At 44.6% G+C, this 144,179-nt stretch overlaps 1 long non-coding RNA gene and 1 other non-coding gene across 2 annotated transcripts; both read left to right on the forward strand.

Moving 5' to 3' along the window:
- The first annotated feature begins 16,336 nt into the window (after nucleotides 1–16,336).
- Nucleotides 16,337–96,083, forward strand: LOC129469528 (uncharacterized). The gene is made up of 3 exons (XR_008653065.2): nucleotides 16,337–16,554; nucleotides 31,256–31,308; nucleotides 95,704–96,083. It is a non-coding gene; the product is annotated as an uncharacterized lncRNA (long non-coding RNA).
- A 37,847-nt stretch (nucleotides 96,084–133,930) lies between these two features.
- LOC129470801 (U6 spliceosomal RNA) lies at nucleotides 133,931–134,033 on the forward strand. The gene has a single exon (XR_008653329.1). It is a non-coding gene; the product is annotated as a U6 spliceosomal RNA (small nuclear RNA).
- The last annotated feature ends 10,146 nt before the right edge of the window (nucleotides 134,034–144,179 follow it).

A 144,179-nucleotide genomic window follows, 5' to 3' on the forward strand; every position in this document is an offset into this window, starting at 1 on the left:
GTCTCGAACACCTGAACTCATGATCCACCTGCCTTGGCCTCCCAAAGTGCTGGGATTACAGGCATGAGCCACTGCGCTCGGCTGAATCCGAATTTTTCTGAGACCTATGTTTTTATTTTTTATTTTTTTGAGACATAGTCTCACTCTGTCACCCAGCCTGGAGTGCAGTAGCTTCATCACAGCCCACTATAGCCTTGACCTCCAGGACTCAAGGGATCCTCCCACCTCGGCCTCCCAAGTAGCTGGGATTTACAGGCACCCACCACCATGCCCAGCTACTTTTTGTATTTTTAGTAGAGATGAGGTTTCACCATGTTGGCCAGGCCGGTCTCAAACTCCTGACCTCGGGTGATCCACCTGCCTCGGCCTCCCAAAGTGCTGGGATTACAGGCATGAGCCACTGCGCCTGGCCAGAAATACTTTGTTAAATCAATTTGTGATATGCTTGCCTTCCCCAACAATGCCAATCCATGAGAATGTCACCAAACCTGAAGCAACAGAATCCTGCTCTCCAGGGGAGGCTGAGCTGGTGGCTTGCAGTGAAGGACAGGTGGGGAGATGGACAAAGTGACAAGCAGGACTCTGCATGCCCCAGTGGGTCCACTCGATGTCTTACTGCCCTCATGGGTCAGCAGGGGAAGTTTCCCCTTGAGGTATTTCCAGGGTCTCTAGGTCCAGCTCAAAAGCTCTCGTCACTGGAGGAGATGACCACGTGTGCTCAGCATTTGCAGAACTCCAACTGCCACAATCTTCCCTGCAGCCCAGCCCTGGCTCCAGTGGGCACTGGCCGGTGCTATTGTGACTGTACCTCCACACGAGCTCTCCCAGAGACAGTTTTGAAGGAGCTGGGTTTGCTCAGGAGCCTTGGCTTTTTTCTGCACAGGGCAAGGACAGCTCCAAGGTAAAGTTTAAACATGATGGCATTTATCCTTTCTTGGTAAGGGATGGGTGGGGCTCCCATGAAATGCTATTCTCACAACCTCCAATGGACGGGGGTGTTACAAAGGTTCCTTCATCCCTGATCAGCTTCCCTGCCATTTGCTACCCTCAACCATCCCCTCCCATGGGGCCCCTTTCTCCTGCCCTTCGTTCCCCTGAACCTCCTTGTTCTTGCATGTGTTCCTCATTCTTTTTTTTTATTCTTGACACAGAATCTTACTCTGCCACCCAGGCTGGAGTGCCGTGGCCTGAACCAGGCTCACTGCAACCTCTATCTCCTCGGCTTAAGCGATCCTCCCTACCTCAGCCTCCCAAGTAGCTGGGACTACAGGCGCACACCACCACGTCTGGCTAATTTTTGCATTTATTGTAGGGACAGGGTTTTGCCGTGTTGCCCAGGCTGGTCTCAAACTCCTGGGCCCAAGCAATCCTCCTTCCTTAGCCTCCCAAAGTGTTGGGATTATAGGCGTGAGCCACTGCACCTGGCCAGTTCTTCATTCTTTACCACAAAACATTTGCAAAAGATAATACATCAACTTTTTTGTTTTTTTCTTTTTTTTTGAGATGGAGTCTCACTCTGTCACCCAGGTTGGAGTACAGTGGCACAGTGGCACGATCTCGGCTCACTGCAACCTCCGCCTCCCAGGTTCAAGTAATTCCCCTGCCTCAGCCTCCTGAGTAGCTGGGATTACAGGCACCCGCCACCACGTCTGGCTAATTTTTTGTATTTTTAGTAGAGACAGGGTTTCACCGTATTAGCCAGGATGGTCTCTATCTCCTGACCTCATGATCCATCCCCCTCAGCCTCCCAAAGTGCTGGGATTACAGGTGTGAGCCACTGCGCCCGGCCTACAACTTTTTAAAAGAGGCAATATATCAAATATAAAAGTGATTACTGTTTTTTCCCAATCATAAAAGAATTGCCTTCTACTGTGGGCATTTGAAAAATACAAAGGGGCCAGGCTTGGTGGCTCACACCTATAATCACAGCACTTCGGGAGGCCTAGGTGGGCAAATCACTTGAGTTCAGGAGTTTGAGTCCAGCCTGGGAAACATGGCGAAAACTCCGTCGCTACAAAAAAATACAAAAATTAGCTGGGCGTGGTGATGCATGCCTGTAGTCCCGGCTTCTCAGGAGGCTGAGGTGAGAGGATTGTTTGAGCCTGCGAGGTGGTGGTTGCAGCAAGCTGAAATCGCTCCACGGCACTCCGGCCTTGGCGACAGAGCCAGACCCTGCCTCCAAAAAGCAAAACAAAACAAAAAAGAAGGGAGGGAAAGGGCTTATAAATACCCATACCTAGAGAGAATGTCTGCGAATTAAATCTATCTTTCCAGCCTTTTTAACTCATGCCTGTACTTCCCCACCCAGTTAGCAGGATTGGGACTTTTAAAAGGGTCAGGCTCATAACCCATTTGAGCAATGGCCCTGTGCCCTCAGGCCAGAAAGCCTTTATTTTCTTTTTACCAAGCAGGATATGCTGTGGGCTGCTGCTGGCCTCTGGCCAGGAAGCTCAGTGATCTTGTTGGAGGGTGTTTGAGCAGCACCAGGTCTCTCTAAACCAGGATTGATGAAATTGTCAGTGAGGATGCCGGACAAGAGGGCTTTATCCTGTCTGATTTCTAAGTGGGCGGCTGCATTGCTTCTTGAACTGGCTGCACAGAAGAATCACTTGGGAGCATTAAAAACATGCCAATGCCTGGCCCCATGCAGGACCCATTGGATCTGAATTGCTGGGGAATGAAAGGGCCCAAGGACTGGTATCTTTGTTTTTGTTTGTTTTTTTTATTTGTTGTTTGTTTTTTTTAACATAGAGTCTCTCTGTGTCTCCCAGGTTGGAGTGCAGTGGCTCGATCTCGGGTCACTGCAGCCTCAATCTCCGGGGTGCGAGTGATTCTCCCACAGCCTCCCAAATAGCATGTGGTGTGTGCCACCGCACCTGGCTGGTGGTTTTTGTTTTTGAGATAGTCTTGCTCTGTGGCACAGGCTGGAGTGCAGTGGTGCGATCTCGTCTCATGGCAACCTCTGCTTCCTGGGTTCAAGCAATTCTCCTTCCTCAGCCTCCCGAGTAGCTGGGATTACAGGTGCCCACCACCTCGCGTGGCTAACTTTTGTATTTTTAGTAGAGACAGGGTTTCACCATGTTGGCCAGGCTGGTCTCAAACTCCTGGCCTCAAGTGATCTGCCCGCCTCAGCCTCCCAAAGTGCTGGGATGACAGGCATGAGCCACCGCGCCCGGCACCTGGCCATTTAAAAAATTTTTTTTTGTAGAGACGAGGTCTCACTATGTTGCCCAGGCTGGTCTTGAAGTCCTGGGCTCAAGCTTCCCAAAATGCTGGGATTATAGGCATGAGCCACCACACCTGACCAGTTATTTTATTTTTTTCTTATATTCCTCAGGTGAGTCTCTTAAGCAATCAGAGGAGAACTGTTGGTTAAATGCCCACAAGCTAGAGATGGAAGAGGTTTCCTCCAGCTTTGCCTTCAGAGCCCGATCAAGGGACGTGACTATTTGCAGTTGGCCAACTTCCATTTCCATTATTGTCTCTGCTGCCCAGTCATCTTTTGACCCTCATTTTGCAAGCAGAAAACTGAGGCTAAGGGGATCGGGGGACTTATCTGAAGACACAGGATATGGCAGAGATGAGATGTAAAATACACAGCTTCTGACCCTCCAGATTAGTGCTGTTTCAGTAGTACTAGTCATTAGTATTCATGATGAGCATATAGATCATAAGAAGCATATTCTTGTGCTTAATAATAATTGGACACTTGGTCATCACAGTATGCTGAGGCGTGGGTAGGGGCTGCCCCAGCAGGGTGTGTCATCGTCCCCTTGTTTCCCGATGCTCTGTGTCCCCTGCCAGCCAGCCTGGACCCACAGCTGCCCCCAGCCTGCCCTTTTGCATTAATCCCAGCTGTGGGCACAGTGAGATTTAGCCCCATTTTACAGATGAGGAACAGGCTCAGAACACTCAAGAGGCTTGGCCCATGTCACCCAGCTCTCCTTGCCTGGACAGAGGCATCTAGGAAAGAACACAGCCCTGCATGGGGCTTGCTTGTCTGAGTCCTCTGGGACAGAGCTCTACTGGGGTTGCCCAGGTCTATAGCATACTGTCCCTGCCCCTCTCTCCTTCCTGCCCAGCTCAGCTCCAGAGGCCTGGCCTGCAGGCTGGCTGGGCAGGCAGCCAGCGCAGGGAGCTAACGATGGGTGCATTGTCGGCTCCAGGAAGTGGTCAGCTGTTCCCTGGCAGGTCTGTAGAGCCGGAGGGCCAGCCTGCCTCGCTCGTGGAGGGTAGAGATAGAATCTGGGAGCTCAGAACACCATTTTCCCAGAGCCCAGTGGCTCTGGGCCAGCCCTCGGGCTTCCTTTGGAAGGGAGGGCCCTATGTACTCAGCCTCTCCTTCCTTGCTTGGCATTGCGCTTTCCCTCCTCAGTCTGGCTCTCACCATCCCCCTGCCCAGCGCTTTGCAGCAGAGTGTACACTCTTGGCAGTGATGTCCATTAAACCTGCTTCCCAGAAAGCATCATGGCTGTACAGGCAGATTCAGCCAGCGCCTTAGTGGGAGATGCGGCAGTGGGCATCAGCTCAGGCTTTTCTTTCCCAGGTTCCCTGGGGAGCTGGGTTGGGAGATAGCCCTAAGCTGCTTTGGCTTCCTGGATCAGAAGTACCCTCAGCTCAGTCAGCAGCCTAGCCGCTAGACAAGGCTGAGATAAGCGCTTTGACCTCCTGGAGTTGGGCTGGGACAAGCCTTTGCCTGGGAGTCTGATCAAGGTGGTCACTGAGCTGAGAACCTGGGGTAAAGCTCCCTGCTGAGTCTGTTGCCTCATTTGTTTGATGGGCACCATAGTTCCCTGTAGGAATGTGTGTACTTTCTAGGCTTCTTCCAAATAGATACAAGAAATCGTGGCTGCCTTTCCCTTCCCGGCCAGGAGTACACTTCAACTCAGTGATGCCTGGCATGGGGAAGATGCCCAGTGAATGGTGGTTGCCCCACATGGCTCAGGAAATGAAGTTTAGGTCAAGCCTGAGGATGGTGCCTTCCATCCTTGACCCTGCAAGGACAACCTTTCCTGACAGTCTCCTCCCTGGCTGAAGTGTTGGGACAGTGGCTGTGGACTGGAAAACTGAAGCTTTACCTCTTTGCTCTGGATTCCCATCAGGTCTAGACTGCTGAGGCCCAGCACCCACAGAGGCATGTTCCCCTCTGAGGGGTTTGTCCTGTAAGCCCAAACTCCGTCAGCTCTGAGGCATTCCCACTGGGCCTGGGCCAGAGTGGCTGGTGTGGAACTGCTCCCTCCCCTGCCAGCTTCCTTGGGGTGCAGATGGCCCAGCACAGGGAGGAAGGGCTTTCTGTTTGGCTCGACTGGTGGGGAAGCAATTAGTGCTTACTTTCTGTTTTGATTCCTGTATCTAACAGGCAGAGTTTGTGATGTCATGGAAAAGCAGTCTTGGGCCCGTGTGGGTTTGAGTCTGTCCCTGATAGTCTGGTCAATGTGGAATTGTCTGGAGGTAGGGGTGTGTGCTGACACTACTCCCTGGGTATGAGGTGGCCATCTGTTGGCTTTCCATGCCCCCTCCTCATAATAACTCTTTTAATACCTCTTTTTTCTGATAATACCTTCAGGAGATCACCTCTCCCCTACCCTGTATCTCTGGGGTTCTGGTGTGGCCAACCCCAAACCCTGGCTTTAGACACAGGCATGTGATCCAGGCCTGGAGGCCAAGTCCTGAGACTCTGCCATGGGACATCTGCAGCAGTTATGGGGAAAGAAGCATTCTTTTTCTGAGGGAGTTGCTGTGTTGATAGGATGTAGGCTGGGAACTGCTGGTGGCCATCCTGTCCTCAACTTGACAAAGCCCACAAAGAGGAAAGAAAATGAAGAGATAAGGCCAGGCACGGTGGCTTGTAATCCCAGCACTTTGGGAGGCCCAGGTAGGCAGATCACAAGATCAGGAGATCGAGACCATCCTGGCTAACTCGGTGAAACCCCATCTCTACTAAAAATACATAACAATTAGCCAGGCGTGGTGGCGGGTGCATGTAATCCCACCTACTTGGGAGGCTGAAGCAGGAAAACGGCATGAACCCGGGAGGTGGAGCTTGCAGTGAGCCGAGATTGCGCCACTGCACTCCAGCCTGGGCGACAGAGCGAGACAACATCTCAAAAAAAAAAAAAAGTTCTCACTGCATAGGACCTCTGCAGGGCTCAACTTAGTTTGTGCCTGGTGCATGAGTGTAGCGGGCATTGTTGGGGCTGCCTGTGCCTCACCATGTCTTCCAATAAGTCCTAGTTTTGGGGCCCAGTCTCAGTCCCTACTGAGTAAATGGTGCTGTCTTCTTTGCCGCCTTCCTAGGCCTGCCACCATATCCAAGTTCAATCACCACATCTCATGCTCTGACTCCAAGAATTGGCTCAGGCCTGGGCATGGGACTTAATTCTGGCCAGTCACTGTAACAGTGCCCCAAAGGTTTGCTGGAATGATCAGGAAAGAGGTACTTGCTCTTTGCTGAGATTATTAGCTTGCAGCTGCCAGAGGCCATTTTCACTATTCGGCTGTTTGAGAATGAAGTCAGTAGAATGAAGTCAGAAGGAAGTGGAGCCAAGAGCCAGCACAGGACGCAGAGTCCTGATGATGTCTTTGTAGCTCCTGGATCCAGCCAGGCCAGAAGCTAGTTAATCTCTGGTACTTTTAGGAATTAAGACAACATTTTCCTTGTTATTTGCTCAAGTCAGTTTGAGTTGTTTCTGTGACTTAAAACCAAAATGATCCTGACTAATACAGTAGGTTCCCTATGAATGATCGCTGCGGTTATTGCAACTAATATTAGAAACACATCGGTGGGAAGATGCAACCATGGGGATGCATAGGCCAGTTTCCTTCAAGGGCCACCTCGGCTCTTCACACATCATGCCCGGGATATCCGGTGCCAGAGGGTGAGTTTTTTTCTCTTTGCTGCTGATGTATCCCAGGTGCCTGGCAGATGGCAGGTGATTGGTAAACATCTGTTGAATGAACAAATGCAGTGGGCCCATTGTCCATTGTCAGGTCCAGTGCGCCCTGCCTCCCAGTCCCCATGCTGGGGTACACACTTGCTCTCCGCTTATCCTTAGCTGACCTCCAAAGCCAGGAGGAGGGGCTGCCCGGAGTCTATCTTGGCAAACTGATCTCTTGTTTTTACAATTTCACAATATTCCTAGAAAGTATCCTTTCTAGGTCCTCATTCATCCCTTTATTCATATATTTTATTTTAAAAAATCTTTATGAATGAGTGTCCATTTTGTTAAGTACTAGAGAAAGATGCAAACATGAATACTATTTTGCCTGCCTTCAGGGAGCACCTGTTCTAATGGGGATTACACTGACAATTTTGGTGCAATTAGGTTATCTTAGGCATTTGGATAATTTTCTAGTATCCTACAGACCAGATAATGAAACAACTCTAAGGTGGACATTTTGGCTATAAGCTAAATTGAAATTAATGCACCTTAGCTAGTGTTGAAGAAAAAGCTGGCAATGTGGATGGGTGGCCCTGGGACCCTGAGAGGTAGATGTCTACCTCGTGCCAAGCTCTCAGCTTCCCAAGCCAATCTATAACAACTGCTGACTTGGAATCACTGTTACATCCTACTGATGGAGAAATAGGCTCACAGAGGTGAAGTAATTTCCCTGAGCAGAAATGGAATCTGAACCCATCATTGTGCTGTAGCAGGGACTGTCTGGTCCTTGGAATTCATAAGATGTCTCAGTGGGCAGTGGCTCATTGTCCATTAGCTCTCATAGAACCTCCCGTGGACGTTGTGGCTCTTTCCACATTCACCCTTGGATAACAGTGATTCGTGTCCTTGTCTACATCTCCCATCCCAAATCCCTATAAGAGCTCCCGGTTGCAGTCATTTCCACAGCTATCATACTTGTACCTTGTACCAGGGACAGGCCCATGGTAGAGTCCCAGTGTCATGAGCTTCTATTGATTTTTGTCCCCAGCGTCTGTTCTCCCTTTCTTCTAATAGTAGCACTCTCTTTCCTCAGAGAACTGCTCCCCTATCACTCTATCTGGTCCTGGAGCATTTTAGCTGTCCTGGTAACCCAGTGGTCACATGATCTTGGTAAGCCAATCATGCCCAGGTTTGGTTCAGGGGCTGGACATGAGATCCAATCAGAGTCATTTTCTCAAATATTTGGAATTTTCCCCGTGGATCATGAGCTGTTAAGAATCTGGCTCCAGCCAGGCACGGTTACTCTCGCCTATAATCCCAGTACTTTGGGAGGCCGAGGCAGATCACCCGAGGTCAAGAGTTTGAGACCAGCCTGGCCAACATGGTGAAACCCTGTCACCACTAAAAATACAAAAATTAGCTGGGTGTGGTGGCAGGCCCTGTAATTCCAACTACTCAGGAGGCTGAGGCAAGAGAATTGCTTGAACCCAGGAGGCGGAGGTTGCAGTGAGCTGAGATTGCGCCATTGCACTCCAGCCTGGGTGATGAGAGCGAAACTCCATCTCAAAAAAAGAAAAAAGTTAAAAATCTGATTCTAGAGCTGCCAGTGGCTGTATGGTGGAGCCTGAGAGAATAAGCCCCTGAAGCAGTCAGCTGAGGTTATTAGCCCCTCTGCCTTTCTGTGTCTGGCTTATACGAGGCAATAAACTCCATCCCTTTTTTACCTTATTATTATCAAATATACAAGAGCATAGTAACAAATCAAATACAGGTTGAACATCTCTTACCCAAAATGTGTGGGAGTAGAAGTGTTTCAGATACTGGATTTTTTTTTAAATTTTGGAATATTTGTATTATACTTACTGATTGAACATCACAAACCCAGAATCCAAAAATTTAAAACTCTCCAGTGAGTATTTCCTTTGAGCATCATGTTGGCACTCAAGATGTTTCAGGTTTTGGAGCCTTTTGGTTCGGATTTGTGGATTTGGAATGCTGCCCCTATAGCACAAAAGAGCTTATAAAGAAAATCCCCAGCCTTCTGCCCTATTCTCCCCTCTTTACCCCAGCTGTACTCCAAACACAAGCTATTTCACACATTTCCTTTTGTATTTTTTTCTGTAGTTACCCCAGTTACTAGATCATATGCTTACACACCTATTTCTTGATTTATAACTCTAGACCAATAGCCATTAACTTTTCTGTAAGGTACATGAGGATTTAGCTTATTTACACTCCTAATTCCCTTAACTTTGAAATGTATAGTACATGTAGGTCATCTACTGATGACCTATATCTAATAGTTTATTTCTGGCCGGGCACAGTGGCTCATGCCTGTAATCCTAGCACTTTGGGAGGCCAAGGCGGGTGGATCACTTGAGGTCAGGAGTTCAAGACCAGCCTGGCCAACAAGGCGAAGTCCTGTCTCTACTAAAAAATACAAAAATTAGCTGGGTGTGGTGGCACGCACCTGTAGTCCCAGCTACTCAGGAGGCTGAGGCAGGAGAATCGCTTGAACCTGGGAGGCAGAGCTTTCAGTGAGCCAAGATGGCGCCACTTCACTCCAGCCTGGGTGACAGAGTGAGACTGTCTTAAAAAAAAAAGTCTATTTCTTTTGTTCATCTTTAAGCAGTATCTTTTGTCTTCCCCACCCTTTTTAGAATAAGAATAATATGGATGCCCTTACCATTTTCTCTGCTTATTCACACTCTATCTTTGCCAGCTATAATTTTTGTTGTTGTTGTTTTTTTTTTTGAGATGGAGTCTCGCTCTGTCACCCAGGCTTGGAGTGCAGTGGTGTGATCTCGGCTCACTGCAATTTTCACCTCTTGGGTTCACACCATTCTCCCGCCTTAGCCTCCTGAGTAGCTGGGACTACAGGTGCCCATCACCATGCCTGGTTAATTTTGTTTTTGTATTTTTAGTAGAGACGGGGTTTCACTGTTAGCCAGGATGGTGTTGATCTCCTGACCTCGTCATCTGCCCCTGCTTCAGCCTCCTAAAGTGCTGGGATTATAGGCGTGAGCCACTGCGCCCAGCTGTCAGGTATGATTTTTATATTGTCCATGTTATTGACATTCATATTCTTTTATCCACAATGATTGATTGATTGATTGATTGATACAGGGTCTTGTTCTGTCACCAAGGCTTGAGTGCAGTGGTATGATCTTGGCTCACTGCAAGCCTGGGCTCAAGCGTTCCTCTCATCTCAGCCTCCTGAGTAGCTGAGACGACAGTCATGCACCACCACCTGTGGCTGATTTTTGTATTTCTTGTAGAGATTGGGTCTCCCTATGTTGCCCAGGCTAGTCTCGAATTCCTGGGCTCAAGTGATCCACCCACATCATCCTCCCAAAGTGCTGGGATTACATGTGTGAGCCACTGCACCCGGACTAGTTATTTTATTTATTATTATTTTATTTATTTATTTTTTTGAGACAGGGTCTTGCTCTGTCTCCCAGGCTGGAGTGCAGTGATGCAATCATAGCTCACTGCAGCCTTGACCTCCCAGGCTCAAACAATCCTCCCACCTTAGCTCCCCTAGTAACTGAGACTGTAGGTGTTCACCACCACGCCTGCTAGATTTTTGATTTTCTGTAGAGACTGGGGTTTTACTATGCAAGCTATCCTCTTGCCTCAGCCTTCCAAAGCACTGGGATTACAGGGATGAGCCACCATGCCCAGCCTTCCACAATAAATGTTTATAGCTTTGTCAACAGGTTGACTCAAAAGATTCCCAAGAAACAACATTTACAGGACTATGATTATGAAACGCTGTTTACTGTAAACTCTCTTTTAGCCAAAGCTAGTTTGATTTGGGTTTGTGTTGGTTATGGCCAATGTGTCCTGACTTATACACTCCAGTTTTGTTGAGTCGAAAGAGGTGTTTCCACATGCCTTCAAACGCAAGCGGGGATGGAGCTCACCCCAGGCCACCTCCGTGGGCCTGCCACTCACTCAGTCACAACAGAGCCCTCCACTAAAAGGGTTCTGTGCTTTGTGCTTTCACCACCTTGAAATTCTTAGTAATTTTGAACAAAAGGCCCCATAAAATATGTAGCTGGTTCTGAGTTCACCATTTTGCTGGGAGAGGCCTGTGCTTTCTGAGAAATAGTCTCTCTCCTTGGCCACGGGCTATGCTCCTGGGAGGGCCCTTAGGCAGGTCTGGAAGCAGCCATAGAAAGTAAGAGGGAAAGGCTGTGAACCTGAGGGTTGACTTGGCGAATGGACCTCACATTGGGAGGTCAGACTGGGCTTCTCCAAGTCCCTCTTACAAAGAGGAAACTAACCTTGGTGAACCTGGGGCTGTGTCAAGGAGATGGGATTATCCCTACTTTTACAGAGAAGCATCAGGGCTGAAAGATTTGCCCAAAGCCCACTGGTTATAAATGGCAGGTCCTAGATTCAAGTCCGGGCCTGATTCCTGCTCCACTATGCAGCCCCCAGATCAGTGCTGCGCATGAAGCAGCAGACCTGGGTTTGAGTTCTATCTCTGCTCCCAATTTGCTGTGTGTCCTTTAGTTAGGGACTTGCCCTCTCTGGCCCACTTACCCTAGCAGTCCTTTGAGAGAGCTGATCAACTACAAAAGTCCCTTTCAAACAGAATCACTATGTAACCAAATCATAGAGGAGAGGAAGTCTCTTTTATAGATGGAGTCCAGCTAATAAGTGCTGAATGATTGAAATGTAATGTTATTCTGAAGTCCTTAATGAATTAATTGCTTGAAGCTTCAATGGCTGCTAACATCAGGAACAAATAATTGGACATTATGTGCCTCCTAATAGAAGAATTCGATGCCATCTAAGGACATAGTCTTGTATATATATATAACTTGAATCTGACCAAGCCTCTACTTCCAACTACCAACTTTTAGGAAAAACAGAGGATAGAGGAACATGTTGAACTGCACCACAGGGGAGCAATCCACAAAACCCAGATGGAGGAAAATACTACAAGACAAACAACTCGTTTCCTCCAGTAAATAAATTGCAAGCAAAAACAAAAATCTTGCTGGGTGTGGCGGCTCACGCCTGTAATCCCAGCACTTTGGGAGGCCAAGGTGGGTAGATCACCTGAGGTCAGGAGTTCGAGACCAGCCTGGCCAATATGGTGAAACCCTGTCTCTACTACAAATACAAAAATTAGCTGGCTGTGGTGGTGGGCGCCTGTAATCCCAGCTACTCAGGAGACTGAGGCAGGAGAATCGCTTGAACCTAGAAGGCAGAGGTTGCAGTGAGCCAAGATCACACCATTGCACTCCAGCCTGGACAACAAGAACAAAACTCTGTCTCAAAAACAAAACAAAACAAAACCTCTAGACCCCAAAACACTCAGAAGATCTACTGACCAACTGTAACGTGTAGACCTCATTTGGATCAAAATCTAAACAAACTGTCAAAAAGCAACTGTGTGACAATTACAAATTGGAACATTGACCTGCTCTTTGATAATAATAGCAACTATTGTTAATTTTTTTGTTGTGATTATGGCGCTTTGTTTTTTGGAAGGAAGAGTTCTTTTGAAGATACACACTGAAATATTTATGGATGAAATGATGTCATGCCTGAGATTTGCTTCAAAATTGGCTGAGTGCAGTAGCTCACACCTGGAATCCAAGCACTTTGGGAGGCCAAGGTGGGTGGATCACTTGAGGTCAGGAGTTTGAGACCAGCCTGGCCAACATGGGAAAACCGCATCTCTGCTAAACATACAAAAATTAGTGGGGTGTGCAGTGGTGTGCACCTGTAGTCCCAGCTACTCAGGAGGCTGAGGCAGGAGAATCACTTGAACCCAGGAGGCAGAGGTTGCAGTTAGCTGAGATGACACCACTGCACTCCAGCCTGGGCGACAGAGTGAGACTTCATCTCAAAACACACACATGCACACACACACACAGCGAGGAGGGATGTGAATGGGAAGGTGGGGGGGTCTGGATGAGGCAGGATGGGTCATAGGTTGATGATTGTCACAGCTGAGTGGTGCGGATATCAGGGTTTTTTATACCATTGTCTCTTTGTGTGTGTGTATAATTTTCAGTTTCTAGCCCATTGTAAGGGCCTGAGGGTGGGAGTTCTGCAGACGGCTAGCCATGCCATCTCAGAGCAGGGGTGAGGGCATGACTTTGGGCACACCAGGCCTCGCCTCTCTTTCCCCACCTGCCTTGGCCAGGCTGGGCCCTGGAGTGTTGTGCTCACTAGCGCCCAGGCTCAGATCTTTGTGTTTGGATAAGCTCATAGAGCCAGACACTGTAATTGTAGAACTCTGGCCCTCACTCTGGTGAATGTGTGTGAGCCACAAGCCGGGCTCTCCCCTCCCCAGGCAGGCTGGCTCCACATTCCAGGCACATCCTCGCCTACGCCAGGCCATCTGGCCTCCAGCATGGGTGGGGAAGGTGCAGCAGCTGGTGAGAGCTGTAGGGGCATTCCCAGACACATTTCTCATGACATCCTTGGCGCTGGTAGCATGGCCAGCGCCAGGCCAGGATCTAAGGACCTGGAGGGTCAGAGGGCCACTGTCAGGCCCACCGCCCAGGAGTGCTCCATGAAGGGAGTGAGTACCAGCCACCTTGGTGCTGTGTGACCTTGGCAAGATGCCTCCCCTTCCTGGCCATGGGTTCCACATTCAAGAGGAGGCAGTTCAGTATTTCTCAATAGGGTGCTATTGACCCTTTGGGAGGCACAGTTCTTCCTAGTGAGCATTTGTGGTCCCCAGTCCATTAAATGCCAGCAGCCCCTGTCACCGTGGCAACCAAAAAATACCCTACACGTTTCCAACCAGCCTGGGCTTGCAGACCACTGTGGGTCTTTAAGGGCCTTGCCAAGCCCACAGTTCTGTATATCTGTGCTTCTTGAGCATTTAGGACAAACTGGGTAAGGGAGGAGTAGAAACCATTACTGTTGCTCATAGTCTTGCAAGGGGATGAAATCTGGATGGGTCTTGAAGTATAACTAGGAGTTTGCAAGGTGAGCAAGCAATGGGGACCAGGGGAGGGGAGCAAAGCACATTTTAGGTGGAAGGATCAGCTTGCATGCGGGCATGGAGATGGGAAAGAACATGGGGTGTTTGGAGAAGTGCAGAAATTCCCTGTGGCCCCAAGGTTTGGCCTGGGCTGAGAAGCCGTGCAGTGGAGGTGGGGCTTCAACTTGTAGATAACAGGGAACCAGCGAGGCTTTTTGATGTTTGTTTGTTTTGTTGTTTGTTTTTATTTTGTTTGTTTTTGAGATGGAGTCTTGCTCTGTCACTTAGGCTGGAGTGCAGTGGCATGATCTCAGCTCACTGCAACCTCTGCTTCCCGGGTTGAAACGATTCTCCTGCCTCATCCTCCAGAGTACCTGGGATTACAGGTGCATGCCACCACACCCCGCTAATTTTTGTATTTGTAGTAGAGATGGGGTTTCACCATGTTGGCCAGGATGGTCTTGAACTCCTGACCTCAGGTGATCCACCCACCTCGGCCTTCCAAAGTGCTGGCCCCACGTCCGGCCCAGCGAGGCTTTTTAAATGGGGCAGAAACTTACTTCCCCTCCTCCTGGGCAAGAGCAGATTTTTCCACCCCAGTCCCTCTGGACTGAGAAATCACCAATGCCTGGGTGTGAATCAGGAGAATGTCTCACTCCTCATGGCTCAGGACTGCAGAGAATGCAATTGCACAGCTGGGATTTGGGGAGAGATTTAGAGGTGACAGTGAGAGAGAGAGTGGGCTCCTCATGTTTTTTTTGTTTTGTTTTTGAGACAGTGTTTCCCTCTGTCACCTGGGCTGCTGGAGTGCAGTGGCAAAATCATAGTTTGCTATGGCCTTAGGCTTCCAGGTTCAGGTGACCCTCCCATGAGCTGGGACCACAGGTACACACCACCACGCCTGGCTAATTTTTTGTATTTTTTGTAGAGATGGGGGTCTCACTCTGTTGTCCAAGCTGGTCTCAAATTTCCGGGCTCAAGCAATCCATCTGCCTCAGCCTCCCAAAGTGCTGGGATTGCAGGCATGAACCACTATGCACACTTCTTAAGCTAAATGAGAACACCATGGAGGGGAGAGTGTGCCTATGGAGTGAGTGTGTGTGAGGAGTGCATGTGAGGGGTGTGCTCATGAGTGTGTGCGCCCCATGCATGCAGGCTGCTCATTCATTCATTTAATACGTGCCAGTTGCACAGCGAAAGGTGAACACACACTGACCTGGTCCTCGTCCTCATGGAGCATGGAATCCAGTGGATCCAGTGGAGGAGAAAGAAACAAGAAAACAAAACAAAAGCTAGAGTGTGAGGCAGCTAGGGTGGGAGTGGGGAATAATGAGGGCTGGTGGGGAGAGCCTGCTGGATAGGTGGGTGTCTGATGGCCCTCTCAGAGCAGAGCATGGATGGTGGGCATCTGCTGAGCCTGGACCACCCAACTCCGCTTCCTCACAGGCCTTTAGTTTCTTTTGGGGAGGAACTGCCTCTTCTCTGCTGAACAGTCTACCAGGCTCCCTCTGCCCTGCCCTGCCATAGAGTGGACATGTGACCCATCTAGCCAGTAAGATTGTCCACCCCTCTAATTCATGGGGAGAAGGACAAGGACAGTCAGAGTCTCCCGGTTGCCTCCTGCCATGCATTCCTGCTCCCCACCCCCAATCTATGTGCTTTCCCTTCCCGCCGTTTGGCCCTCAGGAGCTGTCTCGGTTCCTGCCCTCATCCAGGCCTGTTTTTCCAGCCTTCCCACTGATTTTCTGAGCTCCTGTGGGTGTGCCTATCTCTGTGTGGGTTTGGTTTTGGCTTTTAAATGAGCAAAGGCAGAATCAGGTGGCATGAGCACAGATGAGGAGGCTCTTGGGAAACGCCCCCCTTCCATTGCACTCTTGGAAGGGAGTGTAGAGGCTGCTGTGTTTCCTGGGGCCGGCCACCTTGACACCGTGCCTGCACGCATGCAGCCCCGCAGCATGCTCCTTCACCAGCCAGCCCGAGTGCAGGGCCCTGGCCAGCCTTGCCGGGAGGAAATGCCAGCCGCGTTTCTTTAAGCCTCAGTCAGTCTCCCCAGGGACTCTTGACTGCCCTAATGCTTCCTCCTAGGCCTTGTCAGTGGTGCAGGCCTGGTCTGTCTGGAGCAGCAGGGCCTCCAGCAGGGGCCTGTGACTCAGGGCTCAGTCAGGCAGAGGCAGGATGTCAGTGCCATTCACTGGGCCACGAGGAATCTCACTCTTCTATTTATAGGCAGCGCAACTGTTGGCCCAGCCTGGCCAGGGGAAGTGGCTGCCGCTGCCAGCGAGTCAGGAGCTAGGATGAGGGAGGCATCGCGCTGCTCCCTCTGCCTGCTGGGGGAGGGGGGGATTTCCAGGTTAGGAGCAGCTCTTCCACTGCAGAATGGTCAAGGCTGGGACAGGCCGGAACAGTGAGCTCATGTGGCTTTATGACCCATCAACTGAGCAACAGGGTGGTGGACATGGGGTGGCTTGGTCTGTCATAAGCCTAGAAGGGAGGGCAGGATGGGGACCTCCCTGACCCTGCAGGGGGAAGAAGTAAGGTAAAGGCAATGCCCAGAGCCTGGCATCCTGAAGTTTGTCCCCAGACAACTCACCCCACTCTTTGTGCATTGGGGTCCCAACTTCATCTGTCAGAGACCCCTGTCCCCACCTGCCATCTTGCCCCACACCAAGACGGCTGCTTGTGCTTAGGAAGCTAACACTGGATACCTACTGAGAGGTGAGCCCTGTCACATCCATTCCTGCATCCAGTCTCACAACAGCTTCACAACATAAGCCCATTTAGCAGAAGTCAAAAGTGAGGTCAAGAGTGGTTAGGGCACTTGCCTGGCTTTGGGTGCGTGCACAAGTGTGCCCTCTGTGCATAAGTGTTATAAAATATCAGCTACCTTCCCATCACAGAGGAGCTGTGAGGGGAACTGAGATGGCTTTGGCCATTGTGAATCTGATGCCATCTCTGTTGGAGTGCCCGTCTACATGGTTGACCTCTGTCCTCAGTTGAGTGTGCATGAAGCGTGAAGGATTCTTGTGTTTGTTTCCTGCCCTGGACAAGGTGTCCCTGCAGGTCAGGAAGGGAGTCTCACTCCTCCTGTGACCCTAGACCCCAGCTTAGATGGAGCTTGGCACCAAGCAAGTGCTCAGTAGACTAGCTACCCCATGGGTCCGCAGAGGCTCCCCATCCCCAGACTTGGCCTCTTGCAGGCAGCAGCCCTGCTGGGTGCTCTACTGGGTGCTCTGCTGCATTGGGTCTGCACAAGGGGCAGGTACTCAAAGAATGAGGATAGGGGGACACTTCTTCCTGAAAGGCTGCCCGACGGGGAACCCCAGGCCTTCAGTCCTCATGTCAGGAGAGAGCCAATTTCCTGAACAGGAGGCCTTTCCAACTGAGTCCACTGGGGCCAGTTCAGAGGAGACCAGCCTGGGGCCACAGTGGATATTGCAGATCTGCTCTCCACATCAGGAGATAGGGGAGAAACCCTCATGCCTTCCTTTGCATTCCACAGGGCAGCCTCCCCAGCCCTGCGTTCCCTCCTGTGGCCCAGATCTGCCCAGTCTCCAGGGCTGCTGTGACTGCCCGCTGGTCTACCATGCGTGCTGCTACCAAGGGGCAGGTTACCCCTCCCGCCCCACCTGGCCCTGTTCGCCCATCTTCACTGGCCCTGAGGAAGCTGGGAGCACCTGGTCAGCCTTTACTGAAAGGCTCAGGCCATTATTCCAAAGCCAGGCAGAATGGGAGGGAAGAAGGAGGTGGGGGAGGCAATTGGAGTTGACACAAGATGAGGTCTCACTGCCTGGAGCTCCGGAGGGCCCCTTCTGGCTTCTTCTGCAGTCCTTGGCTCATCCCCTTCACCTCCTCCTATGGGAAGCCTTCCCTACCTCCCCAGCCAAATTTCTCACCCTTCCTTCCTACCCCACCACATCTCTTCCTAAGGTAATTAGGAAACCCCAGGGCCCTTCCTGAGTCTTGCAGAATTTGCAGGTCTGGCAGTCTCTACATGTCAGTGGCTTTCCTCTTGTGGGCAGGACCCCCTGAGGGAACACAGGAGGGAATGTGGTAGGGGAGGGGTTGGCTCTGAAGGGCTCCCTTGAGGAAAGGAGGATGAGTAGGAGTACAGTCAGTGTGAGCAGAAAAGGGGTCCCAAGGGATGAAGATCTCGAGGAGGGGAGGTAAAGCTTCGAGAACATGCTATGAGCTCCAGAGGGTGGAGGGGGTAAAGCGTGGAGTCACAGGGTGTGGGGGGAAGTATTCCAAGGCAGGAGATGGGGGGCAGATCTCGAGGGCCTCAGGGCAGGCCAAGCTTTCTTCTGAGCACAAAATTAGAGTCAGTCAAGGGTTTCAGGCAGGGTGCTGCTTTGCAGGCTGGGGTAAAGGTGGAGGAGATAGGGTGGCGGCAGGAGGGCCAGCTGAGGCTGGGGCAGTCTTCCTGCTGACAGATGGCAGCAGCTGAACTTGGGGAGGCGGGGGCAGTGGAGTAAATGGGAGGCTGGGAGAGAATTGAGAACTCTGATGTGGCCTTGATGCCCCCTCCCCAAGGCCCACCCATACCGGTGAGGATTGGGGTGACCCGTGTGAGGAGAGGGAGAGCCCCTGATGAGGCCAGAGTCCAGGCCCAGAGAGACCCTGTCTGCTGTGCCACACATGACATCATTTTTGTGTACTTAACACAAGGTAAACAGGGCTGGAAAAACCCAAGTACTCATTATCTGACTTAGTGGCTGCTGCTGGCTCCTTAACAACTGGTTTCCTGGGATTCTGCAGTTCTCCTGCAGAACGGAGCCAGACAGAGGGGCTTCCCTCCGGTGCACAGAGAATCCTTGCTCAGTCCCTGTGCTGGGGGCTCGCTGACCTCTTCCTTCTGGGAGGCTTTGAGTCATTCCCCACCAGTTCCTGGGGCTGGGCCTGCTGAGGGCTGGGCACCAGGCTGGGCATTTTTGGAGCATGACAGAGAGCAAAGCCCAAATGTGGTCAGGGGGATTTTGTTCCAGTGAGCAGGTGGGTTTGAGACCCCAGGAGCACAGGAAGGCAGTGGGAGCCCAGCAGGGAGGTTGTGGTAAGCACCCAAGCATGAGCTGGCCAAGTCCTGGAATCCCAGAGGGCACCTCGGAGGTTATCCATTCTTTTTTTTCTTTTTTCTGAGACAGAGTGTCACTCTGTCATCCAGGGTGGAGTGCAGTGGTGCAATCTCAGCTCACTGTAACCTCTGCCTCCAGGTTCAGGTGATTCTCCTGCCTCAGTCTCTCGAGTAGCTGAGATTACAAACATACACCACCACACCCAGCTAATTTTTGTATTTTTAGTCAGGGTATTTTGTATTTTAGAGACAGAGTTTCGCCATGTTGGCCTGGCTGGTCTTGAAGTCCCGTCCTCAGGTGATCCACCTGCCTCAGCCTCCCAAAGTGCTGGGGTTACAAGCGTGAGCCACCACACCTGGCCCATTTTGCCATTTGATTCTACAGATGGGTAAACTGAGGCCCAGAGGAGTCACAAGGCTCACTTAGAATCATATTGGGGGAGAACCAGGGGCAGGACTAAAACCCAGGTGTTCTGATGTTGGCGAGAAATTGGCTGGCTCTAGAAAGAAAAGCAAATTTAAGCATTTAGTCCCCTCCCCACTTCCACTCACACCCAAACATGCACACATGTCGGTTCTGCAAAACATCAATGATCTGTGAGAAATTTTTTCTTAGTGGGTAGGTTCCAAGTGCTTTCCTTTCACCCCCAGAACCCACCCCCAATCAAGGCCAGAGGATGACATTCCTTCCTTGGAAATAGCCAAAGGGTGGTTGGGCACGGTGGCTCACACCTGTAATCCCAGCACTTTGGGAGACCGAGGTGGGTGAATCACTTGAGGTCAAGAGTTGGAGACCAGCCTGGCCAACATGGTTAAACCCCATCTCTACTGAAAATACAAAAATTGCCGGGTGGGCGTGGTGGCACACACATGTAATCCCAGCTACTTGGGAGGCTGAGGCGGGAGGATCACATGAGCCTGGGAGGCGAGGTTGCAGTGAGCTGAGATCACACTGCTGCACTCCAGCCTGAGCCACAGAGTGAGACTCCGTCTCAAAAAAAAAAAAAAAAAAAAATAGCCAAAGGGTGACCAACAGCCGCCAGGCAGCCTCAGAGGACCGATTGTTTGCCACTGCTCTATGTGGCGGCACTGGGTGCCTCTGGTCCCAGTCCACCCTCCCTACCCCACTCCAGTCCTCCATGTTCCCTGGATGGAGGCCCCAGCAAGGCTAGAACCTTTCAAAGAGCCCAGAGGCATAGCAAGTTCCTGCACTAATGACACTCAGGGGCTCTAGGTCCTTCACGTGCAAAGCAAACCCTGAAAAATAATCTGGTGGATTTTGTTCTCTGCCTTAAAGAACAGCAACCACAGACAACAATATTCTTCTTTTTCTAATGTCAGTTGAGTTTAACAGACAGGCAGCATGGAGGAAAGCTGGAAAACTAGCCCTGCAGCCTTGGACAGATCCCTAACTCCCTTTGGGCCTCAGTTTCCCCATCGGTATCGAACCCTAAGCATTCTTAAGCTTCACTAATCTGTGAGTTTGAATGACCAGTTAATATTAATGACCAAAGCCTGCTCACCCTAGGCCCCTACTTCTGCTCCCAGGGCCTTTATAAGAGGGAGGCAGGAGGGTCAGAGTCAGAGGCCGTGACATGGTGGCAGAAGCAGAGGGAGAGAAGGCAAGGGTCAGTGAGATGCAAGGAAAGGGCCAGGAGCCAAGGCAACAGGTGGCTTCTAGAAGTTGGAAAAGGCAAGGAAACAGATTCTCCCCTAGAGTGTCCACAAGGAACACAGCACTGCCAGCACCTTGGTGTGAGGACTTCTTCTCCAGAACCATAAGAGAGTAAACGTGTGTTGTGTTAAGTTATGAAATTTACAGTTGTTTATGACAGCAGCGATTGGACACTGGATGGCTCAAGAATCGAAAGTGGCTGGCTCAAGGGTAGGATAGACACCACTCCTGCTCATCTCAGGCCACCTGCCTGGCCTCCTCTGCCCCTTCTGCCCAGTGAGTGCCACTTCCTTGGTGACTCTGAGACACAGCTACCTCTGTTGGCCTCACTTTCCACGTGGGCTTCTGCAAGGGCCACCAAGGTCTGTGGGTTGCTGACTGATCACCCTAGCAACAAGTGTTTGCAATCTTTTTTTTTTTTTTTTTTGAGAAGGAGTCTCGCTCTGTCGCCCAGGCTGGAGTGTAGTGGCGCAATCTCGGCTCACTGCAAGCTCTGCCTCCTGGGTTCACGCCATTCTCCTGCCTCAGCCTCCCGAGTAGCTGGGACTACAGGTGCCCACCACCACACCCAGCTAATTTTTTGTATTTTTTCGTAGAGACAGGATTTCATGTTAGCCAGGATGGTCTCAATCTCCTGACCTCGTGATCCACCCGCCTCAGTCTCCCAAAGTGCTGGGATTACAGGCGTGAGTCACAGCGCCCGGCCTTTTTTTTTTTTTTTTTTTTTTGAGACAGAGTCTCCCTCTGTCACCCAGGTTGGAGTGCAGTGGCGTGATCTCAGCTCACCACAACATCCACCTCCTGGGTTCAAGCTATTCTCCTGCCTCAGCCTCCTGAGTAGCTGGGACTACAGGTGTGTGCCTCCATGCCCAGCTAATTTTTGTGTTTTTATTAGAGACAGGGTTTCACCATGTTGGCTAGGCTCGTCTAGAACTCCTGACCTCAGGTGATTCCCCCACCTCAGCCTCCCAAAGTGCTGGGATTACAGGTTTGAGCCACTGCACCCGGCCTTTTTTTTTTTTTCTTTTTGAGACGGATTCTCACTCTGTCACCCAGGCTGGAGTGCAGTGGTGCAATCTCGGCTCACTGAAACCTCTGCCTCTCAGGTTCAAGCAATCCTCCTGCCTCAGCCTCCCGAGTAGCTGGGACTATAGGCATGTGCCAACACGCCAGGCTAATTTTTTTTTTTTTTTTTTTAGTAGAGACAGAGTTTCACCATGTTGGCCAGGATGGTCTCAATCTCTTGACCTCATGATCCACCCACCTCAGCCTCACAAAGTGCTGGGATTAGAGGCATAAGCCACCACGCCTGGCCAGCATTTGCAATCTTTAAGGGACAGTGGTAGCAGTAGCTTGGCCTTTTTCTGGGTCCTGAGTGTTACACCTGCATGTGAGTGTATATGCACCCACACACACGTGCTTGCACACACACAAACACATGCTATCCCCTGAACGCAGACCCACTGCCCAGCCAGAGCCAGCAGCCTCATGATTTAGGATTTTGTTCTCTGCCTGAAAGAACAGCCACTACAGACAACAGGACCACCCTCACCAACAGCACCCAGGCTGGTTTCTGAGGGGAGCTCCCTATGCTGAATGTCCCTTACCTCATCACTTCTTCCCAGGAACCCCCATTCTCCACCCACCCCACCCTCTCCAAGGTGGTCAGACATTCTCAGTAGGAATGTCCCCAGCTGTGGATGTGGTTCAAGGTTTCTGATTTCTTACCGAGAGGCCTCTCAGCCTCCATAGGTCCACATGCAGGAAGTCCTCAACGTCCTCTCGATAGGCTCTTGGAAACTGCAACTTTCAGCAAAATGACACACAGCAGGTTCTCAATAATGTCGTTTCGTCCCGTGTCGTTTCTTTAATAATTGATTTCATTATACATCATTTTGCTCAAAGTCACAGTCTCCAAGAACCTATTGAGGACGTTAACTGAGGACTTACTGTACGTGCTAGGGATGGGGTATGGAAGGTGCCGAACTCCACCTGCCATGAGTTAGCCAGGGACCAGCGTCCAGGGCAGGACCTACCATGCCCATGTGGCTTGTAACCTGGCTGTGGGAGGGAGGTGGGTGATGGTTGTATATGAGCCCCCATGCCTCCCTGATCATTTTCTGGCCTGGACCCCTGCTATTGATGTCCCCAGCCCCTTCTCATCCTCCAGGTTTGTTTGTCCTCTGCCTCCCCTTCACCAGTGGCATAAGCAAGCCCCCTTCCCATGGCCCAGTTCAGCAGTTTCTTTCTGGAGAAACCACTGACAACAGTCAGTTTTGCAGGATCTTGGGAACATTTTCCTTTGAAAGACTTTTTAAGCTTTTATTTAATTACACAAGTGACACATGTTTCCTGAAGGAAAAAAAAAAAAGCAACAAACAGAAGTGATCTCTCATCCTACCTATATCTATATAGAAATAATAATCTGCTAAGCCACTGCTGAAGTCTTGCTATATATCTGATCTACTTCTAATAATCTGATATCTGATAATTGACCACTACTGAAATATTGTTTATTTGTGTTATGCACATTTTTAAGGCTTTTGGTGTATATTCCTGGCCCCCTCTTAAATCCAGACCCATTTCTTTCATGCTTTGGATTTGTCACTTACTTTAGCATTAACTCAAGGACAAATAAATTTCAGTGGGGAATCTGTATTTACAATTTTCTAGGCAGCTTCTGTCCATTAATATGCATGCATGAAAAAAATGACTCTAGTTTCCATTTTTAAAATGCCAAGCATATTCTCACCCCAGTGTTCCTGTGCACCTGGCTCTTCTTGGTAGTTTTGAGGGTTTTGGATTAAATTGTGTTTTTTTCCTTCTAGAATGTGAAGTCCCTAGATGAAGCCAAAGACAGTATAATTTCTCTGAGCCTCAGTTTGCTCATCTGTAAAATGGAGATATTATGAGTACTTTGCAGTATTTTCATGCAGGTGAAAAGAACCCAACTCCACGTCTGACATGATGAAATCTCCAAATTTTAACTGTCCTCTCCCTTCCAGGGCCAGGTGGGGTGTGCAGTGGGGTCTCTGGGCCCAGGTGTTGTCATTGGACCCTTGGTTCCTCCTGGGCTCTGTTCCCAGCTTTTCCTACCCATATTTTCAGGTGCCCAAGGCTAACTGCCTCCCGCAAGAGCAACCCCCAGATTCGTTCCACCTTAAAAGGTCCTTGAGCTCTCACCAGAACAACCAAACGAGAGAACAGAACATTAGAGAAAATTGCTTGTCTAAAATAGACAAATAATTTTCATTTCATCCTTCTCTCCACGCTCCACTTTATCTGTCTCCTTGCTGTCCCTTTTTCTACATAAGCCAGGCACGAGGGCGATATTATTCTTCTAAATTCTCGAGATGGATTATGTAATAATCTAGACTGAAAAAAGAAAAGGCAACTGCTTGGTAAATGGACACGAGTCTTTGCAGCTATTTAAAAAGATAAAGCCCAGATCATCCTTGCCTTCCAGTACTCAGTAGTAGCTGATTGCCCTTATTCTTGGGTTTTGCAGAGAGTCCCAGCTGGGCCTGTTTGGAACTGTATTGCCCAACTTCCCTGATGATCAGAATCACCTGGGATGTTTATGACATTGCAGCTTCGTGGGCTCCAGTCTAGACCTTCTGACTCAGATTTTTCAGGGGAGAGGTTTGCACATTTACAAATGTACCTTGTATTTAGGTCTATACATTTACAAATGTACATTGTATTTAATGAGTGGCCCCGGATGATTCTTAATGTCAGGAAAATATGGTCAACATTGTTAATAGAGGGAGAAAGCCTCAGTAGTTTTCAACCGTGTTTGCACATTAGGGTCTCCTGGGGACTTTTAAAAGCTCCAATGCCCAGTTATATCAGAATTCCAATCATCTTGAACCACATTCAGGGGTGAGTTGAAAGACCTCTGACATGGACCAAGAGTCCAGGGTTCTGAAAGAGAAAGCCCTGGCTTTGTCACTAATTCGCTGGGTAGCATCTCCAGGCCCCATTTCCCATACATACAAAATGAAGGACATGGACTAGCCCAGTGGGAAAATACTTTCTGTCCTGTGTGGCAGTCTGGTTGATGGGTAGCCACTGTCTGGGTCACAATGCTGAGAAGAGCTCTGAAGCTGGGACTGGGCTAAACAGGAGAGTGCCTTGATGGATTAATGATGTCTGCCATAGATGCACAGGAGAGGTGTTGGCTGATACATTAACATGCAAGAGCCAAGTATCCCTGGACTAGGTCATCTGTAAGGGCCCATTTAAGCCTCTGTGATGTAATAATAATGAACATAGCACCAGGTTCATTGTGATGCATAGTTGACATAACCTATGCAAATAACACCTTGCAACATTTGAGGTGCTGTACAGATGTTGGCTATTATAATAATAGTTATTATTTTAGTTCTTGGATGCTACTTCTTCAACACTTTTTAAGGCAGGGTCATGAGTAGCAAGTGGCCTGTCTGGGCCAGGGTAGGATGAGGTGTGAGGTCAGAATGCAACATTGGAGGCCAGGCACGGTGCCTCACACCTGTAATCCCAGCACTTTGGGAGGCCAAGGCAGGCGTATTACTTGAAGTCAGGAGTTCGAGACCAGCCTGGCCAACGTGGTGAAACCCTGTTTCCATTCAAAATACAAAGAAAAAAAAATCAGCCAGGCGTGGTGGCGTGCACGTGTAATCCCAGTTTCTTGGCAGGCTGAGGCAAGAGAATTGCTTGAACTCGGGGGAAGCAGAGGTTGCAGTGAGCCGAGATCCTGCCACTGGACTCTGGCCTGGGCAACAAAGTGAGTGAGACTCTGTCTCAAAAAAACAAACAAAAAAATGCATCATTGGACGGGTAGTCACATGGGATTACAGGAATGAATAGGTGAAAATATTAGAGATTTCAAAGCTAGAACTCTTTTTTTAACCTGAGGAGGGAAATGATAGAGGAAAGACAACATATGGAGTTCTAGTTCCAGCGCACATCTCTGCCCCAACCAGCCTACAGCCCATAGAGTCTTTCTACTCTCAGGCAGGATTCTACGTAAGGACTCCATCCATCCAACCACACACCCACCAGCCCATCCACCCACCCACCCTTACTCATTCACCCATACATCCATCCATTTATCCATTTATTGAGCATTTTCCATGTACCTGGCCTACCTAGGTGCTGGAAGATAGGGCTGCTATGTTTCACAACACCAGGGGACAGCATTTACACCATGGTCTTTGAATAGATCCACTGGGCACAGAGTGAACAAGACAGCCGGGTACAGTGGATCATGCTTGTAATCCCAGCACTTTGGGAGGCCAAGGCAGGTGGAACACGAGGTCAGGAGTTCAAGACCAGCCTGGCCAACACAGTGAAATCCTGTCTCTACTAAAAATACAAACATTAGCTGGGTGTGGTGGTGGGTGCCCGTAATCCTAGCTAGTCAGGAAGCTGAGGTAGGAGAATCGCTTGAATCCAAGAGGTGGAGATTGCAGTGAGCCGAGATCATGCCACTGCACTCCAGCCTGGGCAACAGAGCTAGACTCAAAGACAGACAAGGTCTTTGCTGGCATGGATCTTTCATTCTAAACAGGGGAAAGATAACAAAAAAGCAAACAGTGAATCGGCAAGATCATTTGACATAGTGATAAGTTCTAAGAAACTGAAACAGAGTGATAGGGTGTGATGCACAGTAACGGAGGGGGATAGGCTGGGACCCTAGTTTGGATGGGATGCCCAGGAAAGGTGATATTGGAGTAAAAGCCTAAATAACCAGAAGGAGCTTTCCAAGTGAAGTTCTAAGGATAGAGCACATCAGACAGAGGGAACTGCGAATGCAAAGGCCCTGTGGTGGGAACAGTGCTTGGTACCAAAAGAATGCCAGTGTGGGCAGGGCGTGGTGGCTCACACATGTAATCCCAGCACTTTGGGAGGCCGAGGTGGGCAGATCACGAGGTCAGGAGATTGAGACCATCCTGACTAACATGGTGAAACCCCGTCTCTACTAAAAATACAAAAAATTATCTGGGCACGGTGGCGGGTGCCTGTAGTCCCAGCTACTCAGGAGGCTGAGGCAGGAGAATGGCATGAACCCAGGAGGCAGGGCTTGCAGTGAGCCAAGATTGCACCACTGCACTCCATCCTGGGCGACAGAGACTCCGTCTCAAAAAAAAAAAAAAAAAGAATGCCAGTGTGGCTGTGTTACTAGAAAGTAACCCAAGAGAGGGTTCTTTGACCTCGGGCAAGTCCATAGAATAAAGTGAAAGCAAGTTTATTACAGAAGTAGAGAAACAAGAGAATGGCAACTCCACCAGCAGAGCAGCAGCATGGGTTGCTAAACTGAGTATACTAATAGTTTTGTTGGTTTGTTAGTTTGTTTTGTTGTTTGTTTGGGTTTTTTTAGATGGAGTTTCACTCTTGTTGCCCAGGCTGGAGTACTATGTCGTGATCTCGGCTCAGTGCAACCTCCACCTCCTGGGTTCAAGGGATTCTCCTGCCTTAGCCTCCCATGTAGCTGGGATTACAGGCATGCACCACACGCCTGGTTAATCTTTGTATTTTTTGTAGAGACAGGGTTTCACCATGTTGGCCAGACTGGTCTCAAACTCTTGACCTCAGGTGATCTGCCCACCTCGGCCTCCCAAAGTGCTGGGATTATAGGCGTGAGCCACTGGGCCAGGTCTGTTATTTCTTGATTATATGTTAAACAAGAGGTAGGTTACTGGTGAGTTTTCTGAGACAGGGTTAGGCAATTCACAGAACTGAGGGTTCCTCCCCTCTTAGACCATATAGGGTAACTTCCTGACATTGCCATGACATTTGTAAACTGTCATGGCACTGGTGGGACTGTCTTTTGGTATGCTAATGCATTATAATTAGCATATAATGAGCCATGAGGATGACCAGAGGGCACTTTCATGACATCTTGGTTTCGGTGGGGTTTGGCCAGCTTCATCCTGTTTTATCAGTAGGGCCTTTGTGACTTGTATCTTGTGCCAACTTCCTATCTCATCCTGTGACTAAGAACACCTAACCTCGTGGGAATGCAGCCCAATAAGTTTCAGCTTTATTTTACCCAGACCCTATTCAAGATGGAGTTGCTGTGGTTTGCACACCTCTGACAGCTGGAGCTAAGTGTATGAAGAGAATAGTATGAGATGGTGGAACTTTTGGCTTAAGCAACTGGGTGAATTGTTGATGCCATTTCCTGAGAAGGGAAGACTGAAGGAGGAACAGATGAGTGGAGAAGAGATCTATTTTGGCTATGTTGCCTTGAGGTGCATGTAAGATATTCATGTGGAGATACTGAATAGGCAATTCAATTTAGTAGTTTGGAACTCAGAGATTGGGTTGGAGGTATGGATTTGGGAGCTGTGGTAGACATGGAATTTCTTGCCCAATATCTATACCCCTTTTCATGATAACTACTCTAATGTATGTTCCTGTGTCCATATCTCCAATATGCCTGGAGGGAAATAACGGCACCCTTGCGCTAGGGGTGGAAGATAGAACTCAAGCCCAGGCCAATCAATAATCCCAACTTCTGGTCTTGTAAGTGGCTCTGGAGTGGGCACTTGACTCTATTTGGAGCAATGCAATTACAGAAGACGAGTGTGAGGGTTTTCTGGCTCTTTCAAGTGCACATTGGAAGAGGCCTCTCTCTCCCTGAACATGAAGAATCACGTAGCCGTAGAAGCTGTTCACAGCTATCTTGCCACCACAAGCACAGCCAGGATTACAGTAACATTGATTCAGTAAAAGGTAGAGCCAAGGAATATGGAAAAAGAATGGTAAAAGTCCTAACACTGAGTCACCAAAGCCCACCCTGCCTCAGAATTTTGTGAGATGCAAAATTCACTCAAATGTCTAAACAACTAGGTTAGGTTGAAATCTCTGGTACACACACACACACACACACACCAACTGATGCTAGCCATGGGTTAGACGCCTAGGGAGAGTGTGGATGGACCTGCACATGAGTGGACCAGGAGGAAGGCTACTGAAAGTTTTCCAAAGAAGGGGCGCTGGGATCCCTGGACGCAGCCATCCTGGAAGTTTTCCTATGTGGAGTCTGGGTCTCTTCTAGTGAAGAGGAAGTGAATGGAAAAATCTCAGGTCTTTGTGCCAGACAAGCTAGATTTGAACAGCCTCTGCCATTTGCTTATGGGGGAGTTTTGGCAACTTGCTGAACCTCTCTGAGCCTCAGTTCCTTCCCCTATTCAAAGGAGGTCACGGTAGCCACATCATAGGGTTGTGTGAAGGTTATGCAGTATAAAAACTGTGAGGTGGAGGGCTGGCTTTCTGCCCCTCCTTTCTGCCCTCTCCTTCGTGATGACAGGCTGCTCTCTCTCAAAGCATATTGAGGGATGCTGAGTCATTTTATAAAACTAAAAATGTTAAGTGCTCCCTCAAATGACTGTCTCCAGAGAAGCAGTTGATAGCCAAGCACATTTGTCCCTCCTTTTCACGCATGGATCACATTTTAGCATGAAAATAGATGCTCTAATTAGGGGAGAAAGGAGCATCAGCTCCCATCTGCTGGCTGCTAAGTGATGGCTCACAGGGACAGGGAGGAAGGGCTGCTTCCAACACAGGGATGTGATGACCTGTGGGATGGCACCCCACCCTGAGAGGTCCCTGAGGGGCAGACCCAAAGGTGGGAAATACAGAGCTTTTGCTGAACTGGAAGATAATTCCTGGAGATGAGGCAGTCCCAGGGGGCCAGGATGCTGATTATGGAGGAGTCAAGCCTGCCTAACTCCTCTCCGCAAAGGGCAGATAGTGAGGTTCTGCCAGGCCACTGCCATGAGTCTTGTTATCTACGAAGGAGGCATTTCTTGGCTGGGTCCAAGTGTCAGTTCTGCCTCTCACTAACTCTATGACCTGGGCAATGCATTTAATGCCCTTGTACTTCTGTTCTTCCATCCATAAAACATAAAATTGGGAGAGTCACGGCTGCTTCAGGTACATTCATAACCCAATGGGGGAAGGCAAATGGTATAACTCCTATTAAGGAGAATGTGGTCATTTCTAGTAAAATGACATATGCAATTGCACTTTGACCAGCATTGCTGTTACCAGAAAGGGGTCCTGATCCAGACCCCAAGAGAGTGTTCTTGGATCTCACACAAGAAGGAATTCAGGGCAATTCCATAAAGTAAAGTGAAAGCAAGTTTATTAGGAAGGAATTAAAGAATGGCTATTCCATAGACAGAGCAGTCCCAAGGGCTGCCGTTTGTCCATTTTTATGGTTATTTCTTGAAGACATGCTAAACAAGGGGTGGATTATTCATGCCTCCCCTTTTGAGACCATATAGAGTAACTTCCTGTTGTTGCCATGGCATTTGTAAACTGTCATGGCACTGGTGGGAGTGCAGGATGACCTAAGGTCACTCTTGTCACCATCTTGGTTTTGGTGGGTTTTGGCCAGTTTCTTTACTACCTTGTTTTATTAGCAAGGTCTTTATGACCTGTGTCTTGTGCCGACCTCCTATCTCATTCTATGATTAAGAATGCCTTAACTTACTAGGAATGCAGCCCAGCAGGTCTTAGCCTTATTTTACATAGCCCCTATTCAAGATGGAGTTACTCTGGTTCAAATGCCTCTGACAATCCTACCCTCTAAGAATCTATCCCAAATCCACAATGGCAAAAATACAAAACATATATACTTAGTCTGTTTGATACAGCATGATCTGTACTAGAAAAAGGATGGGCTGGGCACAGTGGCTCAAGCCTATAATCCCAGCACTTTGGGAGGCCAAGGCGGGTGGATCACCTGAGGTCAGGAGTTCAAGACCAGCCTGGCCAACATGATGAAACCCCTTCTCTACTAAAAATATAAAAATTAGCCAGGTGCAGTGGTGGGCTCCTGTAATCCCAGCTACTAGGGAGGCTGAGGCAGGAGAATTGCTTAAACCTGGGAGGCAGGGGTTGCAGTGAGCCAAGATCGTGCCACTGCACTCCAGCCTGGGCAGGAGAGTAAGACCCTGTCTAAAAAAAAAAAAAAAGAAGAAAGAAAGAAAGAAAGAAAGAAAGAAAAAGGCTGGAAACAACCAAAATATCCATCAATCAGGCTGATTGAATAAGCTATGATCCACCTATATAATGGAGTACTATGCAGCTGCTAAAAGGAACAAGGATTATTTCTATGTGTTGCTTTGGGGTGATTGCCAGGATACAGTGTTACATGAAAAAAGTAAGATGGAGAAAATATGTTTAGTATACAGCCATTTATCCAAGAAAGGAGGGAGGGAACACACACACACACACACACACACACCCCACAGAACTTTTTAATCGGGAGGATATTTTTAACTGGTTACCTATAAGCAAGCGGAGGTAGAGAATGAGGTGGAAGGGCAAAGATAGAGTCTAGATTTCTCTGCAAGTGGTTCACAATACCATTCCCTCTGTAAATATTTGGAATCTTTCATAATGCAAGTTTTTATTTTTAAACGATTTTAAAATAATGATTTTAAATGATTTTTTTCATAATGCAACTTTTTATTTTTAAATGATTTTCCTTTCTTTACACTGGCCAGTGGACCAAATGGCACGGAGAGAGCCACCACCAACCTAAAGCCTTACTATGGACTTTTCTGTGAGAAATAGCAAGCCTTTTCTTATTTCTTGTTTCTGTGACTGACTGATATCTATTTGTTCTGCAGCTTCGTTCACTCTAACACACAATCCCACAATGTATCTTCCAGGTCTTGCCTTGGCCTTTCCTTCCTGGCTCAAAACCTGCGGATTCACCTCACAGGTGAGCAACCTCCAGCTTGACCTCAAGTCCTTCTTTTACAATATGTTCTCAAGGAGACAGAAGCCAAGAGTCTGGGCCCTGCCTCTTCCTTAGCTCCGGCCCCAGGCTCACAAAGGAGTTGGAGGTACACTGGCAGTTCTATATGAATGCTGTCCACTTATTCTATGAGCAAGGGGACACTTGTTTTGGCCCAGTGGTTTTCAGTATTCTCCTTCTCCTCCTCTCCCTCCTCCTTCTCCTCTCCTTTCTCCTGCCACCTCCCTCCGCTCCTCACCCTCCTGCCTCCCCAACCTGCTGTTATATGTGACTTCTAGTAAGTCTCCTTAAAAGGAAGAGAGGATTTCCTTCTTTTCCCCTACCCCATCTCACTGCCTGAAATGTGGATGCAATGACTGCAGCTCTAGTAGCCATTTTGGACCCTGAGGACAAGAGTCACATCCTAGAAGTGACAGAGCAGAGAGCTGGAGGAAGCCTGAATCCCTGATAATTCTGTGGCATCACCACACCACACCAGGCTCAGGCCACCTACGTCTGAACTTCATAAAAGATATGATAGTGTGGTCGGGCGTGGTGACTTGTGCCCGTAATCTCAGCACTTTGGGAGGCCAAGGCAGGTGGATCACTTGAGGTCAGGAATTCGAGACCAGCCTGGCCAACATGGCGATATCCTGTGTCTATTAAAAATACAAAAATTAGCAGGGTGTAGTGGTGCATGCCTGTAATCCCAACTACTTGGAGGCTGAGGCAGAAGAATTGCTTGAACCCAGCAGTCGGAGGCTGCAGTGAGCTGAGATCAAGCCACTCCACTTCAGCCTAGGTGACAGAGTGAGACTCTGCCTCAAGAAAATAAATAAATAAAAGATATGATAGTATTAGAGAAATTAACTTCTATTTAAGCCATTGTTATTTTATGATTAAAAAAACCCAAACAGTTTAATCTATCCTAATTGATAAGTCTTTACTCCCCAACATCAGCTCAGATGTGCCTCTGCAGGGCCCCAGACTACACTGAATACTGTTCTGGCCATAGGAAAGTCAGCTGGTTATTGTGAACTGTGCTGACTCTTAGAGCTTCTGCCCAGAATGAAACGTGTTGACTCTGCTCACATCGTGTTGACCAAAGCAAGTCATGTGGCCAAATCTTATGGCAATGGGGTGGGGATATAGAATCCCCTCAAGGGGAAGGACAGGGAATATTTAGAAATAATAATATGATCCATCCTAACAGTGAACAAAACCAAGGCCCAAAGAAGTAAAGTGGCTTACCTGAGGTTTTACAGACTAGTAGCAGGCAGAGTTCGAATCCTGGTTGAGGCCTAGTATGGTGGCTCATGCCTGTAATCCTAGCACTTTGGGAGGCCAAGGTGGGTGGATCACCTGAGGTCAAGAGTTTGAGACCAGCCTGGCCAACATGGTGAAACCCTGTCTCTACTAAAAATACAAAAATTAGCCAGGAGTGGTGGCAGGTGCCTGTAATCCTAGCTAGTTGGGAGGCTGAGGCAGGAGAATAGCTTGAACCTGGGAGACGGAGGTTGTAGTGAGCCGAGACTGCGCCATTGCACTGCAGCCTGGCAACAAGAGCAAAACTCCGTCTCAAAAAAAAAAAAAGAAAAAAAAAGAAGAAGAACCCTGGTTGGGCTGATTTCAACTCTAATGCTCTTTCCTTTACACTTTACCATGTCTCAAAAGGAACACTTGATTTGGGAACACACAATGGCTTCCAAGAAGGCAGTGCTTGGTGAAATCAGGCTCACCTACCAGGTCTTATTTCCATGATTTATCCCTTTCCTGTAGTCTTCTTTGGGGCAGCAGTTATAATCGCCCTCTCTTCTCTTCCCCTCTTTTGAAGTCCAAGGTATCAAAATTTATTACTACAGTGGAGACTAGGAAGTGCACCCCTGCCCAACTTGAGGAAGGATAACAAAATGTGTGGAGGAATGTGTGAAATAGCCTTCACATGCGAATACAGATATTCCCAGAGGCAAAGGCAACACAGTGTGACCATATTGGGACCTTTCCAATGAATTCAGATATTTTAAGGATATAGACAAAAGTCAGGAGGAAAGGCATATTCCTAAGTGGTATGCAGGAAAGAATTATGGGATATTGTGGGTCTTTACATTTTTCTCTTGTGTTGTGAGCTCTTCTGGCTCCTTCATCTTCCAAACCACTAATTCGATTTTCCACATAACCAATCCACCTTTCAGTAGTCAATGTATTTTAAATATTTAAATTTGTACAGTATCTTTTACTGCCAGAAACTTTTTAAATGCTCTAACTGTATCTCCTCAAGAGTTTTTTTTTTCCCTTTTCAGTTAACTTTCTTGTGTAATTCTTCCATTAGTTCAATAGGAGCCACTTGTTCAACTAACAAAAAATGAGAAAAGGAAAAAGAAGGGAAAGTAAGTAATAAAAACTCTAATAAAGAAAAAGCATAAAATAAAATTGGTAGGAATAAAATTGAGAATATCAGTTATAATACCAAAAGACTGTCAAAGTAAATTTATAAAACAAAATATCATATATACAAGCATATACTTATAGTTAAACAGTAAAAAGTGTAGAAAATAAAGGGATGGAAGAAAAATAAGGTAGTAGTGGTGATGTTAGTATCAGACAAAATGAAATTTAGGATCAAAGACATTCAATTGGTCAAAGAGGAACATTACATAATAATAAGATAATATTCTTTATAAAGAAGAGGTAGTAAACATAAAGCCTTATGAAGCAAACAATATAGCAGGTAAATATAATATTTAAGGCAAATACTCCTAATGATACTAAGAGAATTTAATAAAAATTTATGTATGGTGGAAAAATTTTAAATATCCCTTTAAGAATTTGACAAGTCAAGTAGTTAAAATATGAGCAAGGACTTATAGAATATGAGTGTTCTCATTGATAAGCTTGGTTTAATATGCTAGAATTTTTTAGTCTTTTTTTTTTTTGAGACAGAGTTTCACTCTTGTTGCCCAGGCTGGAGTGTAGTGGCATAGTCTCGGCTCACCGCAACCTCTGCTTCCCGGGTTCAAGCGATTCTCTTGCCCCAGCCTCCCAAGTAGCTGGAATTACAGGCATGCACCACCACGCCTGGCTAATTTTGTATTTTTAGTAGAGATAGGGTTTCTCCATGTTGGTCATACTGGTCTCGAACTCCCGACCTCAGGTGACCCACCTGCCTTGGCCTCCCAAAGTGCTGGGATTATAGGCATGAGCCACTGCGCCTGGCCTTTTTAGTCTATTATGTATTTTTTTTATATTAATGACACAGCTACCAAAGTCAATTCTGAACAATTAAAAATGTAACGGAAGCCTTGATAGCATAAAACCATCAATTCTTCCAAATTAATTTATAAATTTAATGCAATTTCAATGATATCTTCAACAGTCTTTTGAAGAGGGAAGGAGTGATTTTAAAGTAAATATAAAGAATAAATGTTCCAGAATAACCAACCAAATTATGAAGATGAAGAGTAGCAAAAGGAGACTTGTCTTACTACATGTTAAAAACTACTGTAATTGGCCAGGCACGGTGGCTCACGCCTGTAATCCCAGCACTTTGGGAGGCCGAGGCAGGTGGATCACGAGGTCAGGAGATCGAGACCATCCTGGCTAACACAGTGAAACCCCATCTCTACTAAAAATACAAAAAATTAGCCGGGCATGGTGGTGGGCGCCTGTACTCCCAGCTACTCGGGAGGCTGAGGCAGGAAAATGGCGTGAACCCGGGGGGCGGAGCCTGCAGCGAGCCGAGATCGCGCCACTGCACTCCAGCCTGGGCGACAGCGAGACTGTCTCAAAAAAAAAAAAAAAAACTACTGTAATTAAGCTGGGCATGGTGGCTCACACCTGTAATCCCAGCACTTTGGGAGCCTGAGGTGGGCGGATCACTGGAGGCCAGGAGTTCGAGACCAGCCTGGCCAACACTGTGAAGCCCCGTCGCTACTAAAAATACAAAAAAATTAACTGGGCCTGGGGGCGTGTGCCTGCGGTCCCAGCTACTCGGGAGGCTGAGGCAAGAGAATCACTTGAGCTCAGGAGGCAGAGGCTGCAGTGATCCAAGATCACGTCACTTCACTCCAGCCTGGGCAACACAGTGAGACCCTGTCTTAAAAAAAAAAACCTACTGTAATCGAAACAGTTTGATATAGGGATAGACCTACAGATCAATGGAAGAGAACAGTCTAGAAATAAAACCAAATACATGAGAACTTAAAGTATGTCAAAGGTGATATTTCAATTTGGTGGGGAAAAGATTTGTTTAGTTAATGAATGGTGCTGGCACAATTGGTTACTCATCTGGAAAAATTGCAAAAAGAACCCCTTACTATATTTGGAAAAACTAAATTCCAGTCAGATTAAAATGCAAATGTAAACAATATTATTTTAAAATTTAGCAGCAAATTTAAACATTTTGTGTAGCTTTAGCAAGATAAGAAATCTGAATGTTGTAAAGAAAAAGATTATATTTGACTATGCAAAAATAAACTTTGTTCGAAAACATCACAAAAAAAGTCAGTGATAGCACTTGGGAAAACTACTTTCAATATATATATGATGAGTACATAACATTTCAAGTACTCCAAAAATTGATACGAAAAAGCCTGGGCATGGTGGCTCATGCCTGTAATCCCAGCACTTTGGGAGGCTGAGGCAGGCGGATCACGAGGTCAGGAGTTCGAGACCAGCCTGGCCAATCTGGTGAAACTACTAAAAAAAAAATACAAAAATTAGCCGGGCTAATTCCCATGGCCTGGAGAGCAGCTGAGAGGATCCTGTGGGTCACTCTGTACTAGAATGGACTCGTCTCAATAAAAAGAAAGAAAAAGACAAGTATTCTGATAGAATAAATGGATGCAAATAGGCAACTCTTGGAAGAGGAGCTCTAAATGGCCACTAAAAATGATGTTCAAGCTCTCTTGGAGTGAGGAAATGAAAATGAAAGGAACAAAGAAATAAAATCAGATTGGTAAAACAAACAAACAAACAAACAAGAACCCCAAATGATAAACTTCAGTCTTGGTAAGGATGAGGAAAATTGGGCACTCAACATTGCTGGTGGGGAATGTTAATTGCTACAGCCTTTTTAGAGGGTGATCGAATTGTGTATGTAATAGAATACACAATGCATATTCCACATGCCATGTTTGTATATACATGCTATCTCTGAAAGCATATCCGAAAAATTGGCAACAGTGATCAGTCATCTCTGGTAAGGGGAACCATGTACTGGAAAACAGGGATGGGAGGGCAACCTGTATATCATGAATAGTCTTTTTACCTTTGGAACTTTATGTTGTATTTGTGTATATTTTTTAGCTAACAAAGAAAATATTTGTAACATTTTGATTTGAGGTCTTTCCTGTCTTAAACATAGGCCATCTACAGCTATAAATTTCCCTCTAGCAACTGCTTTCACTGCATTTCACAAACTTCAGTATGTTGTGTTTTTATTTTCATTCATCTCAAAGTATTTTCTAATTTCCCTTGTGAATTCATCTTTGACCCATTAATTATTTAGGACTGTGTTCATGTCCATATACTTGTAAGTTTCTCCAATTTTCTTCTATCATTGATCTCTAATTTCATTCTATTGCAGTTGAAGAAAGTACTTTGTATAATTTCAATACTTTTAAATTTATTAAAACTTGCATTATGGCCCAACATATGGTCTATCTTGGAGAATGTTCCATGTGTATTTGAGAAGAATGTGTATCCTGTTGTGGTTTGGTGGAGTGTTTTATAGATATCTGTTAGATATAATTGGTTTTAGTGTTGTTCAAGTCCATTTCTTTGTTGATCTTCTAGTTTAAGATCTAATTGTTCTACCTATTGTTTACAGTGGATAATTGAAGTCTCCAACTATTATTTTTGAATTGTCTATTTTTCTCTTTGAATATTACCAGTTTTTGCTTTAGCATTTTGGAGCTCAATTGTTAGGTGCAAATATGTTTATAATTGTAATATTTTCTTAATGGATTGACCCTTTTTAAAATTATTTAAAATTTCCTTTGTATCAAGAAACAATTTTTGTCATAAAGTCTATTTTGTCTGATGTTAGTATAGCCATTCTGGATTTTTTAAACTGTTTGTCGCCTTTTTACTTTTTTCATCCTTTTGCTTTAAACCTTTTTGTGTCTTTGAATAACAGATGTATTTCTTGTAAACAGCATAGTTAGGTAATTCTGCCAATCTCTACCTTTTGATTGAAGTGTTTTGTGCACTTATATTTAATGTAATTACTGATAAGGTAGGATCTACATCTACCATTTTGCTATTTGTTTTCTATATGTCATGTCTTTTTAATTAATTTATTTTTAATTTTTGTGGGTACATAGTAGGTATATATATTTATGGGGTACATGAGATGTTTTGATACAGGCATGCAATGTGCACCAATCACATCATGGAGAATGGGATATCTATCCCCAAAAGCATTTACCTATCCATTCCTTTATTATCGCCTTTTGTATTAAATACATTTTTTTTTTTTTTTTTTTTGAGACAGAGACTTGCTCTGTCACCAGGCTGGAGTGCAGTGGTGCGATCTTGGCTCACTGCAACCTCCGCCTCCCAGGTTCAAGCGATTCTCTTGCCTCCGCCTCCCAAGTAATTGGGACTACATGCACGTACCACCATGCCCAGCTAATTTTTGTATTTTTAGTAAAGACGGGGTTTCACCATGTTGGCTAGGATGGTCTCGATCTCCTGACCTCGTGATCCACCTGCCTTGGCCGCCCAAAGTGCTGGGATTACAGGTGTAAATCACTGCGCCGGGCCTTAAATATTTTCTAGTGGACCATTTTAATTCCCTTGTCACTTCTTTGACGATTTTATGAAAAATTATTTTCTTAGTGGTTGCCCTGGGGGTTACAATGAAAGCTTTGCCCCTGTATATTCCCACTTCCTCTCCCCTCTTGTGCAAAAATTTAGACTATTAAAAATCTGTGTGAAAAGTTTTTACTTTTTGTGTAAAAATTACATCTTTTTATACTGTATGCCCATCAACACCAATTTTTAATTATTGTTTTATGCTGTCTTTGAAATCAGGACAAAAATGAGTTTCAAACAAAAAAATTTATACTGTCTTTTCTATTTACTTATGTAGTTACCTTTACAAGTGTTCTTTATTTCTTCATGTTGATTTGACTTACTGCTCTGTCCTTTCGTTTTAGCCTGAAGGAGTCCCCTTAGTATTTCATGTAGGCAAGGTCTGCTAGTGATGAATTCTCAGTTTTTATTTACCGGGGAATGTTTTCATTTCTGCTTCATTTTTGAAGGATAGTTTTAGTGGATATAAAATTCTCAGTTGTTTTTTAAATTTCAGCATTTTGAATATGTCGTCCCACTGCCTTCTGTCCTCCATGGTTTCTGATGAGAAATAGTTGTCAATTTTATTCAGGATCGCTTGTATGTAATGAGTCATTTTTCTCTTGCTGCTTTGAAGATCCTCTCTTTGCCTTTGTTTTTCAACAGTTTTGTTATGATGTGTCTTCAAGTGTATCTTCTTTACTTAATCCTACTTGTAGTTTATTGAGTTTCCTGGAAGTGCAGATTAATGTTTTTCATCAAATTTAGGAAGTTTTCATCCATTCTTTCTTCAAAATTCTTTCTCTTCTATCCCCTTTATCTGAGATTCCCATGGGACCTTGAAGCTCTATTCATTTTTTTTTGGAGACACGGTCTCGCTCTGTCACCAAGGCTGGAGAGCAGTGACATGATCTCCACTCACTGCAATCTCCACCTCCTGGGTTCAAGCAATTCTTGTGCCTCAGCCTGCTGAGTAGCTGAAATTACACACATGCACCACCACACCTGGCTTATTTTTGTATTTTTAGCAGAGATGGGGTTTCGCCATGTTGGCCAAGCTGGTGGCAAATTCCTGGCCTCATGTGATCCACCCATCGCCACCTTCCAAAGTGCTGGGATTACAGGCTTGAGCCACTGCACCTGGCCAAAGAATTGAAATTAATTGGAAAAACTGAGTGTGCTTTGGCTGGGAATCTTTTTCTTTCTGTCCCTCAGACTGGATAACCTCAATTGACATATCTTTAAAGTTCACCGATGTTTTCTTCTGCCTGCTCAAATCTGCTGTTAAACTCCTCTTAGTAAATTTTTCATTTCAGTTGTAATTTTCAACTCCAGCATTTAGTTATTTTTAATATATAATTTGTTTCTTTATTGAAATTCTTTGTTTATTATCATACTGTCCTTTAGTTCTTTAGGTGTGGTTTCCTTTAGTTCTTCAGCATGTTAAAAATAGCTAATTTAGGCCAGGCATGATGGCTCACAGCTGTAATCCCAGCACTTTGGGAGGCCGAGGTGGGTGGATTGCTTGAGCCCAGGAGTTTAAGACCAGCCGGGGCAACGTAGTGGGACCCTGTCTTTAAAAAATATATATATAATAATTAGCCAGGCATGGTGGTGCACATCTGTAGTCCCAACTGCTCAGGAGGCTGAGGTGGGAGGATCTCTTGAGCCCAGGAGGTTGAGGCTGCCAGGAGCTGTGATTGCACCACTGCACTCCAGCCTGGGCAACAAAGCAAGACCCAGTCTCAAAAAATAATAAAATATAATAAAATAGCTGATGTAAAGTTTTTATCTAGTAAGTGCAATATGTGGGCCTTCTCAGGGAACGTTTCCATTAATGACTTCTCTCGTGTGTATGGGCCATGCTTTCTTATTTCTTTGCATGTCTCATGATTTTTATTGAAAATGGACATTTGATATAATGTAATGTGGCAACCCTGGAAATCAGATTCCCCTTTCCAGGGTTTGTTATTATTACTATTTCTTTAATGAATTTCTTGACCTAATTCTATAAAGAAGTCTGCTTGTATTATCTGTTAGGTGTGGCCACCGAACTTTCTGATCAGTTAACTTACTGGTCAGCTAATGACTGGACAGATATTTCATTAAATGCTGGGAAACAGAAAGTCTCCCAATCTTTGCCAAGGACTCTGTGTGAGTTTGGGGCATGCTTCAGTGCTCAGCCAAACAGTTTAGAATCCTACCTTAATCTTTACTTTCTGTTTGCACAGTTTCAAGGCCAGCCAGAGGTGAGGGCTCAGGGCCTTCTCAGGTCTTCCTTGTGCATGTGCATAGCCCTGGGCATGCACACAGTCCTGGGCACATGCATGGCCTTTTAGAGTCCTAGGAATCTATCAGAGCTTTTCCTAACCCCCTGAGGATACCTCTTTCCTCAAATTTTCCTTTTAAGTAAGTTTTTTGGTTACTTTGTTGTTTGTCCTGTAATTACTGCCTCAGACAGCTATGATATTAAACAATAGCTACTGGGCCGGGTGCAGTGGCTCACGCCTGTAATCCCAGCACTTTGGGAGGCCGAGGCAGGTGGATCACCTGAGGTCAGGAGTTTGAGGCCAGCCTGACCAACATGGTGAAACTCCCATCTCTACTAAAAAACTACAAAAAAAATTAGCCAGCATTGGTGGTGCACACCTGTAATTCCAGCTACTTGGGAGGCTGAGGCAGGAGAATCACTTGAACATAGGAGCCAGAGGTTGCAGTGAGCCAAGATGGTGCCACTGCACTCCAGCCTGGGCGACAGAGTGAGACTCTGTCTCAAAATAATAATAATAATAAACAATAGCTACTGATTACTTTTGACAAATGTCCTCAGGAAAAAGGCTTTTTGTATTGAGCAAGTTCTACATCAGGTCAAATAAAGACAGCCTTGCAAATGGGGTTTTCCAGGGCACTGAGAGACAGTTCAAGTAGGATAATTTTCTGGGAATGAGGTGTTGAAAGAGTGCCATTCCTGGCGTTATTTCTGAGGGGTGTCTTCTGTTCCATTGATCTATAGCTCTGTTTTGGTACCAGTACCATGCTGTTTTGGTTACTGTAGCCTTGTAGTATAGTTTGAAGTCAGGTAGCATGATGCCTCCAGCTTTGTTCTTTTGGCTTAGGATTGACTTGGTGATGCGAGCTCTTTTTTGGTTCCATATGAACTTTAAAGTAGTTTTTTCCAATTCTGTGAAGCAAATCATTGGTAGCTTGATGGGGATGGCATTGAATATAAATTACCTTGGGCAGTATGGCCATTTTCACGATATTGATTCTTCCAACCCATGAGCATGGAATGTTCTTCCATTCGTTTATATCCTCTTTTATTTCATTGAGCAGTGGTTTGTAGTTCTCCTTGAAGAGGTCCTTCACGTCCCTTGTAAGTTGGATTCCTAGGTATTTTATTCTCTTTGAAGCAATTGTGAATGGTAGTTCACTCATGATTTGGCTCTCTGTTTTTCTGTTATTGGTGTATAAGAATGCTTGTGATTTTTGTACATTGATTTTGTATCCTGAGACTTTGCTGAAGTTGCTTATCAGCTTAAGGAGATTTTGGGCTGAGACAATGGGGTTTTCTAGATATACAATCATGTCATCTGCAAACAGGGATGATTTGACTTCTTCTTTTCCTAACTGAATACCCTTTATTTCCTTCTCCTGCCTAATTGCCCTGGCCAGAACTTCCAACACTATGTTGAATAGGAGTGGTGAGAGAGGGCATCCCTGTCTTGTGCCAGTTTTCAAAGGGGATGCTTCCAGTTTTTGCCCATTCAATATGATATTGGCTGTGGGTTTGTCATAGATAGCTCTTATTATTTTGAGATACGTCCCATCAATACGTAATTTATTGAGAGTTTTTAGCATGAAGCGTTGTTGAATTTTGTCAAAGGCCTTTTATGCATCTATTGAGATAATCATGTGGTTTTTGTCTTTGGTTCTGTTTATATGCTGGATTACATTTATTGATTTGTGCATGTTGAACCAGCCTTGCATCCCAGGGATGAAGCCCACTTGATCATGGTGGATAAGCTTTTTGATGTGCTGCTGGATTCGGTTTGCCTGTATTTTACTGAGGATTTTTGCATCAATGTTCATCAAGGATATTGGTCTAATATTCTCTTTTTTGGTTGTGTCTCTGCCCAGCTTTGGTATCAGGAGGATGCTGGTCTCATAAAATGAGTTAGGGAGGATTCCTTCTTTTTCTATTGATTGGAATAGTTTCAGAAGGAATGGTACCAGTTCCTCCTTGTACCTCTGGTAGAATTTGGCTGTGAATCCATCTGGTCCTGGACTCTTTTTGGTTGGTAAGCTATTGATTATTGCCACAATTTCAGAGCCTGTTATTGGTCTATTCAGAGATTCAACTTCCTGGTTTAGTCTTGGGAGGGTTATCAGAAATAACACCACATATCTACAACTATCTGATCTTTGACAAACCTGACAAAAACAAGCAATGGGGAAAGGATTCCCTATTTAATAAATGGTGCTGGGAAAACTGGCTAGCCATATGTAGAAAGCTGAAACTGGATCCCTTCCTTACACCTTATACAAAAATTAATTCAAGATGGATTAAAGACTTACATGTTAGACCTAAAACCATAAAAACCCTAGAAGAAAACCTAGGCATTACCATTCAGGACATAGGCATGGGCAAGGACTTCATGTCTAAAACACCAAAAGCAATGGCAACAAAAGCCAAAATTGATGAATGGGAGCTAATTAAACTAAAGAGCTTCTGCACAGCAAAAGAAACTACCATCAGAGTGAACAGGCAACCTACAGAATGGGAGAAAATTTTTGCAACCTACTCATCTGACAAAGGGCTAATATCCAAAATCTACAGTGAACTCAAGCAAATTTACAAGAAAAAAACAAACAACCCCATCAAAAAAAGTGGGCAAAGGACATGAACAGACACTTCTCAAAAGAAGACATTTATGCAGCCAAAAAACACATGCAAAAATGCTCATCATCACTGGCCATCAGAGAAATGCAAATCAAAACCACAATGAGATACCATCACACACCAGTTAGAATGGCCTCCATTAAAAAGTCAGGAAACAACAGGTGCTGGAGAGGATGTGGAGAAATAGGAACACTTTTACACTGTTGGTGGGACTGTGAACTAGTTCAACCATTGTGGAAGTCAGTGTGGTGATTCCTCAGGGATCTAGAACTAGAAATACATTTGACCCAGCCATCTTATTACTGGGTATATACCCAAAGGACTATAAATCATGCTGCTATAAAGACACATGCACACGTATGTTTATTGCGGCACTATTCACAATAGCAAAGACTTGGAACCAACCCAAATGTCCAACAACGATAGACTGGATTAAGAAAATGTGGCACATATACACCATGGAATACTATGCAGCCATAAAAAATGATGAGTTCATGTCCTTTGTGGGGACATGGATGAAACTGGAAATCATCATTCTCAGTAAACTATCGCAGGGACAAAAAGCCAAACACCGCATATTCTCACTCATAAGTGGGAATTGGAAAATGAGAACACATGGACACAGGAAGGGGAACATCACACTCTGGGGACTGTTGTGGGGTGGGGGGAGGGGGAGGGACAGCATTAGGAGATACACCTAATGCTAAATGACGAGTTAATGGGTGCAGCACAGCAACATGGCACATGGATACATATGTAACAAACCTGCACATTGTGCACATGTACCCTAAAACTTAAAGTACAATAATAAAAAAAAAGAAAGAGTGCCATTCCCTGTTGTAACCCCTTCAGTAGCTGGAAGGCTGCTGATTTTCACCATGATTATAGCCTGTTCGTTCCCAAGGTTACCATGAAGCTGGAGAGAAGAGAACAGGAATAGCACAAGTTAATACCCAACTTATTTTTTTCCAGATGGCTATTCATTGTCCAAATACTATTTATTGCAAAGTCTGTCTTCCCACCCACCCCCTCGATTTGCAATGCTTATATACTGTACTAAATTATCCTATGAATTAATTTCTCCTTTTGGACTTCCTCGTTTGTTCTCTAAGTTTGTCTATCTGTTCATATGCCAGTATCATATTGTTTTAATTATTAAGGCTTTGAATTATATTAAAATAGCCAGTAAGAATATTACTTTCTCATTGTTTTCCTTTTCACAGTTTTCCTGGCTGTCCTTGGCTTGTCCGTTTTTCTGTATGAGCTTTCAGAATCAACTTGTCTGGTTAAAAATATATTGTTTGCATTTTTATTTAATAATTTCCACTGAATTTATAAGTTAATTATATATTAAGACCTTGTCTCTATTAGAAAAAGAAAAAGAAAATAAATTTTAAAAATCACAATAGGAATTAGAAACTATTTTGAACTGGATAATACAAAAATACTGCATATCAAAAGTTGTGGGATGCAGACATGCTTAAAAAGAAATTTATAACTTTATTTTTATTTATTTATTTTTGAGACAGAGTCCCACTCTGTCGCCCAGGCTGGAGTGCAGTGGTGCAATCTCGGCTCACTGCAACCTCTGCATTCCAGGTTTAAGCCATTATCCTGTCTCAGCCTCCTAAGTTGCTAGGACTAAAGGCACATGCCACAACACCTGGCTACTTTTTCTGTATTTTTGGTAGAGACAGAGTTTCACCATATTGGTCAGGCTGGTCTCAAACTCCTGACCTCAGGTGACCCACCCACATTTGCCTCCCAAAATGCAAGGATTACAGGTGTGAGTCACCGTGCCTGGCCTTAGAAACTTATAACTTTAAATGCATATACAAATGCTCTTGGATTTACTATAAGGTTACATCCTAATACACCCATCATAAGTTGAAAATATTGTAAGTCAAAACTACATTTAATACACCTAAACTACTGAACATCATAGCTTAGCCTAGCCTATTTTATGCATGTTCAGAACACTTAACAGCCTACAGTTGGGCAAAATCATCTGGCAACACAGCACAGTGAAGAGTAACCCGTGTTTACCCTCAGGATTGTGTGGCTGACTGGCAACTGCCATTTACTGCCACTGCCCAGCCTTACAAGAGTATTGTAGGCATATTTCCAGCCTGGGAAAAGACCAAATTCCAAATTTGAAGTACAGTTTCTACTGAATGCATATTGCTTTTCACCATTGTAAAGTTGAAAAATCATAAGTAAACCCATTGTAAGTTGGGAGCCATCTGTATTAGAAAAGAAAAAAGACTGAAAAACCAAAATGTTTGTTAAGCATTCATGTCAAAATGTCGACAACAGAACAACAAATTAAACTCAAAGAAAGTAGAACGAAGAAAATAATAAAAAGCAGAAATTAAATGAAATTTAGAAAACAAACATATACTAGAGTATCAATAAACTAAATGATTATCTCTTTGAAAGAATGAGGCCAGGCATGATGACTAATTTCCTGTAATAACAGCACTTTGGGAGGCCATGGCAGCAGGATTGCTTGAGGCCAAGAGCTTGAGACCAGCCTGGGCAACTTAGTGAGCCCCACATCTCTACAAAAAATTAAAATATTAGCTGGGCATGGTGGTGAGTGCTTGTAGTCCCATCTACTCAGGAGGCTGAGGCAGGAGAATCACTTGAGCCCAGGAAGTTGAGGCTGCAGTGAGCCATGATCATGCCACTACACTCTAGCCTGGGCAACAGAACAAGACCCTGTCTCAAACAAAACAAAACAAAACAAAACAAAACAAAAATGGAAGGGACTGATAAACCCCAAGTAAGATTGATAAGAAAGAGATAGAGAGAGATACAGAAAAGGCATAAATAATGAATGGCAGCAACGAAAATGGGAATCTCACCATAGATTTCACAGATATTAAAAAGATAAGAAAAAAGATTGTGAGCAACTTTATACCAATAAAATTGAAAGATTAAATGAAATGGTCTGAGCAGGTGGGTTACACCTGTAATCCCAGCACTTTGGGAGGCCGATGTGGGCAGATCACCTGAGGTCAGGAGTTTGAGATCAGCCTCACCAAAATGGAGAAACCCTGTCTCCGCTAAAAATACAAAATTATCTGGGTGTGGTGGTGCATGCCTGTAATCTCAGCTACTTGGGAGGCTGAGGCAGGAGAATCATTTGAAACTGGGAGATGGATGTTGCGGTGAGCCAAGATGGCACCATTGAACTTCAGCCTAGGCAACAAGAGCAAAACTCTGTCTCAAAAAAAACATTAATTAAATTAAATGTACAAATTCCTTGGAAAACACAAGTTAGTAAAGGTGACATAAGAAGAAATAGAAAACCTGAATAGTCATATAACTGTAAAACACATGTAATGCATAAAGTCAACAGACAAAGAAAACTTCAGACCTAGACAGCTTTACTAGCAAATTCTGCCAAACACCTAAAGAAGAAACAATGCCAATCTTGAAAATTCTTCCAGAGAATAGAATAAGAGATATTATTTCCCAACTTATTTTGTGAAGCCAGCAAGAGTTTTACAACAAAATCTAGCCAGAACATTTGGAGAAAGGAAAATTATAGGTCAATCCCATTCATGAATATAGGTGTAAAAATTCTAAACAAAATATTTCCAAGCCTATTTATGAATGACCAAGTTGGAGTTCTAGGAATGCAAAGTTGGTTAAACATTTGAAAATTAATCAACATAATTTATCACATCAACAGCATAAAGGTTCCAAACCATATTATTATCTCATTACATAGAGGGAAAAGAGTTTTGATAAAATTTAACATTCATTCGTGAGTTTTTTTTTTTTGTTTTGGAGAGACAAGGTCTCACTATCTTCCCCAAGCTGGTCTCAAACTCCTGGCCTCAAGCAGTTCTCCTGCCTTAGCCTCCCAAAGTGCTGGGTGTGAACTACTCTACCCAGCATCATTCATGACTCTTAGCAAACCAGGAATGGAAAAGAACTTCCTTAACTTGAGAAGGGCATCTTAAAAAACCTACAGTAATTTTGATATGTAATGGTAAAATGTTGAAAAATTTCCCTTTGAAATCAGGAACAAAATAAGGATGTTTTCTATCACCAATTGTATTTAACGTTGTGTTAGCCTAGTACAGTAAGACAAGAAATTATTGAAAACAAAGAAATAAAACTGTCATTATTTGCAAATAATATGATATATGATGTATAGAAAAGTCAACACAGTAAAATCCATAAAGAAAAGCAAGATAAGGTTTTTTTTTTTTGTTTGTTTGTTTTTTTTTTTTTTTTTTGAGATGGAGTTTCGTTCTTGTTGCCCAGGCTGGAATGCAGTGGTGCAATCTTGGCTCACTGCAACCTCTGCCTCCTGTGTTCAAGCAATTCTCCTGTCTCAGCCTCCCAAGTAGCTGGGATTACAGGCATGTGCCACCAGGCCCAACTAATGTTGTATTTTTAGTAGAGATGTGGTTTCCTCATGTTGGCCAGGTTGGTCTTGAACTCCTGACCTCAGGTGGTCCACTCACCTTGGCCTCTCAAAGTGCTGGGATTACAGGTGTGAGCCTCCACACTCAGCCCAGTTTTAAGAATTAATACTATAAGTTTAGTAAGGTATTAGAAATGAGCTCAATATACATTAATTCCATTTCTATATTTCAGGAAAAAACATGAAATAAAATAGATGCCATATGCAATAGCATAAAAATATAAAATACCTAAGAATAAATCTAATTAAATATGTTACAAAGTAAATTGCCAAAGAGTATGAAAACCAGGAAAGAATATCCAATGGAGGAGTATACCATGTTCATGGATTGGAGGGCTCAGCATTGCAAAGATATCTATTGTACTCAAATTATTGTATAGATTCAATGTAATCTTAATCAAAATCCTAAAGATTTCCAAAAAAAAATCCTTTTTTGTGGAGCTTGACAAGCTGATTAAAAAATGCATCTGAAAATACAAAGTACCAAGAACAGCCACATCATTCTTAAATGAGGAGAAAAAGATGGGACAACTTTTTCTATAAAACACCAGGAATTATTAGAAAGCTAAAGCATGTAATACAATGTGGAGTAAAGACAGAAAAATTAATCAATGGAATAGGTTAGGAAAGCTTAGAAACAAACTCAGACACGTGTGTGTGTGTGTGTGTGTGTGTGTGTGATTTACAACAAAGGTAGCATTGCAGAGCAATGTAGAGAAATGGCAGTTTTTCCAATAAATGATGTTGGAAATATACATTCTTTCAAAGAAAGAATATGTACTCTACAGTTCCATTTATGTGAAGTGAAAAATATGAGATAAATGTGGAAAGTGAAAGAAAGAGCAGAAAGGAAGGAAGGAAAGAGGGAAGAAGGGAGGAAAGCAAGGAGAGATGGAAATAACTTTTTGAGGTAACAGAGGTAAGGTTCTTCAACACCTCATGGAGGGAAACACTTTTTGAATTAGGTCAAAGGAGGTACCAGCAATAAATAAAATGATTGCTAAATTCAATTACATTAAAATTAAGAACTTCTGATTATTAAAAGATATTAATGGGATGAAAGGACAAACCACAGTTGAGAGAAGATATTTGTAACCATAAATGGGTCACATTCATAACATATTTTAAAAATTCTTTCACATTGATAAGAAAAAGGCAAAGAACCAAAAAGAAAATTAAGCAAGGGATTTGAAAAAGAACTTTACAAAAGAGATATTTAAATGGACAATAAACAAATGAACAGATGCTCAACATGATTATTAACAAGAAAGATACAAAATAAAACACAGTGTGATACTATTCCGTATCCACCAGAATGGCTAAAATGAAACTGACAATAACAAGTATTAGCAAGAGTATAGAACAATGTTCATCCTCCCATCACGACTGCTGATGGGGGTACAAATACTACCACTCTGGAAAACTGACATTATCTATTTCTTTATTTGTTTTGGGAGGACAGAGTCTCACTCTGTTGCCCAGGCTGGAGTGCAGTAGTGCAATCTCACTGCAACCTCTGTTTCCTGGGTTCAAGCAATTCTCTTGCCTTAGCCTCCCAAGTAGCTAGGATCACATGTGCTTGCTGCCATGCTCAGCTAATTTTTGTATTTTTAGTACAGCTGGGGTTTCACCATATTGGCCAGGCTGGTCCCGAACTCCTGACATCAAGTGATCCACCCACGTCGGCCTCCCAAAGAGCTGGGATTACAGGTGTGAGCCACTGTGCCCAGCCTGGAAAACTGACATTACTAAAGCAGAACATCCACATAGCCTATGACCCAAGTTCATCCCTAGGCATATACTGAATAGAAATGCATGCACATGAGCACCAAGAAATATACAATGTCCACAGCAGCACCATTTATACAGCCAAAAACCAAAAACAACTCAGATGGTCATCAGATATGGAATTAATATATACACTGTGGTATGTTTAGACAATGAATCAGCTATAGCCTCATACAGAACCATGGATGAATCTCACAAATGTAATGTGGAACAAAATAAGCCAGCACAAAAGGAATTATGCATAATTCCATTTATATGAGGTTCAAAACCAGGCAGAACTAAACTAGAGTTCAGGGGCACATGCTTAGTGGGTAAAGTCATAAAAGAAAGCCAGGAAGAGATTAACATTGAGATTGTGGTTACTTACATGGGGAGGGAGAGGTAGAGATTGGGAGGCAATATGAGGGAGGCTTCTGGGGTTCCAGAAGTGATCTATTTCTTTCCTTGATCTCTGTGGGTCGGTGGGTTGGGGGGTGGTGGTACACTGGTGTTTGCTTTATGATCACCCATTAAAGTGTAGGCTTTTGTTTTTTTCACTTCACATAACTATGTTATCTTTAAAATATTTTTAATGTTTGCTATAGATAATATTGCTGCTAATATTTAATAATAAAGACAAGAATGAAAACCATGGACAAAAATCTTTGGTTTGATTAGGTTATATAATTATGAGCATTTTTAACTTGGATATCTGTTATCATTTTAGCATTTTCTCATATAAGGTAATGTCTAGATGAATAGTGAGTTACAATAGTGTTAGAAAAGATAAATTAATCCAGAATAAGCTGAAGCCTGTGAAATACACCAAAGAAAACACAAAGGGATTTTTATTTTTATTGTTTTAGACAGAGTCTCACTCTGTGGCCCAGGCTGGAGTCCAGTGGCGTGATCTCAGCTCACTGCAACCTCTGCCTCCTGGGTTCAAGTGATTTCCATGCCTCAGCCTCCCAAGTAGCTGGGACTAGAGGTGTGTGCCACCACACCCAGCTAATTTTTGTATTTTCAGTAGATACTAGGTTTCAGTATGTTGGCCAGGCTGGTCTCAAACTCCTAACCTCAGGTGATCTGCCCACCTCAGCCTCCCAAAGTGCTGGGATGACAGGCATGAGCCACCACCCCCAGCCCACAAAGGGATTTTTAAAAGTCTGTTCACAGAAAGGAAAAAAAAAAAGTCAAGGACAATCCAAGGCTTGGGGATTTTGATATAACATAAACAGATAATGGGGAGAAAGCAGGACCACTCAGCTTTTATTTGGCTTCCATATTCATCAAGGAGAATAATTTTCAAACAGGAAAAGTGAGAACAGACATCACAAAGGTGAAATTAAAGCCTGAGGTGTACGAAGAAGAAACTGTCAAAATTTGCGATTGTGATCACAGAATAGTTAACACTGTGAGAAATCAGACAACTGAAGAGGGGCCAGAGGCCGGAAGACAAGTCAACATAATCACAGCTGCACAAGGGAGGGCCAGGTCAATGTACATCCCTGGCAAAAATCCAAAGCAAGGTATAGATTGTGGACAGTTCTAAAAAAAGGGGCACTCATCTGGAGCCTCCAGTGAATCAGCAAGAACAGGTCTCACCAAACTGGGCTCATTTCATCCATTTGCACCATCAGAGGATTGAACATGTTGGATGTAGTTTATGTAGGGGTGCATGTGGGGATTTTTTTTTTAATTTAGAGATAAGATCTCTGTCATCCAGGCTGGAGTGCAGTGGAATGATCATTGTCCACTGCAGTCTCAACCTCCCAAGCTCAAGCAATCCTCCCACCTCAGCCTTCCAAGTAGCTGGGATTACAGGTGCAGCCCACCATGCCTGGCACATGGGATTTTTATACATTTGATATGGTTCAGTAATTTTCTAGAAGAATGGGGAGATATTGCATATGGGAAGTTACCCCAATTTGGGGTCCTGAATTTTGACTGGGAAGACACAGGATAGTGAGGATAGGATAAGTAATGCTGCAATAACAATATAACTCCAAATTGCAGCGGCTTCAAGCAACAGTGCTCATGTCTCACGCTTGCTGTCCACCCACTGCACAGCAGCTGGAGGCTCTGCTCACATCTTCCTCATTCTGGGAACTAGGCTGAGGAAACAGCCCTCACCTGGAGCATGGCTGGTCCCTCTGGCAGAAGGAAAGAGACTATGGTGAGCCATATGTTGGCTCAGAAAACATCATCCAGGAGTAACAAAGCAAGTCTCACGGCCAAGCTTAACTTCAACGATAGCAAATGCTTGGGGAGGATGAGGAACCAGGAATGGGTGGTGACCAGAACTAATCACCCCCACGGACCTAGTCTGCCAACCATCTGCAAGCCATCTGCTTGCACATCTTGGGTAAGTGCAAGCTTACACAAACAGGCTTTGGGCAATAAGAATGCTGGCAGTGATTCAGCACCTGATCGGTGTCCCAGGAGTAGGGGCAAGTCAGAAGTATGAAGTAGACTAGCCCATGGCTCTGGATAGAGTGAGGGCAGTATTTCCTCACTTCCCCCATTCTGCATGCCTGTGCTTCCTCATCCCCAGTGCCTCTGTTTATCCTCACTTCTTGTCCTCCTCTTTCCCAGCCCTCAAGGATTTAAGGCTCTGTAATGATGTATACCTGTTTTTACTTAGTATTGCCTTTGGCAGCCTCTATACCTCAAAAACACCATAAAAAGCCAGGCGCAGTGGCTCATGCCTATAATTCCAGCACTTTGGGAGGCCGAGGCAGGCAGATCACTTGAGGTCAGGAGTTTGAGACCAGCCTGGCCAACATGGTGAAACCCCGTCTCTACTAAAAATACACACACAAAAAAGTACTAGCCGGGTGTGATGGCACATGCCTGTAGTCCCAGCTACTCGGGAGGCTGAGGCTGGAGAATAGCTTGAACCCGGGGTGGGGGGCAGGGACGGAGGTTGCAGTGAGCTGAGATTGCATCACTGCACTCCAGCCTGGGTGACAGAGTGAGACTTCACCTCAAAATATATTTATTTATTATTATACCTGTTAAAAGAAAACTTTATTTTACATATATATATATATACATATTCAAGATGGAGTCTCATTCTGTTGCCCAGGCTGGAGTGCAGAGGCAGGATCTCAGCTCACTGCAGTCTCTGCCTCCAAGATTCAAGCGATTCTCCTGCCTCAGCCTCCCAAGTAGCTGAGACTACAGACGTGCATGCCTGACTAATTTTTGTACTTTTAGTAGAGGCAGGGTTTCACCATCTTGGCCAGGCTGGTCTCGAACTCCTGACCTCAAGAGATTCACTGGCCTCAGCCTCCCAAGGTACTCGATTACAGGTGTGAGCCGCCGCACCCAGCCAAGAAAAACTTTAGATGAATTAATTTTAACAGCGTTTAATGGGGCAAAGAACAGTTTGTGAATTGGGCAGCCCTCAGAACCAGAAGGGATTTAGAGAACTCCACAACGTGGTCAGAGAGAATTTATGTACAGAAAGTGGAAGTGAGATACAGAAACAGCTTGACTGGTTACAGCTCTGAGTTCACCTTGTTTGAACGTGGTTCGATCTGTTGGCATCCTGAGATTGGCTGAAGCTTGGCTGCTGTGATTGGCTGAGACTCTGACAATCGTTACACAAAATATTTACTCATAAGTTAGGCTGTCAGTTTGTTTACATACTGTTAGGTTGCAGTTTATTATGGGCTCAAGGTACAGAGACATCCTCAGGCTAAATTTAGTTCAATTTAACATATCACTGCCTCTGAATTTCAGCAAAGAATTTGCCAAGTCACTCAGGGTGTCAGGCCTCCGAGCCCAAGCTAAGCCATCATATCCCCTGTGACCAGATGGCCTGAAGCAACTGAAGATCCACAAAATAAGTGAAAATAGCCTGAACTGATGACATTCCACCACTGTGATTTGTTCCTGCCCCACCCTAACTGATATGATACATTCTCCTCCGCCCTTAAGAAGGTACTTTGTAATATTCTCCCTGCCCTTGAGAATGTACTTTGTATGCCTATCCCAAACCTATAAGAACTAATGATAATCCCACCATCCTTTGCTGACTCCTTTTTCGGACTCAGCCCACCTGCACCCAGGTGAAATAAACAGCCTTGTTGCTCACACAAAGCCTGTTTGGTGGACTCTTCACACGGATGTGTGTGACATTTGGTGCCGAAGACCTAGGATAGGAGGACTCCTTTGGGAGACCAGTCCCCTGACCTTGCCCTCACTCCATGGGGAGATCCACCTACCACCTCAGGTCCTCAGAACAACCAGCCCAAGGAACATCTCACCAATTTCAAATCGGGTAAGCGGTATTTTCACTCTCTTCTCCAGCCTCTCTCGCTACCCTTCAATCTCCCTCTGTCACTATGCTTCAATCTCCCTGTCCTTCCAATTCCAGTTCTTTTTCCTCTCTAGCAGAGACAAAGGAGACACATTTTATCCATGGACCCAAAACTCCTGCGCCAGTCACAGACTCGGGAAAACAGTCTTCTCTTGCTGTTTAATCACTGTGGGGATGCCTTCCTGATTATGCACCCACATCTCATTGGTGTCTGATCACCACGGGGACACCTGCCTTGGTCATTCACCCACATTCCCTTGGTGGCAAGTCAATTGCAGGGATACCTGCTTTGGCTGCTCACCCACATTTCAGCCCACGGCTGCTCACCTGCCCCCTTCTCCATGTCTCTTTCTCTTTAAACTTACCTCCTTCACTATGGGCAAACTTCCGCTCTCCATTCCCCCTTCTTCTCCCTTAGCCTGTGTTCTCAAGAACTTAAAACCTCTTCAACTCACACCTGACCTAAAACCTAAATGCCTTATTTTCTTCTGCAATACTGCTTGACCCCAATACAAACTCAACAATGATTCCAAATAGCCAGGAAATGGCACTTTCAATTTCTCCATCCTACAAGATCTAGATAATTTTTGTCATAAAATGGGCAAATGGCCTGAGGTGCCTGATGTCCAGGCATTCTTTTACACATTGGTCCCTTCCTAATCTCTGCTCCCAATAAGACTCATCCCAAATCTTTCTTCTTTCTGTCCTATCTGTTCCTTCAGTCTCTACCCCAAGCTCTGAGTCCTGTGAATCCTCCTTTTGTACAGACCCATCTGACCTCTTCCCTCCTCCCCAGCCTGCTCCTCACGAGGCCAAGCCAGGTCCCAACTCTTCTTCAGCCTCCGCTCCCCCACCCTGTACCTTCTATTACCTCCCCTCCTCATACCTGGTCTGGCTTACAGTTTCGTTCTGCGACCAGCCCCACTTGCCGAACAATTTCCTCTTAGAGAGGTGGCTGAAACTGAAGGCACAGTGAAGGTTAATGCTCCTTTTTCTTTAGCCAACCTCTCCCAAATAAATCAGTTAGCATTTAGCTTCTTTTTCATCAAATATAAAAACCCAGCCCAGTCCATGGCCCATTTGGCAACAACCCTTAGACGCTTTACCGCCCTAGACCCATAAAGGCCAGAAGCCTGTCTTATTCTCAATATGCATTTTATTACCCAACCCACTCCCGACATTAGAAAAAGCTCCAGAAATTAGATTCTGGTCCTCAAACCCCACAAGACTTAATTAACCTCACCTTCAAGGTGTACAACAATAGAGTAGAGGCAGCCAAGTAGCAATGTATTTCTGAGTTGCAATTACTTGACTCCACTGTGAGAGAAACCCCAGCCACATCTCCAGCACACAAGAACTTCAAAAGGCCTAAGCCACAGTGGTCAGATGTTCCTTCAGGACCTCCTACCCCAGGAGCTTGCTTCAAGTGCTGGAAATCTGGCCACTGGGCCAAGGAATGCCCACAGCCTGGGATTCCTCCTAAGCCATGTCCCATCTGTGCGGGACCCTAGTGGAAATCGGATGGTCTAACTCACCTGGCAGCCACTCCCATAGCCCCTGGAACTCTGGCCCAAGGCTCTCTGACTGACTCCTTCCCAGATCTTCTTGGCTTAGCAGCTGAAGACTGATGCTGCCTGATAGCCTTGGAAGCCTACAGGACCATCACAGACACTTTGGGTAACTCTTACAGTGGAGGGTAAGTCTGTCCCCTTCTTAATCAATATGGAGGCTACCCACTCCACATCACCTTCTTTTCAAGGGCATGTTTCCCTTGCCTCCATAACTGTTGTGGATATTGATGGCCAGGCTTCTAAACCTCTTAAAACTCCCCAGCTCTGATGCCAACTTGGACAACATTGCTTTATGAGCTCCTTTTTAGTTATCCCCACCTGCCCAGTTCCCTTATTAGGTCGAGACATTTTAACTAAATTATCTGCTTCCCTGACTATTCCTAGGCTACAGCCACACCTCATGCCACCCTTTTCCCCAGTTCAAAGCCTCCTTCACATCCTCCCCTTGTATCTCCCCACCCTAATCCACAAGTATAGGACACCTCTACTCCCTCCTTGGTGACTGATCATGCACCCCTTAGCATCCCATTAAAACCTAATCACCCTTACTCCACCATGCTTTAAAAGGATTAAAGCCTGTTATCACTCACCTGTTACAGCATGGCCTTTTAAAGCCTATAAACTCTCCTTGTAATTCCCCATTTTAACTGTCCAAAAACCAGACAAGTCTTACAAGTTAGTTCAGGATCTGCACCTTATCAACCAATTTGTTTTGCCTATCCACCCCATGGTGCCAAATCCATATACTCTCCTATCCTTAATACCTCCTTCCACAACCCCATCCACAACCCATTAGTCTGTTCTGGATCTCAAACATGCTTTCTTTACTATTCCTTTGCACCCTTCATCCCAGCCTCTCTTTGCTTTCACTTGGACTGACCCTGACACCCATCAGGCTCAGCAAATTACCTGGGCTGTACTGCCACAAGGCTTCATGGACAGCCCCCATTACTTCAGTGAAGCCCAAATTTCTTCCTCATCCATTACCTATCTCAGCATAATTCTCATGAAAACACACATGCTCTCCCTGCTGATTATGTCTGGCTAATCTCCCAAACCCCAACCCCTTCTAGAAAGCAACAACTCCTTTCCTTCCTAGGCATGGTTAGGTACTTCCGCCTTTGGATGCCTAGTTTTACCATCCTGACTAAACTATTACATAAACTCACACACACAAAAAAACCTAGCTGACCCCATACATCCTAAATCCTTTCCCCACTCCCCTTTCCATTCTTTAAAAAAACAGCCCTAAAATCTGCTCCCACACTAGCTCTCCCTAACTCATCCCAACACTTTTTTCATTACACACAGCCAAAGTGCAGGGCTGTGCGGTCAGAATTCTTACACAAGAGCCAGGACTGCACCCTGTAGGCTTTCTGTCCAAACAACTTGACCTTACTGTTTTAGGCTGGCCCCCACATTATTCCTGCTACCACACTTAACTCCCATGACTGTATCTCTCTGATCCACCTGACATTCACTCCATTTCCCCATATTTGCTTTTTTCCTGTTCCTCACCCTGACCACACTTGGTTTATTGATGGCAGTTCCACCAGGGCTAATTGCCATTCACCAGCAAAGGCAGGCTATGCTATAGTAGTATCTTCCACATCTATCCTTGAGGCTACTACTCTGCCCCCATCCATTACCTCTCAGCAAGCCAAACTCATTGCCTTAACTCAGGCCCTCACTCTTGCAAAGGGACTATGCATCAATATTTATACTGACTCTAAATATGCCTTCCATATCCTGCACCACCATGCTGTTACATGGGCAGAAAGAAATTTCCTCACTACACAAGAGTCCTCCATCATTAATGCCTCCTTAATAAAAACTCTTCTTAAAGCTGCTTCACTTCCAAAGGATGCTGGAGTCATTCACTGCAAGGGCTATCAAAAGACATCAGATCCCATCGCTCAGGGCAACGCTTATGCTGATAAGGTAGCCAAAGAAGCAGCTAGCATTCCAACTTCTGTCCCTCATGGCCTGTTATTCTCCTTCTCATTGGTCACTCCTATTTATTCTCCTACTGAAGTTTCCACCTATCAATCCCTCTCCACTCAAGGCAGATGATTCTTAGACCAAAAAAAAAAATCTCTTTCCAGCCTCACAGGCCCATTCTATTCTGTCGTCATTTCATAACCTCTTCCATTTAGGCTACAAGCCATTAGCCCACCTCTCAAAACCTCTCATTTCCTGTCCATCGTGAAAATCTATCCCGATTCCACCACCCTTGACTCCCTCTTGGAGTGGATAGATGAGCTTTGCTGACAGGACACACTCCAATACTTTCACTCTGATGAAGTCCTATTCTTTACTTTTATACTCACTCTTATTCTTGTTCCTGTTCTTATGCCACCCTCTCTACCTCTCCTCCACTATCTCCACCACATTATCAATCTCACTCACTCTCTCCTAGCTGTTTCTAATCCTTCTTTAACAAACAATTGCTGGCTTTAAATTTCTCTTTCCTCCAAAATCGCTGAGGCCTTGATTTACTCACTGCTGAAAAAGGAGGACCCTGTATATTTTTAAATGAAGAGTGTTGTTTCAGAGATGGCCTGAAGCAACTGAAGATCCACAAAATAAGTGAAAGTAGCTTTAACTGATGACATTCCACCGTTGTGATTTGTTCCTGCCCCACCCTAACTGATACGATATATTCTCCCCCACCCTTAAGAAGGTACTTTGTAATATTCTCCCCTGCCATTAAGAAGGTACTTTGTAATGTTCTCTCCACCCTTGAGAATGTCCTTTGTATGCCTATCCCAAACCTATAAGAACTAATGATAATCCCACCACCCTTTGCTGACTCCTTTTCGGACTCAGCCCACCTGCACCCAGGTGAAATAAACAGCCTTGTTGCTCACACAAAGCCTGTTTGGTGGATTCTTCACAAGGATGTGCATGACACAGGGTATCTTTACAGGCAAATGGAAAAGTGTGACTGGTTAATAGTAAAATCATGTGAAGTCAAGGGAGGCAGAACACCTGCAAAGAGGAATGATTAAGGAATTAGTGTAAACTTTCAAAGCAGGTGTTTAGTGGTGTGCCCTTAAATATTCAATTCAGAACACAATAAAGTGATGCTCCAGATTAAGAGGAAAAAAAGAATGATTCAATTTTGTGAACACTTTGAGAAAAAAAGTAAAGTTAGAACTTCACCATAATATCCTATTCTATATCCTGAATCCCTCAGCCATTAAGGAGTTAAATGTGAAACACGAATTGAGGTCTGTAAGAAGATATAGATACACATATGGCCACAGAAAAATTTTAAGTCGTGTAAGGCTTTTTGATTCATCTTCCACTCAGTGAACTATTGAGTTTGGGGATGGGGAGTTGGGAGCAACTATTGTGTCCCCTCAGCAGCTCTCATACCCTGAGTGAGTGTCATGGAGTTAGCATCTTGTTGAGCTGAGTGTGATTCTAACATTAAAAGACAGATCACAGCTGGGTGCAGTGGCTCACGCCTTTAATCCCGGTACTTTAGGAGGCTGAGGTAGGTGGATCACCTGAGGTCAGGCACTCAAGACTAGCCTGACCAACATGATGAAACTCTGTTGGGGATAGGACCCCAAATCTGGCCATAAACTGGCCCCAAAACTGGCCATAAACAAAATCTCTGCAGCACTGTGACATGTTCGTGATGGCCATGATGCTCATGCTGAAGGTTGTGGGTTTACTGGAATGAGGGCAAGGAAACCTGGCCCACCCGAGGCAGAAAACCACTTAAGGCATTCCTAAGCCACAAACAATAGCATGAGTGACCTGTCCCTTAAGGACATGTTCTTGCTGCAGATAACTAGCCAGAGCCCATCCCTTTGTTTCAGTCCATCCCTTTGTTTCCCATAAGGAATACTTTCAGTTAATCTATAATCTATAGAAACAATGTTTATCACTGGCTTGCTGTCAATAAATATGTGGGTAAATCTCTGTTTGGGGCTCTCAGATCTGAAGGCTGTGAGACCCCTGATTTCCCACTCCACACCCTATATTTCTGTGTGTGTGTCTTTAATTCCTCTAGCGTTGCTGGGTTAGGGTCTCCACGACCGAGCTGGTCTCAGCAAGTGGTGTCCATAGATGGGGCTCAAACCCAGATTGAAGGGTTGCCAGAGTGACATTGGAGAACATGGAACTAGGCTGAAGGACAACTGAGTACTCTTAAGCTATCCCCGTGGTGAGTAAGAAGGGGAGCTAGGAAGCATCAGGGTAACAATGGGACAAATGTAGGCTCTGGTTCATTCCACCTTGGAACATTTTCACACTGATGATGAGGAGGAAGGAGAGTATAATGAAGTAACAGCAGGTTTGTTTGCCAGCTAAAGCTAAAGCAGCAAAGGAGGGAGAGGTTTGTCCCTACCCTTCTGTACCCCCTCATTATTTCAAAGAAAAAGAGTGGCCTGACCCTCCAGATCTTTCTTTTCTGGAGGACACTGGGCAAAAGGTAGTTGCCCCAGTGACTGTTTGAGCAGCGCCTCAAGTGACCGCTCTCAGTTCTATTCAGGCAGGAATCCAGCAAGCTAGAAGAGAGGGTGATTTAGAAACTTGGCGGTTCCCTGTTAGAATACATCCCCACAATGAACAGGGAAATATTATAGCTATATTTGAGCCTTTTCCTTTTAAATTACTCAAAGAATTTAAACAAGCTATTAATCAATATGGACCAGGTTCTCTTTTTGTAATGAGACTGTTAAAGAATGTTGCTGTCTCCAGTCATTTGTTGCCAGTGGGGATGATAGGATTACTTCTAGGTAGATCTAGTTTAAATTTAAAGGAGTGCAAGTACATACAGGAGTCACTGATTCAGATTACGATGGGGAAATTCAAATTGTTATATCTACTTCTGTTCCCTGGAAAGCAGACCCAGGAGAGCATATAGCACAGCTCCTGATTATGCCATATATGGAAATGGGGAAAAATGAAATTAAATGAACAGGAGGATTTGGAAGCACAAATAAACAAGGCAAAGCAGCTTATTGGGTGAACCAAATTACTGATAAATGTCCTACCTGTGAAATAACTATTCAGGGAAAGAAATTTAAAGGTTCGGTAGATACAGGAGTGGACATTTCAATCATTTCTCTACAGCACTGGCCATCCACGTGGCCAATTCAACCCGCTCAATTTAACATAGTTGGAGTTGATAAAGCCCCTGAGGGCATATCAAAGTACTTATATTTTGCATTGTGAAGGGTCGGATGGACAACCTGGGACTATTCAACCAATTGTACCTATAAATTTGTGGGGAAAATATTTATTACAACAATGGAGTATGTCCCTGTTATGGGACTAGGAAAAAATTTGCAAGGTTTGGAGGAACAGCTTCAAGTGGAAAGACAAAGTTCCTGCCAAGGTTTAGAATAAAATTTTTGATGGCAGCCATTGTTAAGCCTCCAGATCCTATGCCTTTAAAATGACTAACAGATATGCCAATTTGGATAGAACAATAGCCACTGAGTAAAGAGAAACAGGAGGCTTTAGAGGACTTCGTTGCTGAACAGTTAGAAAAAAGAAACATAGCCCCAACATTTTCCCTTTGGAATTCTCCAGTTTTTGTAATTAAGAAAAAATCAGGTAATTGGAGAATGCTGACAGATCTTAGAGCCATTAATTCAGTTATACAACCTATTGGGACATTACAGCCAGGATTGCCTTCTCCTGCTATGATTCCAAAAAATTGGCCTTTAATAGTCATAGATTTAAAAGACTGTTTCTTTACTATCCCCTTAGCTGAGCAAGACTGTGAACGGTTTGTATTTACAATTCCTACTGTAAACAGCCTGCAGCCTGCTAAGCATTTTCACTGGAAAGTGTTGCCACAAGGCATGTTAAACAGTCCAACAATTTGCCATACTTATGTAGGGCAAGCAACTGAACCTATTCATGAAAAATTTTCACAGTGTTGCATTATTCATTATATGGATGATATATTTGTGCTGCCCCCACTCAAGAAATATTACTCCAATGTTATGATCACTTGCAAAATTTGATTTCTTGCACTGGTTTAATTATAGCTCCTGATAAAATTCAGACTACTACTCCTTACTCCTACTTGGGGACCTTAGTAAATGACACTACCATTGTGCCACAGAAAGTAACCCTATGTGGGGATCAATTGAAAACATTAAATGGGCCCGGCGCGGTGGCTCACGCTTGTAATCCCAGCACTTTGGGAGGCCGAGGTGGGCGGATCATGAGGTCAGGAGATCGAGACCATGGTGAAACCCCGTCTCTACTAAAAATACAAAAAAAATTAGCTGGGCGTGGTGGCGGGCGCCTGTAGTCCCAGCTACTCAGAGAGGCTGAGGCAGGAGAATGGCGTGAACCTGGGAGGCGGAGCTTGCAGTGAGCCGAGATTGCGCCACTGCATTCCAGCCTGGGTGACAGAGCGAGACTCTGTCTCAAAAAAAGAAAAAAAAAAAAGAAAACATTAAATGACTTCTGAAAATTACTAGGGGACATCAATTGGATACAACCTGCTCTAGGCTTTCCTACCTGTGCCATGAGTAATCTATTTTCTATCCTTAGTGGAGATCCTAGTCTCACTAGCCCTCGGCAATTAACAAAAGAAGCTGAGGCAGAGAGGCAGCTAATCGAAAAGAAAGTCTATAAAGCTCAAATAAATAGAATAGATCCAGAGAAGACTCTAGATTTGCTATTTTTTTCAACTCAGCATTCACCTACTGGTGTTATTGTTCAAGAGCAAGATCTTGTAGAGTGACTTTTTCTTCCACATACTAATTCATGGACTCTGATTCCTTATTTGGGTCAAATCACTACTATAATAGGAAATGGGGGAACTTGGATTGTTAAATTACATGGATATGATCCTGGAAAAATTATTGTCCCTCTCATGAAGGCACAAATACAGCAAGCTTTTATAAATAGTCTTACTTGGCAAACCCATTTAGCTGACTTTGTGGGTATTCTCAATAATCATTTTCCTAAAACGAAATTTTTATTTCAATTTTTGAAATTAACTAATTGGATTTTCCCTAAAATAACTAAATTTAAGCCAATTGAAGGTGCTGAGAATGTTTTTACAGATGGGTCTAGTAATGGTAAAGCTTCTTATTCTGGGTCAAAAGGTAAAGTTTTCCAGACACCCTATACTTCAGTTCAAAAAGTGGAGCTTGTAGCTGTAATTGAGGTGTTGACTGCTTTTAATATGCCTATTAATGTGATTTCTGATTCTTCATACATGGTTCATTCCACACAATTAATTGAAAATGCTCAGTTATGATTTCATACAGATGAACAACTGATGACTTTATTTACCCAATTGCAAACAGCAGTTAGGAGTAGAATGCACCTGTTTTACATCACGCACATTAGGGCTCATACACCTCTTCCAGGACCTTTAACTGCAGGCAATCAAATGGCTGACCACCTAGTTGCTACTACAATATCTAATGCTAGACACTTTCACAATTTAACCCATGTTAATGCCTCTGGTCTCAAACGCAGATACAACACTACCCAGAAAGAAACTAAAGCTATTGTCCAGTGATGCCCAACTTGCCAAATGGTGCATTCCTCATCTTTCACAGAAGGAGTTAGTCCTCAAGGATTGGAGCCTAATTCTCTTTGGCAAATTGATGCCACACATGTTCCCTCATTTAGGAGACTAGCTTATGTACATGTATGTGTGGACACCTTTTCTCACTTTGTCTGGGCTACATGCCAATCAGGAGAGTCTTCTGCCTGTGTTAAACTTCACCTTTTGGAGTGTTTTGTGGTGATGGGCATTCCAGCTTCTATTAAAACAGATAATGCCCCAGGCTATACTAGCCAAGCTCTAGCTACATCTTTCTCTATATGGAATATTAAACACCTTACTGGCATCCCATCTAATTCTCAAGGACAAGCCATTGTAGAAAGAATGAATCCCTTCCTGAAACAGCAGTTGCAAAAGCAAAAAGGGGGAAACAGGGATTACAGGACACCTCATATACAATTGAATCTAGCATTATTGACTTTAAATTTTTTGAGCCTGCCTAAAGGCCAGATGCTATCAGCAGCTGAACAGCATCTACAGAAACCAGCTGGAAAGACAGAAGCAGAACATCTGGTTTGATGGAGAGATCCAATAACAAAACAGGTAAAATAATAACTTGGGGTAGAGGTTATGCTTGTGTTTCTCCAGGCAAGAATCAACAGCCAATTTGGATACCATCAAGACACCTGAAATCTTATCATGAGCCAAATGCCAAGAAAGAGATTCCGGAGGGGATCCTGAGGACCCCCGGTTGCAGTCATGTCAAGACTGATGCTGAGGAGGACCCCAACTATCATGAGCAACACCTGTCAAACACAGCCACTTACCTTGGGACAGATCAAGAAGCTGTCACAGATGGTGGAAGAAAACCTGAGGAAAGCAGGATAACCAGTCACAATAAGTAATTTAATGATAGCTATGATAGCAGTGATCATCATTGCCATGAGTATTCCTTCAACAAGGGCTGACACAGAGAACAATTATAGTTATTGGGCATATTTATCAATCTTGGCTGGCAATAATGCCTGGATGCAATCGCTCTATGACACAGTTACACATGCTTTCTGATCTCAGTATTTACCATAATAAATATGCTCCTATAATTGAGCATACCTCCCTCAAAAACCTATTTCTAAACAGAATTGGAAGATTGCATTGGAGAACAGGCAGAAGTGCTGTGCAACAATTCCTATGGAATCATTATTGATTGGTCCTCTAAGGGAATATTTAGCTTGAATTTCACCTCTCAGTCTGCATGCCATGGCCACACTATGTTCAGCTGGTCTAAACAAATGGTCAGATGGTAGAAATAGTAAGAAATACAGCAAGAGTTTCTATTATCTGGAAACATGATGGTACAGTGGCACCTCAACCTCAAACGATATGGCCTGCTGTAGGAGCTAAACATAAAGATTTGTAGAAACTATTAATCGCTCCTAAATAAGATCAAAATTTGGGAAAGAATAAAAAAGTATCTAGAAGGACACTCTACAAACTTGTCTTTGGATGTTGCAAAATTAAAAGAACAAATATTTAAAGCATTCCAGGCACACCTGACCTTAATGCCAGGAATAAGAGTGCATGAAGGAGCTGCAGACAGATTAGCAGCTATTAACCCATTAAAATAGATCAAGACACTTGCAGGCTCTGTGATTTCAATGATGATTGTGCTTTTTAATCTGTGTTGTTTGTCCTTTTGTAGTCTGCAGATGTGGATCCTGACTCCTGCAAGAAGTAGCTAACCATGACAAAACTGCCTTTGCTTTTATTGCTTTGCAAAACAAAAAAGGGGGACATGTTGGGGATAGGCCCCCAAATCTGGCCCCAAACTGGCTATAAACAAAATACCTGCAGCACTGTGACATGTTCATGATGGCCATGACACCCATGCTGAAGGTTGTGGGTTTACTGGAATGAGGGCAAGGAACACCTGGCCCAGCCAGGGTGGAAAACCACTTAAAAGTGTTCCTAAGCCACAAACAATAGCATGAGTGATCTGTGCCTTAAGGACATGTTACTGCTGCAGATAACTAGCCAGAGAGCCCGTCGCTTTGTTTCCCATAATGAATACTTTTAGTTAATCTATAATCTATAGAAACAATGTTTATCACTGGCTTGCTGTCAATAAATATGTGGGTAAATCTCTGTTTGGGGCTCTCAGCTCTGAATGCTGTGAGACCCCTGATTTCCCACTCCACACCCTATATGTCTGTGTGTGTGTCTTTAATTCCCCTAGTGCCACTGGGTTAGTGTGTCCATGACCGAGCTGGTCTCAGCAAAACTCTTTCTCTTCTAAAAATACAAAAATTAGCAGGGTGTTGTGTCATGCACCTGTAATCCTAGCTACTTGGGAGGCTGAGACAGGAGAATCACTTGAACCCAGGAGGCAGAGGTTGCAGTGAGCCAAGATCACACCACTGCACTCTAGCCTGGGCAACAAAAGAGAAACTCTGTCTCAAAAAAAAAAAGGCATCATATTTCACATAGTGTGGCCTCAGTGCAAGCCAGCTACTCCCCCAGAGCTTAACCAAAAAAACCATGATCCATTGCAGTAACTGAGGAAAAACTGGCTATGTTGTACTAAACACCAAACAATGTCTCCAGCAGCAGTAGTGCCTGCTGTGCATGGGTTTCAGCTCAGACTTTGGCTAAAAATCTGGTATCTGGCTGACCTTCCCACTCCTCTCCACTCTTCTCCAGCAGCCCTCTTGCCCCCTACCCTGCTCTACTTTTTTTCCTCAGTATTATTTGTCACTTTCTACCATGTTGTATAATTTACTTGTTTATTATATTTATTGTTTATTATCTGCCCCCCATGGGGTTCAGAGCATGTCACCCCAAAATATGCCACTTTGGCATATTATTTTGAGCAAAAATAAATTGAGAATCAGCCATTGCAGGAAAAGCTCTTTACCGCCCACTCTGATCAGTTCACTAAGCTGCCTAAAATAGAGATTTCCCTTTTAGTAAAGGAAATTGACATTTATTTATTTATTTATTTATTTAGGACAGAGTCTCACTCTGTTGCCCAGGCTGGAGTGCAGTGGCATGACCTCAGCTCACTGCAACCTCCACCTCCCGGGTTCAAGTAATTGTCTAGCCTCAGCCTCCCAAGTAGCTGGGATTACAGGCACCCACCACCATGCCTGGCTAATTTTTGTATTTTTAGTAGAGATGGGGTTTCTCCATGTTGGCCAGGCTGGTCTTGAACTCCTGACCTTAGGTGATCCACCTGCCTCAGCCTCCCAAAGTGCTGGGATTACAGGCATGAGCCACCACACCTGGCAAAATTAACTTTTCTTTTTTTTTTCTTTTTTCTCAAGACAGAGTCTTGCTCTGTCACCCAGGCTGGAGTGCAGTGGCGTGATCTCAGCTCACTGCAACCTCTGCCTCCTAGGTTCAAGCAATTCTCCTGCCTCAGCCTCCCAAGTAGCTGGGATTACAGGCACCCGCCACCACGTCCAGCTAATTTTTGTATTTTTAGTAGAGATGGGGTCTCACCAGGTTGGCCAGGCTGGTCTTGAACTCCTGACCTCAGGTGACCCACCCACCTGGGCCTCCCAAAGTGCTGGAATTACAGGCATGAGCCACTGTGCCCAGCCCAGAAATTGACTTTTATAAAGGAATTTTTTTTTTTTTTTGATTTGGAGTTTTGCCCTGTCCCCCAGGCTGGAGTGCAGAGGTGCAATCTTGGCTCACTGCAACCTCTGCCTCCTGGGCTTAAGTGATTCTCCTGCCTCATCCTCCTGAGTAGCTGGGATTACAGGTACCTGCCACCATGCCTGGCTAATTTTTGTATTTTTAGCATTTTTGTCTTTTTGGTAGAGATGGGGTTTTGCCATTTAGGCCAGGTTGGTCTCAGACTCCTGACCTCAGGTGATCCATCCGCCTTGGCCTCCCGAAGTGCTGGGATTTCCCCTGAGAGACTGCATAATTAGGCAACTTTTATTCATCATACACTCCACACTCCTCCCTTCTGTTTCCCATAATTTGTCTCTTCCCTGCCCCTCCAAAAGCCTCAAATTCTTGTTCCTTTCTGTAGCTTAGGATGACACATAAGCCTCAATCACCTGACTGCCTTCCTTATTTTTACCTTTTTTTCTCCCTTTTAAATTTTTTTTTTTTTTTTTTTTGAGACGGAGTCTCGCTCTGTCGCCCAGGCTGGAGTGTAGTGGCACGATCTCGGCTCACTGCCACCTCTGCCTCCCAGGTTCACGCCATTCTCCTGCCTCAGCCTCCCAAGTACCTGGGACTACAGGCACCCGCCACCACGCCCAGCTAATTTTTTGTATTTTTAACAGAGACGGGGTTTCACCGTGGTCTTGATCTCCTGACCTCGTGATCCACCCTCCTCAGCCTCCCAAGTGCTGGGATTACAGGCATGAGCCACCGCGCCTGCCTCCTTTTAATTTTAAGAGATTGTGTCTCACTGTCACCTAGGCTGGAGTGCAGTGGCTTGATCACAGGCTCGTTGCAGCCTCAACCCCTGGGCTCAAGAGATCCTCCACCTCCTCAGTCTGCAGAATAGCTGGGACCACAGGTGAGTGCCACCAGGCCCAGGGGCTTTTTTTTGTAGAGACAGGGTCTCACTTTGTTGCTCTGGCTGGTCTTGAGCTCCTGGGATCAAGCGATCCTCATGCCTCGGCCTCATAAAGGGCTGAGATTACAAGCATAGGCCATTGCCTGGTCCTGGCTGCCATTTCCCTGCCCCCACACCCCCCAAGACGAGTTTGGCTCTTGTTGCCCAGGCTGGAGTGCAGTGGTGCAACCTCGGCTCACTGCAACTTCCACCTCCCGGGCTCAAGCGATTCTCCTCTCTCAGCCTCCCAAGTAGCTGGGATTACAGCCATGTGCCACCACGCCCTGCTAATTTTTGTATTTTTAGTAGAGACGAGTTTTCACCATGTTAGCCAGGCTGGTCTCTAATTCCTGACCTCAGGTGATCCACCCGCCTGGACCTCCCAAAGTGTTGGGATTACAGGCGTGAGCCACTGCGCCAGGCCACAAGGTTTCTCTTTTAACAAAAAGTAGCCCCCAAATCATTTCTTTTCTAATAAAGAGCAGCCTGAAAAGTCGAGCTGCAGATATAGACAAGCAAGCTGGAAGCTTGCACGGGTGAATGCCAACAGCTGTGCCAATAGAAAAGGGCTACCCTGAGGGCCTGACATATTCAACATGGAGGCTCCAGCTTCCCTTTTCTTTGTCACCATGTGTACAGTAAGAAAGCAGGCAACGTGGCCCTGGCCAGGTACAGAACCCATCTGCATAATACAAGATTCAGGTCGGGGACTAGCTTCTGCACGTGTTATGGCAACAACACACCTAGTCCTAACCACTTCTTTTTGCACTATGCAAATGGCACACCTGGTCCAACAAACTTTTTGTGCCCTATGTAAATCAGACACCGCCTCCTCAAGCTCATCTATAAAACCTTCTGCATTTCACCACATAACCGGCCACCCATTTTCTCATCCCTCTCTGCGTGGAAAACCTTCTGCATTTCACCACGGAAGCAGCAACCCATTTTCTCTGGGACTCATCTCTGCGCAGAGAGCTCTTCTCTTTCGCTTATTAAACTTCAGCTCTTATCTTCATTCTGGTGTGTCTGCATCCTAGTTTTCTGTGGCCGTGGGACAACAAACCTGGGGTATTACCCCAGACAACGATGCTGCTTCAACATGTCATGCCTTTTTTTTTTTTTTTTTGAGACAGAGTTTCACTGTTGTTGCCCAGGCTGGAGTGCAATGGTGCAGTCTTGGCTCACTGCAACCTCTGCCTCCCAGGTTCAAGTGATTCTCCTGCCTCAGGCTCCCAAATAGCTGGGACTATAGACACCTGGCACCTGCCCAGCTACTTTTTGTATTTTTAGTAGAGGCGGGGTTTCACTATGTTGTCCAGGCTGGTCTCGAACTCCTGACCTCAGGTAATCCACCTGCCTCGGCCTCCCAAAGTGCTGGGATTACAGGTGTGAGCCACTGCACCCAGCTATGTTTTGCTTTTTAAAATGGTTTTAAAAATTAATATGGTACCATTGTCAGAGGTGTTTGAACCAGAGTGACTCCATCTTGAATAGGGGCTGGGTAAGATAAGGCTGAGACCTACTGGGATGCATTCCCAGGAGGTCAGACATTCTTAGTCACAGGATGAGATAGAAGGTCAGAACAAGACACAGTCACAAAGACTCTGCTGACAAAACAGTTTGCAGTAAAGAAGCCAACCAAAACCTACCAAAACTAAGATGGCAACCAAAGTGACCTCTGGTCATCCTCACTGCTCATTACACACTAATTATAATGTATTAGCATGCTAAGAGACACTCCCACCAGTGAAATAGTTTACAAATGCCATGGCAATGTCAGGAAGTTGTCCTATATGGCCTAAAAAGGGGAGGAACCCTCAGTTCCAGGAATTGCTCACCCCTTTCCTGGAATACTCATGAATAATCCACCCCTTGTTTTGCATATAATCAGGAAATGACCATAAAAGTGGACAACCAGCAGCTCTTGGGGTTGCTCTGCATATGGAGTAGCCATTCTTTTATTCCTTTCTTTCTTTTTTTTTTGAGATGGAGTTTCACTCTTGTTGCCCAGGCTGGAGTACAATGGCACCATCTCAACTCACCACAACCACCACCTCCCAGGTTCAAAAGATTCTCCTGCCTCAGCCTTCCGAGTACCTGGGATTGAGAGGTGAAGCCAGCTGGACTTCCTGGGTCAAGTGGGGACTTGGCGAACTTTTCTGTCTAAAGGATTGTAAATGCACAAATCAGTGCTCTGTGTCTAGCTAAAGGATTGTAAATGCACCAATCAGCACTCTGTAAAAACGCACCAATCAGCATTCTGTGTCTAGCTAAGGGATTGTAAATGCACCAATCAGCACTCTGTAAAAACACACCAATCAGCGTTCTGTGTCTAGCCAAAGGATTGTAAATGCACCAATCAGTACTCTGCAAAATGGACCAATCAGTACTCTGTAAAATGGACCAATCAGCAGGATGTGGGCAGGGCCAAATAAAGGAATAAAAGCTGGCCACCCGAGCCAGCAGTGGCAACTCACTTGGGTCCCCTTCCATGCTGTGGAAGCTTTGTTCTTTCACTCTTCACAATAAGTCTTGCTGCTGCTCACTCTTTGGGTCTGCACCACCTTTAAGAGCTGTAACACTCGCCATGAAGGTCCACAGCTTCATCCTTGAAGTCAGCAAGACCACGAACCCACCGGAAGGAAGAAACTCCAGACACATCTGAACATCTGAAGGAACAAACTTAGGACACACCATCTTTAAGAGCTGTAACACTCACTGTGAAGGTCCGCGGCTTCATTCTTGAAGTCAGCAAGACCAGGAACCCACCAGAAGGAGTAAATTTCAGAGACAGGATTATGGGCATGCGCCACCATGCCCGGCTAATTTGTTTTTTTTAGTAGAGATGGGGTTTCTCCAGTTGGTCAGGCTGGTCTTGAACTCCCGACCTCAGGTAATCTGCCTGCCTCAGCCTCCCAAAGTGTATTCCTTTACTTTCTTAATAAACTTGCTTTCACTTTACTCTATGGACTTGCCCCAGATTCTTTCTTGCTCGAGGTCCAAGAACTCTCTCTTGGAGTCTGGATCAAGACCCCTTTCCAGTAACACTGTCATGATGAAGTGTGTGATACACTGTCAAGTGAAAAGAACAGGTTCTAAAACATTGATCTAATGTTGTTTAAAGATGTGTAGAAAAACTGTAAGATTTTTTTCCAAGGGTAACCTGTCAGTAGATCAATTGTTGAAATGACAATTATCAGTACCATATTATTATTATTGTTATTATTAATGTTGTCTGTAGGCATTCTGGAGATAGTACAGAGGTCCTGCCCAATAATCCAGAAATCCCTTCATATTTTCACTGATTGTCATAATTACTGCTGTTTTGCATTTTATTATGGTTTTTTAAAAAGTTTCCTATAATAGATGAAGACTAGTGTATATATCTTCATTCTTCACTCTCTACCAGCATATTGTAAATACTTAATATTTTTAACCCTAAAGAAAATATGAACAATGCAAAAAAAAGTATAAAAAAGTATCTGAGGCCAAGTGTGGTGGCTCACCCCTATAACTGCAGCACTTTGGGAGGCTAAGTCCTGTGCAACATGGCAAACCCTGTCTCTACTAAAAATACAAAAAAAAAAAAAAATAGCTGGGCATGGTGGCACATGCCTGTAGTCCCAGCTGCTTGGGAGGCTGAGGTGGGAGAATCACTTCAGTCTGGGAGGTGAAGGTTGCAGTGAGCTGAGATAATACTACTGCACCCAAGTCTAGGCAACAGAGAAGACTCTGTCTCAAAAAGAAAAAAAAAAAAGAAAAAGAAAGCATGGAAAATAACACTAATGTTAGCTTGTCTTTGGACAATTCGATTATGATTGAGTTTTCTTTTGCTTCTCTGTATTTCATCATTTTTCTATAATAAACATTTACAGATTGAACATGAGATAAGTAATCTTTAACTAAAAATGAACAAATTAACAGAATTAAAAGGCAAATAAACTAAGAAAAATAAATGCAATATAGTATATGTAATTGACAAAGGATTATGACTTGTGACAGTTAATTTTACATGTCAACTTGACAGGGCCATGGAATGCTCAGATTAAACATTTCTGGGTGTGTCTGTGAGGGTCTTTCTGGATAAGATTAGCATTCAAATTAGTGGACTCAGTAAAGCAGATTTCCCTCCCCTGCATTGGTGGGAATCATCTCATCCTGGCCTGAATAGAACAAATGGCAGAGGAAAAAGATAGGTTAAAAGATTAGTTTGGATCCTCTAGTAGATCTCTCTCTCTCTCTGTCTATATATATATAGACCCCCTCAATGATGGGGGTGTTGGAGAGCCCCAGTGGCCCAGAGCAGACTGTCAGATCCCAAACAGGGTGAAGATGGCATCCACAGAGAACTGGCCCATGTGGGGTGCTAGAGGCAGAGCAGGGTGAGGAGGGGGCCCATAGATGAGGCCAGTGCAGCATGGGTGTGGGAGCCCACATAGAGTAAGGAGGATGTTCCCCCAAAGGGTGCCTGGTGCAAGAAGTCAGGCTTGAGAGGGGTGGTGTGGGGAGACAGGCTAGCAGGGCAGGGAGGGCATCCACACAGGGGGGCAGTCCAGCATACGGTATCAGATCCCAAGCATAGTAAGGGGCGTTTGCACGCAGGGGTGGGTCAGGGAGAAGCCCAGCATGGGAGCTCAGTGCCTGAGTGGGATGAGGAGTATGCTAGGCAGTGGGAGGTGTGGCTAAACATGGGATGCTGGAGCCTGGTGGGGTGAGGAGGGCACCCATCCCCGTGACCCAGTGAGTGATGTTGAAACACAGGTGAGGGGAAGAGAGAATCTATGTAGGGAGGGGTCACTGGCACCTTGACACAAGATTTTAGAGCCCAAGAAGAGTGAAGGGGAAGGAGGCAGCACTGGTGATGGAAGAGTAACTACAAACAGGAGACTTGATCAGATAAAGATAACAGGAACCTGATTACCCTCTGACAGTGAAGACAGAGAATGGAGTTAAAATGTGGAAGAAAGAAAATGTTAATGAGTCCAGGGGCACTGGATTGAAATTAGAGGTATTAGTGTGAATTCATGATTTTTCAATACACATGTTGATATATAAATACAAGTGTGTATATGTATATAACATATAAATACATAGTTCCTAGCTCTGGACTGGGAGCAGTAATGCCCTAAGAACAATGAGCACATGTAATGCCCAGATTTTGGCTTCTACATACCATTCCCCAAAAAAGGAACCGGATCTCCCTGGGAAAGTGGCTGATTCTAAGACTTGCAGGGAGAGTACAAGATGAGCCTGAAAGTGAAACGAAGTGCTCTAAGAATGAGAGATATGTCAACATGGCATAGCATTCACCTTCAAGGGCCCCTGCTGGCAAAATCTGTGGCCATTTAAGCATCAAAATAAATAATGAGAGCAACAGATTATAATTCATTAGATAAAATAAGAAACTACACATTTGTATGAATAGAAATGAATACATTGAAAGCCACTTCATAGGATGCAATAAGAACATGTTAGCACATTTGTGGTATCCCTGCCAAAGATACATAACTGAATCCCATCATGAAGGAACAACACACAAACCCAAAGTGAGGCACATGCTGCAAAATAGCTGGTCTATAATCTTCAAAAGCATCAAGGTAATGTTACTGAAACACTGGACGTTTGGTCTAGGTCCTGCTCCTCGTGGCACAAAAAGGCAATCACTGAGACACTAAGTATTGCCAAGGAAAAAGGCTTTAATTGGGTGCTGCAGCAGAGGAGATGGGAGCTCAGCCTCAAATCCATCTCCCTGATTGACTAAAACTAGGGGTTTATATAGCAGGGAAGAAATGTAACAATGTGAAAGAAAACAAGAACTAGGGAGGGCCAAGGAGGTATCTGGTGGTGATCAGGTGAGTTTCAGTTCTTTGATCCTTTTCTTGAGAGGCCTAAAAGTCCTTTCCTGAGGAAGGAAGTTGGATAAAACAGATACAAATTTCAAGCTTTAACAGCAGAAGGGTCAATTTCTATATTTATCCAAAAACAACTGTCTATGAGCCTACTGGGCAAGTTTCAGTAATATGAGTTTTGTCAAGGCAGAGGAACTGGTTCAGACTGGAGGAGACTGAGGTTGGTCCTGAAGTGGATCCCTCTACTATAAAGAACATTTTGATAACAGGAGGTCAAGCTTGAATAAAATCTGAGGATTTGATGGGAGCAGTGTATCACTCAAGCTATCATAGCTGAGTAACAGACCACTTAGTGAAATTTAGCACCAGCCATTTGTGGATCAGGAATTCAGAAAAGGCTCAACAGAGACAGTTTGTCTTTGCCCCAGGAAGTCTGGGGCCTCATCTGGGAAAACTTGAGCCTGGGGGTAATTCTATGGCTAGGGTCTCTGGAATCATCTAAAGTCTTGCTCACTCACCAGATGCGTTCTTGGCCCTCCCTACTTCTTGTTTTCTTACACATTGTTACATTTCTTCCCTGCTATATAAGCCCCTAGTTTTAGTCAGTCAGGGAGATGGATTTGAGGCTGAGCTCCCATCTCCTCTGCTGCAGCACCCAATTAAAACCTTCTACCTTGGTGATACTTGGTGTCTCAGTGATTGCCTTTCTGTATGACAAACTCACATGCCTGGTGCCTGGGTTGGGAAAACTCCAAGACCAAGACTGCTGACAGGGGCACCTACAGGTGTCCTCTCCATATATCCAGCTTCCTCACACCATGGTGGCCTCAGTCAGATTTCTTACATGGAGGCTGTGGGCCCCAAGAACAAATATTCCAGCAAACAAGGCAGAAGTTGCATCACCTTTCCTGTCTTGGCCATTGAAGCCATGCAGTGTCATTCCCGCTACATTCTGTTGGTTACAAGCAAGTCAAAAACCTGCCCAAATTAAAGACGAAGGAGATACAGACCCCCATCTCTCTATGGGAGGAGAGTTGAGGTCACGTTGAAAAAGAATATGTGAGGTTTAACACACTGCTGCAGCTGTCTTTGGAAACTACAATGTGTCACAAATATCAATGCTCATTTCCTGATTTTGCCGGTAGGACTGTGGCTATGTAGGAAACATACAATGAAGTTTTTTGTTTTTGTTTTTTTTGATGGAGTCTCTTTTTGCCCAGGCTGGAGTGCAGTGGCGTGACCTTGGCTTACTGCAACCTCTGCCTCCTGGATTCAAGTGATTCTCCTGCCTCAACCTCCTGAGTAGCTGGGATTACAGGCACACACCACCACACCTGGCTAATTTTTGTATTTTTAGTAGAGACGGGGTTTCACCATGTGTGGCCAGCTGGTCTCGAACTCCTGACCTCAAGTGATCCACCTGCCTTGGTCTCCCAAAGTGCTGGGATTACAGGTGTGAGCCACAGCGTCCTTTTTTTAAATAGTGAAGTATTTGGAGGCAGGGTGGTGCATCAGATCTCAAGTGGTTCAGGAAATAAAAGACTTTACCCTGTATTCACAACTTTTCTGTAAATTTGAGATGGCTTCAAAATACAAAATACATACTAAAAGTTTGGTAGGAAAAAGATGGACATTCTGGTAGAAATAGATGGATGTTTGAATAGACAAATCACAAAGGAATATGAACAAGTAGCTGATAAATGTTTAATTAAAATGTTCAGTTATAGTTACCAAACAAAGGCAAATTTAAAATAGCAAGAACGTGTCATTTTGCATAAATGTTTAAATGATAATACAAAATACTGGTGAAGGTGAAGGAAGGGCATTACCCTTCAGGAAAGAAATTCAGCAATGTGTGTAATTCCCCAAGAAATCAAATGATCATTTATGACAACATTCCAAATGGCTCCATGAAACATCACATTACACATGTGCTGTAATTAATTCACCCAATGCCTTAATATTGACTATTTAGTTTCTTTAAACACATACAAATCATACTGTGATAAAAATATTTATATATGGCCAGTTATGGTGGCTCATGCCTGTAATCCCAGCACTTTTGGAGGCCGAGGCAGGTGGATCACTTGTGGTCAGGAGTTCGAGACCATTCTGGCCAACAGGGTGAAACCCCTTCTCTACTAAAACTATGAAAAATCAGCTGGATGTGGTGGCGGGTGCTTGTGGTCCCAGCTACTCGGGATGTTGAGGTGGGAAGATTGCTTGAGCCCAGAAGTTGGAGGCTGTAGTGAGCTATGATTGTGCCACTTCACCCCAGCCTGGGCGACAGAGAGACTCCGTCTCAAAAAAAAAAATTATATATAAAACTTCACACTCATCTAGAAGAGGAATTATTAAAGACTAATCCCCTGGGGGACCTTGAGGCACGTCTGCCTTGTTACTGAGTCTGTTTTAATGTAAAATGTGTAAAATGTCTTTTAACATTTTTACATTTTAACAAAATTCCGTACTGGTCTGTTCCCCCTCAGGGATGCCCCTCTCCTCTGCCTGGCCTCCAGAAAAGTAGCACAGACCCAGGTGTCTGTGGCCCACAGTCTAGCCCAGCCTGGGAACAGAGGCTCTCAATTATAGGCTGAGCACCTTAAATGACTGGCTCAAGAGTCTGACTGACACTTGGAGAGAGAGAAAACAAGCTGTGTCAAGTGGCAGGAGTAGCAGGGCTTACATGGGTGCCACCTCCCCAGCCTCCCTAGAGGGGCTGATTTGGGTCACTTTGCTACATTGCAGCATGAGCCTCACCCACTCCACTGGCACATGAGTCTTCCTGAGTCAGGGGCACCATTCTCTCAGGCCTTTTCTCTTTCCACAGGGCAGTCCTGCAGGCTGCAAGGGCTCCATGAGTACTTCATGCCATGAGTTCACACCACCACCTCAAAAGCCTCACAGTGGGCCAGGCACAGTGGCTCACACCTATAATCCCAGCACTCTGGGAGGCCAAGGCAGTGGATCACTTGAGGTCAGGAGTTCAAGACCAGCCTGGCCAACATGACAAAACCTCATCTCTACTAAAAATACAAAAATTAGCCAGGAACAGTGGTGTATGCCTGTAGCCCCAGCTACTCAGGAGGCTGAAGCATGAGAATTGTGGTTGAACCCTGGGAGACCAAGGTTGCAGTGAGCCGAGATGGCACCACTGCACTGCAGCCCGGGTGACAGAGCGAGATTCTGTCTCAAACAACAACAACAAACAAAACAAAACTGGAAACATGCAGAAAACAATGTTATTTGTTGACCAGCTGATGAAAATGTTGTGACCAGAGGCTTGCGGGACCTGAGCCTGTATTTCCCCCTAGGAGCAATACTTCAGTACTTGTTAATTCAATGTTTGAGATGACTTTATACAACATATAGATCCCCTTCTATATTTGAGGAATTCCCCCCCACTCTGGGTCTTGGAGAGGCAAGGAGCTACCCTTCACTATAGCGTCAGGGCAGGCCAGGGGGAGCCGGGCCCTGCCAATCAGACCAAGTCACACAGAGCTAGTGCCACACAGAAGGGAGGAGTTTGAGAGATGATCTGAAGCATCTCTAGTGGTGGAGATGGTGGCTCCAGCACCAGGCCATTCTCTGGGGCCAGTGCTAGCAGGGTTGGAGGTGCAAGCCGGTGCAAGCTGTGGTGCTCATCAGGTCCTATACCTGCTCTGAGGGGGCTGACAGTCACTGTTGCTGGGTGCATAGCCTGAAACCTGGTTCCCCAGTTCTCTGGTCATCCTTGGGTGACCCAATATCTTTCTAATTAAGTCTTTCTGTGTCTAAATTAGTTAGAGTTTGTTCCTACTGTTTGCAACCAAGAACCTAGTATATGTGTGTGTGCATGCATGTGTAGGTATGTGTGGATTTAATTGTTATTTTTGTGTTTATTTCTTTACAAGTAAGTAACTGGGGGTTAAGGAGAGTTGGTGGAGGAGGCTTCACAGAGGAGGAGGTCACTGTGCTGGATCTTGATGGATGGCTGAAGGTTTGCCAGGGAACAAAGAGGAGTGTTATAGGCAGGGTGGACAGCGGGTGGAGGAGGCATGGAGGAATGATCTACATGGCACACTCAGGACATTATGAGGCATTCAGGGAGGCTGGGGTTGTGGGAAGGTGAAGATGGCAGTGGGGCAGCTACAAGTCAATGGCAGTGGCTGGGAGGTGGGTAAGAAGCTGAGGCTCCCATTCTCTCCCCGTTGTTCCCTGAGAGTTCTGCTCCACGCCCTCCCTGCTCTCATCTGCACCCAGCACAACTGCTTTCACCAGCCCCAGATCACATGCAGAGTCAAGCCATATCAATCCATTCTTGAGAGTGGAGAAAGCCAATTCACCTTCCAGCAGTCCAGAGAGAAGAGGTGTTTTTTATAACAAATTACAGAAGCACCATGTGAGGACATCAGAGGTGAGTTCCTCCAGAGATGCTGAATGAGAGTGTGATGAACTCAAAGCCAGACTGTCTTCGTCTGCTCTGGCTGCCATATCAAAATACCATGGACTGGGTGCCTTAAATAACAGATATTTATTTCTCATAGTCCTGGAGGCTGGAAGCTGAAGATTAGAGTGCCAGCAGGGTGAGAGCTCTCTTCCTGGTTTGCAGATCACTGCCTTCTTACTGTGTGCTCACATGGAACGGGGAAAAGGGAGAAAGAGATGGAGAGGGAGAGGGAGAAAGGGGGAGGGAGAGGGAGAGAGAGAGAGGGAGAAAGGGAGAAAGAAAGAGATCCAGCAAGTGATCTTTCCCTGTTCTTATAAGGCCACAGTCCTAATGGATTAGGGCCCCACCCTTGCAAGTTTGTTTAACCGTAATTCCCTCCCAAAGACCGTATTTCCAAATGCAGTCACATTAAGGGTTAGGGCTTCAACACATACATTTCAAGGGACACAATTCAGTCCATAGCACTGACCTTCAAGGAGCTTCCTTGAGTGGGATAGAGCATGAGCTGGAACCCACAGACCAGAGTTCCCGCCCAGACCGGCAGCGTGGCTTGGGGCAAGTCACTGGCATTACCTGGAAAATAAGAAGCTTCAGTGAAACCTCAAAATTCCTTCTGTCACTACGATTCTTTGAAAGTCCCAGGGCTTTTTGCTTGAGCTAGGGTGGGGAGACTGTTCCTCAGTCTACAGCATCCCTCCAGGAAAAGTCGGGTCAGGAAGAGCTTGGCTGTTTTCTTTTCAGCTCTTGCATGAATATGCTTGGCACAGGGACTGTGTGTTCCCATGGTAAGAGCTTCTTGTGGTGCTGGGCCCAGGAGATCCACAGCAGGGACTCCAGTGTCATATGGGGAGGAGGTTGCTGTCAGAACAGAGGAGAGAGAAGCCAGGTGATGGGGAGTCAGTGGATTCTAACTCAGGGAGAGGCCCAGAATGAACAGATTTTCTAGTGGCATTGGCTGAAGGTGGAATCTGGGGAAACAGGCAGGGATTTTGCAGTTCGCCAAGCCCCACCAACTTCACTGCTTTCTATTTAAGAATTTTGTTCTTTGTTACTTGACCACAAGTAAGGGATCTTTCCTTTCCTGCAAGAGTCAGCTCTCATAGGCTGAAAGTTTATGGAAACTCACGCTGGGAGGAGGGATGTGTGGAGAACAGCATGGTATAGAACCTCACTCCTCACTGTGATCCTGGGCCAGTAGCATCACTTCACCTGGGAGCATGTTAGAAATGCAGAGTCCCAGGCCCCACCCCAGATTCACTGAATCAGAATCTGTATTTTAAGCAAGATCCTCAGGGGTTCCTGTGCATATTAAAGTTCCAGAAGCCCTGGCATGGTACAAGGAATGTCAGCCTTGATGCCAGCAGACCTGCTCCTAGGGATGGCTTTACTACTCTACTGTGTGACTTTGGGCAAGACACCATTTACCTCTCTGAGACACAATTTGTGTAAAACAGAGAGGCAAAAACAATTGTCTCTAAGGGAACAATTACCTGGCACTCAGAAGCTTTGCTTCGGATATATCAGTGTGTCCTGAGGTGAGGTCTCACCTGGCTTTGGAAACAATTACCCTGACTGCATTGCCCCTGTCACCTTGCAGGAATTTGGGATTTTGTGAGCCACTGAGGGGGAGAAAGGCAACCAACGGTCTTTTGGAAACTGAGAGAGGAAAGGTGTTCATGAGACCACTGATGTAATGAGACTGAGAAGTCAACGTATCCGGTCAAAAAGAAAAACAAAAGCATATCCAGTCAAAAGGAAACAGGACCTCATTTTTGTGTGTGGAGAGGAGGTGGTGGGGCTTTCCCTGCAGACCAGACTGAATTCGCATCTCATGTCTCAGGGCAGTTAGTTGAGTAGAGTGCTTCTTAAACTTGAGCATCATGCCTAGAATCTCCTGAGGGCTGGTTTTAATAGAGATTGCTGGGCTCCACCCCAGAATTTCTAACTTAGTAACTTAGTAGGTGCTAGGGACTAAATTGCACTCCCCCAGCCACCTGTCAAATTTATATATTGAAGTCTTAACTCCCAAAGTGACTGTATTTGGAGATAGGGCTTTTGAGAGGTAATTAATGTTAAATGAGATTACAAGGGTCTAGTCTTAATCCAATAGGATTGGTGGCTTTATAGAAAGAGGAAGGCCTGGGTTCAAGCAATTCTCCTGCCTCAGCCTCCCCATAGCTGGGAACACAGGCGTGCCCCACCATGACCAGCTAATTTTTTTTTTTTTTTTTTGTATTTTCAGTAAAGACAAGGTTTTGCCATGTTGGCCAGGCTGCTCTCAAACTCCTGGCCTCAAGTGATCCACTCGCTTCGGCCTCCCAAAGTGTTGGGATTACAGTTGTGAACCACCATGCTCGGCCAAGAATGTGCATTTCTAATCCCACTGATGCAATGCTGCTGGTCTGGGACCACACTTTGAGGATTGTTGGCTTAGTGCTTGTGGACTGACTGTTTCTGCAGGGGAGTGAATTTAGTTGATGGACAAGAAGGCAAAGGCAAGTGTCAGCATGGGAGGTTGGGTCAGTCTACCCCAAATTGCTTCCTTGAGAAACTCAGAAATAAGTAAAGAAGGGCACCCAGGTGAGCAGGTCTCATCATGGAGGAGCAGGGAGCAGGGGTCAAGGCACGAGTGGGGCCAGGACAGCAATCCAGGTATGGGAACTGGGGTTCCCAGAGGGCTCAGTCCCAGGAACAAGGCAGATATTGTGGCACAGGGATCTGGCCCCAGGCTGGTGGGTGCTGAGATGCCTGAGCCACAAGGATGGGCCCCATAAATGTCCTGATTGGGCTGAGCCCACAGCTGGGAAGCCATGTGGGGCCAGGCAGCTCATGGTTCCAAGTCTCTGGGAACCAGTAGCAATGGCTGAGGTGGGAACCCAGAAATGATAAAGCCCACTCCTGCTCAGCACGGACCTGGGGGATGTCACCCTTAGGCTTGATCAGTCACAGGGATAAAAGCCACAGGTTAATTCTCCTTCCCAACAAAGGCTTTCCATTTGCTGTCCTCCTGATTGTAGAACCTGGTGAATTCCAGTAAGACCTGAGAAATGGAATTGCTCTCCTGCAAAGGCAGGAAAACCTGTGCTATGCCAAGCTGGGAGCAGTAAGGAGGACATATTTCTGAGTGTCTCGAGCTCAGATGGAGCTCCCCACAGTGGGCAGCTTTCTGACCCTCAGTCCTTGTTTGTTCACAGATAGAAGTGAGCCCACAAATCTTTGCCAGCTAAAGAGCCCTTATAGACCACCTAGTTGACTCCTCATTTTAAAGGTGTGGTTGATATGTTTGGGAGGCCTGCCCTATTCTCAACACCTTCTCTAGGAATTGTCTCTCCATTCCTTTAGTTTCTGATGAAAAGGCAGCAGTAGGCAGCCATCTTTGTACCATATGACTCACTACTCTTTCCAGAAATATCTGATTGAATGAGAGGTAGTCATCTGACCTAAGGGGAGGTGACCTAATAGCCAATCTATCCCGAGCCAATGACCAATCAGATTCAATCTCTCTCTCTCTCAAAAAATTGAATTAATTTAATTTATTTATTTATATATTTTGAGACACAGCCTGACTCTCTCACCATGTCTGGAGTTCAGTGGCACTCTCCAGAAACCTTGGACTCACTGTGTCACTTCCTTCCCCTCATTTACAACATCAAATCAATCATCACACCTTGTCTTCACTTCCTTAGTATCTCTCAGGCTCTGCTTCTCTCCCTACCCCTGGCAACCCCCTAGTTATGACCCCCCTATCACTTACCTGGGGCCTACAGTGGCCTCTCCACACCAGCTCCTGAGTCTGTATGTTCCCTATCTCCCTCTAGAGCCAGGATGATCTTTTCAACATACAAGTATGATCTTGTCACTCTCCTGCCACTAGGGGTACAACCTCTTGCCTCTGCCTATCTCTCTACCTCCTCTCATGCCTCTCACCACTCTGTTCTCTACACTTCAGCCACACTGGCCTCCTTACACCTTCTCCAATCTGGAATGTTCTTCCTCCTCCACCTACTACCTGAAAATGGATCCTTTGCAGGGTATGAGAGTAGAGATGGAGAGATACCTTGAACTCTGCAACATATACCTGCAGCATGCCCTACTCTTGCAAATTCCCCTTTGTTTCCAACCAGTGTTAACTGGGTTTTCAGTCATTCACAATGCAAAGAGCCCTAACTGACTTAGTTTGTCTCCTTCACTCTGAACTCCTAAAATTGAAGCTTGTGCCTTATTCATTTCTACACTGCCACCCAGAGGAGGCACCCTGTTTCCTCTGATGGGAGGAAAAAGGTGGGAGTTGAATCCAGGCTAGGCTGATTAGGAACGGAAGTGGGATGGGAAATGGACTTATTTTGTGTCAAATCATATGCTAGATATTTTACAGATATAACCCAGGAGGTTAACATTATTAATTTCTAGATGAGGAAACTGGAGATCAAGAGTAACTTGCCCAGGGTCCTGTTTCCAGTAATGGCAGAGGAACTTCTACAAGACCACAAATAACAACTATGAACTCTGGGCAAAGATTTAAGAGAAAAACCTGCCTAAATGCACTGGAAAGTGACCGAAATCAGGCAAACACGAGAGGAAATCTGCTTAACAGCAGGTTGGGGATGACAGAAGGAAGAGACAATGAACTTGAAAATATGTCAATGGAAAGTATCCAATCTGAAGAACAAAAAGGATTGAATAAAAAGAAAAGAGGAAGAGCCTCAGGGACCTGTGAAAGAAAATCAAAAGGTCTAACAAATGTACAATTGGAGTCTGAGAAGGAAAGGAGAGAATGGGACAGAAAAAAAGTTTAAAAAAATAGTGGCTGAAATTTCCCCACGTTTGGTGAAAGACATACATTTACATACCCAAGAATTTTAGTGTACCCCAGATAAGCTCAAAGTTGGATAAGTAAAAAGTACACACCTAGGCACAAAATTGAACTACTAAATACCATACAAAAGGAGACAAGTTTTAAAATAGCCACAGAAAAAACAATATATTTTATACAAGAGAAGAATGATATAAATATTGCTGACTTCTCATGATAAAGGAAGTCACAAGGCAGTGGAACATCTTTAATGCATTAAAAGAAAGAAGAAAACCTATCAACTCAGAATCATATAACCAGTAAAAATATATTTCCATAATGAAAATGAAACATTCATGGCCAGGCGTGGTGGCTCATGCCTGTAATCCCAGCACTTTGGGAGGCCGAGGTGGGTGGATCATGAGATCAGGAGATTGAGACCATCTTGGCTAACATGGTGAAATCCCGTCTCTACTAAAAATACAAAAAAATTAGCCAGGTGTGGTGGCACGTGCCTGTAGTCCCAGATACTCAGGAGGCTGAGGCAGAAGAATGGTGTGAACCCAGGAGGTGGAGCTTGCAGTGAGCCGAGATCATGCCACTGCACTCCAGCCAGGGCTACAGAGCAAGACTCTGTCTCAAATAAAAAAAAAAAGAAAGAAAGAAACATTCATTCAGATAAATGAATACTAGCAGTTTTCATCACCATTAGACCTGCATAAGAGAAATGCTAAAGGAAGTTCTTCAGATAGAAGGGAAATGATACCAAAAGAAACTTAGATTACAGCAAGGAACAAAAAGCATCAGAAATGGCAAACGTGGGAAAATATAAAAGATAGTTTCCCTTTAATTTCTTTAAAATGCATGTGGCTGTTTGAAGCAAAAATTATAACAGTATACTGCTGGGTTTATAGTGCATGTAGATGTGATATACGTGACAATTATATATCACATAAAAGATGAGGGGGCTTATGGTTAAAGAGTGTATAAACTTGCAAGGTTTCATATTCAACAAGAAGTACAAGTAACTTGCCAATGTCCTTTTTTTAATTTTTAATTTTTATTATACTTTAAGTTCTAGGGTACATGTGCACAACGTGCAGGTTTGTTAAATATGTATACATGTGCCATGTTGGTGTGCTGCACCTGTTAACTCGTCATTTACATTAGGTATATCTCCTAATGCTGTCCCACCCCCCTTCCCCCACCTCATGACAGGCCCCAATGTGTGATGTCCCCCATCCTGTGTCCAAGTGTTCTCATTGTTCAATTCCCACCTATGAGTGAGAACATGTGGTGTTTGGTTTTCTGTCCTTGCAATAGTTTGCTCAGAATGATGGTTTCCAGCTTCATCCATGTTCCTACAAAGGACATGAATGCATCCTTTTTCATGGCTGCATAGTATTCCATGGTGTATATGTGCCACATTTTCTTAATCCAGTCTATCACTGATGGACATTCAGATTGGTTCCAAGTCTTTGCTATTGTGAATAGTGCCACAATAAATATACATGTGCATGAGTCTTCATAGCAGCATGATTTATAATCCTTTGGGTATATATCCAGTAATGGAATGGCTGGGTCAAATGGTATTTCTAGTTCTAGATCTTTGAGGAATTGCCACACTGTCTTCCACAATGGTTGAACTAGTTTACAGTACCACCAACAGTGTAAAAATGTTCCTATTTCTCCACATCCTCTCCAGCACCTGTTTCCTGACTTTTTAATGATCGCCATTCTAATTGGTGTGAGATGCTATCTCATCGTGGTTTTGATTTGCATTTCTCTGATGGCCAGTGATGATGAGCATTTTTTCATGTGTCTGTTGGCTGCATAAATGTCTTCTTTTGAGAAGTGTCTGTTCATATCCTTTGCCCACTTTTTGATGGGGTTGTTTGATTTTTTCTTGTAAATCTGTTTTTATTCTTTGTAGATTCTGGATATTAGCCCTTTGTCAGATGGGTAGATTGGAAAAATTTTCTCCCGTTCTGTTCATGCCTGTTCACTCTGATGGTAGTTTCTTTTGCTGTGCAGAAGCTCTTTAGTTTAATTAGATCCCATTTGTCAATTTTGTCTTTTGTTGCCATTGCTTTTGGTGTTTTAGTCATGAAGTCCTTGCCCATGCCTATGTCCTAAATGGTATTGCCTAGGTTTTCTTCTAGGGTTTTTACGGTTTTAGGTCTAACATTTAAGTCTTTAATCCATCTTGAATTAATTTTTGTATAAGGTGTAAGGAAGGGGATACAGTTTCACCTTTCTACATATGGCTAGCCAGTTTTCCCAGCACCATTGATTAAATAGGGAATCCTTTCCCCATTTCTTGTTTTTGTCAGGTTTGTCAAAGATCAGATGGTTGTAGATGTGTGGTATTATTTCTGAGGGCTTTGTTCTGTTCCATTGGTCCATATCTCTGTTTTGGTACAAGTACCATGCTATTTTGGTTACTGTAGCTTTGTAATATAGTTTGAAGTCAGGTAGAATGATGCTTCCAGCTTTGTTCTTTTGGCTTAGGATTGTCTTGGCAATGCAGGCTCTTTTTTGGTTCCACATGAGCTTTAAAGTAGTTTTTTCCAATTCTGTGAAGAAAGTCATTGGTAGTTTGATGGGGATGGCATTGAATCTATAAATTACCTTGGGCAGTATGGCCATTTTCTCAATATTGATTCTTCCTATCCATGAACATGGAATGTTCTTCCATTTTTTTGTATCCTCTTTTATTTCGTTGAGCAGTGGTTTGTAGTTCTCCTTGAAGAGGTCCTTCACATTCCTTGTAAGTTGGATTCCTAGGTATTTTATTCTCTTTGAAGCAATTGTGAATGGGAGTTCACTCATGATTTGGCTCTCTGTTTGTCTGTTATTGATGTATAGGAATGCTTGTGATTTTTGCACATTGATTTGGTATCCTGAGATTTTGCTGAAGTTGCTTATCAGCTTAAGGAGATTTTGGGCTGAGATGATGGGGTTTTCTAAATATACAATCATGTCATCTGCAAACAGGGACAATTTGACTTCCTCTTTTCCTAATTGAATATCCTTTATTTCTTTCTCCTGCCTGATTGCCCTGGCCAGAACTTCCAACCCTATGTTGAATAGGAGTGGTAAGAGAGGGCATCCCTGTCTTGTGCCAGTTTTCAAAGGGAATGCTTCCAGTTTTTGCCCATTCAGTATGATATAGGTTGTGGGTTTGTCATAAATAGCTCTTATTATTTTGAGATACGTCCCATCAATACCTAGTTTATTGAGAGTTTTTAGCATGAAGAGCTGTTGAATTTTGTCAAAGGCCTTTTCTGCATCTATTGAGATAATCATGTGGTTTTTGTCTTTGGTTCTGTTTATTTGATGGATTACGTTTATTGATTTGCATATGTTGAACCACCCTTGCATCCCAGGGATGAAGCCCACTTGATCATGGTGGATAAGCTTTTTGATGTGCTGCTGGATTCGGTTTGCCAGTATTTTATTGAGGATTTTTGCATCGATGTTCACCAGGGATATTGGTCTAAAATTCTCTTTTTTTGTTGTGTCTCTGCCAGGCTTTGGTATCAGGATGATGCTGGCCTCATAAAATAAGTTAGGGAGGATTCCCTCTTTTTCTATTGATTGGAATTGTTTCAGAAGGAATGGTACCAGCTCCTCTTTGTACCTCCAGGAGAATTCGGCTGTCAATCCATCTGGTCCTGGACTTTTTTTGGTTGGTAGGCACTAATTATTGCCTCAATTTCAGAGCCTGTTATTGGTCTATTCAGGGATTCAACTTCTTCCTACCTTAGTCTTGGAAGGGTGTATGTGTCGAGGAATTTATCCATTCCTTCTAGGTTTTCTAGTTTATTTGCATACAGGTGTTTATAATATCCTCTGATGGTAGTTTGTATTTCTGTGGGATTGGTGGTGATATCCCCTTTATCATTTTTTATTGCATCTATTTGATTCTTCTCTCTTCTTCATTAGTCTTGCTAGCAGTCTATCAACTTTGTTGATCTTTTCAAAAAGCCAACTCCTGGATTCATTGATTTTTTGAAGGGTTTTTTGTGTCTCTATCTCCTTCAGTCCTGCTCTGATCTTAGTTATTTCTTGCCTTCTGCTAGCTTTTGAATGTATTTGCTCTTGCTTTTCTAGTTCTTTTAATTGTGATGTTAGGGTGTCAATTTTAGATCTTTCCTGCTTTCTCCTGTGGGCATTTAGTGCTATAAATTTCCTTCTACACACTACTTTAAATGTGTCCCGGAGATTGTGGTATGTTGTGTCTTTGTTCTCATTGGTTTCAAAGAGCATCTTTATTTCTGCCTTCATTTCGTTATGTACCCAGTAGTCATTCAGGAGCAGGTTGTTCAGTTTCCATGTAGTTGGGCAGTTTTGAGTGAGTTTCTTAATCCTGAGTTCTAGTTTGATTGCACTGTGGTCTGGGAGACAGTTTGTTATAATTTCTGTTCTTTTTACATTTGCTGAGGGGTGCTTTACTTCCAACTATGTGGTCAATTTTGGAATAAGTGCAATGTGGTGCTGAGAAGAATGTATACTCTGTTGATTTGGGGTGGAAAGTTCTGTAGATGTCTATTTGGTCTGCTTGGTGCAGAGCTGAGTTCAATTCCTGGATATCCTTGTTAACTTTCTGACTTGTTGATCTGTCTAATGTTTACAGTGGGCTGTTAAAGTCTCCCATTATTATTGTGTGGGAGTCCTAGTCTCTTTGTAGGTCTCTAAAGACTTACTTTATGAATCTGGGTGCTCCTGTATTGGGTGCATACCTATTTAGGATAGTTAGCTCTTCTTGTTGAATTGATCCCTTTACCATTATTTAATGGCCTTCTTTGTCTCTTTTGATCTTTGTTGGTTTAAAGTCTGTTTACCAGAGACTAGGATTGCAACCCCTGCTTTTTTTGTTTGTTTGTTTTCCATTTGCTTGGTAGATCTTCCTCCATCCCTTTATTTTGAGCCTATGTGTGTCTCTGCACATGGGATGGGTCTCTTGAATACAGCACATTGATGGGTCTTTTTTTTTTTTTTTTGAGATGGAGTCTCGCTCTGTCGCCCAGGCTGGAGTGCAGTAGCACAATCTTGGCTCACTGCAAGCTCCGCCTCCCAGGTTCACGCCATTCTCCTGCCTCAGCCTCCGGAGTAGCTGGGACTACAGGCATCTGCCACCTCACCAGGCTAAATTTTTGTATTTTTAGTAGAGACGGGGTTTCACCATGTTAGCCAGGATGGTCTTGATCTCCTGATCTCATGATCCGCCCACCTCGGCCTCCCAAAGTGCTGGGATTACAGGCGTGAGCCACTGTGCCCGGCCTCATTGATGGGTCTTGAATCTGTATCCAATTTGCCAGTCTGTGTCTTTTAATTGTAGCATTTAGCCCATTTACATTTAATGTTAATATTGTTATGTGTGAATTTGATCCTGTCATTATGACGTTAGCTGGTTATTTTGCTCATTAGTTGATGCAGTTTCTTCCTAGCATTGATGGTCTTTACAATTTGGCATGTTTTTGCAGTGGCTGGTACTGATTGTTCCTTTCCATGCTTAGTGCTTCCTTCAGGAGCTTTTGTAAGGCAGGCCTGGTGATGACAAAATCTCTCAGCATTTGCTTGTCTGTAAAGGATTTTATTTCTCCTTCACTTATGAAGTGTGGTTTGGCTGGATATGAAATTCTGGGTTGAAAATTCTTTTTTTTAAGAATGTTGAATATTGGCCCCACTCTCTTCTGGCTTGTAGAGTTTCTGCCAAGAGATCCACTGTTAGTCTGATGGGCTTCCCTTTGAGGGTATCCCGACCTTTCTCTCTGGCTGCCCTTAACATTTTTTCCTTCATTTCAACTTTGGTGAAACTGACAATTATGTGTCTTGGAGTTGCTCTTCTCAAGGAGTATCTTTGTGGCATTCTCTGCATTTCCCGAATTTGAATGTTGGCCTGCCTACTAGGCTGGGGAAGTTCTCCTGGATAATATCCTGCAGAGTGTTTTCCAACTTGGTTCCATTCTCCCCGTCACTTTCAGGTACACCAATCAGATGTAGATTTGGTCTTTTCACATAGTCCCATATTTCTTGGAGGCTTTGTTCATTTCTTCTTACTCTTTTTTCTCTAAACTTCTCTTTTCACTTCATTTCATTCATTTGATCTTCAATCACTGATACTCTTTCTTCCACTTGATCGAATTGGCTACTGAAGCTTGTGCATGTGTCATGTGGTTCTTGTGCCATGGTTTTCAGCTCCATCAGGTCATTTAAGGTCTTCTCTATGCTCTTTATTCTAGTTAGCCATTCATCTAATCTTTTTTTCAAGGTTTTTACCTTCTTTGCAATGGGTTCGAACATCCTCCTTTAGCTTGGAAAAGTTTGTTATTACCAATCATCTGAAGCCTTCTTCTCTCAACTCGTCAAAGTCATTCTCCATCCAGCTTTGTTCCATTGCTGGCGAGGAGCTGCGTTCCTTTGGAGAAGAGGTGCTCTGATTTTTAGAATTTTCAGCTTTTCTGCTCTGGTTTCTCCTCATCTTTGTGGTTTTATGTACCTCTGGTCTTCGATGATGGTGACGTACAGATGAGGCTTTGGTGTAGATGTCCTTTCTGTTTGTTAGTTTTCCTTCTAACAGTCAGGACCTTCAGCTGCAGGCCTGTTGGAGTTTGCTGGAGGTCCACTGCAGACACTGTTTGCCTAGGTACCACCAGTGGAGGCTGCAGAGCAGCAAATATTGCAGACCAGCAAATGTTGCTGCCTTATCCTTCCTCTGGAAGCTTCATCTCAGAGGGGCACCCGGCTGTATGAGGTATCAGTCGGCCCTTACTGGGAGATGTCTCCCAGTTAGGCTACTCAGGGGTCAGGGGTTCACTTGAGGAGGCAGTCTGTCTGTTCTCAGATCTCAAACTCCATGCTGGGAGAACCACTACTGTCTTCAAAGCTGTCAGACAGGGATATTTAAGTCTGCAGAAGTTTCTGCTGCCTTTTGTTCAGCTATGCCCTGCCCCCAGAGGTGGAGTCTACAGAGGCAGGCAGACTTCTTGAGCTGTGGTGCACTCTACCCAGTTCAAGCTTCCTGGCCGCTTTGTTTACCTATTCAAGCCTCAGCAATGGTGGGTGCCCCTCCCCAGGCCTCGCTGCCACCTTGCAGTTCAATCTCAGACTGCTGTGCTTGCAGTGAGCGAGGCTCCATGGGTGTGGGACCCTCCAAGCCAGGCTTGGGATATAATCTCCTGGTGTGTCATTTGCTAAGACCATTGGAAAAGCACAGTATTAGGGTGGGAGTGTCCTGATTTTCCAGGTACAATCTGTCACAGCTTCCCTTGGCTAGGAAAGGGAATTCCCTGACCCCTTGCCCTTCCCTGGTGAGGCAATGCCACACCCTGCTCCATGGGCTGCACCCACTGTCTGACAAGCCCTAGTGAGATGAACCCAGTACCTCAGTTGGAAATGCAGAAATCACCCATCTTCTGCATTGCTCACCCTGGGAGCTGTAGACTGGAGCTGTTCCTATTCAGCCATCTTGGAACCTCTGATCACCGCCAATATCCTTTAGTCAGGAAGTGGTAGGACAAAGTGTGACTAATGTCCAAATCCATCACTCTCTTTCTGCTACAAGAGACAAGAAAAGTGAATGGGTAGAAGGAGAATTCGAGACAGGGAAGAGACTTGGGCAGCTTCAAGTAGCCTCAGGGGCCCAAAAGTTGCTGAACACAGAGGATTCCCAGGCCTCGGAGTCTGACCTAATGAATGACAGGGCATGGGGATGAGAAGGCAAGAGGGGCCAAAGCGAAGACACCTTCCCATTAAGCCTTGCAGTCAGACCTTGTGTCTGAGCAGATGTGCCTCGAAAAGTGACCTCCAGATGGGTTAGGAAGATCCCTATTGCCAAAGTGAATCCTGCCCTTGCTCCTTGGCCAGGGAGCAGCTAATCCTCCATGCCATCTATCCAGGCTCCCTGGAGTCTTTGATGAAGACCTGGACAAGGCAGATTGCAATTCTCATGGGAGGGAGCTGGGGTGTGGCAAACGTGTTCCTCCAGCACTCCTAAAGCCCGCCTCAGCCGAGTGTGGCAGCTCATGCCTGTAATCTCAGCACTTTGGGAGGCCAAGTCAGGAAGATTGCTTGAGCCCAGGAGTTCCAGACCAGCCTGGGCAACATGGTGAAACACCATTGCTATAAAAAAATACAAAAAATAGCTGGGCTTGGGCAGTGTACACCCGTAGTCCCAGCTACACAGGAGACTCAGGCAGGAGAATCAATTGAGCCTTTGAAGTCAAGGCTGCAATGAGCAGTGATTGCACCATTGCACTCCAGCCTGGACAACAGAGGGAGACCCTGTCAAAAAAAAAAAAAAAAAAAAAGCCTGCCTCGTGGCTTCAGTTCCTGCAATGTATCTGATGTACCTGGGGCCAAAAGCCTGGACTCGGCCCAGCTCTGTATCCCACACTACAATTGACAAAAGAGATCAGAGAAAGGAACAAAGGATAGATTTGGGTCTTGATTCAGGATAACCCAATTCTTTGCCCACAGGAGTAGAAAAGATGAAAGATGTGCCCACTATTTCCCTAGGGTCCCTCAGCTCTGAATCCCCCTTCTACACTGGCTCTGTGATGCTGGGCTGGGCTGCACCTCTGCAACTACAGTGCCCAGACCCCTTTGCCAGCTGGCTTTCTATTTGGTGCTATCCATCCATAGGAGGTCCAGGAGAAGGATCGGAAGGCAGGAGAGGTGAGAAGGTGCTTTTCACTTCCCGTTTGTTTGCTGTTCCTCTCAGTGCAGCCCAGCAGTGGCAGCTGGTCCAGTCTCCAGCGTCCTTCAGCATCCCGGTGACAGCCCTCCTCTGCCTGCTCAGAAAGAAGCCTCGGAGCTGGCCAGCACCGCTCTTGGTGCCCAAGCTCCACCCTTCCAAGCTCTTAGTTTACCGTTTTCTTCCCTTTCATCCCCCCAGCCCTAAAGGTGATGGCTGTTTTCTATAGTTATTTTCTCTGAGTTTTCCTCAGTATTCTCTTTTCTCTTTCTACTGGGTGTAACCAAATCCTCATATTAAATTTCCCCTGTTGAGATCCTGGCATGATTTCTGTTTTCCTGACTGGCTCCTGCTGATTCAGAAAGAAACAGAGCTGCTTCTCCAGGGAGCCTGCCTTGTTTTATAAGACACAGAGTGGGACTGAGGGCAGGGGAGGGGCTTTGGGCTAAGGTGGTCCCGAGTCCAAATCCCTTCTCTGATTTTACCCCCTGAGTGACTTTGGGCAAGCTACTTAATTTCTCTGCACTTCAGTTTCCTCACCTGAAAATCGGGTTAGTAACACAAACCTGATTAGTCTTCAGTACCAGAGACAAAAAACCAATTTGAACCAATTAGTCAAAAGGATGAAATTATTCTGGAAAGTTTCCAGAAAAGTAACCATCAAGTGCAAAGGGCAAGAAGGCAGGGGTCTGGCTCACCTCTCCTAGAACTGGAATCAGGAACTCAAACGCATTGAGGATCTCTCTGCCCCTCAGAGCTGCTTCCCAGTTTGTGGTCCCGATTCTTATCACAGAGCATCTTCTCCATGTGGTGGGGGAAGATGGCCTCTCTCAGTTTCCAGACTCTTGCCCTTGCAGCTTTACCCACAGAAGAAACTGCTCCTCCTGGCCAGGCCCAACTCAGTAGTGTCCAAGGAAAGGCACAGTTGGCCAGGGAGGTTATGAGTTCAGCCCTGCACACACACTGCTACCTGGGAACAGGGTCACATAAGGGATGACAGCTGCTGGTCAGCGACAACACATCTAGGTCTTGCACATTGCCACGTGACTCTTCCCGTTTCACAGATGAACAAGCTGAGGCTCAGAGAAGGAGGGGCTTGACCACAGTCATGTGGCTTTCATCTAAATAACAATACCGGATATTATGTCATTAAAAATCAGGTTATGGCCTGGTGGCTCATGCCCGTAATCCCAGCACTTTGGGAGGCTAAGGCGGGAGAATCAGTTGAACCCAGGAGGCAGAGGTAGCAGTGAGCTGAGATCACGCCACTGCACTCCAGGCTGGCAACAGAGTGAGACTCCATCTCAAAAAACAAAACAAAACAAAACAAAAAAACAGGTTATTAGCTGGGCACGCTGGCACACACCTGTAATCCCAGCACTTTGAGAGGCTGAGACGGGAGGGTCACTTGGGGCCAGGAGTTCAAGACCAACGTGGACAACAAAACGAGAACCCATCTCTACCAAAAAGAAAAAAAAATTTTTTTTTGAGACAGGGCCTCACTCTGTCGCCCAGGCTGGAGTGCAGTGGCGCCACCTCAGTTCACTGCCCCCTACACCTCTCTGATTCAAGTGATTCTTGTGCCTCAACCTCCTGAGTAGCTAGGATTACAGGCACACACTGCCATGCCTGGCTAATTTTTGTATTTTTTGGAAGAGACAGGGTTTTGCCACGTTGGCCAGGCTGGTCTCGAACTCCTGGCCTCAGATCATCCACCCACTTTGGTCTCCCAAGTGCTGGGATTACAGGCATGAGAAATACTCTTTTTAATTAGCTGGGTGAGGTGGTGCATGCCTGTAGTGGTAGCTTTTGGAGAGGCAAGGCAGGAGGATCACTTGAGTTTAGGAGATTAAGGCTGCAGTGAGCCGTGATCACACCACTGCACCTCAGCCTGGGTGACAGGGTGAGACCTTATCTCAAAATAAAAAACCCGAGATAACTGGCAGCTCTGCAGGCTTAGAGGAAAGCAGCTGGATGTGGCTGGGCGTAGTTTAGCAGGCAAGGAGGGAAGAAGGCTGCATTTGCTTCATGCCTACAATGTGCCAGGCACTGGCGGATCGACACGGGAGAGCCATGCCTCCAGTGTCTACCCTGTTTTGAAAAGAGAAGAAAATGAGGTTCAGAATGGTTCCATACCCAATTCCAGGCTCCACAGCTTAGAGGCAGGGCTGGAATTCAAACCCGAGTCTTGCGGGTTCTGTGCATGACTCATCACAGTAGCTGTATGCCCATGCCCCTCAGGAAGTTTCTGGCTATTGGACAGACTCAGATTGGATGACATTCCCTGGCTCCGTTTCCTCTGGTTTTAGATGCCAGCAGAATACAGGTCCCTCTGGGCATCGTGGCATCCGAAAAAATGCAGGGAAAGTGTCCAGAGAAACTAAAAACGATGATCAAGGGGCAGAAAGGGTTTTCTGAGGAAACGTAAAGACAGACTGGGCTGTTGCATTGCTGGTGACCGGCTGCCTCTGGCTTGCTGTGTCAGAATCACCTCAGGAGTGATTTCAAGATAGTCAAGCCCAGGCCCTGCTCTGGGAGAGTCTGACTCAGACTCTGGAGTGTGGCCAGATGTCAGAAATAAGTAGATGCTCCAAGTGCTTGTGATGCTCAGCCAGGTGTGGAGAGCACTGAGGTGCACCCCTGGAAGGCAGGACCTTCTCCTCCATACGAGGGCCTGGCTCAGAGGAGTGCCCAGTGAGTGTGGAAGGAAGGAAGGGAGTGTGTCTGGAATTGGTTCCTTCCTGTGGGTTCTTGGTCTCGCTGACTTCAAGAATGAACCTGCGGACACTCGCAGTGAGTGTTATAGTTTTTAAAGATGGTGCGTCTGGAGTTTGTTCCTTCTGATATTCAAACATGTCCAGAGTTTCTTCCTTCTGGTGGGTTCGTGGTCTCGCTGACTTCGGGAGTGAAGCTGTAGACCTTCACAGTGAGTGTTACAGCTCTTAAAGGTGGCACGTCCGGAGTTGTTCATTTCTCCCAGTGGGTTCATGGTCTCGCTGACTTCAGGAGTGAAGCCACAGACCTTCGCAGTGAGTGTTATATCTCTTAAAGGTGGCACGTCTGGAGTTGTTCATTCCTCCTGGTGGGTTCGTGGTCTCACGGGCTTCAGGAGTGAAGCTGCAGACCTTTGCGGTGAGTGTTATAGCTCATAAAGGTAGTGCGAATTAGCCGGGCGTGTTGGTGGGCGCCTGTAGTCCTAGCTACTCGGGAGGCTGAGGCAGGAGAATGGCGTGAACCCAGGAGGTGGAGGTTGCGGTGAGCCGAGATCGCGCCACTGCACTCCAGCCTTGGGGACAGAGAAAGACTCCGTCTCAAAAAAAAAAAAAAGGTAGTGCAGATCCAAAGAGTGAGCAGCAACAAGATTTATTACAGGGAGCCAAAAAATAAAGCTTCCACAATGTGGAAGGTGACCAGAGGAGTGGCCAGCTTTTATTCCCTTATTTGGCCCCACCCACATCCTGCTGACTGGTCCATTTTACAGAGCACTGATTGGTCTATTTTACAGAGTGCTGATTGGTCTGTTTTTACAGAGTGCTGATTGGTGTGTTTACAAAACTTTAGCTAGACACTGAGCACTGATTGGTGCATTTTTACAGGGTGCTGATTGGTGTGTTTACAAACCTTTAGCTAGACACAGAGCACTGATTGCTACATTTTTACAGAGTGCTGATTGGTGCATTTACAAACCTTTAGCTAGACACAGAGCGCTGATTGGTGAGTTTTTACAGCGTGCTGATTGGTGTGTTTATAAATCTTTAGCTAGACACAGAGCGCTGATTGGTGTGTTTACAATCCTTTAGCTAGAAAGAAAAGTTCTCCAAGTCCCTACCTGACCCAGAAGCCCAGCTGGCTTCACCTCTCAGGAGGGAGGGAGGGAGAAAAAGAGAGAGGGGGGGAGGAGGGAAGGAAGGTAGGGAGGGAGGGAAAAAGGAAAGAAAGGAGGGAGGGAGGAAGGGAGGAAGGAAAGAAAGGAGGGAGGGAGGAAGGGAGGAAGGAAGGAAAGGAGGGCAAGAGGGAGGAAGGATGGAGGAAGGAAGGAATGGAGGGAGGGAGGGGAGGATAGGAAAGAGAGAGAATGAAAAAATAGAATGAAAGAAAAATGGGGCCAGGCGCGGTGGCTCACGCCTGTAATCCCAGCACTTTGGGAGGCCAAGGTGGACAGATCACCTGAGGTCAGGAGTTTGAGACCAGCCTGGCCAACATGGGAAAACCTCGTCTCTACTAAAAATAAAAAAACTAGCCGGATGTGGTGGTGGACACCTGTAATCCCAGCTACTGGGAAGGCTGAGGCAGGAGAATCACTTGATCCCAGGAGGCGAGATTGCAGTGAGCTGAGATGGCACCACTGTACTCCAGCCTGGATGACAGAGTGAGACCCTGTCAAAAAAAAAAAAAAAAAGAAAAGAAAAAAGAAAGAAAGAAGAAAAAGAAAAATGGGAGGAAGGAAGGAGGAGGGAGGAGGGAGGGAGTGGGGACGAAGGAAAGGAGAAAGGTGAGTAGAGACAGGTGGGAGGATGAAAATGAGCATGATCCAGGGATGAGCAGAAAGGGGCAGGAAGCTGGGGTCTCGGGTGTCATGCCTCTAGGCCATTCTACCTCACCCCTTGTTGGCAAAGATGCCACTTCTAAAGTTAGACATACCAGGGTTTGAGTCCTGGTTCTGCCGCTCACCAGCTGTGTATGCCTTGGCAAGTCACTTGACCTCTCTGTTTTCTCTGCTTACAGGTGATAACTGCTGTGCCTGCCTCATCACAATGTTCTCAGGATTTAGCAAGCTCTTATGATCAGCACCTTTCAAGCATTTGTATGCACGAGAAGCAGTGGGGGATTTGTGAAAACCTAGGTTCCGACTCGTTTATGTTGGTCTGGAGCCTGGGATTCTGCAGTGCAAACAACACTCCAGGTGGAGTCTGTGCTGCTGGTCTGTGGACCAACTTTGAGCAGTGAGGATACAGATCAAAAGTCAGACGCTTTCCTCTCAGGGAACTTACCTGATTCTCTGCAACAGGTTGAGAACGAGGCCAGGAGTGCCCCTTTACAGAGCATGTTGTGTGTGCCAAACCTGGTGCTCAGCCCCACCACACTCCCCTCACTGAGCTGGGAGGCCCCCGTTTTCTCAGAACTTGAGCAATAAAGATCATGCGTTGTTCAAACCACACTGAGTTTCCTATTTCAACTGTAACAAGTTTTCATAAACTAGGTGGCTTACACAGCACATTTATTCTCTTACGCTTCTGGAGGCTGGAAGTATGAAATGAGCCTTAGGGGCTCAAATCAAGGTGTCTGTAGGGCTGGTTCCCTCTGGAGGCTCTGCGGGGAGTCCACTCCCTGACTCTCCTAGCGGCTGCTGGTGTTCCTTGGCTTGTGGCCACAGGACTTGGATCTCTGCTTCTGTTGTCACATTGCCTCATTCTCCTCTCTCTGACCTCCTGGCTCCTTCTTATAAGGACCCTTGTGATTACATCGAGTCTATCTCCCCATGTCAATTCAAGAGCCTTAACTTTCTTATATGCGAAGTCCATTTTACCATGTCAGGCAACACAGTCACCGGTTCTGAGGATTAGGGAGTGGATTTCTTTGGAGGCCATTGTTCTGCCAACCACAACTCTCCAGGCCGCTCATCAGAACCTCCCAGGCCAGACCCTGACCACAGATCTTAGGATGCGCATCCTCTCCCTGGAGGAAATCTCCCATCATGATCCCTTTGCAGTCCAGGCTCTGAGCTGAAGCGGTGGCCGTGAGAAGGACTCATTCCTTAGCATGTATGCTCCCTCTCCATGCATTGATCTCCCAAGGGTCAGAGGCTGAAGGAGCAGGGCAAAGGTCATGCTGTCCCTGGAGCCCCGGAGCACATGCTTGCTATAAAGCACACTGCTCATAAGAGCCAGGCCAGAGGTGACCTCTCTGGCAGCAAATCCATCAGGAGAAAATTGATAGGCAGGCCAGCCAGAAGATGGACAGCGCATTGCTAAGGAGGCAGGAGTGGTTGGACATTGGCAAGGAAAAGGAAGTTGAAAAAATCCAGCCTGACTTTTTCTTAAAACAATTATTCCCTTAAACCCATGGTCCCTGACACAGTGGGACGAGCTGGGCTGACTGGCCGAGGGGTCACATATTCTGAGCCTATTAATGGCTTTTGGAGGCAAGCTGGGTGACAGGTACCCATTCCTGCCCAGTGTCTGGGTCAAAGGATGGGCCCACAGGGCAAACAGCTCCACCCCTTGGCTTGCCCACCATGGCTGTCGGTGCAAAGACAGTGTTTTGGACTTGGGGGTAGGGTGGCCAACCATCCCAATTTTCCTGGGAATTTGATGGGAAAACTGGGACACGTTAGTCACTTTACATGTAGGAAGCTGTAAAAAACCCAGCAGTGGGCTTGCTTGCTGCCTACCCTCCAGCCCCAGTCAACTTGGCAGGCCTCTTAACACCTTCAGCTGGCAGGGCCCATCACTGTTACAAAAGATTCTCCAAGTGAAGCAATGCCAGCGGTGACAGCTGGAGCTTAGGGGCTGCTGGAGAGGACAGCCCTCTCCATTGGGGCTGCTGAGTCACACTGGTTCAAGGTCTGGGTGATTCCAGAGCCTGATTTCTCTCAAGTCACTAGCAATGGGCAGAGGTGGGGCTCAGGCTGGAAGGAGAAAAGGGAGGAATTAAATCCCAAAGTTAAGATTCCACTGCAAAAGCTGAATGCCCATTCAGAAGCCTGCAATGAGGGCATGGCTTTTCAGGGTCAAAGGTACCCATGCTGGGGGCCCTGGACCTGCTACTGGGAGGAAGTGTGCTGTGGTGGGAAAGGGGATGCTGGGGCTGGACAGACCCTGGATTTCCTGCTTCCCAGCAGAATGACCTTGAGCAAGCCCCCTAGTGTCTCTGAGTTTTTCTCACTGGAAAAAAAGAGGCTAATAACACCTCTGTGCAGAGTTAAGACAAACAATAAACAACCAACGTGTGAACTTACCTAATACCCAGTAGGTCGCTCCTGTCCTCAGGCCCAGACCAAGGTCAATAGGAAAACAATTTAGTAACCAGAGGCTGCCTGGTGAGCCTTGAATTAGAGTAAAGGGAATTGGATAAACCCAGGGCCCTTCCCTCCTGTTCTCTCTCTCTTTCTCTCTGCTGCTCCTTCTTCAGTGTTTCTTTTATTTTTATTTTTTTTTGAGCAAGGGTCTCACTCTGTCACCCACACTGGAGTGCAATGGTGCAATCAAGGCTTACTATAGCCTCCGCCTCCTGGGCTCAAGCGATTCCCCCACCTCAGCCTCCCAAGTAGTGGGGACCACAGGTGTACACCACCATGCCAGGCTAATTTATATATTTTTGGTAGAGATGGGGTTTTGCCATGTTGCCCAAGCTGGTCTCAAACTCCTGCACTCAAGTGATCCTTCTACCTCAGCCTCCTAAAGTGCTGGGATTACAGGCATGAGCCACTGCACCCAGCTCTTTTTCAGTATTTCTTATGAGTCCCCTGGCCCTCCCATCCTTCCAGCAGTCCTTCGTGTTGCCTGTGTTGCAGATGATTTGATTCTAGCTCCATTATATGACACACAGACACTCCACTAGGCTTTTCAAAATTTTTTTAACATAAGTGATTTAATTTGACCATCCAGCAACCCTTTGGGGATAAGTATTGCTCTCCCCATTTTACAGATGTGGAAACTGAGGTTTGGAGAGATTGAGGAAATATTACTTAGGGTCATACCAATTCAGGCTCACACCTCCGGTTTCAAATTCAATGCTTTCTCCCCATGAAGCAGACCCCACAACAGGGGTCATGTGAGTAGGGTGTCCCCTGCAGAGGATTTAAGGGGGCAGCCTACCCTAGCTGAACTGCCATGTTCACACAGTGCCAGGAAGGCACCGTCATCCTTTGGGCCACTTCCTGATTACAGGACTGGTAGAAGGTTCTTTCCTAAAGAATCTGGGCTCCTTCTCAGTCCCCAATCAGCTGCTGACAGAGAATGTCCCAGTTCTCCCATCTGACTTATCGCCCCGATCCCTCACCTCGGACAGTGCGGGCCAACTCCTCTCCACTGCTAGAAATGGAAGTGACAACCGTAACTTGCTTTTGTGAGAGAAAAGGGAATTTATCACATTAAGTAGAAAAGGATATACTCAAGTAGGAGTACGACACGTAGAGAGTCAGGGAAAAGTCCCCAGTCTGAGTCATTTCTGTTTTACTGACTAAACTCTTACTGTTACACGAGTTTGAACACACTCATATGCTATCTATCTACACACACACACACACACACACACACACAGAATTAATAAACATGCATTAAATACAACAATAGCATCTACATTGGGAGGGAGTTAGTGGAGTCAAACTGATTTAAGAGTCTTTCACTGTTTTGGAGGAAGGTGAAGGTTTTGATCAACTTTTGGCCTTGGTAGATTGATAATGCACGTTGCTGGGTGCGGTGAGACACCTGTAGTCCCAGTCACTCAGGAGGAGGATGAGGTGGAAGGATCACCTGAGCTGAGGAGTTTGAGACCCTGTCTCTGAAAATAAAAAAGAATGCGTGCTGTATCTTCTGAGGTAATCACTAAAAAAATGAGAAAAGATGTTTTTACAAATTAAAATTAATTTTTTTTCTAGAGTCAGTTACTCCCAAGAAAAGGGCAAGAAAGGAGACAAAAAGCAATATGGGGCAGGCAGGACAAATAGAAAACAAAATTTAAACCCAAAGATACATAGTATATTGATTATATAATTATTCTAGTTAAAGGGTAAAGATTATCAACATGATTTTAAAATAAAAATTCAACTATGCACTTTTTACAAAAGATACATAAAAATACATAAAGGGTAAATGCAGAAGGATAGAAAAATATAAACCATGCAAATACTAACCAAAATGAAACCTCTGTATAGTATGTTATTATAAATATCCATGTTATTAATAGCTGACCAAGTAGACATTAAGTTAAAAGAAGTTACAAAGGCCGGGCGTGGTGGCTCATGCCTGTAATCCCAGCACTATGAGAGGCTGAGGCAGGCAGATCACAAGGTCAGGAGGTGGAGACCATCCTGGCTAACATGGTGAAATCCCGTCTCTACTAAAAATACAAAAATATTAGCCGGGTGTGGTGGGGGGTGCCTGTAGTCCCAGCTACTCGGGAGGCTGAGGCAGGAGAATGGTGTGAACCCAGGAGGCGGAGCTTGCAGTGAGCCGGGATCGCACCACTGCACTCCAGCCTGGGCAACAGAGCGAGACTCCATCTCAAAAAAAAAAAAAAGATACAAAAGAAAAGAGGATCACTTTGTAATAGTAAAAGCGTCAATTCACCTAGAAAACATAACAATTATAAGTCATGTGCAAAAGAATTGGACAGGAAAACCAAAACTGTCATTATTTGCAGGTAATATAAACTTCATATATAGAAAATCCAAAAGGATCTATAGGTGAATTATCAGAATTAGCAAGAAAGCTTGACAATCTTGGTAGATGCAAATTTAATACAAATAAAATCATTCACATTTTGGCATATCAGCAACCAGAAGTAAAAAAAATGTTTTTTAAAAAAATTACAGGATCATCAAGGATAGTAAATTACTAGGAATAAAACTAACAAAAGGTGCGCAATCTGTTTGTGGTATAATTATAAATATGTACTGAGAGATATTTAAAAAAGACTTCAAAAAAGCAGAAACATACCTTTCACCACATACAAAAGTTAACTCAAGATAGATCCCAAACCTAAATGTAAATACTGAAACTATACAAAGAAAACATAGTAGAATGCCCTTGTGACTGGGGTTAAGCAAAGATCTCTCTCTTTTTTTTCTTTTTCTTTTGAGACAGTCTCACTCTATTGCCCAGGCCATCTCGGCTCACTGCAACTTCTGCCTCCCAGGTTCAAGCGATTCTCCTGCCTCAGCCTCCTGTGCCCAGCTAATTTTTGTATTTTTTGTAGAGACAGGGTTTCGCTATGTTGGCCAGGCTGGTCTCAAACTCCTGACCTCAGGTGATCTGCCTGCATCGGCCTCCCAAAGTGCTGGGATTACAGGTGTGAGCCACTGCACCTGGCCACAAAGATTTCTTAAATATAACAAGAAAAGCACAATCTGTAAATGAACAAATTGATAAAATGAACCTCATCAAAATTAAAGCTCTTGCTCTTCAGAAGGCACACAAGAGAATAAAAGGACAATCCCAGACTGGGGGAAAAAAATCTTTGCAAAGCAAATATCTAAAAAATGAGTTATATCCAGAATATAAATAATTCTCAAAACTCAATAATAAGAAAACCACCCAGTTACAAATAAGCAAAAGATTTGAAAAGACACTTCACCAAAGAAGATATATACAGATAAGTTTACACTTTGAGAGGCCAAGGTGGGTGGATCACTTGAGACCAGGAATTCGAGACCAGCCTGGCCACCATGATGAAACCCCGTCTCTAAAAATACAAAAATTAGCTGAGCATCGTGGTGTAGGCCTGTAATCTCAGCTACTCAGGAGGCTGAGGCAGGAGAATCACTTGAGCCCGGGAGGCAGAGGTTGCAGTGAGCGGATATTGTGTCACTGCATTCCAGCTTGGGCAACAGAGTGAGACTCTGTCTCAAAAAAAGTAAAAATAAAAATTAAAAAATAAAGATGCAGCGCGGTGGCTCATGCCTGTAATCCCGGCACTTTGGGAGGCCAAGGTGGGTGGATAACGAGATCAAGAGATCGATACCATGCTGACCAACATGGTGAAACCCCGTCTCTACTAAAAAAAAAAAAAATACAAATATTAGCAATCACGAAACTCTGTCTCATGAAAAAAGAAAAAAGGAAAAAAGTTCAATATCACTATGAAGGTGAGGGTGGGGTGCGTTGGGGAGGAGGGATTATACTGGGGCAGGAAGAAATTTTAGCCACTGATGGATATGTTCATTATCTTGATGGTAATGTTGGTTTCATGGGTGTATACATATGTCAAAACTTATTGAATTGTACACTTTAAATATGTGCATTTTATTGTAAGTCAAGCAAACCCCATTGAAGCTATTTTTTTAAAGGACTTCAATAAAAGCAGAAATATACTTTGTGGGCTGGCAAACTCAACAGTCTTCCCAATCTGATTTATAAATTCAATACAATTGAATTAAAATCTCCGCTACTTATCTTTTATTTTGTGGAACTTGATGCGCTCAGTCTAAACATTATATGAAAATGCAGAGGAACAAGAATAGTTCAGAGACCCTTGAAATTTCCCTCACAAGGTAGAAGAATTTGATTCACCAAATATAAAGATTATTATAAATCTGTAGTAATTAAAACAATGTAGTGTTGGCTCAGGGATGGACCAATAGACCAATGGAACCGAAAAGAGAGTCCAGAAATAGGTTCATGCCAATATGGACACAGTGTATGATAGAGATGAATTGCAGAGAGGGAGAAAAGGGGGGACTTTGCAATAAATAAACGGGTCTCGAGTAGCTGAGTATTCATATTGCAGGGAGGGGGTGAAAATTGTACCCTTTTCTCACACCATACACAAAAATCAATTCCAGATGGAATAAGAACCATGATATATGTCAGAGGCATATTTTTTATCTTATCTTTTTTTTGTTTTGAGACAGGATCTCATTCTGTTGCTCAAGCTGGAGTGCAGTGGTGTGATCATAGTTCACTGCAGCCTCAAATTCTTGGGCTCAAGTGACTCTCCCACCTCAGCCTCCTGAGTAGCTGTCACTACAGGCACCTGCCACCGCGCCTGGATAATTTTTGTACTTTTAGTAGAGATGAGGTTTCATCATGTTAGTCAGGGTGGTCTTGAACTCCTGATCCACTTGCCTTGGCCTCCCAAAATGTTGGGAGTACAGGCATAAACCACCATGGCTGGCAGAGAAGAAATTCTTAAACACATTCACAAAAAGTACAAATCATAAAGGAACACATTAATAAACTCTACTTCATTAAAATTAAAAACTTCTGCTCTTAAAAGAGGGAAAGAACAATTCACAGAGTGAGGGAAGATATTTGCAACTCAAAGAATTGACCAAAAACATTATAACAAGACTGTATAAATACAACCCAACAGCAAATTGGAGGCTAGACCCGGTAGCACACACCTGTAATCCTAGCACTTCGGAAGACTGAGGCAAAGCAAATCACTTGAGCCCAGAAGGTCCAGGACAGCCTGGGCAACATGGCAAAACCTTGTCTCTACAAAAAATATGAAAATTAGCCAGTCATGGTGGTGCATGCCTGTAGTCCCAACTACCTGGGAGGCTGAGGTGGGAGGATCACCTGAACCCAGGAGATTGAGGCTGCAGTGAGCTGTGATCATGCCACTGCACTCCAGCCTGGGCAGCAGAGTGAGACCCCATCTCCAAAAAAAAATTGGCAAAATTCTTTCTAGGTACTTTATAAAAGAAGAAATCCAAATGGCTAATAAACACATAAAAATGTGCTCAATCTCATTTATAATCAGAAAAATGTAAGTTGAAACCACAAAGAGATATTACTACATACATGCCATAAGGACAGTCAAATTCTGACACTACCAAGTGCTTAGTGAGGATGTGTAGCTGCCGAACTCTTATCCACTGCTTATAAGAACAATAAATTGGCGCAACCACTTTGATGAGCAGTTCAGCACTTTCTGGTAAAGTTGAATAAATAGAAGCCTACTTAGAGAAACTCATGCAGTGTATCTGCACCAAAAGTGGTGAACAATGAATGCCTGTAGCAGCTTTCTTGTTAAACCAGAATACTAGAAATAGCCCAGATCTCCAAAAATAGTAAATCAGATAAATGAATTGTAGCATATTCATAAATGGAATGCCATATAGCCATGGAAATCGACAAACTATAGCTATATGCAACAACGTAAATGAAGCTTACAAATATAATGTTGAACAAACAATACAAAAGGATACATTTAGAATAATTCAATTTCTTTAAAATATATATATATGTCAAAATATGCAAAATGAACATATCTTGCTTAGGGGTGAATACATAGGAGAGATGATAAGGAAATGAACAGCAAGAAAAATATTATCTTGAAAGTCAGGATAGTAGTTACTACTGGGAAGAGAGAGGGGGTTGTCAATGGAAAAGGTACATAAGGGGGCGTCTTGGAGTGCTTGTAATATTCTAGGTGTTCAAGACCAAAGAGCCTCTTACCCCTGGCCAATGACTATGGTTAGGGGAACTCCTTAAGCTGATTGGCTTAAATCTAGAGTGCTGAACTAATCCCTGGCAAGAGAAGTGAGATTATTTAAATTTAGATCAACCCAGGTCCATCCCTAAAACTGTGGTGGAATGGGCTGCCCCCGAGGCACACAGACCACTTGGGAAAAGAGTGGATATTTGAATAAAATCATAGTTCTTTTAAGAAGAAGGAGGAAATGAATGCTGAGAAAGTACCCAGCCACATCAACTGTAACCCTAATTCAGCTGCTGTGATTAAATATTCACAGTTACCATTCCCGGCACTACCCACACTGGACCCCAGAACCCTGTTATACCACCCCACCGCAGGGCATGGGGGTCTTTGTGTTACTTCCTTAGGATTGCAGGGTCCAGGTAAGAGCCTGGACACAGTTGAGCCCAGGTCATTGGCACTCCCTATGTGTCACGAAGGAGAGGAGAGGAACATCTTTCCTTATTTAGTTCTCTTATTCAAAGAGGGTTCTGCTTCCCATCTGTTCTGGGATTCCCCTGTAATAGGAGAGGTATTCAAATGTCAGGTAGTCAGTGGGGGTTGGGGAAGAAGGAAGGACACCCTCTGATTGACAAACCCTGTCCAGATCCATTCCTCCCTTCACCCCGCCAACAGCCTTGTATGGTAGATATGGGTGTCACCATTTCCATGGGCAGACGAGGAAACTGAGTCAATTAAATACCTTGACTAAGTTCATACAGCTAATAAGTGGCAAAACTCAAACCTACATCCACCTCTTTGACTCTGAAGCTGATTCTCTGCCCACAGCCTCAGGCTGCCTCCTATTAAAGAGCTTCAGATCATTAATAATGGGAGCAGGTTTGACTGGGAGAGGAAGTGGTTTCTCAGGAAATGCCTCAGAGATGGGAGGCTGGGTTACATTCTACCCAGGACCTTCCTGGAAACTTCAGCCCTCAGGAGGCTGGTCCTGCTGAGTTAATGGTTGGCTATTTTGGTCTGCACTTGGCTAATCTGCAAGTCCAACCCACCCATAACCACCATCCTCACCCCCATCCATAACTCAGTATCCAGATAAAGACTGGAAGGGAGGATATTCCAGAGACTGGATATGGACTCCCTAGGGTGATCGGAATCAAAGAATCTTTCTCCAAACCAACCCATTACCCTACACAGAAATTCTCTAGCACCATGAACCCATGACTGAGCACCGCTGGGGGCAGGCACCACCTCCTCTGCCAGCTGCCCATGTGAGTGTCAGGTGGCCTCCTTGTTGGAACCCCTGACTTCCATCAAGTCAAAAGGTCCTTCCATGTAATGTCCACATCCTGGTCCAGTTCTGGCCTTGTGCAGGGGTAAGTGTCCCCAAGACATTCCTTCAGATAGAAGAGGGAGAAAGAGGATTGGGATGAAGAGATACAGGGGTAAGGACAAGGCAGAGAAAAAAGATTTTCTTCTTCAAGGTAAAATTCTGAGTCCTGAAAGCTGCTCCCCAGACCAGAATTAAACTTAACACTTAGGCCCTGAGCTCTAGTGGATTGTGCATATCACAAACCCACAAAAATAAATAAATTGATTAACAAGCACTGGATTGCCTGTAACTCGGGATCCTGCCTCAGCCCTGGCACAGCACAGCCCCAGCCCTAAACATCTGCTCTCATGACTAACACCATCCAGACCCCAGGAACTGCTTCAATGCCATTACTGTCCAAAGCTTTACCCTTAAATACCATGAAGGTTTGTGGGTTTTGCCAATGCCAAGGTTGGACACTGAGCAGAGAGGATGCAAGCAGCAGAAACACTTGAGTTGAAAGAAAGAAAAGACACATGAAATAACTTGCAAAATCTTTCCTGTCGCATAGCAGGAATGCACCAGATCTTTGCATTCAATGGATCACATTTTCCAGGGGCGTCGAGTTGTTTTCTTGCTTCTTTGATGCTCCTATTAGTTGTTCTAGAGCTATTCATAAATTAATACGGCATTCTCAAGAGTTGCACAAGAGTGGCTGAGGGACGCTTTGCAATCTTAAATAATTCATATTAGTCTTAGACTTGTATATATCTAGGTCTAGATGTAATATACCTCAGTGGTCCCCAACCTTTTTGGCACCAGGGGCCGATTTCGTGGAAGATAATTTTTCCATGGACAGGGGGTGGGAAATGGTTTCCAGATGAAACTGTTCCACCTCAAATCATCAGACATTAGGTTCTCATAAGGAGCACACAACCTAGATCCCTTGGCCAGTCACGGTGGCTCATGCCTGTAATCCCAGCGCTTTGGGAGGCGAAGGCAGGTGGATCACTTGAGGTTAGGAGTTTAAGACCAGCCTGGCCAACTGGTGAAACCCAGTCTCTACTAAAAATACAAAAATTAACCAGGCATGGTGGCAAGCGCCTGTAATCCTGGCTACTCAGGAGGTTGAGGCAGGAAAATTGCTTCAACCTGGGTGGTGGAGATTGCAGTGAGCCAAGACTGTGCCATTGCACTCCAGCCTGGACAACAAGAGCGAAACTCCATCTCAAAAAAAAAAAAAAAAAAAAGGAGCACACAACCCAGATCCCTCACATGCGCAGTTCACAATAGGGGGTTTGTGCTCCTGTGAGAATCTAATGCCACCACTGATCTGACAGGAGATGGGGTCATGCGGTAATGTGAGCAATGGGGAGTGGCTGCAAATACAGACGAAGCATCACTCACTTGCCTGCCACTCACCTCCTGCTGTGCCGCGCCCTTCCTAACAGGCCATGGCCTGGGGGCTGGGGACCCCTGATATACATGAAACATGATACTAATTCTTTACATTGTCAGACCTTGAACTGCAGAATTGCAATCGCTTTTTAATAAAAATATTTAATAAGATTTAATTAAATTATCAAAAATAAACATGATTTTATTAAATAATTTTGTTTCATATTAATTATAATTTATATTTTACCTTTAATTTTAATAGATAATTTGGAACAGGGGTTAACAAACTTTTTCTCACAGGGCCAGATAGTAAACATTTTTTACTTTTCAGGACATATGATCTGTTACAACCACTCAACTCTGGTGTTGTAGCGAAAAAGCAGCTATAGACAGTATGTAAAGGAATAGATGCAGCTGTGTTCAACAAATGCTTGTTTACAAAAAGAGGCCCGAAACCATGGACCTTATTTTGTTGATCCTTGATTTAGAAGATAAGAACTTTTTTAAAAAATAAAATCATTTTTATTTTTTTTATTTTATTTTTTTTTTTGAGATGGAGTCTCGCTCTGTCGCCCAGGCTACAGTGCAGTGGCGCAATCTCGGCTCACTGCAAGCTCCACCTCCCCGGTTCATGCCATTCTCCTGCCTCAGCCTCTCCGAGTAGCTGGGACTACAGGCGCCCGCCACCACGCCCGGCTAATTTTTTGTATTTTTAATAGAGACGGGGTTTCACCGTAGTCTCGATCTCCTGACCTCGTGATCCACCCGCCTCGGCCTCCCAAAGTGCTGGGATTACAAGCGTGAGCCACCGCGCCCAGCCTCATTTTTAATTTTTTACAATCACCTCAATTTGATGAAAATACTTTTTTTTTTTTTTTTTTGAGACAGGATCTCACTCTGTCACCCAGGCTGGAGTGCAGTGGCATGATCTCGGCTCACTGCAACCTCCACCTCCTGGGTTCAAATGATTTTCATGCCTCAGCCTCCTGAGTAGCTGGGATTACAGGTGTGCACTACCACGCCTGGCTCATTTTATTTTATTTTTTTGTATTTTAGTAGAGGCTGGTTTCACCATGTTGGCCAGGCTGGTCTCGAACTCCTGACCTCAGATGATCTGCCTGTCCTGGCCTCCCAAAGTGCTGGGATTACAGGTGTGAGCCACTGCACCTGGCCAACAGAGTATATTTAGTCATCTAAAATAGTCTTTACACTTAACATTTTTTAAATAAGTAGAGAGAATACACTCTAAAATAATGATAACTAGCATAGTAAATACATAAACCAGTAACATAGTAGTTTATTATCATTATTGAGTATCAGGTACTGTACCTAACTTTTTTTTTTTTGAGACAGTGTCTCACTCTGCACTCTGTCACTTTGTCATCTAGGCTGTAGTGCAGTGGTTGGATCGTGGCTCACTGCAGCTACTTCCCAGGTAGCTGGACTTAGGAAGCATGGTAGCATGCCACCATGCCAGTCTAGTTTTGCATTTTTTGTAGACACAGGGTTTCACCACATTGCCCAGGCTGGTCTTAAACTCCTGGCCTTAAGTGATCCACCCACCTTGGCCTCTCAGAGTGCTTTGATTACAGGCGTGAGCCACCATGCCCAGCCTGTACGTGTTATACTCATATGACTGGCAGTGGAGTAGGTTTGTTTATACCAGCATCACCACAAACATTTGAGCGATGCGTTGCACTGTGACATTATGATGGCTACAACGTCACTAGGCAATAGGAATTTTCCAGCTCCATTGTAATCGCATTTGGGCCGCCATGGTATATGTGGTCTATTGTTGATTGTAAGGTCATTATGTGGTGCACGACTATAGTACCTTCCACGTAAGGTTGCTATGAGGATTCAGTGAGATTGAAATACTGTAAGGAAGGAACTTACACTTCCTGTCACAGATACAAAGTGGCAGCTGATGCCATGGATAAAGATGTTACTAAATATGTTAACCAGCATTAAAAAGGAATAAGGATGTAAATTGCAGAACAATGTGCACAGTATTCTACTTTTTTTTTTTTTTTTGAGACAGGGTTTCACTCTTTTTGCCCAGGCTAGAGTACAATGGCGTGATCTCGGCTCAGCACAAACTCTACCTCCCGGGTTCAAGCAATTCTCCTGCCTCAGCCTCCCGAGTAGCTGGGATTACAGGCTTGCGCCACCATGCCTGGCTAATTTTGTATTTTTAGTAGAGATGGGGTTTCTCCATGTTGATCAGGCTGGTCTCAAACTCCCGACCTCAGGTGATCCGCCCTCCTCGGCCTCCCAAAGTGCTGGGGTTACAGGTGTGAGCCACTGTGCCCAGCCTATTCTACCTTTACTGTGAGGAGAATGTATTTTTTAAATCATATATTTATAGTTTCTTATTAAGCTTAAAATCATTACAGAGAATATTCAGGAAACTAATGTCGATATTGACAGAGGAGACTAGGTGGGGGTGGGAGAGTGGGATGGAGTATATGAAGAGGTTTTTTGCTGTTTCCCTGTTTATGTATTTTATTTTTGCATTTGAACCGTGTGAATGCAATTCTTATTTATAAAATTAAATTAAACCTTTAATTTAATACTACAAATGTGTTGTAAAGAGCTGAGTGCAACACTGTGGCTAAACCAGGTAGAGCAGTTCTCTCCCCTCCCTTGACCTAGAGGCTCCCTATCTGCTCAGACCACGTTAGCCTCCCAGACCACGTTAGCATGTTTTTACCTCTGCACCACACACCTCATCCCACCCGGCTTCCAGTCAGCAAACTCAGTGAGGTAGTTGGCCTGGCCCCTGGCTGCAGTCACCTGCCCTGGCAGGGCCTGGCTGTCATTGGGGGACGGTGTAGTGAACATCTCTCCCTCCATCTCTTCCTCCCAGGAAGGCTGCCCACAGCCCAAGCACAGGGCTCACACCCTGTCTGGTTTTGGGACATACCTCCCACCCTGGCAGGGGGTCACTTCTTTGGACTTCATGACACCACTGTGGGCCCATGATTCCAACTCTGCTACTTTGGAGCTGCCTTCCTAGCTCAGGTTAGGTGCTGCTCTCCTGCCTGTGGCTCCTTCCTGTCCTGGGCCCCACCCTTGGACCCCCAGCTGCCACCTGGCCCCTGCTTAGGCCTTGGCCCTTGCTTGCTTGGAAGTTCTGTGCTGGCCCCTAGCCTGTGCTCTGAGCATGCCCATGCCCTCCCAGCCCCCTCAGGCCTCTCTGGGCCATGGCCTGGAGGAAAATAATATTAATAATAACAACTGCAGTGCCTTTGAGAAGCCAGCAGTTTGGAGTGTGGGAAAGATGGCTATGAGGTATATATATTTTTGATTCCTCTTCACAGTTTAGGACAGAAATAACCTATTAGAGGAAAACCTTGCATCGACATTGGAAGCCAAGAAAAGTCCTTCACATGCCAGAAACAATGAGGACTTTATGCAAAGTACAGAGCATGCAGGACCAGGTTAGAGAAGGACCTTTGGGACCAGCCCCCAAGCCACCTCGCCTGGGAGAGGCATGGACTCACAAAAGCAACAGCTCTCTAAAACAGGAAAGAATAATCCAGTTGGATCCCTGGGAAGCAGGGTGTAAAACTGCAGGGCTGAGCCAAGAAGTGAGTCCCTGCTCCCCCACCCATCCTGGCCATTCTAAAGCTCAACGTGCACTCAAGAGAACCATTTCCCAACCTTGTTACATGGCAGCAATCCCATCAGCACCCATAAATATGTTTCTATTGACTTTTGTTTTAGTCTTTAACAGTATCCTATGAACTATTTCAATAAACAGTGCAAGGCAAAAGAAGAGAAGATTCAAGAGCAGAATAAATCTTTAAACTGTGAACATAAGCTCTGGCCAACTCCGCCTTGGACTGCCAAGGAGGAGCTTAGGGCACTGACTGGGCACTGACTGGGACACAGCGCACAGACCAGGCACGGATGCGGCCATCAGGGCACTGACAGCATCTCCAGCAGCGTCACTGAGTGGAGAGGGAAGGAAGCTTCCAGAACTAGCACTAGAGAAGAAGGCTGGCTGGAGTGACAGAGAGAAATAGAGAAAAGGCTCAGCCAATCACAGAGTTGCAAGGCACCTCAGAGACCCTCTGGTCCTCCCCCACTGTGATGTGGCACTTGGTGGTTCAGTCTAAGGACTCCAACTGCCCAGGTTCAAATCCTGGCTCCACCACTCACTAGCTGTGCACTCTCTGGTCTCGGTTTTCAAATCTGTAACTTGTGGATAAAAACAGCATCTATCACATAGGGCCTATGTCAGCATTAAATGAGATAATTCACGCCAATTCACTTAGCTCAGGCACTCAATAATCATACGTGACACGATTTTACACACAGGACTTTGGGGGCTCTGAGAAGCCCCAGGGACGTCCCACAGTCCAATCTCTCTCTCGAGAATGATTATCTCCCAAATTCCTTTCATTAATTCCCCACCCCCACCCTCCCAGTTCTCCCAAAGATGATTAGGTTCTGGGAACAGGTTGCCACAAAACATTAATTTGTTTAAAGCTATTTATTATGTAAGATGGTGGGTGAATATCTGGCCCAAGACAGTTAATGGTGTTCCTGGGAGGCTGGCTCATTCAAAACCAAATCATGGATCAGGTGGCAGCTGGCGAATGTAGGGACCAAACAGCAGTGTCCCATAGCAGAAGGAACACAGCTCTGGGACAGAGCCTGGTTCCAACCACTAGTGTGGGCCTCGGACACATTGCTTAACTTCTTGGGGCTTTAGTTTTGTCATTCATAAAATGGGCATAATCACACGGTCACCAGGACTGCTGGGAAAAGCAAATGGGGCCACATATGTAAAGGGCCCCCAACATTGTGGAACTGACCGAATAGTTTCCCCACAAGTCAGGAGATCCAGTTGGGATTTCCAGCTTAGCTGGAACCTCAGGCAAGTCATTTCTTTGTCAGGATCCAACTGGACCATATGCCTGAAAGTGCTTTAATGATGACAAAAATTTGCATCTTGTTTACTCAGCACTCTTATATACTGGGCCTCACTGATATCTCTGAGGCTCAGAGAGGTAAAGTGATTTACCCAGGGTCACACAGCAAATGAGTGGCAAAGCAGGAGATAAGACACTAGTTTTGCAACTGTAAATCACTAGCCCTTTCTCTCTATGCCTGTTTGCCCCAGAGCTTGGAGCTGTATAGGCTGGTGGGCAGGCTCACCCCCACACCAGTCTAGGTCCTGGCATTGCTTACCAGCTCCTTCCCCATCGGTGAGGGGACCCAGGGAATATCTGCTGCTGTCCCCAGGGACTGACGTGATGGGGCTGGGATGTGAGCCCTGGTCAGTCTGCAAGTGTCAGATAGGATGATACATTAAAAGCACAAAGCACAGCACTTGGCTTCTCTCAAATCCTCAATAGGTGTCAGTTAGCTTGAGTACTGCCAGATTAGAAGCTCTCGTGGGCAGGGATTGTGTGTTTTGTGCCTGTAAACTCTGGTAACTACTAACTGAGAAGAAACACACAGTACCCCAGGGAAGAGCAGGAGTTAGGTGTGGCCAAGAAAGAATGCATGAAAGAGACAGAGAAGAATGGTCAGGGAAGTAGGAGAACCAAGGCAGTATTTTAGCCTAGAAATTAAGGGAGGAGAGAATGTTCAGGAAGGAAAAGTTCATGGTGCCAAATGCTGCCAAGAGGCTACAGAGGGTAAGAATGAAGTGTTTTTCCTTTGGATTTTGCACTTAAGAGCACGAAAGGCCTTTGTAAAAGTGTCAGTGGGGTGATCAGATGGCAGAGGACTTCATGGCCAAGGGAGAAGAGACGGGGAATTAGGGGGCTCCTTCCAGCACAACCAGAATAACTAGCATTTATGGAGCACTTAACATGTGCCCACCCACTGTGAAGCATATTTTCTACAATATTTCAGTAATTCCTGTCAACACCCTGCAAGGTGTGCTATTGTCCCCATCTTAACATGGTAAGATCAGATGGCTTAAATAATTTCCCCAAAGTCACACAGCTAGGAAGAAGGAGATCCAGGAGTTAAGAACGGTTCTCTTTGACTTCTTAACTTGAGTCTTAATCAATGTAGGGAAGAGAGGAAGAATAGCAGAAAGGGGCCCCAAGGTGGCGAGGACCCAGGATCTGGGACTCAGGAGGCTGAAGATGCCCCCTTCTTCTGGGTGCTGTCTATCGGAGCCACTTAGTCTAAACCAAGAGTTACTTTGATACCATACATAGTTTTACAGGCTGAAGGAACTTCTCTGCACCCCTGATTCCACAATAAGCCCTTTTGGCAATGTGAGCCAATGAGGAAGCTTCTGGAAGAGAGTTGAGCCCCAAATTCTTTAAAGATTAAAACAGGTAGGGTATGGTGGCTCACACCTGTAATCTCAGCACTTTGGGAGGCCGAGCTGGGAGGATTGTCTGAGGCCAGAAGTTTGAGATCAGCGTGGGCAACATAGGGAGACCCTGCCTCTGTGAAAAATAAAAAAATTAGCCAGGTGTGGTGGCACGCACCTGTAGTCCTAGCTACTCAGGAGGCTGAAGCTGGAGGATCACTTGAGGCTGGGAGGTGGATCCTGCAGTGAGCAGAGATCATGCCACTGCACTCCAGCCTGGGCAACAGAGGGAGACTCCCTCTCAAAACAAACAAACAAACAAACAAAAAATAACCAAAGCAACAACACACACACACACACATATACACACAGCATTCACATGAGCATAATGTTCAAATTTCCATTATCGCAACTGGTCCTCCAACCAGCCCATGGTGGACACAGAGAATCATCCCATTTGACATATGTGAAAACTGAAGCTGAGAGATTTTGTCAGGAACTGAGGCATCTGAGTGCTAAAGGGTTCTGCTGAGAGTAAACTGAAATCTTGTTCTCTGACCAATCCTGACAAGAGACCAAGGAGAAGGAAATCACAGAAAACAGTCCAGGACGAGTCATTCATTCATTCATTCTACATTTATGTATTGACCACCTACTATAAGCAGACCCTGTTCTAGGCAGAGATTTAGAGGCAGAAAGACAACAATCCCTGGCTTCAAGCTAGGGAGACAGATGAGAAAACAGATGGTGACTCAACACTTCTGTAAGTGCCAGGGAAGCCCAGAAGCCTTGGTGCAAGGATGCTGGGATGGGAGGGGCTGCACTGCTAGGGAAGGAAGTTTGAGGTGCAGTGCTACACCCCTGAACATGAGCAATATCTTCCCCATTCTGGTGCTCTTATCAGGACAGGACAGCCAGACACCAAGACACCTGTGGGTGTCCTGCTGACCCAGACAGCCCCATCAGCAGACCTTGTGCTGTCCACTTTCTCTGCAACCCCGGCCAGACACTGCCAATGGGCTGAGGTCTGGGGACAGAACCTGGACCCAGCATGAGTCAGGCTGAAGACAGTCTCAACCTTGCTAGCAGCTCTGCGTGACCCAGGCCACTCAACTCACACCCCCGAGCCTTGATTTCTTCATCTGTCCAGTGGGGTCAGGCCTACCCCTATAAGCCACCAGGAGAATGAAATGGGGTCATGTCCATGGCAGGGTATTTCAGCCGTGAATCTCTTTACAAAGAGCAGAGGCTTTTTGTCCAAGGCTCCTGGTGCATTCCCAGCACTGAAGTTCGAGACAGTCCTCGCTTCCCGTCAAAGGCAGTGGATGAGTTAATTCTTAAGCTCTTCAGCCCGTGGAGAGCAGAGGCAGAGCAAAGGGCAGGCCTAGAGGCCTCTTTTGGAAATGACAAGATCCATTTAGCAATCAATTAGCACAGTCCCCAGGCTCCGGGCCTGCACACTCGGCAGAAAGAATGCGTCCTGCTGCACTGATTAGAAACAGATGCGCTGGCAAAGAGAGCTGGCCGAGTGGGGCCGGAATTCCTGGGCACCCAGCTCCTGGCTGGGAGACGGGATTTGTTATTACATTCTGGGCACCGACACAGGGAGGGAGGCCAAGGAAACCAAGCTAAGAGAGCAGCCTGCCTGGAGAATGTCTACCTTTGAGAAGATTCAGAGGCAGGAGGGGGAAGAATGTTGACTCTGTTAGAAATAATCTGGGATCAAATTCGTTCAGCCAAATACAGAATATGACTTTTGACCAACAGATGCTAAAATTCCAAATGTGACAAGGCCGACAGATGAGGAAACGAGTGACTTGGGAGCTGGGCAAGTTGCAGGAGGCCTGAGATCTCTGGTGCCTTGGAAAATGACACCCCCATCGCCAACCTCATTTACAGAGCTCTTGTGTACAGGGCCCTGCAGCAAGCCCTTCATGTGCTATCTCATTTATTGATCACAGCCACCCTGTTATTTCACCCATTTTGCAGATGAGAAAACTGAGTCACACATAGGTCCAGCAACTTGCCTAAAATTGCACGGCTAGTAAGTAGCAGATCCAGCGCTTAAAGCCAGCTGTCTGACTTGAGAGGCCCCTCTCTTGGCCATGATGATATTAATTCCTCTCCTTCCAATTCATTCCTTCTCCCTTAACAAATAAATGGGCAGCTTTGAGCTCCTCTACCACAGTCTCGAAGCACTGCAGGAAAGGTCCACTGCAGTGTCCCTGACAGTGGTCAGCAGCCTCGGTTATACTCTCCCAATGACGAGGGGCTCGCTGTCTCTAAAGGCTATGCTGGCTCTAATCTTGGACAGTTTGCAAGGTTGGCCAGTCTTTCTTCTATTAAGCCAAAAGTTGGGTCCCTGCAAGCCTGAGGCTTCCCCCAACAGTGCTACTTCTGCCCTCCAGATTCCCTTAGAAGGCAACTAATTCCTTTTCCCTAGGACCATACCAGGGCATAAGGATGACCCCATCTTTATTTTTTTAAGCAGAATAGCCTCTGTTTGAGCAGCTGCTGCCAGCACGGGCAGCTGTGGTGCTCTCATCTCATCACTGACACATTCCCCTGACACCTTCCAACCCATCGATGTCCCTGGTGGGTCCGGGCATGGACGTGAGGGTCAACCAGGTCTCCCATCTCCCAGCAGCACAAAATGGAACAGCCTTTAAAGTGTTGTTTTAATATGGTTTGTTTGCCATTACAAGAGAGATACATTCTCACTAAAGGAAACGTAGAAAATGCAGTGAACAGAGCAAAACTGCCTCCCCAGAGAAAGAAAAATCACCCATGATCCCACCTCCAGCCTTTTTTGCTATGCTTCATTTTTAACCTCGCTTCATTTATTCTATAGCTACACATCGCATCCTACCCCAAAACTGGAGAGACAGACAGGAGTACACAGAGAATCACAACTCAGCAGGACAGAAAACCTGTGCAGAAACCACTGCGGGAACCAGTACTGGGGCAGGAAAACCTGAACCGTAACTGATAATTGCTGGAGTCTCAGCGTGGACGAGTCTGAGAGTAAAACCCCGAGGGAGCCCAGTTGCAGTCGAGCCCTCACTCTTGTGTGAGTTTTATCTACAGGAGCTCTAACAGCTTCTCACACTGATGATCAGAGAAAAATCTAGTGTTCCCAGCAGGAGGAGGTGAAAAGTAGCCACTCTGAAATACACCAGAGCATTCTGTTCTTTGTAAGAAGGATGGCCACGAGTGGTGGCTCACGCCTGTAATGCCAGCACTTTGGGAGGCTGAGGCAGGCGGATCATGAGGTCAGGAGTTTGAGAGCAGCCTGGCCAATATAGTGAAACCCCATCTCTACTAAAAATACAAAAAAATTAGCCGGGCATGGTGGTGGGCACCTGTAATCCCAGCTACTCGGGAGGCTGAGGCAGGAGAATCGCTTGAACCCAAGAGGCAGGGGTTGCAGTGAGCCAAGATCACGCCATTGCACTCCAGCAGGGGTGACAGTGTGAGACTCCATCTCAAAATAAATAAATAAATAAATAAGGACTGCACTCAATACAAACTGTTTTATCATAGCCTAACCTATTGGGGCTTTTTTTTTTTTTTATTGTTAAATTTTTTTTTTTTTAATTATACTTTAGGTTTTAGGGTACATGTGCACAATGTGCAGGTTTGTTACATATGTATCCATGTGCCATGTTGATTTCCTGCACCCATTAACTCGTCATTTAGCATTAGGTATATCTCCTAATGCTGTCCCTCCCCCCTCCCCCCACCCCACAACAGTCCCCGGAGTGTGATGTTCCCCTTCCTGTGTCCATGAGTTCTCATTGTTCAATTCCCACCTATGAGTGAGAACATGAGGTGTTCGGTTTTTTGTCCTTGCGATAGTTTACTGAGAATGATGTTTTCCAGTTTCATCCATGTCCCTACAAAGGACACGAACTCATCATTTTTTATGGCTGCATAGTATTCCATGGTGTATGTGTGCCACATTTTCTTAATCCAGTCTATTGTTGTTGGACATTTGGGTTGGTTCCAACTCTTTGCTATTGTGAATAGTGCCACAATAAACATACATGTGCATGTGTCTTTATAGCAGCATGATTTATAGTCCTTTGGGTATATACCCAGTAATGGGATGGCTGGGTCAAATGGTATTTCTAGTTCTAGATCCCTGAGGAATCGCCACACTGACTTCAAACCATCAGAGTGAACAGGTAACCTACAGAATGGGAGAAAATTTTTGCAACCTACTCATCTGACAAAGGGCTAATATCCAGAATCTACAATGAACTCAAACAAATTTACAAGAAAAAAACAAACAACCCCATCAAAAAGTGGGCAAAGGACATGAACAGACACTTCTCAAAAGAAGACATTTATGCAGCCAAAAAACACATGAAGAAATGCTCATCATCACTGGCCATCAGAGAAATGCAAATCAAAACCACAGTGAGATACCATCTCACACCAGTTAGAATGGCCATCATTAAAAAAGCAGGAAACAACAGGTGCTGGAGAGGATGTGGAGAAATAGGAACACTTTTACACTGTTGGTGGGACTGTAAACTAGTTCAACCATTGTGGAAGTCAGTGTGGCGATTCCTATTGGGGCTTTATGAGAGCCCAATAACCTGGGGGAAGAGAAATAGCCAACTCTAGCCCCCTCTAGCCACCCTTTTCCACCTAAGGAGGGAGGACTGAGAATCACTTGTGAAGGTCACAGCCCAAGGGCACAGGCTTACCAACAGACTGAGACCTAATCACAGGACTATCGAACACTTGCTTTCCCCACAGCATCTGACCACCAAATCACTAAAGGCCTATTGACTACAGTTCCTTTTACCCAGTACATCATGTCTGGCCATCAAGAAAAAATTACAAGGCATACCAAAACACAAAAAACACAGTTTGAAGAGACTGAGCAATCATCAGAACCAGACTCAGACATGGCAGAAATGTTGGAATTAAATCAGACCAGAAATGTTTAAAAAACTATAATTAAGATGCTAAGGGTGACCAGGCATGGTGGCTCATACCTGTAATTCCGGCACTTTGGGAGGCCAAGGTGCAAGGATCACTTGAGACCAGGAGTTTGAGACTAGCTCTGTCAACACAGCAAGACCCCTGATTCTACAAAACATTTTAAAATTAGCTGCGCATGGCGGTGCGTGCCTCTAGTCCCAAATATGTGTAGGAGGCTGAGGTGGAGGATCGCTTGAGCCTGGGAGGTCAAGGCTGCTGTGAGCCCTGATCATGCACCACTGCATTCCATTCTGGGCAACAGAGCAAGACCCTGTCTCAAAAGAAAGAAAGAAAGAAAGAAAGAAAGAAAGAAAGAAAGAAAGAAAGAAAGAAAGAAAGAAAGAAAGAAAGAAAGGGAAAAGGCTGGAGCAGTGGCTCACACTTGTAATCCTAGCACTTTGAGGGGGGCCAAGGTAGGTGGATCATGAGGTCAGGAGTTCAAGAACAGCCTAGCCAACATGGTGAAACTCTGTCTCTACTAAAAATACAAAAATTAGCCGGGCGTGGTGTCACATGCCTGTAATTTCAGCTACTCGGGAGGCTGAGGCAGAGAATTGCTTGAACCTGGGAGGCAGAGGTTGCATTTGAGCTGAGATTGCACCATTGCACTCCAGCCTGGGCAACAAGAGTGAACCGATGTCTCAAAAAAAAAGCTAAGGGCTGTAATGGGAAATGTAGACAACATGCAAAAACAGATGGGTTATATAAGCAGAGACAAAAATTCTAAGAAAAAGCACTCTTCAGGCCAGGCATGGTGGCTCACGCCTGTAATCCCAGCACTTTGGGAGGCCGAGGCGGGTGGATCACCAGGTCAGAAGATCGAGACCATGCTGGCTAACACAGTGAAACCCTGTCTCTACTAAAAATACAAAAAAAAATTATCCAGGCATGGTGATGGGCACATGTAGTTCCAGCTACTCAGGAGGCTGAGGCAGGAGAACTGCATGAACCCAGGAGGTGGAGTTTGCAGTGAATGGAGATGGTGCCACTGCACTCCAGCCTGGGTGACAGAGTCAGACTCTGTCTCAAAAAAAAAAAAAAAAAGCACTCTTCATTTCTGTTACCGTGCTTCTGATCTCTAGCAGAGAATCATACAAACAAAAACTGAGGGAATTTGTTGTTAGTAGACCTGCCTTGCAAGAAATGTTAAAAGAAGTTTTTCAGAGAGAAGGAAAATTATATGTCAGAAACCTGGATCTCCATGAAGAAAGGAGAAGCACTAGAAAAGGAATAAGTGATGGTAAAATAGAACCACAGGATGTCACAACTGGAAACACTCTTTTTTTTTTTTTTTTTTTTTTTTTGAGATGGAGTCTCGCTCTGTCACCCAGGCTGGAGTGCAGTGGCGCCATCTCGGCTCACTGCAAGTTCCACCTCCTGGGTTCACGCCATTCTCCTGCCTCAGCCTCTCCGAGTAGCTGGGACTACAGGCGCCCACCACCACGCCCAGCTAATTTTTTGTATTTTTAGTAGAGACGGGCTTTCACCGTGGTTTTGATCTCCTGACCTCGTGATCCGCCCGCCTCGGCCTCCCAAAGTGCTGGGATTACAAGTGTGAGCCACAACGCCTGGCCAGAAACACTCTTAAAGATCATCCTCTCAAGTTGTGGATGGTAGAGCTGAGTCCAGCGAGGGCAAGTGACTTGCCCATGGTCACACAGTGGCGGTGCCTGGCCAGGAGCCAAGGGCTTCCGGCTCCTAGCTCAAGGCTCTCTGCACTGCCACGCCCACACAGCTCAAAGTGAGTATCCTCCCAGACAGCCAGGGAGGGCTCACGTTAGGACAAGGTTTGTTATTCTTTGACACTAAGAGGAATAAATCAATCAAGTCATTCTTAGCTAAAACAACTGACCTCTTACCTACCAAGAGTTCAAATTTAATCATAATAAATAAAAAGAGGAAATGGAAACCAGCAATGGTGCAGCAGCCCACAGATGAGGTGATCTGGAAGCACACAGAGCATTTCCATCCTCCTTGATGGCCACTCTCTCTCTCTCGCTTTCCTTCTTTCTCTCTCCTATGCTCTCAGTTGGCACCACCAACAACCCCTCTGGGGTCATTACACTTGCAGCCCTTGGGTATGATGTACTGACATCCTGACACCTGGAGAAGAGAATGGGCGCACAGGACCACACTCTCCAATCAAATCAGATCCAGAGGGCGTGACTACAGGGGGAAAGTCTTCCTATGGCTGCTGGGATGGTTTAATTTGTGGAAAACAGAAATGTGAGTGGACAACATCATCTAGAAATCTCCTTTACCAGCACGGAACTTCCAGAGACTTAAGTTGCTTCACATCTCTGGTATCAGAGTCCTCATCTGTCCAATTTATTCTTTCAATTTATTCCACAAACATTTCTTGAGTGCTTGCTGTGGGCCGTGATCTGCTGGGCACTGGGGGACAGCCAAGAGGTTTAAAGATCTCGGTTGCCAAGAGAGACTAAGAACAAAACAAGAGAGGCTGGGCACAGTGGCTCCCGCCTGTAATCCCAGCACTTTGGGAGGCTGAGGCTGGAGGATCACTTGAGGTCAGGTGTTCGAGACCAGCCTGGCCAACATGGCAAAACCTTGTCTCTACTAAAAATATAAAAATTAGCCAGACAAGGTGGTGTATGCCTGTAATCCCAGCTACTCAGGAGGCTGAAGGTAGGAGACTCACTTGAACTCAGGAGGCAGAGGTTGCAGTGAGCTGAGATCGTGCCACTGCACTCCAGCCTGGGTGACAGAGCAAGACTCTGTCTCAAAAAAAAAAAAAAGAGAATATTAATTAAATACTTTTTTTCTTTTCAGGCATTATAATAGGCAAAAGGGACACAATGATTAATAAAAACAAATAGTAAGCCTCATGGTCTTGGAAACAGGATTCACTTAGATAACCTGAAAACTCTCCCACTAATAGGCACCTAGAAATTATGGATAAAATATAATAGCTGGCCTCTGAAAAGCAGAGCTAAGAGCTCGAGTGAGTAAGGAAATTCCCAGGGACCAAAAATTGAGAGGGGAGTAAATATCAAAGGAATAAGCTTTTGAGTTAATGCTGTAGTTGTATGGGATGGGGGTAGGAGGTAGAAGGGAGTGAAGAGGTTATAAGGAAGCTTTTCTGCTCTATCCTAGTCTCTGAGTGGGAAAAAAATCTCCCCCAAGGGCTAGAACTGTGGGGCTTCACCTCACGTCAGGTGAGAAAGTTTGATTGTACTCCTGCAGTCCAGGAACTCCCAAACTGGTCATGTAACCTAATGACTATCCTCAAGACAGTGACACCCCTAGGATTCCTGACAGTAACAAACACAAAACTACTCTGGAGGGCACACTCTCAATGAAGGCTGCGTATGATTCCCACAGAGAGAAGGCTGCCACAGATGAGCTCATAGTCCAAAATTACAAGTTATGTATGTGAGCAAGAATCAGACAGAGTAAGCAATAGATTTGATCAACCTTGCCAGACGTTCAACCATTAGAACAAACATAGAAACTTCAAAATAAGTATGCCTTAAATAATTAACAACATAAAGGAAGGGGCTCAAAACAAGAAAAAGAAAGATGTCATTACAAAGAACAAGCATATTTGGAAAATGCCCAACTTGAACTATTAGAAAAATACAGAAAGCCACTGAAATGAAAAACCCAATAGATGAATTAAATAGCAGATTAAATGCAACTAAAGAGATAACTGGTGAGCTGGAAGATAGCTCTGTTAATAATTTACTGCTTCTTACGCAACAGAATGTTTTTTAAATTTAATTTTCTTCATTTCTTTTCTTTTTAAAAATTAATATTTTTAATTGAAAAATCATAGTTGTATATATTTGTGGGGTACAATGTGATGTTTTGATAGATGTATACAATGTAGAATGATTAAATCAAGATAATTAACATTCCCATCATATCATCTCACTTGTTTTTAGTGGTAAGAAATTTGAAATTTACTCTTAGTTTTTGTTTTGTTTTTGTTTTTGTTTTTCATTTTTTGAGACAGTCTCACTTTGGCCCCCAGGCTGGAGTTCAGTGGCGCAAACTTGGCTCACTGCAGCCTCAACTTCCTGGGTTCAAGCAATCCTCCTGCCTCAGCCCCCCACTAAGTAGCTGGGACTACAGGCATCCACCACCACACCTGGCTAATTTTTTCTATTTTTTGTACAGATGGGGTTTTGCCATGTTGCCCAGGCTGGTATCAAACCCCTGAGCTCAAGCAATCCACCCACTTCAGCCTCCCAAAGTGCTAGAATTACAGGTGTGAGCCACCATGGCCAGCCCACTCTTAGTTATTTTGAAATACACAATACATTATAATTGACTTTAGTCATCCTGCTATGCAATAGACCTCAAAACTTATTCCTCCTAACTGAGGAATTCCAGCTCACCAATTATTGCTTCAGTTGCATTTAATCTGCTATTTAACTTGGACTATACAATTTGACCAACAACTTCCCCTTCCCTGCCCCCACTCCCAGCCTCTGATAACCATCATTCTACTCTCTACTTCTATGAGTTCAGCTTTTTAAAATTTCACAAACAGGCATATCTCAGAGATATTGTAGGCTTGATTCTAAACTGTCACAAAAAAGCAAGTATCACAATAAAGCAAATCACAAATTTGGGGGTTTCCCAGTACATATAAGTTATGTTTACACTATACTATAGTCTATTAAGTGTGTAATAACATTATGTCTAAAAATGTGCATACCTTAATTTTGTTTTGTTTTGTTTGAGACAAAGTCTCGCTCTGGTTGCTCAGGCTGCAGTGCAATGGCACCATCTCAGCTCACTGCAACCTCCACCTCCCGGGGTTCAAGTGATTCTCCTGCCTCAGCCTCCTGAGTAGCTGGTATTACAGGCACCTGCCACCATGTCCAGCTAATTTTTGTATTTTCAGTAGAGACAGGGTTTCACCGTGTTGGCCAGGCTGGTCTCAGACTCCTGACTTCAGGGGATCCAGCCGCCTCGGCCTCCCAAAGTGCTGGGATTACAGGCATGAGCCACCGCACCTGGCCACATACCTTAATTTCAAAATACTTTACTGCTAACATGGTAACACAGAAATACAAAGTGAGATTATGCTGTTGGGAAAATGGTGGTGATAGACTTGCTCAACAAAGGCTGCCACTAACCTTCAATTTATTAAAAAAAAAAAAGCACTATCTGTGAAGCACACTGAAGCAAGGTATGCTTGTATAAGTGAAATTATTTGGTATTTGTCTGTGTCAGGCTTATTTCACTTAGCATAAGGTCCTCCAGGTTCATCCACATTGTCACAAATGACAGCCTTTCCTTTTTCAAGGCTGAATAGTATTCCATCATGTATATGTACCACATTTTCTTTATCTATTCATTTGTTGATGGACACTTAGGTTGATTCCACATCTTGGCTATTGTGAATAATGCTACAATAAACACGAGAGTGTATATGTCTCTCCAACATACTGATTTCATTTCCTTTGAATATATACCCAGTAGTAGGACTGCTGGATAATATGGTAGTTCTATTTTTAGTTTTTTGAGGAACATCCTTTCTGTTTTCTGTAGTAGCTGTACTAATTTACATGCCCACCAACAGTGTACAAGGGTTCCCTTTTCTCTGCATTCTCACCAACACTTGTAATCTTTTATCTTTTTGAGAATAGTCATCCTAACAGGTGGGAAGTGATAGCTTATTGTGGCTTTAATTTGTACTTCTCTAATGATCAGTGACAGTGAGCATTTTTTCATGAATCTATTGGCCATTGGTATGTCTTCTTTTGAGAAATGGCTGTTCAGGTCTTTTGTCCATTTTAAAATCAGGTTATTTATCTTATTGCTATTGAGTTGAGTTCCTTAGATATTTTTGACATTAACCACTTATCAGATGTATGGTTTGCAAACATTTTCTCCCACTCTGTGGGTTGTCTCTTCATTTTGTTAATTGTTTTCTTTGCTGTGCAGAGGCTTTTTGGTTTGATGCAATCCCATTCATCTACTTTTGCTTTTGGTGCCTGTGCTTTTGGGATCATATCCAAAATATCATCACCCAGACCAATGCCAAGGAAGATTTTCCTTATGTTTTCTTCTAGTAGTTTTACAGTTTTAGGTCTTTTAATAATCTTTAATCCATTTTGTGTTGATTTTTGTATATGATGTGAGATAAGGATCCAATTTCATTCTTCTGCGTGTGCATAATCGATTATTTCCAGTTTTCCAAACGCCATTTATTGAAGAGACTGTTATTTCCCCCATTGTGTGTTCTTTTGTGCCTTTGTCATAAATCAATTGACCATAAATGCCTGGGTTTATTCCTAGGCTTTCTATCCTGTTTCACTGCTGTGTCTGTTTTTATGCCAGTACCATGTTCTTTTGATTACAGCTGATTTATGATATACTTTGAAATTAGTAGTGTGATGCTTCCAGTTTTGTTCTTTTTGCCCAAGTTTGTTTTGGCTATTCAGGGTCTCCTGTGGTTCCAATATGAATTTATGAATTTTTTTTTCTATTTTTGTGAAAAACTGACATTCAAATTTTGGTAGACAGTGCACTGAATCTGTAAATCACTTTGGGTAGTATAGACATTCTAATAACATTAATTCTTCCAACCCACCAATGCAGGATATTTTTCCATTTATTTGTGTTTTCTTCAATTTATTTCATCAGTGTTTTATTTTATTTTATTTTGAGATGGAGTTTCACTCTTGTTGTCCAGGCTGGAGTGCAGTGGCACGACTGTGGCTCACTGCAACCTTCGCCTCCCGGATTCAGGTGATTCTCCTGCCTCAGCCTCCCAAGTAGCTGGGGATTACAGGTGCCTGCCAACACACCCAGCTAATTTTTCCTGTTTTTAATAGAGACGGGGTTCCACCATGTTGGCCAACTCCTGACCTCAGGCGATCCACCTGCCTCGGCCTCCCAAAGTGCTCAGATTATAGGCATGAGCCACTGCACCCAGTCCATCAATATTTTTTATAAGTTTTCAGTCTTTAGGTCTTTCACCTCCTTTGATAAAGTTACACATAATTATTTTATTTTGTGTGTGTTCCTACTGTAAACGGGATTGTTTTCTTAATTTTCTTTCCAGATAGTTTGCTATTAGTGTATAAAAATGCTGCTGATTTTTATATGTTGATTTTGTCTGCTGCAACTTTACTGAATTTATTTATCAGCTCTGACAGGCTTTTTGGCAGAGTTTTTAAGGTTTTCTATATATAAGATTGTGTCACCATAAAACAGAGACGATTTCACTTGTTCCTTTCCTATTAGGATGCCTTTTATTTCTTTCTCTTGCCTGACTGCCTACAATAGAACATTTTAAGAATAGTATTATGTTGTTATAAGTTGCAGTGTTATTTTGAGACCAATCATTCAAAGGATAAAGAAAGACAGATCGATTATTTTAAACATAGATATAACAAGCTTTTTAACATTAACTTCAAAACATATCTGTATCTCACATTTGAATAGACTAGCTTTTGGCATCATACATCTCAAACTTTACTTCTCCTTTAACAACCATATGCATCTAATGCTGAACATCATAGGCCTGTTATCCTAGTACAACATCTGATCCCTGTACCTTATGCCACAATCTCAGGTGAACTGACAGGGTGGGTGGGGAATAGTATTATTCCTGGAAGCCATTCCCAAACCAGGTGGCTAGCAATGCCTTACCTATACATGGAAATACCTTAGATCAATATAAATATATAGCACTGGGCTAGATTGTCCATTGTCAACTTGGTACCACCATCACTTCTTTTAAGTCAGGTAATTACTTTTACTACTATGACTCCAAGGTAGAATTAGCCAATAAGAAAACTTGAACAAGACTGGAAGGTGGGTAGAAGTAAGGTAAAATAATAGCCATTTTTTTCAGGTTGTGACAGTAAGACATGGATTTGCAATTTTTCTGCAAGCTCCCACTCAGAGGTTGTACAGAAACTGCATTTCATAGCCTTTCCACAAACTCTTACTTCACAATCATAATGGCAAGATATGGTAGTTTCTTAGACTGTCTCATGATCAGCGGCTTCTCCCAGCCCCACCCCCAGGCTAGAGGTATGGGTGTATGGATATTACCTGGATTCCTAGACAGAGGCTAATGGTTTAGCTGGAAGGACAGGGACTTTGAAAGAATAAGATTACCACCAGGCATGGTGGCTCATGCCTGCAGTGCCAGCACTTTGGGAGGCCAAGGCGGGCAGATCACATGAGGCCAGGAGTTTGAGACCAGCCTGGCCAAGATGGCAAAACCCCATCTCTGCTGAAAATGCAAAAATGAGCCAGGCGTGCTGGTGCACGTCTGTAATTCCAGCTACTCAGGGGGCTGAGGCACAAGAATTGCTTGAACCTGGGAGGTGGAGGTTGTAGTGAGCTGAGATCGCACCACTGCACTCCAGCCTGGGCAACAGAGAATCCACTTCAATAAATAAATAAGTAAAATATGTAGGAAAGATGACAGGGCCATAAAAACCTAAGTCATTCTTGAAGAAGAGCAAGAGGGGAAGATTTGCCCTAGTAGATATGAAAATAAAGGCTGCCCTACCAGCTATCAAGACAAAGCTACAATAATAAAAAAAAAAGTATGGTATTGGTGCAAGAGTAGACTGATGAAATAGAAGAAAAAGCCCAGAAACAAGTGTAAGCAGATATGGTGCTGTGGTCTAAATGTTTATATCCCCCCAAAATGCATACGTTGACATCTTCCTCCTCACGGTGTTGGGAAGTGGGGCCTTTGGGAAGTGATGAGGTCAAGGAGGTGGCACCCTCATGAACAGGATTAGTGCTCTTATAAGAAGAGGCTTGCAAGACAACCCTCACCCCTTCCACCATGTGAGGACACAGCAAGAAGTTGCCATCTAAGAGCCAGAAAGCAGGCCCTCACCAGACACCAAATTTGCCTTGATTTTGGACTTCCCAGCCTCCAGAACTATGGGAAATAAATTTCTGTTGTTTTTAAGCTACCCAGTTTATGGTATTTTGTGATAGTAGCCCAAGTGAACTAAAACATACGGACGCTGGATTTATGACAGAACAGATGTTATAGTTTAATAGGAAAAGGACGGACCACAACAAATGATACTGGCACGATTGGTTGTCCATATGTAAAAAAGTTAAAATTAATTCCTCCTGCATGCCCTACATAAAAATCCATTTAAAGTAGCTTAAACACAAATGTGAAAGGTGAAACTACAACAAAAATTAGGACATGATATACGATAATATAGAACAATAATTTCATAATTTAGGTCCTCAGGGTAGAGACAGACTTCTTAAATAAAGGACAAAATGGCAGCTACCTTAAAAAAAAAAGGTCAGGTGAGCACAGTGGCTCACACATAACCTCAGCTACCCACGAGGCTGAGGTAAAAGGATTGCATAAGCCCAAAAGTTCGAGGCTGCAGTGAGCTATGATCACACCACTATACTCCAGCCTGGGTGACAGAGTGAGACCTCAACTCAAAAAAAAAAAAAAGAAAAAGAAAAAGAAAAGAAAAAAGAAAGAAAGTGCATGAAGTAGTTAAGAACTTCTGGTTTTCGAGAGACTTCATAAAGAATGAGAAAAAACAAGACACAAACTTGAAGATGACAATTGCAACACATATTACAAAGGATTAATTTCCAGAACATAGAAAGAATGCTTATAAATCAATAAGAAAGAGAAAAATAGCCCCAAAGGAAATAGATGAAAACCCGGAATTCCACTGAAGATCAAAGGCAAATGTGTAATAAACATGAGAATATGCTTAACACAATTGAGAATTAAGGAAATGCAAATTAAAATCACAAAGCCAAAATTAAAAGTTTAAACAAACAGACTCAATGCCCTACCATTCCACGCTTACCAACTGGGCAACAATTAAAGCACTGACAGTCCCAAGTGCTAGTGAGCATGTGAAGCAAAAGAAATTCAAATATTGCAAATGGGAATGGAAACTGATATCACCACTGGTTGTTAGGTACTAATTAATAATGTTGAACATGTGTACACTCTATGTCCCCCGATCCCAGTGATAGGTATATAATTACCAAAAAAGTGGAAACATTCTCTGTGTCCGTAATAAGTAGAGTGGATTTATGTATTGTGATATATTCAAAGACTGGGCTACTAAACCACAGCTGAAATAAATAACAACAGTGATATTCACCAAGATTAATTAACTTCAAAAATATAAATTTGAAGGGGAAAAAATCAGGTCACTGAAGAATATATATAATACAATATGATTCCATTTGTATACATTCTGAAAGCAGAAGAAATAATAAATTGTTTTAAAATACATGTGGTAAAAACTATATGGAAGAGTAATCAAATAATCAACATAAAATTCAGAATAGCAGTTACATGGGGACTGCAACAGAATGCACTTAAATAGCAGCCAAAGGGAGCATCCTAGGCATTAGATAATGTTCAAACTGTTCACTGAAGTGCTGGGCACCATATTCTTTAACATATGTTTTGTTTTGTTTTTAGACAAGGTTTGCATTGTTGCCAGGCTGGAGTGCAGTGGCATGATCAGGACTCACTGCAGCATCGACCTCCCCGGCTCAAGTGATTCTCCCACCTCAGCACCCCCCAAGTAGCTGCGACTACAGGTGCACACCACCACACCCGGCTAATTTTTTTTTAAAATTTTAGTAAATTAAATTAAATTTTAAAAAAAATTTTTAGATTTTAGTTGCCCAGGCTAGTCTCAAATTCCTGAGCTCAAGCAATCCTCCTGCCTTGGCCTCCCAAAGCGCTAGGATAACAGGCATGAGTGGTAGCTAACATATGTTTTATGTATTATTTATGTATGACACGCAATAAAAGCAAACACACAAAGGGTTGAAGCAAGTGTTGGAGACTGAGGGCCCAAAAAAGTTCCATTTACATAATAAAACTGGTGTGTTTTAACAGTAACTATGCCAGCTCTAAAGGGTATTGGCAGGCCAGACAATTTGAAGAGAAAAAGGATAATTAATCTAATCATATGTTATTAACTTATTTTCTTAATATACAATTTTAAATCATAGGTTTTTATTTGTAAACTTATTAAAAAGAGAACATGGCTTAAAATGTCCAGAACTGATGAATCATCAGATACAGAGAGCACAATTAATCCTTAGAAAGGGAAGTAAAAATGAAATTCCAGGCCGGTCGCAGTGGCTCACGCCTGTAATCCTAGCACTTTGGGAGGCTGAGGCGGGCGGATCACGAGGTCAGGAGATTGAGACCATCCTGGCTAATACGGTGAAACCCCGTCTCTACTAAAAAAAATACAAAAAATTAGTCGGGTGTGGCAGGTGCCTGTAGTCCCAGCTACTCAGGAGGCTGAGGCAGGAGAAAGGCGTGAACCCGGGGAGCGGAGCTTGCAGTGAGCCGAGATCGCGCCACTGCACTCCAGCGTGGGCGACAGAGCGAGACTCCGTCTCAAAAAAAAAAAATTGAAATTCCACCTAGGATGGCCACAAAATTTATCATTCTAACTAGGATATTTTTGAGAGTAAATAGAACACTATTAATAATTCTGAAACGGTGCCAGGTGTAAACCAGGACTGTCCAGGGAAAATCAGTAACATATCATCCTCTGGAGAAACAGCGGTCACAGAACGTGTTCCTGCGCATTCAAGGGAAACGGAGATGGACTTCCCAGAGGACGCACGCTCAGGGCAGTGGCCTTGAGGCCTCCAAGCCAGGATGGCTCTAGGCCTTTCAAGTTGCCTGAGAGCAAAGAAAAGCGGTATCAAGATAGCACAGAGTAAAGAAGATAAAGAAGCTCAAGAGCCCATCAGGTGTCCGGTCCCCAGGTGCGACGGCCAGGGCCACATCACCGGGTAGTACGCGTCCCACCGCAGCGCCTCCGGGTGCCCCTTGGCAGCCAAGCGGCAGAAGGACGGGTATCTGAATGGCTCCCAGTTCTCCTGGAAGTCGGTCAGGAGAGAAGGCATGTCCTGCTCCACGGCCGGGTGTGACGGCTAGGGCCATGTCAGCGGCAGCTTCCTCACACATCGCAGGCAGTTCCTGTCTGAAAAGCACCCGTATTTATACATACGGATCCCAGTGTCTGCCAGAACCCTGCATGAGGACAGGGGCCTTGGCTGCTCACCAGGACCCCTCAGGGCCCAGCAGGCCAGGGCAGGTGCACGGAACCCCCTAGCGTCAGGGAGCTGCCTCACTCTTCCCAGTGAGTGTGCTCCTGCGCGTGCTGTCCCATGTCCTGTCCAGGTTTGATGATTACAAAGAAATACACGTGAACTTCCTTCTGCACAGAGCTCCATGCCCTTGTGCAATCACATCTTCAGGATCTATTCCTGGAAACAAGAATGCTAGCTTTAAAATTTTGACAGATCATGCCAAAAACGCCTCCAAAAAGTTTCTACTTACCCTAACCTTTCGCCATTAACAAAATATTTTAAAACAAAACAAAACAAAAAAAGAAAGAAAGAAAGAAAAAGAAGAAGAAAAGGAAGAAACAGCAGTCACAGAGAAAATACTGATTGCCAGTACTGGTTAACAGTAGACTTCTCAACAGCAACAATAGATGTCAGGATAAGATGGGAAAATATCGGCCAGGCGCAGTGGTTCCCTGAGCGTGCGTCCTCTGCGCCTGTAGTCCCAACTACTTGGGAGGCTGAGGCAGGAAAATGGCGTGAACCCGGGAGGCGGAGCTTGCAGTGAGCTGAGATCGCGCCATTGCACTCCAGCCTGGGCGACAGAGCGAGACTCCATCTCAAAAAAATAAATAAATAAATAAATAATTAAAAAGATGGGGAAATATCTTCAAATTACTCAAAGAAAATAATGGTCACCTAGAATTCTATCTCCAGCTAGATGTTATAAGAAAGAAAATGACTTTTGCTCAACCAAAGAAAGAGTGTTTTTTACCATTACATACCAATGTGCAAAGAACTAAAGGATATACTTCAGGAAGAAGAAAATTAAATATAGAAAAAGGAACAAGAAGCAATAAACAACGATGAGTGAACAAACTGGTAAAGATAAATCTAAATAAGCCATGCCATCATAAAACAATATGAATTTTTATAATAAATAATTTAAGGATATCGAAATAAGATACATTAAAAAACTGAAAAAGAGTATGTAAGCTAGGAAGAAAATGATCATACTTCAAGCATCAAATAGTTCCTACATTATCTGGGAAAAATATAAAGATGTTGAATAATTGCTACCTTGTTAAGTAAAGAATACATACATATATATGTTAAACATTTAAGAATAACACTAAAAGGATAGAATTAGTATTCACAGCTTTCAAATTAGTAGAGGTGAAAAAAAGAAACAAAAACAACTAGATCAACCCAATAGGAGACAAGAAATGGGGGGAAAAAAGAGGAAAAGCTGGCTGGACACAGTGGCTCATGCCGGTAATCCTAGGACTTTGGGAGGCCGAGGTGGGCGATCACCTGAGGTCAGGAGTTCAAGACCAGCCTGGCCAACATGGTGAAACCCCATCTCTACTAAAAATACAAAATTAGCCCAGCATGGTGCCATGTGCCTGTGGTCCCAGCTGCTTGGGAGGCTGAGGCAGGAGAATCGCTTGAACCCAGGAGGTGGAGGTTGCAGTGAGCCAAGATGGCACCACTGCACTCCAGCCTGGGTGACAAGAGCAAAACTCCATCTCAAAAAAAAAGGAAAAGCAGAGCACTAGAAAGAACAAAAGTAATATAAATTAGTTCTATATGTTGTATATATTAACCAAAATGAGATGATCAATACAACATATCAGTAATCAGAGTACATTTTAAAATGTTAAAGGATTTACTCAGGAGATAGAGATTCTCTGATTAGATTAAAAAAATAAAAGCTGCATATATGCTGTTTATAAAAGACACACACCTAAAACACAAGGACTCAAAAAAGCTGAAACTTTTATTTAATGATAAAAGACAAACTAGGCAAATATTAATCAAAAGAAAGCTGTTGTAACCAATCTCTGGCAAAATATATTTTAAGTCCAAAGCATTATTGGAAATAAAGAGTCACGGCTGGGTGTGGCAACTTACGCCTGTAATCCCAGCACTTTGGGAGGCCAAGGCAGGCAGATCACTTGAGGTCAGGAGTTCAAGACCATCCTGGCCAACATGGTGAAACCCCGTCTCTACTAAAAATACAAAAACATTAGCTGGGTCTAGTGGTTCATGCCTGTAGTCCCAGCTACTCAGGAGGCTGATGCAGGAGAATCGCTTGAACCCAGGAGGCAGAGGTTGCAGTGAATCGAGATCACGCCATTGCACTCCAGCCTGGGCTATCTCAAAAAAAAAAAAAAATTTTAAATTTTAAAAAAAGGAATAAAGAGTCACTATATAATAATTAAAGGAGTTAATCAAAAAGGTTGAACATTTCGGAACTTATATGCTTCCAGTTAACACAACCTCAAAATATATTAAGCAAAAATTAAATATAAAAAGCAAAAACTGACAGAATTACAAGATGAAATTTAAAATCTACAAGCATAGTGGGAGAGGTTAACATCTCTTAGAAATTGGAATCTGAAATTGAATTGGAAATAGAAATATCCAAGAGACAAAAAACCAAGTTAGGCTGTAGATTAAACACAGTAAGTTTAATCTAATGAACATATGCAGAACTCCACAACCAACAGCTACAGAATATACATTTTTTAAGCTTCATGAACATTTCAAAAATTGATTCTGTACTACAATACAAAGCAAATCAAGAACCAATATTATGTAGACTACATTATCTCATCACAGTTCAATTAAATTCAAAATCAATAACAGCACAATTTAAAAATTTAATATGTTTGGGAAATGTAAAAACACACTTCTGAACAACAAATGGATCAAAGAAAAAATCATAATGAAGATTAGAAAATATTTACAACTGAATGATAAAATTCTTCGTGTCAAAATTTGTGGAATGTAGCTAAAAGCAGTAATTAGAGGAAAAGCCATACCAGCGTATATTAAAAGAAACTGGAAAATTAATTGAATAAATATCAGATTCAAGATTTTCTATAAACTATGTCAGAGTAAATCCAAAGGAAATAGAAGGAAATAATAAAGAAAGGAACAGCTATCAGTAAAATAAAAAACAAAGAAACAATAGAAGGGGTAATCAAGTCTGGTTCTTTGAAAATACCAATAGACAGAAATTTGATCTGATTAATCAAAATAAGGAAAGGTACAAATAAATAATATTAGCAATTAAATAACTACAGATATAATAGATACTTTAAAAATAATAAGTAAATACTATGAACAAGATTATGCCAATAAACTGGGTGAAATGAAAATTTTCACAGAACAAAAACACCTACAAAAACTGACTAAGGGCCAGGTGTGGTGGCTCATACCTGTAATCCCAGCACTTTGGGAGGGTGAGGCAGAAGGATTGCTTGAATCCAGGAGTTGAAACCAACCTGGGCAACAGAGTGAGACCTTGTCTCTACAAATATATAAATTTTTTAAAATAAGCCGGGCATGGTGGTGCATGCCTGTAGTCCCAGCTGCTCAGGAGATGAGGCAGGAGGACCACTGCACTGCAGCCTGGGCAACAGAGCAAGACCCTGTCTCAAGGAAAAACAAAAAAAAAATTGACTAAGAAATAGAGGATCTGAATAAACAAATAATCATTAAAGGAATTAAATTCATGTTTTAGAAATCTATCCCCACATACACAAACACACAATATGTGGTCCAGGTGATTTTACAAGTTAGCTCTACCAAACATTCAACAAAGAGATAACCAACTTCATGCAAACGATTCCAAAGAACAGGAAAAGAAGTAAAACCTTCAAACTATTTTATGAGGTAAAGATAACCTTGATACCAAAAAGAAACAAGAAAAATATAAGAAAGGAAAATTACAGCACAATCTCGCTTTTTAACAATTTGAGATGCAATAATCTTAAATAAAATATTTTCAAACCAAGCACTCGCTACACATGTACTAAACTTAGAACAACACAGAGTAGATTAGCATGGTCCCTGTGCAGGGATGATACACACATTCGTGAAGGATTCCATATTTTTTCATCTCACCCCAGTTAAAATGGCTTCTACGCAAAAGTCAAGCAATAACAAATGCTGGTGAGAATGTGGAGAAAAGGGAACCCTCGAACACTGTTGGTGGGAATGTAAGTTAGTACAACCACTATGGAAAACAGTTTGGAGATTCCTCAAAAAACTAAAAACAGCAATCCCACTGCTGGGTATATTCCCAAAAGAAAGGAAAATAGTACATTGAAGAGATATCTGCACTCCTATGTTTGTTGCAGCACTATTCACAATAGCTAAGATTCAGAGTGTCAATTAATGGATGAATGTATAAAGAAAATGTGGTACATACACACAATGGAGTACATTCGGTCATAAAAAAGACTGAGATCCAGTCATTCGCAACAACACGGACGGAACTGGAGGTCATTATGTTAAGTGAAATAAGCCAGGCATGGAAAGACAGACATCGCAGGTATCATTTATTTGTGGGATCTAAAAATCAAAACAACTGCACTCATGAACGTAAAGGATGGTTACCAGAGGCTAGATGGTAGTCGGGGGCTGATGGGGAGGTGGTGATGGTTAATGCATACAAAAAAATAGAAAGAATGAATAAGGGCTGGGCATGGTGGCTCACACCTGTAATCCTCATCTCTACTAAAAATACAAAAATTAGCTGGGCGTGGTGCCGTGTGCCTGTAGTCCCAGCTACTTGCAGGCTGAGGCAGGAAAATTGCTTGAACCAGGGAGGTGGAGGTTGCAGTGAGCTGAGATCATGCACTGCACTCCAGCCTGGGTGACAGATCTGCGATTTTGATAGCACAACAGGGTGAGTATAGTCAATAATAACTTAACTGTACATTTTAAATTAAAGAGCGTAATTGAATTGTTTGTAACTCAAAGGATGAATGCTTGAGGGGATGGATACCCCATTCTCCATGACATGCTTATTTTACATTGCATGCCTGTATCAAAACATCTCATGTACCCCATAAATATATACCTACTCTGTACCCACAAAAATTAAAAATTAAAAAAAATTTCTTTTAAGTTCACAAACCAATACAGCATTACGTACTAAGTAACAACCAGCATAAACCAGCGAGGTTTATTTCACGAATAAAAGGATGGTTTAACATTAGAAAATCTGTTAAAATAATTAACAGGAATAGATCAAAAAGGGAAATTACATATAGAAAAATCATTTGAAAAAACTAAGGGCTGGGTGTATATCCATTTGTGATCTATGCTATGGTTTGACTGTCTCTGCCAAAATTCACGTTGGAACCTTAATTCTCAGTGCATCAATATTGGGAGGTGGTACCTTTAAGAGGTGATTACTTTATTACTATAGATTAATATCTTTCTCTGGAGACTCAATTAGTTCTTGGGAATGGATTCATTTCCCCAAGCAGGCTTTGTTTTTGTTTTTGTTTCTGAGACAGGGTCTCGTTGTGTCACCCAGGCTGGAGTGCAGTGGTACAATCATAGCTCACTGCAGCCTCAAATTTCCAGGCTCAAGTGATCCTCCTGTCTTAGCCTGTAGAGTAACTGGGACTACAGGTGCACACCACCACACCTGGCTAGTTTTTTTTTAATTTTGTGTAGAGATGAGGTTTTGCCATGTTACCTAGGCTGGTCTCAAACTCCTGAATGCAAGCAGTGCACCTGCCTCAGCCTCCCAAAGTGCTCCCAAAGGGATTACAGGCGTAAGCCACCACGCCCGGCCTAGCAGGTAGTTATAAAGCAAGGTTGCCTCTCATGTTTGGTCTCTCAGCACATACCCACTTCCCCTTCCACTTTCCCACCATGTTATGACCCAGCACAAGGCCCTCACCAGAAGCCACCCAGATACTGGTGCCATGCCTCTTAGACTTCCCAGCTTCCAGAACCATGAGTCAAGTAAACCTCTTTTCTTTACAAATTACCCATTCTCAGGGATTCTATTATAACAACACGAAATGGACTAAGACTATATATATAAATAGATATTTTTTTAATTCTTAGCAAACTAAGACTTGAAAAAAAACTTTGTAACTGTAAAAGGGTGTATCTATAAAAACTTAAAGCAAACATCATACTTCATGGGCAAAATTCTCCTCAAAGCATTCTCTTCAAAGTTAGGATCAAGAGCTGCCTATTCTTACCTCCTCTATTGACCATTATTCTGGGGTCATAGCCAGTGTATAAAGACTAGAAAGAAAATCAAAGCTGAAAAGTCTTGAAAGGAAAAAATGAAACTGTCATTCTCTATAGTTTATAGCATTGTCCAGAAAGAAAATCCAGGAGGAGGCCAGCATGCCCACAGTCCAGCTACTCAGGAGGCTAAGGTGGGAGGCCTGCTTAGGCTCAGGAGTCCAAACTTGCAGTGAGCTATAATCATGCCACTGCACTCCAGCCTGGGAGATAGAGTGAGACCCTGTTTCTTAAAAAAAAAAAAAAAATCCAAGAACAGCGCTTTAGAAAAGTGAGAAAAGTCTGGGTGCATTTGCTTATGTCTGTAATCCCAGCGCTTTGGGAGGCTGAGGTGGGCAGCTCCCTTGAGGCCAAAAGTTTGAAACCATCCTGGCCAACATGGCGAAACCCCGTCCTTACTAAAAATACAAAAATTAGCCAGGTGTAGTGGCACGCACCTGTAGTCCCAGCTACTCAGGAGGCTGAGGCAAGAGAATCACTTGAACCTGGGTGGCGGAGGTTGCAGTGAGCCGAGATAGTGCCATTGCAGACAGAATGAGACTCTGTCTCAAAAAAAAAAAAAAAAAGTGAGAAAAGTGCTGGATAAACTATTCATGTGCAAAAATCAACTGTGCTCCTATAATAAGCACGAGTGATTTTAAAATATGATTTTTTAAAACTTTCATTTACTATAGCCAAAAACCTATAAGATACCTAAAAATGAATTCAACAAAAGTTATACAAAATATTTCCAGAGAAAAAAATGTGTAACTTTATTAAGACTTAAAAAAACTAAAAAAAAAAAATAGAGAAATTATGTTCGTGAATAGGAAGTCCCAGGTTCATAAAGATGGCAAACCTCTCTCCAAATAGTGGAACAATATAATGCAAATGCAGACAAAATTTCAACTCTGTGTGCGCGTGCACACGATCTGACAAACTGCTCTTACAATTTATATGGAGGAGCTCAGGCCCTAAGAAAAGTCAATTTTGGAGAACAAAGTGGGATGGCTTACCCTAGGAGATAGCAGGACATTTTATAAATTATAGTAATTAGAACAGTGTGGTATTGGCATAGGGATAGAAAAATAAACCGATGGCACAGAACTGAGCCCAGAAACAGGTCTAAGTCTTTGAGGGAAGCTCGTCTATGGCAGAGATGGTATTACAGTTGAGGCTGGGAAGGGGTGATAGTCTAGTCAATAATAATGTTGGAAATATTGGTTCCTCAAATGAGGAAGAGAGGGAAAAAATAGATTCTTACATCACACAATAGACAAAAAGCAATTTCAGGTGAATTAAAGACCCAAATGTGAAAAGCAAAGTTTAAAACTTCTAGAAGAAATCACAGAAAAAATATCTGTATTACTTCAGAGAAAGATTTTTTTTTTTTTTTTTTGAGACAGAGTCTAACTCTGTCACCCAGGCTGGAGTGCAGTGGCGCAATATCGGCTCACTGCAACTTCTGCCTCCTGGGCTCAAGCAATTCTCTTGCCCCAGCCTCCTAAGTAGGTGGGATTGCAGGTGCACGCCACCACACCCGGCTAATTTTTGTATTTTTTGTAGAGATGGGCCATGTTGGCCAGGCTGGTCTTGAACTCTTGACCTCAAATGATTCACCTGCCTTGGCCTCCCAAAATGCTGGAATCACAGGTGTGAGCCACCGCACCCAGCCAGAAAAAAGATTTTTTCGTTTTTTGTTTTTGTTTTGAGACGGAGTCTCGCTCTGTCACCCAGGCTGAAGTGCAGTGGTGCTATCTCGGCTCACTGCAATCTCCGCCTCCTGGGTTCACACCATTCTCTCTCTTCAGCCTCTGAGTAGCTGGGACTACAAGAGCTTATGACCACGCCTAGCTAATTTTTTGTATTTTTAGTAGAGATGGGGTTTCACCATATTAGCCAGGATGGTCTCGATCTCCTGACCTTGTGATCTGCCCGCCTCGGCCTCCCAAAGTGCTGGGATTACAGGCCTGGCCCAGAAAAAGATTTTTTTAGTAATCATAAAGCCAAAAGGAAAAGATTGTTAAATCTGATGACAGACAATGTCCTTAACAGAGTGAAAAGATGAAGCATGGTGTTTCTTATAAAGTTAAATATGCACCATCCCTATGATCCAGCAGTTCCACTTTGAGGTATTTACCCAAGAGAAATGAAAACACATGTCCACAAAAAGACAGGTACAAGGATGTTTATAGCCATTTTCCTCACAGTGGCCAAAACCTGAAACAATCTACATGTCCAGCAACAGGAGAATGGATAAACATATTGTAGTATATTTATACAATGGAAATCTGCTTAACAATAAAAATGAAATCTACATAACAACGTAGATGAATCTGAAAAACATTATGCTGAGCACGAGAAGCCAGACACACTTACTATATTCTTTCTATTACATTAACTTCTAAATCAGGCAAAATTACTATATATTAATAGTAAAAGAAGTCAAGCCAGTAGTTGTCAGGGAAAGGGCACGAAAGGCCTTGCTAGGATGGTAGAAGTGTTCTATAACATGACAGAGGAGTGGGTTCATAGCTGCATGTATTTGTCAAAAGCCATCAAACTAGGAAGGGCACGGTGGCTCATGCCTGTAATCCCAGCACTTTGGGAGGCCGAGGTGGGTGGATCACCTGAGGTCAGGAGTTCGAGATGAGCCTGACCAACATAGTGAAACCCCATCTCTACTAAAAATACAGAATTAGCTGGGCGTGGTGGTGCATACCTGTAATCTCAGCTACTTGGGAGGCTGAGGGGGGAGAATCGCTTGAACCTGGGAGGCAGATGTTGCAATGAGTGAAGATCGTGCCATTGCACTCCAGCCTGGGCAATAAGAATGGAACTCTGTCTCAAAACAAAACGAAACAAAAACACAAAAACAAAAACAAAAAGCCATCAAACTGTAGCAATTAAGATTTGTGTATTTAACTGTATTTAAAAAATCAGCCGGGCATGGTGGCTCATGCCTATAATCCCAGCACTTTGGGAGGCCGAGGCGGGCGGATCACGAGGTCAGGAGATTGAGACCATCCTGGCTAACACGATGAAACCCCGTCTCTACTAAAAATAGAAAAAATTAGCCAGGTGTGATGGCGGGCACCTGTAGTCCCAGTGACTCGGGAGGCTGTGGCAGGAGAATGGCGTGAACCCAGGAGGCAGAGCTTACAGTGAGCCGAGATCACACCACTGCACTCCAGCCTGGCAACAGAGCAAAACTCTGTCTCAAAAAAAAAAAAAAAATCTCTCAAATCCACTCCCCCAACCCACCGCAAAAAGACAAACTATAGTCTGGGAAAAGGCATTTGCCTGATAAGAGATTCATGTGCAAAATCCACAAAGAACTGCCACAAATCAATTCTGAGGAAAAAATTGTCAAATAGAATAGTCAGAAGAATACAAACAGGCAATTTACAGAAGAGAAAACATTTGGAAAGATGCTCAACCTCACCACTAATCAGGAAAGTAACACAATAGCACTTCATACCCATTGGATTCACAAAATTGTTGAAATCTAAGGATACTAAACACTGGTGAGACCGTGGAGCAACTGGAATTCAGACAGCCTACTCTGCTTGTGGGAATGTGGACAGGCAGTGCCTAGGAAAAGTGAAGAGGTCCCTCCCTTGTGATCCAGCCATTCCTGGCAGGTGTGTCTTTAGCTGGGGGGCATTTGTATCCCTCATATGTGCACAAGGGGAACCCTCACTGCACCACTGTTTGTAACAAAAAAAAAAAAAATGGAGGATGGGCAGAAATACAAAAAAGAAAACACGAAGGCCATGTGTGGTGGCTCACCCCTGTAATCCCAGCACTTTGGGAGGCCAAGGAGGGCAGATCACAAGGTCAGGAGTTCAAGACCAGCCTGGCCAACATGATGAAACCCCATTTCTACAAAAAATACAAAAATTAGCCAGGCATAGTGGTGCACGCCTGTAATTCCTGCTACTCGGGAGGCTGAGGGAGGAGAATTGCTTGAATCTGGGAGGCGGAGGTTGCAGTGAGCCAAGATCGCGCCATTGCACTCTAGCTCTGGGTGACGGGGAAGACACAATCTCGGTGAAAAAAAAAAAAATTAGCCAGTTGTGGTGGCAGATCCCTGTAATCCCAGCTACTTGGAGGCTGAGGCAGGAAAATTGCTTGAATCCTGGAGGTGGAGGTTGCAGTAAGCGAAGCTAACACCACTGTACTCCAGCCTGGGCGACAGAGACTCTGTCTAAAAAAAAAAAAAAAAAAACACACACATATGGGTCTGGGGAAAGGCAAACTAAATGGCTATCATGTCTATCAACAGGGGAATGGATACAGTATGGTATGTCCATGTAACAGAATAAAAATCATCAGTGAAAATGAATTGCAGGGTACACAAAATGTCACAACAAAATGTTTTAAAAAACAGGTTACAGTAGACTACAAATTGTATGTTTCCATTTATATAAAGTTCAAAAACACAGCAAAACTAAACAATCTATTGTTTAGGGATACAAATATATTTGGTATAAGTATAAAGAAAGCATGAAAATCACATACACAATTCAGGATAACGGTTACTGAGGAAAGGGGAGGGGCTGAGGAGGGCCTCAGAGGGGCCTTTCAAACGAATGGTTATATTCTTTTTCCTAAATTGAGTGGTGGGTATGCAGGTATTTGCTGTTTTCGCTAATCCTTAGACACCGCACATATTTTATAAATATATCTAAATATTTACACATGTAATGACAACAAGTTTTACAGATGCACATTGAAACTTAGAAGCCTTCAATCATGTTTATATCTTCAAAAAAACATCTGAAGCAAATATGGCAAGTGGTAAGACTGGACAAAGTTGGGTCGTGGATAACAGGTGTTCATTAGTCTTTTAAAATATATAATAGGGGCTGGGCACGGTGGCTCACGCCTATCATCCCAGCACTTTGGGAGACTAAGGCAGGCGGATCACCTGAGGTCAGGAGTTAGAGAGCAGCCTGTCTAACATGGTGAAACCCCATCTCTACTAAAAATACAAAATTAGCCGGGCATGGTAGTGCATGCCTGTAATCCCAGCTACTTGGGAGGCTGAGACAGAAGAATTACTTGAACCTGGGAAGTGGAGGTTGCACTGAGCCAAGATTGTACCACTGCACTCCAGCCTGGGTGACAAGAGTAAAACTCCATCTCAAAATAAATAAATAAATAAATAAACAAACAAACAGATAAATAATTTTTAATAGCAAATGTTCTTTAAAAAGAAAAACAATATCCCTATTTGAAGATAAAGATTTCTCTGTTCTCATTAGTTTCCAGCCTGGTGGGGGAGCTTAAGACAATAATCAAATAATGGTTTTTATGAAATATAACTACTAACTAAGCTGTGTTCTAAAGACAATGGAATCAATCCAGGGGAGCATAAAATAAAGGAATCTGACCCAGGCTGGAGTGTCAGGTCGGTAGGTAGAGTGGGAATCGAGGCCAGTGAGGGAAGCAGACACACAGATGGTTCAGCAGTGGGCAGTGAGGAAGACGCCAGGGGAGGAGAGGAAGGGCTGGCTGCTCCCTGAAGCCTTCTGCCAAAGGGGATGACCTAGCAGAATTCCGAATGACAGGGCTTAGACAAAGAAGAAGGCAATAAGAGTGTTCTGTGCAGTGAGGGCATCATGCGTTAAGGCAAAGAGACATCAGAGAAGAAAGTCAATCTGGAGGCATGTGAGTAGTCCAGGAGGCTGGAAAATGGGGTTGGGGTGGAGTGTGAATAAGGGGCAGGATATGGGGCCAAGAGCCAGCCAGGACTGGTCATGGGGGCCAGTATTCCATGCAAGGTGGGGACTTAAGCAGGGGTGTGACATCATCTGAATGACAGAGAGTGGATTGAGAGGGAGAGCCCGAAGGCAGGGCATCCAGCTGGTGGCTGTGTAGTGATGTAAGGGAGAAAAGATGGAGGCTGAAGCGGAGGCATAAATGAGAAGGTTGTGGAACCTAGGGCTGTTCCCGAACCAGGAGAGGGTGGCATGTCAGAAGCCAGGGAGGACGGAACTCAACCATGTCAAAAGCTGCAGAGAGACTGCTGAAACTTGGGATTTAAAGGATTGCCTTGATGTGTCAACTAGGAGATGAGAACAGTTGCTGTGGAATGAGGTGGGGTGGATGCAGAAGTCAGCCTGCAGTGCTGTGGGCGTTTCATGTCAAACGCTGGGAGACAGGGATAGAGAAGGCAGCCTCAGGCCAAGGATGGGGGCTCAGAGCTGTCTTCCAGAGTCTTCCACTCCCTGCCCCAGTCCCAACCTGAGCTCACTGCAAGCAATTAACATGAAAACAAAGGGAGAGTGTCTAGCAGAGCCCTTCCCATCTGCAGAGCAAGGAAGTCTCGGTCCCAAGGTCAGTGCTGAAGAGGAACTTGCTTGGTGGTGCAGGTCATGGGGCCGGCAAGATTCTTGATAAACAGGAGAGGATGGTGGCACCGGGGATGGGTGTAGGGGGTTTCGTGAAGTGATTTGGCACGAGGGTCAAGAGGAGGCCAAGGATAAACAATGTTGTGGAAATGAAATGGTGATAATTTACAAGGGCAAATTGTTTTACATTCCAGTGGAGTTGGCTCCCAAGCTGAACTCTTCCTGCAGAAGTTGAGGTAGTGTGTGAGTCATTGTTATAAATAGACCAGCCAACTGAATGTCATCAGAAAGGACACAGTCCCACGAGTATAACCTTGGAGGGCGCAAATGGCACTGCATGGATTGAGAGCTTGTTCCAAGAAGAGGGCAGAGGGAGAGCTTGGGGCACAGGGGGCTGTCCAGGAGAGGAAGCAGACACTGAAGAAGGGGGTTCCAGCTCAAGCAGCAGGCCAATGCAGAGGACTGGCCAGGAGCAAGCTTCCTGCATGGCTCAGTGGAGCCCAGCTCTCAGCTGCCTAGCAGCTAGCTCAGGCTGGGTTGTCTCACTTTCTCCATCTACCTGAGCTGCCGTAATAGAATACCACAGACCTAGGAGGCTTACACAGCAGGAATTGATTTCTCACAGTTCTGGAGGCAGGCAGTCTAAGATGAAGGTGCCGGCAGGGCTAGTTTCTGGCAAGGGCTCTTCTTTGGCTAGCAGGTGGCCACCTTCTCATTGTGTCCTCACACGGCCTCATCTCTGCGTGTGGAGAGAGAGCTCTCTGGTGTCTCTTCCTCTTCTTAGAAGGACACCAGTCCTATGGGATTAGGGCCCCAGCCATATGAATTCATTTAATCTTTATTACCTCCTAAAAGTTGCTGTTTCCAAATGTCGTCCCATGGGAAGTTAAGGCTTCAGCAGATGAACTTGGGTGGGGGACACAATTCAATCTATAACACTCGCCTTCTAGAAATTCTTCCAAAGAATTACAACTCTTCTAGAATCCCAAGACACGCCATTAACCAAAGCACAAGAAAATACAATTCCCAACAGGCATCAGCTCATTCATACATTCATTCATTCACCACCATTGATGTGCAGGTCCTGATGAACCCTGGGGACACAGAAGGGCCTTGCCTTCACATTCATAATGACTTCAAAACAGGGGCCCTGAGCTCTTAGGAAACTTCTGGAAGAGGAGAACATCATAGACATCAAGCACTGTCCCCTGAGGAAATCTGAGTCCAGCCACGCCTGGGGTGAAAGAGGTGGCCCAGAGTCTTTCCTGCTCCCCCGTCAGGCTGAGTGCCCCCGTCTCAGGTCCCATGGGCCCCTGTACTTCAGCTTTTTTTTTTTTTTGAGATGGAGTCTTGCTGTGTTGCCCAGGCTGGAGTGTAGTGGCACAATCTCTGCTCACTGCAACCTCTGCCTCCCAGGTTCAAGCAATTCTCCTGCCTCAGCCTCCTGGGTAGCTGGGACTACAGGCACATGCCACCACACCCAGCTAATTTTTGTATTTTTAGTAGAGACCAGGTTTCACCATATTGGTCAGGCTGGTCTTGAACTCCTGACCTCGTGATCCGCCTGCCTCAGCCACCCAAAGTGCTGGGATTACAGGCATGAGCCACTGTGCCCAGCCGATCTTATAGGTCATATAAAGGATTT

This window comes from Symphalangus syndactylus, chromosome 20 (genome assembly GCF_028878055.3).
Source record: "Symphalangus syndactylus isolate Jambi chromosome 20, NHGRI_mSymSyn1-v2.1_pri, whole genome shotgun sequence".
Taxonomy (NCBI): Eukaryota; Metazoa; Chordata; class Mammalia; order Primates; family Hylobatidae; genus Symphalangus; species Symphalangus syndactylus.